Source organism: Artemia sp. Qi Xiang Cuo, chromosome 8, assembly GCF_049724085.1.
Source record: "Artemia sp. Qi Xiang Cuo chromosome 8, ASM4972408v1, whole genome shotgun sequence".
Classification (NCBI taxonomy): Eukaryota; Metazoa; Arthropoda; class Branchiopoda; order Anostraca; family Artemiidae; genus Artemia; species Artemia sp. Qi Xiang Cuo.
Window position 1 is genome coordinate 45,805,722 of NC_142801.1, and position 144,179 is coordinate 45,949,900.

The 144,179-nt window shown below is 36.5% G+C and overlaps 2 protein-coding genes across 3 annotated transcripts; both read right to left on the reverse strand.

Moving 5' to 3' along the window:
- Window positions 1-10,670: 10,670 nt before the first annotated feature.
- On the reverse strand, window positions 10,671-48,611 carry 7B2 (Secretogranin_V domain-containing protein 7B2). Of its 2 annotated transcripts, none has more exons than XM_089093492.1 (7): window positions 48,534-48,611; window positions 42,991-43,079; window positions 41,050-41,210; window positions 39,797-39,901; window positions 29,117-29,352; window positions 17,205-17,264; window positions 10,671-10,891 (listed from the first exon to the last, which is right to left on the reverse strand). In XM_089093492.1, the coding sequence occupies exons 1-7, from the start codon at window positions 48,594-48,596 to the stop codon at window positions 10,823-10,825; spliced, it is 783 nt and encodes a 260-aa protein (XP_088949618.1). In that variant the 5' UTR covers window positions 48,597-48,611; the 3' UTR covers window positions 10,671-10,822. The 2 variants fall into 2 exon arrangements, with proteins under 2 accessions (XP_088949618.1, XP_088949617.1); XM_089093491.1 differs by having other exon boundaries at window positions 29,117-29,358.
- A 1,114-nt stretch (window positions 48,612-49,725) lies between these two features.
- LOC148949464 (sodium/potassium-transporting ATPase subunit alpha-A) lies at window positions 49,726-93,268 on the reverse strand. Its single transcript, XM_089093493.1, has 15 exons — window positions 93,198-93,268; window positions 88,091-88,192; window positions 84,581-84,784; window positions 80,358-80,471; window positions 78,683-78,935; window positions 75,525-75,793; window positions 74,303-74,613; window positions 72,371-72,503; window positions 68,905-69,091; window positions 67,666-67,914; window positions 66,324-66,605; window positions 62,017-62,368; window positions 60,381-60,555; window positions 58,369-58,601; window positions 49,726-49,924 (listed from the first exon to the last, which is right to left on the reverse strand). Exons 1-15 carry the CDS (start codon window positions 93,207-93,209, stop codon window positions 49,804-49,806), a joined length of 2,997 nt encoding a protein of 998 aa, XP_088949619.1. The 5' UTR covers window positions 93,210-93,268; the 3' UTR covers window positions 49,726-49,803.
- Window positions 93,269-144,179: the final 50,911 nt, after the last annotated feature.

Below are 144,179 nucleotides of genomic sequence, written 5' to 3' on the forward strand. Positions count from 1 at the left end.
ATTTATAATAAATATCTCGTTTTTTTAAATGTCCACGTGAAGCTACGCTGCACATTCTTGTGCAATTCCATGTGAAGCTATGCTGCATATTCTTGTCCCGGTGTAGAAAACCCCCCTATGTCTCATCCCCGCACTCACAAAATTTCTCAAACTTATATTATCCACTTTACAACTATTTCCTATTTTAATTTTTAAACAATTTCTATGCATGACATCGCTCCCAAAAATTTCCCTTCTAAGTACCTTGAGTTCTTCACAATAACACATAAAATGTTTTAAATCTTCAGACTCCCCGCTGAACGTAATCTCCCCAAATAGCACAGGAAGGAACATAGTCGGTTAGAATCCATAAGTACATGCTCTGGAAAGGTGTCAAGGAACGTAATCTCCCCAAATAACACCATTATAAGTACTCTAAGATACTTCGCTCCCATCACCCCATCCCTCCAAAAATATTTTATTCAGAGATTTCTTGTTAAAAAATTATCCAATCACTAATTAGAATCAATCACACTCCTATTATTCAAACATTAATTAATATAGTTCATATAGTCCAATTTTCAAATTCCGTATCCCTTTTTGCAAATGTCAATCAAACAATTCCGATTGTGAAAGCGTGTTTAATCACGTTGCTTGGAAAGGTGTCCACAAGTACAGGCTCTGAAAAGGTGCCAAGGAACGTAATCTTCCCAAATAACACCATTATAAGTACTCTAAGACACCCCGCTCCCATCACCCCATCCCTCCAAAAATATTTTAGTCAGAGATTTCTTCCACAAGTAGATGCTCTGAAAAGGTGCCAAGGAACGTAATCTCCCCAAATAACACCATTATAAGTACTCTAAGACACCTCGCTCCCATCACCCCATCCCTCCAAAAATATTTTATTCAGAGATTTCTTGTTAAAAAATTATCCAATCACTAATTAGAATCAATCACACTCTTATTATTCAAACATAAATTAATATCGTTCACAGAGTCCAATTTGCGAATTCCTTATCCCTTTTTGCAAATGTCAATCAAACAATTCCGATTGTAAAAGTGTGTTTAATCACGTTGCTTGGAAAGGTATCCACAAGTAGATGCTCTGAAAAGATGCCATGGAACGTAATCTCCCCAAATAACACCATTATAAGTACTCTAAGACACTTCGCTCCCATCTCCCCATCCCTCCAAAAATATTTTATTCAGAGATTTCTTCCACAAGTACATGCTCTGAAAAGGTGCCAAGGAACGAAATCTCCCCAAATAACACCCTTATAAGTACTCTAAGACACCTCGCTCCCATCACCCCATCCCCCCAAAAATATTTTATTCAGAGATTTCTTGTTAAAAAATTATCCAATCGCTAATTAGAATCAATCACAGTCCTATTATTCAAACATTAATTAATGTCATTCATAGAGTCCAATTTGCGAATTCCTTATCCCTTTTTGCAAATGTCAATCAAACAATTCCGATTGTAAAAGCGTGTAATCACGTTGCTTGGAAAGGTATCCACGAGTACATGCTCTGGAAAGACGCCAAGGAACATAAGGCAAGCAAATCCATAAGTACATGCTCTGGAAATGTTTTTCCTATAGGGGCAAGCAAATAGCATGGTAATTCCTATTGGGGCAACCAAATTCCATCGATACACCCTACTAATGATCTGCGATAAACTTACTGGATAGTTCTATAAACTGTGGTAGATTATAACATTTTTAATCCGTATAAAAATGCTTTGAAAGAATTATCACGCAATTAACACCGGTCACTGAATTAATTACCGAGTTTCAGGTTAATAAAATCCAGAAAAGGTGTTGTCACTTTCAAGACTAAATCAAGACTAATGCGCATTATTACTGCTTAATATAAGGAATATGACAAAATTTCAGTATTTAGTCAAAAAAATCGATTAGCACTAGTTTTTTGAAACATTTTTGTACTGATAGTTTAGGATTTGATTTTAGAAAAATGTGGGGCGGATTATTATTCTTTCAAATTAAAATTTGTGCAGCTACTCGTCTTCTAAAGGCTGGAGATATCCTGACACAAATTAAATTCAAATCCTTGAACATGCGCATATCCTAATCTACTATAGTATGAAAAGAATCTTTTATGTTATATATTTTTTTTTTTTGTAACTGCTAATCAAGATCATTTAGTATAAAGTATTATGTTTTTCAGTCTTACAAGAAGAATGTGGGGAATCAATAAACACAGAATCTGCTTCCTTAATTGTTTCATCTTCATTGAGGTTTCCTCGGTCCTTAAATTTAAATTTGTGTGTTTTACCTGACCTAGTATTTTGAATCACATCAGCGTAAAAAAAGATAAAATTTTTCGCCCTAGGTTTTGATATTACTACATTTTTACTCCAAATTTATTATCTTGTTAAGGTCTCTTTAGCATACTGTACTTACCTTCTTAAGGTGTGAACTTTTGTTTCACACCGAGTGGAGAAAAAGAATATTTGGTCGATTACGGGGTCTCACGAATCGGTACAACTTATTTTTTTCTGTTTTTATACTTCATGTTCATTTGTCCTAGCGTGCATACCAAGTAAATTACCTACCAATCGAAGACACAATTCGTTCTTTGCACTGTCTAAATGGCTTGTAAGCCACAGCCAATCTGAGAAAGCAAAATGTGTTGCACCAGTTTCAGGTGTCGGTGTCACACACCAATAGAAGGGGCTTATTTTCAGTTGCCAGAAACTGATATAACCAAAGTTTGTCTAAATTTTGTTTTTAGTACTGGGCTGTACCTGGTCAAAAAACTTGTGAATGCCATTTTAAAGCCAACCGGATGTATGTAATTGAAGATCTGTTTGTTTTTCCGTCCCAAATCTCTTACTCTTTTGACTTGGGATGTTCAAATGTATTTATAGTCAACTGCCTGGACTGATAACATGTATTACGACTCCTGGATGATTGAAAAAAAGTTTTAGGTCTATTTTCGGGTGAAATACATTTTTCCCAAGTTATTTTTTCTGTACGTTTGGTCCCCTTGATTAAATAGCTTTTAAGAAAGAATTTTGACTCTTTTTCGGATGATCCAATATTTAGAAGACGGAATGGCTTCGGTGCTCTTTTTTGGGATGCAAATTTTGGATCCATTTTCGAGTAAAATAAATTTTTCTCTTGCTTTTTCTTTCTGTAGATAATAATTCCCTTTACTGAATAGCTCTTAAGAAAGAATTTTCAGTCCTTTTTCCAATGATCAAATATTCAGGAGGAGAAATTGATTTGGCACCCTTACCCCTCTTCCTAAACGTTCGATTTGAATTTCCTCTGCGGACTCTTTCACCAATTTTGCGGAAGTTAGAGAGGACATTTTTTGTCGGTGAGAGTCAGTTTCATCTACCAAGCCCTTCTTTATTTTTACCAAGAATGATCTTCAAGTGCCTATGAGTTACTGACTACAAGTTTGACCTCAATTTTCCAGTAAAGACTAATTAAACCTTAACATTCTATATGCATTTTTTTGTAAATGGTAAATAGGTTAAACCACGGTGAAAACCAATACTTAAACTTAATATAAATCTTAGTCATAGGCAGCGCGCCAGCGCTGCCTAAGTAAAAACGATGTGGGCACAATGTGTTTTTTTTTTTTTTTCCATACCCGGGCACTTCATATCGAAGGAGTCGTCGTAGAAACTTCAAAAAGGGCTCATACGATTGGAAATTGGAATGGCTAGTGCCCTTTTTAATAGTCGAAAGTGATTGGAGGGCAACTAGCCCCCCCCACGCCCATCATTTCCCCAAACACATCCAATCGAAATTTTGAGATAGCCATTTTGTTCAGCGTAAATGAATTCCAGATAGAAAATATGTTTTTGAGGAGGACACTTCCCCACAGCCCTCAGGGCAAGGGTTTTAAGTTATGCCCTGGGGGCATATATGGTTTTTACAGGATCTGTTTTCTTAGAAGCTTTAAAACTGGCTCATTTGATTAGAAATTCAAAGGGCTTGTGCACTTTTTCTTAGGCAAAAGGGATTGGAGGGCAAATAGCCCCCCCCCCCCACACCCATATTTCCCCCAAATACATCGAATCAAAATTTTTAGATAGCAATTTTGTTCAGCGTGGTTGATTTCCAGATAGAAAATATATTTTTGAGGAGGACATTCCCCCACAGCCCTCAGGGCACGGGTTTTAAGTTATGCCCTGGGGGCATATAAGGTGTTTATAGAATGCGTTGTCGTAGAAACTTCAAAAAATGCTCATTCGATTGGAAATTCAAGGGGCCAGTACCCTCTTTAATAGTCGAAAGTGATTGGAGGGCAACTAGCCCCCCCAGGCCTCTCATTCCTCCAAACACATTCAATCAAAATTTTGAGATAGCAATTTTGTTCAGCGTAGTTGATTTCAAGATAGAAAATATGTTTTTGAGGAAGAAACTCCCCCACATCCCTCAGGGCAAGGGTTTTAAGTTGTGCCCTGGGGGTATATAAGGTTTTTAAAGAAGGTTTGTCGTAAAAACTTCAAAAGCCTCGTAAAGTGTCGTAAAAGCTCATTCGACTGGAAATTCAAAGGGCTAGTGCCCTTTTTAATAGTCCAAAATGATTGGAGGACAACTAGCCCCCCCCAAACCCATCATTCCCCCAAACACATCCAATAAAAATTTTAAGATAGCCATTTTGTTCAGGGTAGTTGATTTCCAAATAGAAAACACATTTTTGAGGAGGACACTCCCCCACAACTCTCAGGGCAAGGATTATAAGTTATGCCCTGGGGGCATATATATTTTTATTGATATCTTTGTCCTAGAAACTTGAAAAAGGGCTTATTCGATTTGAAATTCAAAGGGCTAGTACCCTTTTTAATAGTCGAAAGTGATTTGAGGGCAACTAACCCCCCCCCCTCTCACGCCTACCTTTTCCCCAATCACATCCAATCAAAATTTTTAGATGGCAATTTTGTTCACCATAGTTTAAAGTTTTGGAAATTAGGTCTTTAAGGATGAAAACCACTCCCCCCATAGCCCTCAGGGCAAGGGATGTAAGTCATGCCCTGGGGGAATTTAAAGTTTTATTGAAAGCGTTATCGGAGAAACTCATAGTAAAGAACGATGTGGGCACAATGTGTTGTTTTTTGGTTGTTTTTTTTTTCTCCATACCCGGGCACTTCGTATCGAAGGAGTTGTCGTAGATAGTTCGAAAAGGGCTCATTCGATTGCAAATTGGAGTTGCTAGTGCCCTTTTTGATAGTCGAAAGTGATTGGAGGGCAACTAGCCCCCCCCCCACCTTCCACGCACATCATTCCCCCAAACACATCCAATCAAAATTTTGAGATAGCCATTTTGTTCAGTGTAGTTGATTTCCAGATAGAAAATATCTTTTTGAGGAGGACACTCCCCCACAACCCTCGTCGCAAGGGTTTTAAGTTATACCCTGGGGGCATATAAGGTTTTTATAGAAGGCGTTGTCGTAGAAACTTCAAAAAAGGCTCATTCGATCGGTCATTCGAAAGTTTTGGGAATTAGGTCTGTAAGGATTATAACTCCTCCCCCCACAGCCCTCACGGCAAAGGTTGTAAGTCATGCCCTGGGGGCATATAAAGTTTTATTGAAAGCGTTGTCGTAGAAACTTATACTAAAGAACGATGTAGGCACAATGTGTCGTTTTTTGGTTGTTTTTTTTCATACCCGGGCACTTCGTATCGAAGGAGTTGTCGTAGAAAGTTTGAAAAGGGCTCATTCGATTGCAAATTGGAGTGGCTAGTGCCCTTTTTAATAGTCGAAAGTGATTGGAGGGCAACTAGCCCCCCCCCCCTCCCCCCCACGCCCATCATTCCCCCAAACACATCCAATCAAACTTTGAGGTAGCCATTTTGTTCAGCGTAGTTGATTTCCAGATAGAAAATATGTTTATGAGGAGGACACTTCACAACCCTCGGGGCAAGAGTTTTTAAGTTATGCCCTGGGAGCATATAAGGTTTTTGTAGAAGGCGTTGTCATAGAAACTTCAAAAAAGGCTCATTCGATTGGAAATTCAAAGGGCTAGTGCCCTTTTTAATAGTCGAAAGTGATTGGAGGGGAAATAGCCCCTCCCCCGCGCCCATCATTCTCCTAAACACATCCAATTAAAATTTTGAGATAGCCATTTTGTTCAGCGTAGTTGATTTCCAGATAGAAAATACGTTTTTGAGGAGGACACTCCCCAACAATCCTCAGGGCAAGGGTTTTAAGTTATATCTTGGGGTATATAAGGTTTTTATAGAAGGCGTTGTCATAGAAACTTCAAAAGGGGCTCATTTGATTGTAAATTCAAAGGGCTAGTGCCCTTTTTAATAGGTGAAAGTGATTGGAGGGCAACTAGCCCCCCCCCCCCACGTCCATTATTCCCCCAAACACATCCAAACAAAATTTTGAGATAGCCATTTTGTTCAGTGTGGTTGATTTTCATATAGAAAATATGTGTTTGAGGAGGACACTCCCCCACAACCCTCAGGGCAAGGGTTTTAAGTTATGCCCAGGGGACATATAATGTTTTTATAGAAGGCGTTGTCGTAGAAACTTCAAAAAAGCTCATTCAATTGAAAATCCAAAGGGCTGGTGCCTTTTTTAATCGTTGAAAGTGATTGTAGGGCAACTAGCCCCCCCCCCACGCTCATCATTCCCCAAACACAGCCAATATAAATTTTGAGAGAGCCCGTTTGTTCAGCGTAGTTGATTTACAGATAGAAAATATGTTTTTGAGAAGGATACTCCGCCACAGCCCTCAGGGCAAGGGTTTTAAGTTATTCCCTGGGGGTATTTAAGGTTTTTATAGAAGACGTTGTCGTAGAAACTTCAGAAAAGGGCTCATTCGATTTGAAATTCAAAGGGCTATTGCCCTTTTTATTAGTCGAAAGTGATTAGTAATATTTTTTGTTGTTGTTGTTGTTTAGACCAGGGCACTTCGTATCGAAGGAGTTGTCGTGGGAACTTTGAAAGGGGCTCATTCGATTGAAAATAGAAAGGGATGATGCCCTTTTTAATAGTCGCAAGTGATTGGAGGGCAACTAATCCCCTTTACACTCACACCCTCCCATTTGCCCATTATGTTTAAAAACTAAATGTTGCCTTAAGATTAAATCAAAATAAACTGTGGTAATGCTAATCCCAATAAGGCATCTCAACAGTATCCCAAGAACGACAGAGGGTATTATGTTCAAACTTTCGAGGCTACTTCTGCTCTTAAAATTTAACCAAATCAAAATAGTGTAAGTGTATCAAAGCTATCAAAGAAAGTAAACAGATTTTTTTGCGAATGGTATCAAGTTTTCCATTTCAGGTCAACTAGAGGAGGTATGACACTAAGTTAAACAGTAATATTTGTGTCCAGATTTTTAGAATGGTGTATGTTGTTAAAAATTGCTGAAAATTTTTCTCCATCATACAAATAGCCAGCATACACAATGCCAGAACAAAATTTGCTCTTTACTGAAAAAATATAAATGTTTTTACTTTGATAACTTTAATAAATCTTTAACTTTAATAAAAAAACTTTAATAAATCAAATAATTTTAACATTTTGATTACTAAATATCAGTATATGTATATTAAACTGACAATGCACATTCATTTGTAATTTTTTCAGTAAAGTGCAAATTATGTTCTGGCCTTGGGAAAGCATGGAGGTTTTGCACCCAACTTATGTTAATTTCTGCTCGTTTTGAGTTTGACTCGGTTATTTGTTTTAATTTCTGTTCGTTTTGGGTTTCATTTATTTATCGATGCTGATTTGTGGTATATTCGAGCTTGGTAGATTATTTAATTTTATTTTTGCTCATTTTTTGTTTAATGGAGTCCTTTACTTTTCTTTGAAAAACTTATTTTTTGGAAAAAGTTTTTTTAATTAATCACACAATAAGAGCAAGAAGAGATACTAATGGACCTGACCGTCTCTGACTCATACCGTCTCTGACCGTCTTTGACTTTAAATAGTACTTCGAAATGAACAAAAATGGTGTGGAATTATTGCTTACAGAGAAACTTAGCTTTATTTCTTTTGAATTGTAAATTAATCACAGCAAACGATCAATTTTCTTGAAATTTATTACCTGTTCTATGAAGTCACTAGGCGCTACGCTATAAGTGGCGCTAGCTGTTTTTTAATTCTCATCTTTCCATTGCCAAAGATTCGGTTCTTATAGACTTTTCCAATACTCTTTGATTTGTAGCACGTTTTCACTTCCTTTTTGTTTCTCATTAGGATATCTGGCTAGTGAGTTCTAAAAATACATTCTGAACTTTTTTGGTTTCTTGCAAAGACATATTATTTTTATTCGTAACAAAAAGTATGGATAGTCATATGACATTTGTCCCAGCAAAGGTTCAATGAACACTGCACTAGTGGAGCCTCTTACTACCTGTTTCTTTATTAGAGTGGAGCCTCTAATAAAGGTTTGCGACAGCTCAAACGAGAGATTCAGCCTATTGACTTGATATACCAGCAAACAATTCAATTTTTTAGGCAAGTACTACAAATAATCTAAGTGGAACTTTTTGTCTTAATTCAAATGATTATATATATTTAGGTGAATGATACCCTCCCTTTATGTTCAACCATAAAATAAGTCATTTTCAGTTTCTAATTTTAATTCATATCTAAGTGACGAGTGGGTTATCCACTCAGAAAAATTTAAGCAAGAAATTACCTTACTTAATGATATATTCAAAATCAATTCAAAATCAACGGACCGAGTCCGTTGATTTTGAATTGAAGTTATCAAGTTTGGTTAGGTTAGGTTAGGTAAAAGGGAGGGTTGAAGTTTAAGAAACGATGCTCTACAGTCTACAGCCATGATTTCCAACATGGGGAACAGGCCCCATCGATGGGGCATGACAATATTTTGGTGGTTCATGGGCAGGACGTGGGCAGTTCATGGTATGAGTCAGAGACGGTCAGGTCCAATAGTCTCTCTCCTTGCTCTTATTGTGTGATTCATTAAAAAAAACTTTTTCAACAAAATGAGTTTTTCAAAAAAAAGTTAAGAACTCCATTAAGCCAAAAACTAGTAAAAATAAAATCAAATAATCTACCAATCTCGAAACTACCCGAAATAAGCATCAAAAAATAAGTTAAACCCCAAAACGAAGAGAAATTACAATAAATAGCCAAGTAAAACTCAAAACGAGCAGAAATTAACATGAGTTGGGCGCAAAATCCCTATGCCTTCCCAAGGCCAGAACATAATTTGCACTTTACTGAAAAAAAATACAAATGAATAGACATTGTCAGTTTAATCTACATATACTGATATTTAATAATCAAAAATGTTAATATTATTTGATTTATTAAAGTTTGTGTCGGTTATTTATTTTAATTAATGTTCGTTTTGGGTTTAATTTATTTATCGATGCTGATTTGTGGTAGTTTCTAGCTTGGTAGATTATTTAATTTTATTTTTGCTCATTTTTTGTTTAATGGAGTTCTTTACTTTCCTTTGAAAAACTTATTTTTTGGAAAAAGTTTTTTTAATTAATCACACAATAACAGCAAGGAGAGATACTAATGGACCTGATCGTCTCTGACTCATACCTACCCCTTAATTTAAGCATGTTGTACATCTTTTGGCCTACGAGTATTGAAGAAACGTTTTTTCAGCTGTGTGACTCTTTATTTTGTTTATCAAGATTCGTATCTGAAGCTTATGGATTGCTCATATACCTTTCTGTAGATAATTACAACCTGAAAATCTGAGCAAAAAAAGTCAATAAACCTAAAAATGTTCTGCTTGCTTTGCGGAGTATCATTCCTAAGAGTAGGCGTTATGAAGTTGAGGTTTCAATCTTTCTTGGCTTACGGAGACTTCTTTGGTTGGCTTTTGCTGTTCAAAAGGGAAAAGAAATTCAGTTTTTGTAAAATTTGACAACGAATTAAGCAGCGCATAGTTTTGTTGCAGCGCAATTAAAGCAGCGCATAGTTTTGTGAATACTGCGAAAATTACCAAGCATAAAAAATATGCCTTGTTTTCAGTTAAGCAATGCCAGTCTAGCCTTTTAGGGGATAGCAAGAGGTGATTAACTTTGGGTTTGACATCTTACATAAGCTACTTTCTACAGGTTTTAACTTTTAAAGTTGCGTTTTACTTTTCATTTATCTTTTTTATTATAATCTGATTAATGACAATCAAGAAGGAATCTGAAAACCGTTTTGAAAAAAATTAAAAATTATTAAAATGAGCAGTTAAAAATTTAAAATTCATAGTCAATATTCGGATAACTTAAGAATCTACAAATACAAAGGCATTTTCACTAAAAATTGTTTGTTACATGTCCATTGTTGGCTCCAAACTCGTTTAACAATTTAAGACGTAATCCCTAAATGCTAGGGACTCCATGACCTCAATGTATTTGACTGCTCTGCTTGACTTAAATTTTTTACATATCTCTCCCAGATGGAGCCTGCAATGCCAACGTTTTGCTTCGTTGCCTTTTCAATTATGTAGTTTAAATTCTATATTCCCTACGAAATATCCGTTTTTGTGACAAGCCTGAAATGGTAAATTGTACTTTTGCCATTGAACTTATTATCTTCTAACCTATTCATCTAGAGAGCAGGATTTTTGACTAATCAGACACTGTCTTAGAGAAATGTTTCAACTTTCTTATAAGATATCGACATTAAAGCTTTTTCACGGATCTGAAGCCAACGTTCAATATTTATTCAGTAAAAAAATGCAAAGCTAATTTCATAAGACCTTTAGAATGTTTATTTTAATGGCATGCTCTTTAGCTGGTTTACAGAACAAATAATGATATGACAAATAAGAAAATATTATCCACAACATTTTAGGTCATGTCCGCTATATATTCCATAAAAATAAAGTAAAAGTAATAATGAGCACCTTTAGAAACTGCCAAAACCTTTTTTTGCTGCAATTGGTAGCTTTTCCCCAACGAGATAAGGATTTTCAACCTGCAAGATATAAATATTGAAGTATTTGATTGAAAAAAAACATGCAACAATATAAAAATAAAATTGTGAATCCATAAAAGGAAAATAAAAAATGGAATAAAAAAGAAAAACTTAGGCTACATAATTTAATTCTACTTTTATCAGTAAATTGTATTGAAACTACAAGAAAAGAGGACTGGGAGGGAGAGAAATAGAGAGGGACGGAGAGTGAGAGGGACAGAGAGAAACAGAGAAAGAGAGAGGGATAGTAATACACAAATAGGGAAAGAATTAGTTAATGGTATATGAGTTAATCCACCATTTTGTCACATAAACGTAACAGAATATGTAGTTGCATCCCAGAGGTGCAATTGGTACTGTCTTTTTGTTTTTATGCTTGATGCCTACATCTCGGCTTATCTGTAATACGACCCTTCTAATAATTACTTGTGCCAGCCAGAAGATCCATTGTCTTTTACTGCTTTGTTGGCTTGTAGCTTAATTAGCCCAATTTAATTGGAGTTCACTTTAGCCTACATCATGGGTGATACCAGAAAAAAGAGCTATAGACTTCCTAGTACCAGAGAGATGAGATCAGAATGTCCTATCCAGTACAGTGGAGCTAAATCTATTAATGAGCAGATTGATATTCTAACTTCACATATTAAAACACTAAAGAACAAGCAGAAGCTAATTGCGGATTCACTTCATGACCAAACCCTTAAATCTTTTGAAAAGATATAGCCTAAGGTTAGTGCTATTTACCAAACTCTTAGAGAAAATATTTTCCCTATTGACCCCATCCATATTCGGTCAATTGATACAACAGGAAAGTTGCAACTTAGCGCAAATGGTGACCGAGGCACATTAGTAAAAAATATAGTAGTTGTACCATATATGCCTAAGTAATATTGATGAGATTAAAACACACTGCCCATAGAATTTAGAGTGTCGTTGAATTAAAAAGGCACTGCACATAGGATTTAGAATATCCGTCAAATATAGGATACAGATTATGCAAATTAAATAAAGCGACCGATTGTAATGTCGCCGTGCACCAACTTAAACTGGTAATAATTTGTGATTTTCCTTTCTCCAATAAAATAGATCAGTTCAGAATTTTCGAAAGGTTAAAATTTCCGTTTTTGGTACTCAATACCTCGTATCTTTTTAAAAATAGAGAACGGATACATTTTTTCCTCTTAAGATATAGCTGTTATCTGCCTTTGGGCTTTCAAGTCTTCCATTATTACTGACCTTTTTTGGCAACTTTAGATACTCTTTCGAGAATTTGCTTACAATTTTGAATAATTTTTCTAATATCTTTGTCACAATACAGTCATAACTGTCAATAACGGGCAAGAGTTATGACTGAGCCACCAACTTCCTTGATTGAACGCCACGCTTGAATTGTAGAGGCGAAAAAATGAAAATTCTGAAGCGTAGCTTGAAAAGCTTATATTTAGACCAGGTTGTACTCAAGTATTTTGTTTTAGTAACTTTTACGAGATTCAGCATAAAGGACTAAAACCAATAAGCTTCCGTGTCTTCTACTGTAAAGAATGACTGCCTGAAATCTTCACTTTGAATTGTCAATCATCAAAATTGCGAAAAAAGGTCGAAAATAGCCCAAATAGAAAAATAAAATTCAGTTGTTCGTATACATCTTCTGTTTACTAAGTTAATGCTCATATTTAACCTTAAAGTAAATACAGAATCGATTGATCTCTGCTTGGCAACACAGGAGCAGGGGTTTGATTTCAGATGCCGCAAGGCCAACAGGGGAAGAAACCATAGGTTAAAAATATGCAGATAAACTTATAAAGATTCTCTCTGAGAACCTATTCAGAGCTATATCTTCCCCTTTGGGGTCTTACCCATTTGGTTTATTAGAGTGTTGAGTCTTGCAAATAATTTAAGGTCGCCTTGGGTCTATTCTGATTAATTAAGATACATTCTGGTCACAGCAGAAGGCTGTGATCATCCTTGTAAATAGCTCAAGGCTCTTGTTAGATTTTACTTGTGCATCGCTGGATGGACATCCAGCGATTTTACATCGCTGGAGCAGCATAGTTGCCACGACTTAATTCTTGATGTCCATACAGAGAGGCTAGGGAAAGGGGGGTCTTATTAGGCAGGCAAAGAGTTTAAGATCTTTCCATTTTAGAGAAATTCAATCAAGGATTTTCCCTGTTGAAGTTAAGGTTTATCTGAGGCCTTAGGAACGCTGATTCTAGTTAACATAATTAATTAATAAATATCTTGTTTTGAGTTGAACTGATAAATTTGTTTCTAATCAATCAAGGTTATTCCACACTCTTAATTCACTTTAGACCTATTCAATTTACTCTTGTATTCTATTTGAATTATGTGGACTGATTAAATAAAAACTGTAAGAGTAGCACAATTAACTTTATTCTATTTGAATTAAGTGGATTGATTAAATTAAAACTGTGAAAGTAGTACAATTAACTTTATGTGATAACTTAGACTAAGAGTTATAATAGTACAGACCCGAGCTTTAATTAGTTATCCAGGCATACTCTACTAGAAATAGTTTGTAGCCCTAAGCTCACAATAAACCTTTTTTTCTCAGTGACGACGCTTGGACGATAGAAACGATCTCCTTGGAACTGTAGACATACACCATATTAGATTTATCAAATCTGAAGAAAGCCATTAGGGAACGTTATGTAAAACAACTCGGAATAGAACGTTTTCTCCTCCCTTTTTTTTTTACCGAATTTAATAACAAAATCAAATTGTTACCGGATTTTGAGTACCGATTTGAACTAATTTGCTGCTGTTATTCTTTTAGAACTTTTACAGATAAAGAAATTTCTAACTTAATACATATTCTTCAGAGTAATGATTGGTCTAATGTTCTTGAAGATAATAATGTTGAATGTGCAGTTAGTTTATTTTTTTGTCGAATGAGAACTCTAATGTTTCTAATGTAGGACAAGCATTTTCTTCTTAGAAAGAGGTCTAGGAATTTTACACCCATATGCCCATGGATGATTAATAGAGATCATGGATGATTTAGAAGTCTGATCAGTAGAATACATATGAAGGCATCTTTGTTCAAGGCTGCATGTAAAAGTAAGACAGAGGATGATCTTTTGAAGTATAAGCATTATTAAAATGTGCTCACTTCTTCAGTTCGTGCAGCAAAAAAGCTGTATTTTTCACGTCGACTCAATGAGTGTAAGGGGAATTTGCGCAAGGTTTTGACTGTAGCTAATGAAGTTCTTTTCCACAAGAAACTCAAATAGTCTTCCCCATGTCTTTAAAGGAAAGCTGATGCATCCATTGTGGACACAAAATCCTTAGCGAGTGTCTTCAATTCACATTTGACCACACTTCCTTCAGTTCTCATTCTATCCCGGAGTAGAGTAAGTAGTGTTCTCTTAGCAGAAGAGTCTCTTTTCCTTTCCCCATGCATTAGTACTGAGATTTCCAGTATTATTTATCAGATTCCAAGCAACCGTTCAGTTGATAGATTTAGTTTGAGTAAAAAAATCCTAAAAAAATTATTGGTCAGTTTGTTTCTAATCCCATCTCACTAATAACTAAGCTCTATCTGTCTTCTGGTGTTTTCCCCCATTTATTTAATATTGCTAATGTTGTACCTATGCATAAAAGAGGTGATTCATCTCTAATTCCAAACTATAGATCTATTTATCTTCTTCCTGTCATCTCTTAGGTTGTTGAAAAAGTAGTGTGTCGTAGACTCTTTTCATTTGTATTTACTACTAATACGACTTAAGAAATTATCTCATAACTAACCATCAGTATGGTTTTCGTCCCACTTTCTCTACCTTGTATGCAATTTGAAATGCAACAGATTTTGTAGTTGTTAATCTGGATAATGGCTTGTGTGTTTTGGGTCTATTTCTTGACTTTTCAAAGGCCGTTGATATGATTGACCATTCTGTTGAACGGTTAAGGTCTTATCTGTCAGGGAGATCTCAGTATGTTTCGGTTAATGTTACTTCTTCCTCTACTTTGCCTATATTGAGAAGTGTTCCACTGGGCTCTGTGCTTGGGCTACTTTCGTTTTTAATTTACATTACTGTTCCTGTTGATGGTCTTCATCCCCATGTTCACCCTGTTTGTTTTGCTACTGACTGTAACTTTTTGATTGCTTTAGTGGATATGCAATCTGTCACTTCCGTAGCTCAAGGTCTTCTTGATAAATTAAAGGATTGGTGCTGATAAAATGGTATGGTTCTCAACAGCCGGAAGAGTGCCATTGTCAATTTCAGGACCCTTTATCGTATTAGAGATTTAAAGGAGCCAATGACCCTGACTTATGGGAACGATATTATACCACAAGCTACTATGCTGAAATTTCTTGGTGTGTATCTTGACTGTTTTCTCTAATTTTAACCACATATAATTCACACCCATTCCGTAATCCTCCGCCAGTCTTTACCGAGTCTGCACCGAGTTAGCTCATTTCTTCCCCCAGATGCTGTGTTTCTCTTTATTATGCTTTTATTTTTCCTTACTTTTTTTCTTGCTGCTCTCTCTTGGGTAGAACTAATAAATCTCTTCTCTGCTCACTTCAAAGAGTCCAAAATAGGGCAATAAAGGGTACTTTTCTTCTCTCTTGACTTTACTCTTCCTCTGATCTTTATAATGAGACTGGAATTGCTCCGCTGGATCGTATTATGGGTAAAAGTAATCCTTTTTTAGCACATTTTGCTTTTCTAGGTACACTTCCACCACCTCTGCAGCAGTTTTTTCACGGACAGGCTCAGGTAGGTATTCTTCTTCTTTGCGCAGTTCTTCTCGCCGATTTATTTTACCCAAAGGATCATCTACAGTAGTCCAGAGGTCTCCTGTTCATCAATCAATTCTATTATGGAACTCCATCCCTCCGAATGTCCCTCTATTACTTTCTTCAAAGGCAGTTTTTGGTCTGATCTTTCCAGTTTAGTAATTTCTATTTCTCCTTTGTTTATTTTCCCTGTTTTCACTTTTTTTTTACTATATGCTAGTGTTTATTCCCTTTCATGGCCCTTGTGGTTCTTTAGTGCTCTATTATTGTGTTGTATGGGCCATAACAAGCCAAGCTTTTGGACCGAATAACTTTTTACGTTTGTAATAGTGTTTAAGTATCAATAAAACTATTGATTGATGATTGAGTTATTAGTTAGTTGTTGTTGCAACCAGAAGCACAGTTTGAAAAAAAACGCAGCAGATGCGAACGCGAAGTCTTTGCAATTTTTCCAACTTTTTTTTAATTTTAGAGTACCCAAAAAGATTTTCAAGGTGAGAGTGAGGAGAGCTAAACTGAAATATATGTCAGGGGTAGTAAAAGCAGAGGTTGGAAAAAAGTTTTTCTTTCCAACGTAGAGTAATACGTTTTATTCGACCGTTGCAAATCTATGCCTTTTTCACGTATCAGTCATCTAGGTGTGTGTGTGTGCAGGGGAGAGGGCTTCCAATGAGTCCCATTTTTCTCGACCTTTAAATTAATAAAGCTAAAGACTGTCTGAAATTAAAGGTCTTAAACTTTCGACTTTGATCGCAGTGCCATCTATTATGTTAATATTTAAAACAGAAAACAGTAGAAAAAGAAAAAAAAATTGTATCACAAAATTTCTCCTTTCAAAACTTTGCTTCAAAACGTTAGAATGATGTCGTCTCGATTAATTGGAGTGGTTTTTCAATTCGCGAATAGTGGATTTACTAACTCTCTTCTTACACCACGATAGCTTATTTGAAAAAGGTTACATCTTTCTACGCAGCTTTGAATTTATGATATGTTACTTCATTTCATCAAAATTTACAATAATTTATTTTTGTTGTAATTCATTATATTTTATCCAAAATACGAAAGGATGAAAATCCTTATAGGTTTTTACGCCATTTTGAGCATTTGTCTTCTTCTCTAAATTAGATCTTCTGACGCTGATTGCAAGAGAAGCAGAAGACGCAGAACTCACAGAATTCATAATATTGGACCACTGTCGGGCAGAGAAGGTTGAGGGAGAAGGAATGTGCGATTGCTGCTTCTCCTTAGCCCAGGGAAGTCTAGGTCTCCACAGTTTTTACTTACACCTATGCTAATTTGCTGACAATCTAGATTGCCACCACCCCCGCTCAGGGGCGATTCTCCAGCATTTTTATTGGAGGGGGCGGGGCCAAGAGAGGTCCATATCTTGATAATCAAAGGGCATGGGATTTACAATATTTTTTCTCCACATTATTAGGGGACAACTGCCCCCCTTGCCACCCCCAAACGACGCCCCTACCCCCGCTCCCTCTGAGCTTTGAATAAAGCGTCTTTGTCATTTTATTCTATTTTCACAGTCATACTTACCTTTGGAAAATCTTTTGAACCTTCTTCATAAGCCATTGCTTTAAGTGCAGAATCGCTTCCCTGAAAAATTAAAATGAATTGGAAAGATTTTCAATCAAGATTTAATCAAGATTGGAAAGATATAAAGGTTCAAGACTTTAAAGCGAAACGCTAAACAAAGAGCTTAAAAGTACTGATTACAAAACTGGTAATCAAGAAGGGGTAAAAATTGAGCACCTAACAAAGATATCATATAAAGGGAAAACCTCGTTTCAAAGCTTATGCTTATTTTCCTCTCAAGGAGATACTAGTCTTCAATTTTTTTTCGACAAGCCAATTGTGAGTTAAAGCTTAGGAAAAGATGATAAGATTAGATACTCAAATCGTCCACATCGATGAACGAAAAGTTAACATTGCTATCTAATGGCTCTCGGTAAAGTTTTAACAATGTTCTTACTTTTGAATTCATCAGTACATCGATGTGAAACTGAGCCTATGAATTTAATTTGTGTTTTTTTTTCCTGGTTTTAACTCAATTCGATGACATCCTCTGAGGCATTAAAAACTGTTAGCTTACAGAAGAGTCGGTCAGAATTCAAAGAAAAGTTGAGGAAGTGCCTCCTCCCCAACTCTAGTAATTCTAGTCAACAATGACTGAACTGGCAGATGGATGTTTTACTCTACCGAGTTCTACCCACACATAAATAGAAAAAGCTAATTAGATGGAATATTCAAATGTTTAAAAAATATCTAACATAGTTACACAATTTATACATATAACCGTTATAACGGCTTAAAAGTGATTATAAGCTTGTACGTGTTCCTTTGAACATGAATTATAAAGTTAAGCATGCAGATTACGATATTTTTGTGATAATTGGTCTGAATTGTCGCACCACTTGTTACCAAATGTCGCACCAATTGTTAGCTGTTTTTTATCTAAATTAAAGTTGATTTTTAAGCTACGTTGTTTATCAATATCGGTTTTCACTAAGTATTCAAGTCATTATCAGTTGACGATTGATGAATGAACATCGAACCCAATATGAAATTTATATCGTTCTCTGGAGTTTGAGCCACATGCTGAAGAAGCATTTTTTCGACAGGCGGGGGGGGGATCTTAACCTTTTAGTTATGGTCTTAAACCATAAAAAATCAATTTTTTTTAATCTGTAGATATTTTCACCCTCTTTAAAATACGTAAAAGCCAGACAATACAGAAAAAATTGCATAATACCCTAATCCAATCCCCTTTGACTTTTTAAAAAGTACACAAAAATTTCAATTGTCAATCGAATGAACCCTCTCCTAAATTTTTATTCGACCACTCCTTGTACACGAATTGGTTGGAAGATAAAAATCTGAACAGAGACCACATCGTTCCTTGCCAGGTGTCCCAACTAGGGGCGGTTGAGTTCGCAGTGATGAGCCAAGCCTACCAAAAGTAAAAGAAAAAAGTTTTTCGGCGTTTTAATTAGTTTTCTAGGCCTTCATAAAACTTATTGAGATATTTGCCTAGATTAACTTACCACTAAATTATAATCTAACTGGAGTCAATACACTGCACATATTTTATGTTAATATTTCATCTCCATTAAAAAAAACTTCAATACTCTTCAAATTCCACAGAGCTAAACAATTTAATTAATTACAAAATTTCTTTTCGAGAATACACTAAAAGCTTTCAAGAAGAGGTGAATCGTTCCAGGAGAATAGTGGCTAAACACTATTTTGAGAATTCTTTACTATTATCAATATTTTCTTTTTGTAAGGCTTACTTACCCTTAAAACCTTTTACTATACTCAGTGGATCTTTTGAAACATTTGCGTTGTTATCAAGAACTGATGTAATATGAATGAATGAATGAACTTTGTTTCCCGCTAAAAATACATAATGTAACTAGCCCTCGAACTTAAATCCCTTTAATATTCAGACATATAAAAAAATAGAATAGCGGAAGAAAAATAAAATTTAAATTTAACTATCCAGCTGTCAAATTGACCCTCTTTCTTTTTATTGTCCTATTCAACTAAATAAAATGAACAGGTTCAAAAAAAATTCTTCACAAGAGAATCTTATCAAATAACTTTTGATGAAAAAAAATGGAAGTAAGAAGTGACTTGGGCCAATATTCATCAAAACTAAAGACGGAATTCCCATTACAATTGCTACACTGGCAGTATTAGCTTTTTATGCTGATTCTAAATATATAAATTTCTTTCAGTTTATTGTTATCCACGCAAAACCAAATCTGAGAAAATTGGACAATCTTTTAAATGAACGAATGAATGAATGGTTTTCACTATACGAATTGTTTTTTATCATCAAAGGTAAACAAAGACAAGAAAGGTGACAAAGCTAAGGTATGAGGGATGGCAAAGGAATTGAAGATCCGTGCTAGAATGCGGCGGTTATATAGGCGTCTGCGTGACAAAATCATCCCATAGGCTTTTCGGACTTTCTGTTTGAGATCATTTATTAGACAGGACCGGGTAGCCTTAAGATTAGACCCAATTGGCAAACCAAGGTAAGTCACTGACGCTGCTGCAGTAACTCTATTACTACCTAGTGAAAACATGACAGGCGCCAACTCTTTCTTACGACAATAAAAGACGACCACCTCGCTTTTGCTGGAGTTGATTTCTAGGCCTATGTTAGCATATTCGTTAGAAAAAACTCTGAAATTACTCTCTATGCCACTGACGGATCTACTCGGACTTAAAAGGCCATCGGCATAATTAACAAGAGACAAATCAATTCCACGAAAAATAAAGCACGTTTTCACCGGCTTCTGAGCCTCGATGATACTGTTATTATAAAGAGGCAGTGATGTCATGACGAATGCCTTTCCTTACTGGTATAAGGAAATCGGACAGAGTCGGGATCTGGTTTTTACTACCCTTACTCTAACCTTCAACTTAAAATACATGTTCCTATAGGTAGCAATTATAGATCTGTCAAGACCTCTCTTAAACGCAGAGACAAGCAGTTGTGCATGGATACCCGAATCAGAAGCCCTGCGGACGCCATGGACTGCAAGTACCACGGTTTCCCCTTTAGTATCTGTGTCCAACAAAATATTAGACAATAGTCTATGCACATGCTCGCGGCTTTTTCTCTGGAAACCGAACTGCGAATCTGGCGTACTCCAAACATACTTTATCTCCTCAATAACTAATAACTCCATCAATTTACAAAAAACGGGAGCAACGGTTATCGGGTGGTAAGAACAACATTTAGATGGGTTTACCTTTCTTAATGACAGGGGTGACTAGACTGGTACAAAAAAATATCTGGCACTAGACCGCAACTAAAAATCCTTTGGAACATAAGTGCTAGATGTAGTGTTAACAGTTCACTACCGAGAATCAGATGCATACCACATATATTATGTACTCGTTTAGAGTACTTCTTTTTTAGTTTAAGGATAACCGAACGAACATACGACACACTCACTACGTGGCCAAGACCCGGTTCCAAAGATTCTAAACAGAGATCAAGATATCTCTCAAACTTACACTCCAATTCAGGATTAGGTGAAGCAAACTCGCTCGTGAAATAACTAGTCCATTCAGTTTCGCTAGGGGCGGATTCGTTACTAGGCGATTTTGCAGATCGATTCTTCTTGGTGAATTTCCAAATTTTATTTGGATCGACTCGTAGCGGTTCACTGTTTTCATCAATCACACGAGAGCGATGCAAGACGAGACATTTGGAGAACTGTCGCTTTGTATACAATCGCACACTGTTTACGACGCCTTGTTTAGGACGGCCCGAATCAATCCACAAACTATACCACATTTTAGCTTGTCGACACGCGTTAACCAAAGCTGGGTTTTCCGACCATCCTGGAACTTCTGACCCAATTCTCACTTTACGAATAGAAACCGCGGTTTTTTCTGCACTGAGCAAGGCGTGAGTTATTTCACTACAGTAGATATTTAGCAGTATTCATTCCTCATCACATGCAATCGGCGAGCTTTGGAGTAGTAGCTGGAAAGGGACTTTAATCTTTTCCAGGATTCCATCACACACAGACCTGAACATGGCTAAATTAGCTTTTTGCCATTCAGTCTCCTGGAACTACTTTTTCTCGTTTGGAGCGTTATTCAGGAGGTCATTAATAATGAAGGTATTAGCCACTGGAAGGTGATCAGAAACACAGAAGCCGATATCAACCTCACAGTCACCGTGAGTCATCAAGTCGGGAAAGCAGAGCAGAAAGTCGAGCGAGAACGTGGAACCAGAATTATGCACATACGTGAATGTTTCTCAGTACCCGCAGACTCGGGCAGGCTGCGAGCAAGATTTCACCTCTGGGATCATTAGCATCAGAGAGGTTAGAGTTCATATCTCCGGCAATAATACAGTAAAGTTTTACCGCCGCGCATAACATATTAACAGCGGCTACTTTTCCGCAAGTAATATTACACTTATTGTCAGATTGGACAGTCTTGTAGTTCGTTCGCATATAGACTGAGAGCACAATAGTATTTTCAATTTTCACTGCAACATAAAAGTCTGCTTCTTTAAACGTCAAGGCACGGACAATGATAGCAACACCACCAGAGGGACGACTTCTTCCCGACCTCCTAGAAGGAATGCGAAACACATTGACGTTTTCATTTTGTTGTAAGAGCTGGGGTCCCTCAGCCGATGGGAAATGTTCCTGCACGCACACAATGTCAAATTTGTTAGGAAGGTTTTCTAAAACTGGTAATTTAGATAGTACTCCACCATTTATGCTCCACGTCACTATTTCCAGAGTGCTGGAGCTAGTCATCACTTAGATAGGGCCTTTTTGGCTTCTGGACAACTGAAACTGTAACAGGGGTGCTTATCGGAGCCACAGAGGGCGCCCTTCATCTGGTTCTGGCACGAGGTGTCCTTAGAATTAGTGTGGCCTCCTCCGCAGATTGAGCCTCTTGCTTTATTAGAGCAGTCCTTTGCAATATGCCCATAGGCCTGACACTTATAGCAACACCTCGCGAGAAAATGAAAGTCCTCGACTAGAATTCGTTCGTAGCCTATAATAACCGGAGATTTTATCGCGGAGGCTAGATGCTGCATGGTCACAAATTTCGGTCTAAACGATGTCGTGTTCCCGATCTGAGAGGCCTCAGCACAATTATTCACAAGACCACATAGATCCTCCTCACTAACGCTGGTGGGTACGTGTCTGATTATGCCAAAGAACGCAGGACTGGACACTTTTGCTTCAATACTTGAGTCGGACTTACCAATAGCCTGTGCAACTAATTTGGTAGCCTCCTGATCGTTCAGAACAACTTTCCAGTAGGTTTTGCGAGTTTTCAGTTCCACAATATTTCCACAGTTGCTTCCACATACTTTATCGAGATAAAACTTTCGTGAAACGGGATCGTCCAGTCCTTTCGGGGGATTCTTTAGCACGACTGCATAAGTCTGCACTGTTGCAGTTTGCAGTGGAACAGAGGAGGCTGCAAGTTGGGACTGACTCGCGGATCTCACAAAACTGTCAAACTTAGCACTAAGCTCATTCACTTTCCGTGTCAGTGTCGCTGAGATTTCTCCGGCAATCACAGGAACCTCTTCAGGCTCATAGATAAGAAAACACGGCAAATTGACTTTGTTGTCATTGTAGTTTTTCAGTGCTTTTATGATATCGAATATGTGGTCAGTGAATTTGTCACGAATATTTGGCCTAGTTGAATGGCCTGCCTCAGACCACAGTAATTTCTTTTCATTCCCGATATCATTCAACTCGAAGAACTCTGCAGCTTTGCTCATTATATCCGCACTCTGATTTCCCGCTTTATACGCCCTTACTGCGAAATTCAACACGGCATTCCGTATCAGTCTCTCTTTCGCACCAGTATCATCCGGTGGCATATTTCGTACAGAACGTAACCACACAGAGTCCACGATCAGTCCGTGGGCGGAGAAAAAATTTAATAGCAGAAATTCACTTACGAGAGAAATAAGGGAAGCGTTGGAGGATGTCTACCTTGTCCGCGCAATTTCAGGGGCAAGCCCAGCGGGTACCACGGCTCTTCTGGACAAGTCTCTCACCCCTCTTCTGCTTACTTCTCTCCTGTCACCTTTATCGAAGCGTAATTGCCTATTCTGTTCCGGAAACTATTTTTGAATTTTGGCTTATTTTCATATCGTATGTCCAGTTTATATTCATACTACTTGCCTTGATTGCTATTCTCCAATATTATCCCTCTTGACCTTCATCTTGACCTATATCATATAGGTCACTGCTATGAAAAAATCAATAAGAAAATCCACAGCCCCAAGAGAATTCTCACTCAAAATGCAATGCTTATTCAAATTATAATCCTTTATTCACTGAATTAATGATTTTCAAAATATTGGCTGAAGGTCAAGAAGAGACTATAATCCTTTACCAACTATTAGCGATCGGTTAAATCCAAAAAGGGGTCTTAACACCATAAACTCTGAATCCAGACTGTACAATCAACGTACAATTGTTGATTTATACATTTTAAAAGCAATTAACCAGGGATTTAAGGGACCAGTACCTCAAATTATATTGTGGTTAGGCCTGGTAGTCCAGTAAATCTACATAAAAAATCGACGATCTGGGACAAAATTGCATTATAAGTGATTTTTACACTATTTTCCAGAGAAAAAAATTGTTTACAATATACCAAAAGTCCCCAAGAATCCCCTTGGTGGAACAGGGTGGAAAACAGGGGGGAAGGGGAAATCCAGGGGGAAATTCGAAAATTTACGACCGGTAGTTTTTAATGCTGAGAATTCCTGACGTTCTTGGGTCCAAAATGATCGAATATGCGTTTTTTTTTTTGTTGCTGTGTACTAAGTCGTTCCCCCGTTTCCCCACTTACAGGATTTAATGAGAGGGGAAATAAAGATCCTGTACAGCAGCCTGCAAGACTTGTTTTCTGGGATTTCCCAGTACGAGAAGAATGAATGTGTTACTTTGATTGCTCTGTCATTAGTTTTTCCCCGCGTTTTCCAGTTACATGCGAAAATAGGGAGAAATCAAGATATCCTCTAAAGGGAAAAGATAGTCAAACGGCTCTACAGAATTTGGAGAGGAGACAAAGGTCTATCAGCCGTTTTTAAAACCCTTTAACACCGTTTTGACGAGAGTTCAATATCCTATTCCCTGATGCTCCTCTTTTCCTGTTTGGTGGAGATTCACTAATGGTGCATTTACACATAGTGGAAATCCGAGCGGATTGTGAAAACCGGTCGGAAAAGTGACTCGATTTTCACAATCCGCTCGGATTTCCGCTATGTGTGAATGCGCCATAAGTCTAAGCGCATACACATGCTACCGCCTAGTGAAAGTTTTAAGATATGTATTAGACATATTTTATTGATCATAAAGGTAAGACAGTTTTGTTTTTATAATTATCAATGAGAAATTCCAGAAGAAAGTGAAGGTTCAAAAAAAGAAAAGGGAAGGTTTGTGGGAAGAGAGTTCCAAGCACGCAGACAAAGTCACTAAGGGGTTTTTACTTTGCCTAATTATGCAGCGATATCTAGGTGGAAAAAATACAATGCTTTAGGTAGATGGTACTAATATTCCTCGTCATCAAGACGATGATTTGCATTTTACCATGAGATGGCTAATAGACTAACGCCCGAGCCATATTATAGTCACATTTGTGACTAAACTCAATGCCTTTGATATGAATTCAACGTAAGACTAGTGACCTAGGTTGGAAATTCACGCTAGCCCATCCCTTCAAGGCTTTCTCTAAAGCAGCGCTCAAACGCAGCTCAGAAACTGCTTTAAGTCGACTTTACGACCGGTCGTAAGGTTTAAAGAAGATTCCCCCACTGATCTAAAGTGGTCGTTAAGGTCGTAAAGTGACTTAAAACCTTAGTGAAAATTTGGAGCTTTCCTTATAGCTCAGGCTGTGTTCATATGTTTTATGTTGTAAGGCAGAGCAGAAATAGAAGGAAGTATTTTGTGTTACTTTGAAAGTGCGATGCATTATATTTAAGACGCTGGCTATAAAGTTCCTAAATTCTATTTTTACGTGTGAACGAGCGGTAAACCTTACGTACAACTTAAGGTACTTTGCTTCCTCACTTTACGTCATATGTCTGAGCGCCACTTAATTGGTAAAAATTCTCAATTTCACGTCCTGGATTGAGGCTGATTAGAGGTGTCGAACTCACAAATCTTATGGACAGATTCGCTTTGTGGGTTGTTTTTTGTGTCCGAAACAGGGCTTAGATTTCGGTTTAGCCACAAGTGTAACTATAATGTGGCTCGTGCTAAAAGATTCTCTTTCTTGTCTAATAAATTTTTGTTTGCAGTTTTTTATGACATCCTATTCATGGAGGAAGAAGATGAACGCTGCATGCTCTGCAGCCACAGCATCCTTACTGGTGGTGAAAGTGTCAGAATCACAAACAAAGGAGCTCTTCAGATCAACGAGACCAGTGCGCAACGGAGTAAGCAAATAACAGTTGAAGACGTTGAAATAGAACACAGCCATTGCAGAAAAGACTACTGCCGTCCGACGTCCATAGCTTATCTCGTAATAAGAACGATTGACGATTCCGGTGATACTGAAGTTTCTCTAAACAGACCCATTAGATCTAGTCAAGACGCATGTGATGTGAAGTCAAAGTGTATGTTTTGCAATATACTGAAGTTTCTCTAAACAGATCCACTATATCTGGTCAAGACGCATATGATGTGAAGTAAAACTTTATGTTTTGCAATACGAAGCTAGTCCTTCCGTCTGAGACGAAAAAAAAAAATTGCGATTGCCAAAACGTGACCACAATTTAAGTGATAAAATCGATTCTCCAGTGCTCTGATTCTAGGAAGAATGGCTATTGGACTAACGCTGTCTGTGGCAGGCTGGATTCTATAAGCTAGGATTTGCATGCAGCTGATGCACTGTATAATAAGACATAATACTCTAACTTCAAAACTCTAATAGAGATTCCAAAGCGGTACTCTAGTGCAACTGATCTGGTGAACGCTGCTGGAAGGCCACAGGAGAGTACAAATTGAGATGCATTCATTAAAGCTGTTAATTATTTCGAAGAAATCTAAGATGAACAGTTTACAGTTAAACAAATAACAGAGAAGATGAGGCTTTTTCTTGGACCAGACCAGGCACTGTATGCTAGAAAGTTTATAAAACGACTCCTTAATGAAACCTACGGCGACCGCATTGTTATAACTGACATAGGCCGACAGATTGGTGTTGTGACTTTCCAGAACAGCACACGAGATCCTTCGTGATTTTTATATAACTCCAAAGCCGAGTGAAGAAGACCAGCTGTAGTTCATGATAGAGACAGTGGCCTAAGTAATTGAGAATGACGATAATTTGGCTGCTAGCCGAGCCTAAGCAGTATAGAAGAAAAGGAAAAAATTGTGAATTTCTTACCACAATATCTGAGGCTCCTTCTTTCTCTGCTAATAGCGGGATCAGACAAGGACCTACTGGTAGGTTAAATCGATCAAGCAATAATGAAGGCTTGCCGTTTTTGATCTGTGCTCGCTCATTTGCAAGTACACCTTCGAGTCCAGCTACACCACCAATCTGGTTCATGTTTTCTCATCGAAGAGCTGATTAGGCTAGGTTTTTCTACCTCTGACTGAAGTCCTTCGATTTGAGCGTTCTGCCGCAGTAACTCAAGGTACAGAATTTCCAGGGATGACTTCTGGAACTTTCATCCAGTTCATTGGTGACAATGTCGACCGCGACATTTGCACTGTCGACGGCAAAGGTACTTTCCATGGGATGGGCATGCTAGCTGCTGCCAAACCAAAGCTACCCAAATTTCCAATCATAATTCCAAGAGCAGTTGTAAACCTCGAAATACTCCAGAATGTTGGACATGTGCCTTTCTTCTTCTACAACAGAAGCCAACAGGAGAACAGTCTATCGTACAAGCCAATCCCGACCATCATCTTTGACGACAAGATCGATGGCATTGATCCACTATGGCATGCAAGCTGGATACATGACACGGAGCGGGTCGGATGGAATGAATTTATGCAAGCAATTCACCATGGGTCACACAAAGGCGCTTCGTCGATTCTTTTTCTGCCTAAGATCGACTATAATCCCTCCGATCTTTCTTGTGTATACACGACCTTGCATTTTATCTCCGATAAAGCACGCCGGCACGGAATGGTACCAGTTGTGACTTTCGACCAGCCTTCGCGCTGTCAACTAAATACTGGGACATCAACTTTATCAAAAGATCGCTGGGAAAATTTTGTCGCTATATTCTTGTGGGCCACGCTCTTCTCGGTTGCGACACGACGTCCCGTTTGTTTGGGATAGGAAAGAAGGCTGTCCTGCCATTCCTGAAAAGCCATGAAGAATTTAGGAATAATTGTGAAGCATTCCTTAATCTGGGGTTTACGAAGGAAGAAGTCCAGCAAGCCGGCGAAAATGTTTTGCTTTATTTCTACAATGCTTATAAAAGGGAGGGTCTCAGCAAAGCTAGGTACAGGGTTTTTCTTGAAAAACTGAACAGCTCAAAGACATCAACTTTTGTGAACCCAGAGACACTTCCACCAACTCCATCGGCTGCGAAATTTCATTCTTAGAGAGTTTTCTACCACGTAATGAAATGGCGTAATGCTGCGTCAGAATTCGACCCGAAAGACTGGGGTTGGCGATTACGTGACGGACACCTCACTTCGATCATGACAGACATCGGACCTGCTCCACCTCATCGGTTAAATGTGATTCATTGCAGATGCACGCGTTCCAACTGTGACAGTTCACGCTGTAGTTGCCGAAAAAATGGATTGCCTTGCACAGTTGCGTGCAAAGACTGCCAAGGGATTGCTTGTACCAATAAAGATGTTTTTGTTGATAACGATGAAGAAGACTATGTTTTATAAAAATCCTTGATCTTATTCTTTTTATTTAAATCAAAACCGTAATTATCTTTTGCAGTGATTACCGAAGTTACCTGATTTGTTTCATTTTTTACATTTATATTTGTCTTATGTTTCTATTATATAGTCGAAGTAAATCTGCCGACGTACTCCGAAGGCCTGATGTAATGTTTCCCGTACGGTGAAAATATTACAGAAAAGCAATATACGAATCCAATATCATGTGTTTTGAAATCATCGAGTCAAAAAACCTTGGGAAAAACATTTTGACCAGGCATATCGCACAACTCTCGAGAATACTGTTTTCCCCCTTCCCCTCCCCCGCTAAAGGGAGAAATCGAACCAAGTCCAGCTATAAAACAATTTAATTTTATTTTTTCGATTTCTCCATGCAGAGAAAGAGCAGACGTGAAGTCCGAGTGCACAATAAATCTGCCCCTGAATTTTTACAATTTTCCCCCTTGTCCCCTGTTTTTTACCCTGTTCCACCCACGAAATGTTTAGGGACTTTTGACATATTGTACATAATCTTTTTCTCTACAAGATGGTGTAAAAAATTCTTATATTGTAATTTTGTCCCAGAGTTTCGAAGATTTACTGGACTATGGATATGATTTGGAACACAATCAGAAATTAAATAAAAAAAAGGAGCTTTTCAACTGAAAGCAATGAAAAGACTTGAAACCTATTTAAACAGATTATTTTTTATATGAAGGGCACTGTCTCCTCCTTAGCTCTTTACTCTTTACTGTGAAGTTTGGCTTTTGCCTAATTTTTTTTTTCAGAAAATTCGTAATTGGAAAAAAAAAATTTTCAAAGCGCTAAAAAACTTTTGTTTAATGAGCAAGGTGTTGAGATGGGGGCAGTCCCCATTATATACAGAGTAATTTCAATTTGTTTTAAGCTTTAAACTTAATCCTTAAATATATGAACTCATTTATGAACTCACTTGAAAGAACTTAGATATGTTTCAGCCTAGAAAATTTGTTGCACATTTCAACTTGACACAAATCTAGCACATAATACTTTTTGAACCACAACGAGTAAGCATTGATAAATTCCTACCCTTTTCTCAAAGAACTTCTTTGCCACCAATGTTTTATGTTCATTTGGGATTTGTTTTATTTCTGCCATTATCCTCCTAAGAGCAGAATTAACTGGCTTTTCGAAACTTATCGGTTGACTGTCTGAACCACTTGTCGAACAATCAAACATGTGTTCGGTATCACACATGCAGTCTTGCGCTGCTTGGTATGCTCTGCTGAAAGCTGCTGAGTTCTCAAACTGTTCGATGCATCCATCTTTTTCTTCAACAAAAAAAAAGAAGAAAAAGACTATAGTCACTATCACGTGAAATGGCCTTAAGCCCTATTCTTTTTCTCCCCAGAGTGCTCGTCTTGAAAATTTTTATGCTAAAGATTACAAAAAAATTGGATTATGATAAATTCATTTGTCTATTTTGAATTTTCGGCTAGATAAATGTAGTAAAGTCACCAATCTGTTGCTTTAAACTGCATATTTAAGTAGTTATATCCGATTTAAACACTTTTTCTTTTGACAAACTCATGTGAAATGAGCAAGCCCTCTTTCTCAAGAAATAGTGAAATTCAAGGATTTTTTTTTTCTTTATGAAACTCACAATTTTTACTTAGTCATACGCGAAATAGGAAGTTAAGCTTCTTCCCAGAAGTCCAATTACCTCTTATCAAAATCCTCTAAATTTTCTCATCATTCTGAAAAAAAAAATCCAAGGCTAATTTATTACACTATTGTTTGAATTTGGCTGACGCTTCCTTTCAGGGGATCTAATGCTGAAAAAGGTCTCTTAAATATTCCTGAAATTGGGTGTTTTGGTACATGTTTTTGTTTATTTGAATTTTTGGAAAAATAAATATTGAAAAAAAATACAAATTTGCTGCTTAAGACTGTTTATTTGCGTAGCCTAGTTATTGTAACTTTAAAGACCTTTCCGCCTGAAAAGTTTGTGTAAAAACAAAAAGCCCTCAAGAAACTGCAATTTTTTTTATTTCTAAAATAATGTGAAAACTCAAAGGAATTTCCTAGGAGGCAGCAACAATAGACTCAGAAACAGTAAGAAACAGCAAATATCAAGATTATATTTATGGTATTAACAATTTTTATTTTTTTATAGGCAGAATAGAACGTCAGGGATCTTCCTAAAATGCACATCCCTTTCTCCCTGAAAAACTCTCTTTCCCCGACGAAAGTTTCTCACTTTCAAGCGCAATCGAATGTAAGTCATTTTTGTTTTTTCGTCAAATAAATACGCTTTTGTAACTCAGCTTACTTCAGCCAAATTATGCATGTTTTCTAATCTCTATTACCTACAAAAATCGGGATTTTACCTTCAATATATCGGGATTTTAACTTCTTACCTCAAATCAACATTCACTATCCACCAGACCCTTCATACAACATGAATTTAGGCACACATCAGAGAAGGCATGGTGTAGGTCCTCTAAAACTGTAGTAGTCCAGAAAATATAAATGTTTAAAATGTAAATTATCGAACAATTCGTCTATATATTCAGCGCCTGTTGTTACAGTTATCAAATCAAAAAAACGAATTTTCTTTTGCTGAAAGTAAGGAGCGACATTACAACTTAAAACTAACAGAAATTATTCTGTATATGAAAGGGACTGTCCCCTCCTCAACACCTCGCTCTTTATGCTAAGATTTTTTATTGTTTTAAAAATTAAAGTTTTGAGACAGGGTCAAGAGCTGGTGATGAGCTGAAGCTTCTACCCGTAGCAAGAAACAGCCATCAGGAACGTTTTTTCTATATATAGGTAAATACAGACTTTATCGTCAGAGTCAATGCGTAAATTACAGGATTTTAAATCACAGCCACTCTGAGGCTGTGTACATTTAATGGCATCTTTAGAAATATTCCCAACAAACCCCCTCCAGCATACTATCCACGAGCTCTGCCACTGAGCTAATGATGACACATTTTATGACTTATTTTAATCAGTCTGTAAATTTTTTCAAATTACTTTACTGTCAAAAATTATTTGTTTTCATATATTTTTGTTTTGTTTGTTGATTTGAGTAACGCATTATTTTTGCTGAGGGCATACTGAATATAGAGTGTGCTTTACTAAACAATTGGTAAAAGACCGGTAACTATACCAGTGCTAAATTATGCACTTAACCGGAAATCTGAGCTCCAAAAACAAGCGTTATAAATTCATAAAATCTTGACCATACAAAATGCAAATTAGAACGTAAACTTTACTATAGAAATGTTTGGTTGCTTACAATGTTAAGGAAAACAAATATGCTTAAGCTTGACATTTTGTTCATTCCATTTTGTATTTACGCTTGAAGCACTATGGTCGAATTTATTAAACAAACCTATAGCCTTGAAGGAATTTGGCTTAAAAATCAATAGAAGCCCTCAAATAGTCTAATTGAATTATGAGCTCATTGAGGTGAATATCCAAGTATTTCATAGGCTATTCAGTCGTAGTATGTCCTTGGTAATGGAGTTAAAGACGGAATAATTTCAGGTATTTGTTTTTAAATCATCAAATCTCTGGGTAACCATTATATCTCTTTGGGTAACAACAGTTTAAGGGACATTGAATAATCTCTTGAATTGCTTAGAAAATTCTGGAATTTAAAGTGCCTTAAATAACTTCAGGAATTTTCTTTTTAGTTTTGAAAGTAATTTTTCATTTACAATTGACAATGAGCATGGTAGAGAATAATTACTAATTTAGGCAATAAATCACATTTAGTAAGGAATATGAACACCCCTAGTCATCAGTCTGCTCATGCCATTGACAAACTCACACATTTAGTTTATGGTAAGGTATATTAGCCAGGACCTAAGGTTTGAGTGAGAAGGGTATGGAAAGTGATTTCTGGGGATTAAAACTGAAAGATCTTTTTTAATTCATCTAGCCGAAAGCACGCATTTGTAACTAGTTTTCTGGAATTTAGATGTTTGTGGAAATTTTTAGAGCTGTCCTGGCTGAATGGTTAGCATGCTAAACTTGAAATCCTTTGTGAGTGTGGACAGGGTCTCGAGTCCTGGTGTCGCCGGTAAATTGGTTTGTATCGAGGATCGGTGGTCTCTCTCTGTAAGATCAGCCAGAGTCAACCCAGCTCTAAATGGTTACCTGGATAAATTTGCGGAAGTTAAACAGGAAGTATGTGCGAAAGCATAAGATTACTTGCCTCCAAATCCCCGTGTGTGTCCCGGATGAAGGGTCGTCAGCACCGTTGGTAGAGATTATGCAGTCCAGTGCTGTATTCTTTTTTTATTCTTTTATTCTGTTTCCACTTATTATATTTTTCCTTGTTGGAATTTTTTTCAAAAGTACTTTTGCCTGGAACAATACCGTTTTATTCATGATTACGTTTGACTTTGAAGATATATATATGGACATTATCTGGAAAGAAAATTATTTTCAGGCAACATACTTACATTTTCACCAGCGATGGGAATTTGCGGCCTGAATTTCGACTCAGTTTGATGAACCTACCAATTGTAATAGAATAGAATGGAGTACATTTCTTCCTTATTTGAAAAAATCCTTTTTAATTTTACTGCTCATACTGCATCCCCAAAGTCTAATTGATGCATTTTTTTTGAAGAGATATCATATCTTGAGGTAATTTGGGCTAAATATTTGCCAAGGGAGACTAATACATAGAAATCATAGGCAGCGCGCTAGCGCTGCCTAAGTAAAGAACGATGTGGGCACATTGAGTTTTTTTTCTCCATAACCGGGCACTTCGTATTGAAGGAGTTGTCGTAAAAACTTCGTAAAGGGCTCATTCGATTGGAAATTGGAGTGGCTAGTGCCCTTTTTAATAGTCAAAAGTGATTGGAGGGCAATTAGCTCTCCCCCCTACGCACATAATTCCCCCAAAAAAATCCAAACAAAAGTTTAAGATAGCCAGTTTGTTCAGCGTATTTGATTTCCAATTAGAAAATATCTTTTTGAAGAGGACACTCCCCTAAAACCCTCGGGGCAAGGGTTGTCAGTTATACTCTGAGGGCATATAAGAACGATGTTGGCACAATGTATTATGTATTTTTTTCCCCTATAGAGCAGGGCATTTTATATGGAAGGGGTCATCGTAGAAACTTCAAAATGGCTCATTTGATTCGAAATCGAGAGTTCTAGTGCCCTTTTTAATAGTCGAAAGTGATTGGAGGGCAACTAGCCCCCATGCCCATCATTCCCCCAAACACATCCTATAAAAATTTTGAGATAGCCATTTTGTTCAGCGTAGTTGATTTCCAGATAGAAAATATGTTTTTGAGGATGACACTCCCCCGCAACCCTCAGGGCAAGGGTTTTAAGTTATGCCCTGGGGGCATATAAGGTTTTTATAGAAGGCGTTGTCGTAGAAACTTCAAAACAAGCTCATTCGATTAGACATTCAAAGGGCTAGTGCCCTTTTTAATATCCGAAAGTGATTGGAGGGCAGTAGCCCCCCCCCCACGCCCATCATTCCCCCAAACACATCCAATCAAAATTTTGAGATAGGAATTTTCTCCAGCAATATGGATTTCCAGATAGAAAATATATTTTTGAAGAGGACACTCCCCCACAGCCATCGGGGCAAGGGTTTTAAGTTATGCCCTGGGGGCACATAAGGTTTTTATAGAAGGCATTGTCGTAGAAACTTCAAAAGGGGCTCATTTGATTGTAAATTCAAATGACTAGTGCCCTCTTTAATAGTCGAAAGTGATTGGAGGGCAACTAGCCCCCCCGTGCCCATCATTCCCCCCAAACACATCCAATCAAAATTTTGAGACAGCCATTTTGTTCAGCGTCGGCTAGTTGATTTCCAGATAGAAAATAGGTTTTTGAGGAGGAAACTCCCCCCCCCCCCAACCGTCAGGGCAAGGGTTTTAAGTTATTCCCTGAGGGCATATAATTTTTTATACACGACGTTGTCATAGAAACTTCTAAACAGGCTCATTCAATTTGAAATTCAAAGGGCTACTGCCCTTTTTAATAATCGAAAGTGATAGGAGGGGAACAAGCACCCCCCCGCGCCCATCATTCCCCCAAACACATTAAATCAAAATTTTGAGATACCTATTTTGTTCAGCGTAGTTGATTTCCAGATAGAAAATATGTTCTTGAGGAGGACACTCCCCCACAACCCTCAGGGCAAGAGTTTTAAGTTACGCCCTGGGGGCATATAAGGTTTTTATAGAAGGCGTTGTCGTAAAAACTTCGAAAAAAGGCTCATTAGATTGGAAATTCAAAGGGCTAGTGCCCTTTTTAATGGTCGGAAGTGATTGGAGGGCAACTAGGCCCCCCCCCCTCACGTCCATCATTCCCCCAAACGCATCCAATCAAAATTTTGAGATAGGCATTTTCTCCAGCGATATGGATTTCCAGATAGAAAATATATTTTTGAAGAGGACACTCCCCCACAACCCTCGGGGCAAGGGTTTTAAGTTAAGCCCTGGGGGCATATAAGGTTTTTATTGAAGGCATTGTCGTAGAAACTTCAAAAGGGGCTCATTTGATTTTAAATTCAAATGACTAGTGCCCTCTTTAATAGTCAAAAGTGATTGGAGGGCAACTAGCCCCCCCGTGCCCATCATTCCCCCCAAACACATCCAATCAAAATTTTGAGATAGCCATTTTGTTCAGCGTCGGCTAGTTGATTTCCAGATAGAAAATAGGTTTTTGAGGAGGAAACTCCCCCCCCCCCAACCGTCAGGGCAAGGGTTTTAAGTTATTCCCTGAGGGCATATAAGTTTTTATACACGACGTTGTCATAGAAACTTCTAAACAGGCTCATTCAATTTGAAATTCAAAGGGCTACTGCCCTTTTTAATAATCGAAAGTGATAGGAGGGGAACTAGCCCCCCCCCCACCCATCATTCCCCCAAACACATTAAATCAAAATTTTGAGATAGCCATTTTGTTCAGCGTAGTTGATTTCCAGATAGAAAATATGTTTTTGAGGAGGATACTCCCCCACAACCCTCAGGGCAAGAGTTTTAAGTTACGCCCTGGGGGCATATAAGGTTTTTATAGAAGGCATTGTCGTAAAAACTTCAAAAAAAGGCTCATTCGATTGGAAATTCAAAGGGCTAGTGCCCTTTTTAATAGTCGGAAGTGATTGGAGGGCAACTAGGTCCCCCTCGCCGCCGCCTAACACTCCCCAAACCCCACTAAACAAACTTTTTTGATAGTCGTTTAGCTCAGCGGAGTTGATTTCCAGATAGACAATATTTTTGTTTGGAGGACAAGCAATCACAACCCTCAGGGCAAGGGTTTTAAGTTATGCCCTGGGAGCATATAAGGTTTTTATAGAAGGCGTTGTCATAGAAACTTCAAAACAGGCTCATTCGATTGGAAATTAAAGAGCTAGTGCCCTATTTAATAGTCGAAAGTGATTGAAAGGCAACTAGTCGCTCACCCCCGCACCCATAAATCCCCCAAAAACATCCAATAACAGTGTTAAGACAGCCATTTTGATCAGCGTACTTGATTTCCAGATAGAAAATATGTTTTTGAGGAGGATACTCCCCCACAATCTTCAGGGCAAGGGTTTTAAGTTATGCCCGGGGGGCATATAAGGTTTTTATAGAAGGCGTTGTCGTAGAAACTTCAAAAAAGGGCTCATTCGATTTGAAATTCAAAGGGCTAGTGCCCTTCTTAATAGTCGAAAGTGATTAGTGATATTTTTTGTTGTTGTTGTTGTTTAGACCAGGGCACTTCGTATCGAAGGATTTGTCGTGGGAACTTCGAAAGGGGCTCATTTGATTAAAAATAGAAAGGGCTGATGCCCTTTTATAAAATTTAAAAGTGATTGGACGGCAACTAATCCCCCTTCCACTCTCACCCTCCCACGCCCACCCTCCCATTTGCCCAATATTTTGAAAAACTAAATGTTGCCTTAAAGATTAAATCAAAATGCACTGTGATAATGCTAGTTCCAAATAAGGCATCTCAGCAGTATCCCAAGAACGACTGAGGGTATTAAGTTCAAACTTTCGCGGCTACTTTTGCTCTTAAAATTTAACCAAATAAAAATAGTGTAAGTGTATTCAAGCTATCAAAGAAAGTAAACAGATTTTTTTGCGAATGGTATCAAGTCAACTAGAGGAGGTATGAAACTAAATTAAACAGTACTATTTGTGTCCAGATTTTTAAAAGGGTGTATGTTGTTCTCCAGCATACAAATAGCAGGCCAAACTATAAAGTCTTAAAAAATGAAAAGATTTAAAGTGTTATTTTCTTTTTCCCTGAAAAGACTATGTCAATATAAAACAAATAGAAATTAATCAAAAAAATTTTTCCACAAAATAAGTTTTTCAAAGAAAAGTAAAGAACTCCATTAAACAAAAAATGAGCAAAAATAAAATCAAATAATCTACCAAGCATGAAACTACCACAAATCAGCATCGATAAATAAATGAAACCCAAAACCGAACAGAACCCCTATGCCTTCCCAAGGCCAGAACAAAATTTTGATTTTTCTGAAAAAATACAAATGAATATGCATTGTCAGTTTAATATACATATACTGATATTTAGTAATCAAAATGTTAATATTATTTATTTATTAAAGTTATAAAAGTAAAAACATTTTATATTTTTTTCAGTAAAGTGCAAATTTTGTTCTGGCCTTGGGAAGGCATAGAGGTTTTGCGCCCAACTTATATTAATTTCTGCTCGTTTTGAGTTTGACTCGGTTATTTATTGTAATTTCTGTTCGGTTTTGGGTTTCATTTATTTATCGATGCTGATTTGTGGCAGTTTCACGCTTGGTAGATTATTTGATTTTATGTTTGCTCATTTTTTGTTTAATGGAGTTCTTTACTTTTTTTTGAAAAACTTATTTTGTGGAAAAAGTTTTTTTTAATCAATGTTGAAATGAAGAGTTTTTCGTAGTATTGAAATTCAAAGACAAAATATGGTGCAAAACGTGAGCTGCTTGTATCTTAGGCCACTGAATTGTACAATTAATAGTTTACTGATATTTTAGACATACGACGAATTGCAAATTCAAACACCTTATTGTTAATTCAATATGGTAAGTTGATACAGAATTAACCTTCAAATAGCAGTATTAGCTACTAAGAGGAATGACTTCCGAGCATGACCGTGCTCCAAAGAAGCCGTATATCCAGCTCGAGCTTTCCCAGTATGTGAGAAAATATTGAAAGTTATTATTTATTTAAAATATTTGCTTATTTATTTTATTAGGGCTATAGAAAGCCATTTCTTGTAGTTTAAAAAAGCACTAGGTCAGTTTTACCCCTCTTGAAAAAGAATCGTGGTTATGCTATGTCTCTACATTTCCTTTCAATCTCCAGATGACCATCGCTTCGCTCTTAAAAAAAATAAGGACAGAATAAGAAGCTAATGATTTGTGAAGAATAGCAGCATGTTATCAATGAAGCTCTGGCACAAAAAGAAAAGAAAATAACTATAATATAATAAAGGCTGAAATTAATATAGCAGTTAGAAGAACGTTATACATTGTTACTCTTAAATTTTAGAGGCATGGGAGGTCGAGGACCAATAAACCAAAAAAAGAAACAAGGAGAGGGAAAAAAAGAAGAAAATCCACCAAACGAAAATCCCATCGAAGAGAAAAAGGAAGAAACCAAACAGGACGGCTCGATTTACAACTGGCTACACTCTCAAGAGGGCTTTGGCTGGCTACAGATATTTGTAATAACGAATTCAGTAATTATTCTTCTCACTCAGTCGGGTCCAAGTATCTTAACCGTAATTAGTGCTCTGAAAGAATCAATTTTTGGTGATTAAAATGGCGAACGGCTTTTTAATGGCACGTAATGTTGGATTGATTGGTATTGTCATCTATTACTCTATGCTTATAATGGAATTTGTTGACAAACACTTCTACCGTAAACTTCAAGACTATGTCAAAACAGAGCAAGTTAAGCTGCTACAGCTAAATAAAGGACTGGATCGTTGCAGAGATGATTTAGATGTTTGTCCAGCAGAAAATATTTACCAATAAATTTTTTCTAACGAAGTTACCTTTTTTTCTATAAGGATAACAGTTTATAACTTCCGATGTTCAATATGTGGCACTACAAATATAGTATTTTCTCTTGGTACCTTAGAACAATACAGTTCAAATCATTTTTTTCTCTTTTTTTATTTTAGAATTTTCCTTCAGATTTTTATAAAATATTTTTCTCATCAATATTTCATATTATATAATTTTGAGTATTGGCTTCTATATTCTTCGGACGAAATAATGTATTTCCAGATTGTTTGAAACTAACTCATGGACCTATATTATTTTGACCTTTGTAACTAGACCTGTAACTACGAAGAATGGGCTAAAATAATACAAAAGAGTGCAATTACGTCCTGATGATAAACGCCATCCCGGGATAGTTTTTCAAGAGATGGCATTGAAAGTGACTAAAAAAAACAACTAGAAATTTGGCGTGGAGATGAGTGCTGACGGTTGAAGTAGTCAAGAAGCCTAAGGTATTCTTACAACTGTAGTGCCGATGAAGCAAGTAAATAGTAATCAGAGTGCAAAAACTTGCAACTTGGGACAAACTGTCCTACAGCTCGGAAGCTCATTCCGAGAACAGGATCGTTAAAGATCTAAATTATTCTGATTCAGTCGCTTTGTTGTCCATTTAATAAAATTATATCAGCTTGATTTTTGCTTTTGTCAGTAATGATAAAAAGAAAGCAGAATAGGATAACTTCAATCATAGGAAACTTGACTCTCAGGGAAAGTCCATACATGATTGTTACGATAAAACTGAATTTTCTGTTGCCAAGTAATAAAGGGTCGTATGTGTTCTCAACATAGACTACTCGGAATAGTGTAACAAATCATAATAAATGGCAGGTAATTTTTTTTTCTAAAAGAATAAAACAAATTCGCTCCCAGGTCGTGAATTATTGAAACAACACACTAAGAGTAATTTCTAGGAATTACTGCTTTACGGCAGGGGCGGAACCAGGATTTTTTTTGGGGGGGGGGGAATAGGTTAATCTGAAAAATGTTTTTAGAGGGGGGGGGGCAAAATAGGTTAAACCGAAAAACTTGCGTTAGGAGCAAGTTTAATTAACCCAAACTTGAGTTAATTAAGTAAATTACACTACTTTGGACTGCGCGAGGGGGGCGCAAAATCTGAAACAATAGATTTTGTGTTTCTTTTATATTGGCTGAAAATAATACCGGTAATTGAAGAAAAAATCTTTGATATTAAAAATAAAAAATAAGAAAAACAAGGATAATCCATTTAAAAAATGTATAAAGTAAGGAGATGGAAAGCGAAAATTCCTAAAAATTACTCTTAATCTGTTGTTTCAATAATTCACGACCTAGGAGCGAATTAGTTTTATTCTTTAAGAAAAAAAATTACCTGTAATTTATTATGATTTGTTACACTACTCCGAGTAGTCTATGTTGAGAACACATACGACCCTTTGTTGCTTGGCAACAGAAAATTCAGTTTTATCCTAACCCTCATGCACGCACTTTGCCTGAGAGTGAAGTTTCTTATGATTGAAGTTATACTATTCCGCGATAAAGCGGGCTCAAGCTTCCGCAGGATGAAACAATTACAATTAATAAGCTTGAAATTTAGGTTCTTGGCGGTAAAAAGCACTGATTTTTTATTTATTTATTGATTTCTAGGAGCATCCTATTTTAAAAGTTAACGCCAACTCAACGAGGGTATCGGTTATATAAGGCATTGGTTTTCACTTCTAATTCAGACTTACCTGTGTATCCTAAAGGGCAAGGATTAGGAGGATTACAGTAGGCCGGCAGATTAGTATCGGATCTTGGTTTTGAGAAATCTTGGAACTGAAAACCTTCATCGTTACCTGTAAGAAAGTTTCAAGGCGGATTCAGTCCTAAACTTCAATTACAATTCGCAAAACCGTTAAAATTATGACAGTGATTTTCATGATATTGAATTTGTATTCTTAACATTATTATTACCACAATGAAGGTACAAATTCTACAATTAAGCAAAAATATATATAAAATCTGTATTAATCATCACGGTGACGAATCATTAAAAAAGAAAACGAAAAAAAAATCAGAATTCAAAGCACCTAAATTTAACTCAAAGAAGAAAAGGTACAAAATAAAAAAAATTTATTGCTCTCGGTAACTTAGCAATAAAACCTAATAATTTAGAACTAGTAAGATGATGAAAATCAAATCATTTTGAATAAATTACTTACGATTATATTTATATTAGGCATACGAGTCAATTTGCGTACCAAATCTATAGGGCAAACAACTGAGAGAGTTCAAAAAGAAAATCCTTTGCACCTATTGACTTCAATGAACGAAACATTTGTTTGAAAATATCCATCATTGCTTGGCGTTCCTTTATGTACTTGTATATTGGCTATTGTTTGAAACTGTTTGTTGGGGGGGGGGGGGGGTGGAGGGGGGATATATTTTGAATTTATGATTCTAAGAATAGATAAAGTACTTCGGGGGTGTAATACAAAAAAATTGAATGTAGATATGGCTTATTGCCTTCTGAAAGCCTTATATGCCTTATCTAACAATAATTTATTAATAGCTGGAACGGAATCGGGTAACAAAACCCATAAACGAATTTCAAGTAAAATATTGTTTAAAAATGCATAAATAAGCGAGTGTCTACTATACATTAGCAAACGTCACAGCCTAATGGGGTGTGATTTTGAACTTAGAAGCGCCAGCTGTTAACAGAAATAAGCAAAGGGCCTGAAATACAATGACTGCGGTCTGGATTTTAGGACTATATTGAAATATGTCGTATATATTTGATAATTTTGACCATTTCTACGTGGAATGTTTTTTTATGAAGGAATGAGATTGGTAAACTTCTTGCCATTCCTAACGTAGAAAACGTGATTTTTTCATACAACTTCTGCTCTTACAGTGGATATACTGTAGTTGCAGGAATTGACCACTATGAACATTTTGAATTAACTTGTGGCGCCATCGACTGTACTTAAAGAAAAATTACCTTCAGATGGCTCAAATCCTAAACTACTATGACGTAAATACTCCGAATCTCGTATTGATTGGTGTTTCAAGCCAGTCAGGTCTAAGTCAAATGGAACTTCTTCATCGTATTCGTCAGGGGATTCCCTCAATTCCTCTTCAAGGTAAATATCGTTGTTATTCCTAATTATAAGGACGATTAATATAAAAGTGGAAAGCGGAAAAAAACATAGCATGCAGGATCTTGGATTGAAAACAGTACTGGAGAGACCCTTACAACTAAAATCTTTAAAGTTCCAGATAAAATTATTAAAAAAAACGACAGTTAAAGGGCTTTGATCATACTGCCCACTTAAGAAAATCGTCAGTTGTTAAGCCCATGATTTTCGGAAGATTGATATCGAACAATATTCCAAATGAGGAATAGGGGCACATAATAGGAAGTTTTTTCTATAGATATATCACATTAATAAATAAGTGTCCCTTAATAAGTTGATTTGTTTTTAACTTTTAACTTTATATTTTAGAAATTCTTTTTTTAATTGGAATGATTTCGAACCAGAACTCAGAAGGTATGATTTCAAAAGGTAAAAGGTATGATCAAAAAAGGTGGGTCTCTGGCATACTTTGACATACCCCAAAATGTCGACTGATATTATACACAAAGCTGAATCCTTGATACAACACCAAGAGCATGTACAAGAAGGCGTGAAACATGCTGCGACCAGCAAAGATCTTACCGAGCGGACCTCTACAGGCGTGCTACAAGGATGCCTCTCCCCTTCTTGCTTAATCTTTAATTTAGTGGTAGTATTAATTTCTAGTTCAACGAGAAAGTGCGAGAAAAAAAGTGTAAACAATGTAGCCAGCCCATTTTAGATAAAAATATGTTATAGCAAAGTGAAAGCTGCTAAGGTATTGTATGACCTGTGAATCCAGGTCTTCCACTCAAAAAAATTATCAGACTGAATAACTTGAATGGGTAGACGCCTTTGTTTATTTGAAAAGCGGGCAAACATCTAAAAACATCTTCTTCCAAATTTTGAAGCAAAATTTAATAAAAAAAAATTAATTCAATTGGAAAGAAGCAAGAATGCACTGTAAAAGAAAAAAAACAACAGTAGAAGCCAATTAAGCCCAAAGGTGGGTAGTGGAGATCACTCCCTTCAGCCTTTAATGTTGGTGCTGTTGCTTTCGTGCTGTAATGACTGACATTTCGCAGATCTATCAGTGATTTTTTTTAACGAAGTTTCAACAATTAAACAAATTTGTAGATAAGGTAAAACTGCAATTTCTAATTTATAAGCTCTCTCCCTGGTGAATCTAAGAAAAAGAATGACTAAAGAAACTCAAGTAACTGTGTGTGGCTATCATGAAATTCTGTAATAAGAAAGACCAATACTTAAAAATAAATGTTTATTTAAAATAAAATGAATTATCATTCCTGCTTGAGAAGCTGGTTCGTCATCCTAAATGCCGAAATAAAAAAAAAAAACACATCCTTTCTTGCTTTTTTTTACTGTTCATTTGACTATGCTTACAAATTATATAAGTACGTGGCAATAATATTGAGATGCTAGTAATATTATTATACTGTAAACTAATACATTTTTTAATCCTGAGTGTTTAAGCTTTATATGCTTTACAGTAAAGATCGCATTTTCGAGAAGTGTTTGATAAAAGCTGAATTTCAAATAATGTCAATATAATGAGTAGCGCATGCAAATTGTTTTCCAGATTTACACGATCGACATGCTCACGTCTGTTGTCGAGACAGTGGACGAAACAGGAATAATTTAATAGTTTAAGTATAGTTTATATATATATGGCTTATAATAGGATATCTTTACAATGGCTTATCACAGAAATTCTTTACAAAGTACAATCAATAATGTGATATATAAAATCTTCACCTACATTTTGATAAAGTCTCTATAATCTCTAAATATGATAATCCACTTACCGTGTACTTTCGCCCCATCTTTTAGCCGTTTCACCCTCAAAGTCTTCTAGTAGGGATTTTAAATAATCCCTCTGAAGCAGCCGAGGGTCCTGAGAAAAAAAAACAGTTTGTCTAATTAAAAAACTTTACAGTTTCCCCAAAAAGATGAAAAGTATTTTAAAATAAATATTTTTTTTAACCTTAAATTACCTTAAATCGCATCTCCAGCAAGATAAGGTGGTGATGAGCCTCCTGTGGAACATTGTTATAAGGACCTTTCAGCTGTCCTTCCCCAATCCTAATCATTGCGCAAAAGTTTGATTTTGAATTAAGCAATGATCTCTCCAAAGGTCATGGTCAACGAGTCAATAGACACAGTTAAAACTTCTTTTTGTATCTACTAATTTTTTTTTAGATATGACTTAGAATCTACAGGGATAAAAACAAATTTCACCTTGTTTTCACAGCCCAACTCTAGTACGTACATTCAAGAATTTTTAAACTTAGCTAATAAATCCAGTGAAAAAGGAAGTAGTAAAGACGGAAATGAAAATCAGACTTCGGAAAAACCTGTATCTCCAAGATATAAAATTTGTATCTTCTGACATCTCTCCTTTTCAAAAAATAAAAAACCAAGAGCCACTATTTTGCAACTTTAGAAAATATTAAACTCATGTCTTAAGTTTTTGGCTGAGGATAGTTGGTTTCTTAATAATTGGATCGCACTACTGCCAAATAGGTTTGAACATCCTCGCATTGGAATCCCAAATACATCACTTCGTGCACCCTCAAAATTATTGCGATGCAAAAACAATTGTGAGAATATTGATAATACTTATAGTACATCAGATAGTTTTTGACTAAGACTCAGAAGCCTGGCAGCAATCAGCCATGACAACTTAAAAGGCACTATGCAACCCAATTTGTATTTTATAGAAGAAAGGAACTAAAAAATGTTTTTTTTGTTTTTTTTTTAGTTTTGTGACAGTTTACTAGTGACCATTTGTGTTTTTACGAGTTGTATGGTCTTCAAAATTTGTCTGAAATTTACATTCCTGTCACTCTCTCTTTTAGTACCGACAATGTTCAAGTTTGCCGCCCCTTGTGATTTATCACTATTTCTAGTGATTGTTTATTGCCTAAACTAAAAAATCACTAAATCAGCACACAAATCATTCGATTATTGAAGAAAATCACTAAAAAATCCCTAAAATCTTATGATTTATTTTCACCAGGTGGCAATCCTGTGGCATGTCACACTATCTGGAACACACTTTCCGCGTCAGCTAGAGCGTCATACTCTCTTATGCTACTTAAAAAATAATAACAGAATTCTCTGTGCTTTTAATACTTTTTCTTTCTTTCTTTCTTCCTTTATGGTGTAGAATTTTCAATTCGTTTTTCCTTTTTTCGTGTTTTTTTTTTACTGTTTATTATCTGTAAGTGTAAGTAGTTGCTCTTACATTTCCTGGTGCTTTTTACTAGTCAAAGAAGCCTTGCGGAGCGCCAAGGTCTAATTACTTTATTTTATATACTTATTGTGAAACATACCAGTTGATTGATTGGTCGGTTACTGATAGTTTTTATTTTTTCATCCCGCACAAAATTCCAAAATCTATACGTCTTTCAATATTTTCTTTGTCAGAGAAAGTTAAAAGGGCACCTCTGACACCCACCATTTCCCCAAACACATCCAATCAAAATTTTGAGATAGACATTTTTTTTCAACGTAGTTGAAAGTTCTGGAAATTAGGTCTTTGCCAGCATTGTCGTTTAAACTTCGAAAAGGACTCATTCAGTTGTGAATTGAGAGGGCTAGTGCCCTTATTAATAGTCAAAAGTGATCGGAGGGCGAATGCCCCCCCCCGCCCATTATTTTCCCAAACACTTCTGATCAACATTTTGATATAGCCATTTTGTTGAACGTAGTTGAAGGGTCCGGAAACTATGTTTTTGAGTATGACAACTCCCTCACAGCCCTCAGGTTGTAAGTTATCCCCTGGGGGCATATAATGTTCTTATAGAAAGTTTTGTCATAAAAGCTTCAAAAAGGGCTTTTCCGATTGGGAATTGAGAGGGTTACTGCCCTTTTTAATAGTCTAAAGCAATCGGAGGGAGAATCGCCTCCCCCACGCCCATCATTTCCCAAAACATTTCCGATCAGCATTTTCATATGGCAATTTTGTTCAACGTAGTTGAAAGGTCTGGGAATTATGTCTTTATGGATGATAACCCTCCCCCCCCCACCCCATAGCCATCAGAACAAGGGTCATAATTTATACCCTTGGGGCATATAAGGTTTTTATAGAAAGTTTTGTCGTAGCTGCTTCAAAAAAGGCTAATTCGAATGGAAATTGAGAGACTAGTTCCTTTTTTATTAGTCGAACGTGATCAGAGGGCAAATTTTGTTATGACCATTTTTTAGCCCGTCAGAACGGTATGGAAATTATGTCTTTGAAGATAACCAGTCCCCCCAGCCCTAAGGGCAAGGGTTGTAAGTTATGTCCTGGGGACATATAGGGTTTTTATAGAAAGTGTCGTCATATAAGCTTCGGAGGGGGATCATTGGATTGATAATCAGACGCTCTAGTGCTCATTTTAAGAGTCAAAGTTATTAGAGGCAGCTACCCCCTCCACCCTACACGCACGTCGTATTGTCCCGAAATGCGTCTAATAGAAATTCTGAGATAACCATTTTATTCAAAATAGTCAAAATATCATATAACAAGGCTTTTGGGGTTAAAAAAAATCCAGAGATTAGGCGCAAGAGTTGTAAGTTATGCCCAGGGGGTGTTTAAAGATTTTATGGAAGGGATGGTTGTTTAACTTTTGAAGAGGCTCAGTCTCTCTCCCTGGAGAAGACTATGTCAATATCAAACGAACAGAAATTAATCAAAAATTTTTTGCACAAAATAAGTTTTTTTTTAAAAGTAAAGAACTCCATTACACCAAAAATGAAAAAAATAGAATCAAATAATCTACCAAGCATACAACCAACACAAATCAGTATCAATAAATAAATGAAACTCAAAGCAAACAACAATTAAAATAAGTCAAAATCAAAACAAGCAGAAATTAATCTGAGTAGGGTTCTAAACCCTGTGCTTTCTAAAAGCTAGAATACATTTTGTGCTTTACTGAAAAAATTCTTTTAAACTTTATAATTTTTAAAACTTTAAGAAATAAAAATTAATTAAGATTTTAAGGAATAAATATCAGCCAATATATATTAAACTGACAACGCACAATCATTTAATATTTTTTTTGTAAAGTGCACTTTATTTTCTGGCTTTTAGAAAGCATAAGGGTTTTGAACCCTACTCATGCTAATTTCTGCTATTTTTTAGTTTTATTTCTTCATTGATGCTGATTTGTGGTAGTTGTATGCTCGGTAGATTATTTGGTTCTGTTTTTGTTCATTTTGGGTTTAATGGAGTTCTTTATTTTTTTTTGGTAAAATTATTTTATGGTCTAAGTTTTTTTACTTAATTAGTATAAAAAGACGGAATTGGCAAAAAAAAACAGCAACATTGCTGTAGCTGTTCTTCGTAGTGGTTTTTTTTTTTTTTTTTTTTTTTTTTTTTTTTTTTTTTTTTCCATGCCTGATATTTTAAATCCCATAGATGTGTTAACTTTTCAGCACGCCAGCACTTTTTGAGCCTAAAACTGATCAATCACAAGCACAAACACATCCTATTTAGCCTCGGTGCACGCACTTATTACCTGTTATACCACTTTGAAAAATAAAAATAACAGAAGAACATTGCTTTGTCACAAACACCCAAATACAATTTGTTGGTTACCACTCATTCAAGGATTTTTAATCTTCATTTTTTAATTCATCAATACTCGTCAAGCACCCTCATTTCCCTAGCTTTAAACTCTTCATTAAAGTTCGTCAGTTATGGAGTTATGTGCAAAAGCTTTTTATGCTGAAAACCAACTGTCTCTGTCTCACTCATTCCCCCTTTCTCTCTTTCTCTCATGCCCTTTCTTTGTCTGTCTTTCTTTCTCCTTCCTTCACTCCCTATGTTTTTTTTATCATGTTTTCCCATGCAAGTGGCATCAAAATTGGAATCAAGTTTTAAGATGATTTAAATATAGAAGAGACTATTCATAAGTATTTAATCAACTCAATTAGTTATTGAGCACTAGTTTTACTAGAACCAAGTACAATTTAAAAAAAAAGTGTTGAATCAATCGAATAGGGTTCTTGGCGTTTACCGCCCACGGAAAATACCCCCCTCCCTGAAAATACCCCCCGTAGAAAATACCTCCTCCCCCGTGGAAAATACCCCCCCCCCCCGTGGAAAATAAGGTTTTCCAAATTTGAGAATTTTATTTAAGTTTTTTTTTCCGTAGGGGGAAGGAATTGTGGTTCTTGTGTATTATACGCCACTCACTCAAGTTTACGATGTGTAAAATTTGAGAATAAACCGGTTTCTTCATTACTTTTAATACAAAATTTGGGCTGTATATTTGCACATTAGGGGGAGGGGGGTTGTGGTGGTAAAGTATAGCTGGCCTATATACAAAATGTGTTAGGTGCAATTTTTCTGCATATTATGAAGTAAAAAATTGTTTTCTGACTTCAAACTGTCAAAATACTTTACCCCCCCCCTTGTGTACAAATATGAATACCCCAAATTATATATTTCCATCTATTCTGTCACTTATTTTTGTTTTGTCTCATGCTACGTGGAAAGAAACGAACGAAGAAGCCAGTCTGTTCCCGAGTTTTACACAGCGTAAACTTGAGCGAGTAGCGTATAATGCACAAGTACCAAAATTCCTTCTGCCTATGGAAAAAAAAACTAAAATTAAATTCTCAAACTTGGAAAGCCTTATTTTCTACTGGGTGTATTTACCGGTGGGGTATTTTCAGCGGGGGCATTTTCCGGGAAGGGGGTAAACACCAAAGGTATTTTCCGGGGGGGGGGGTTGTAAACTCGGGGGGGGGCAAACAAGTGCTATCAATCGAATAGACAAAACTCTCTTAATTTGAAAGGATGACTGGAGAGAGAAAAAATGCAATTACTTTCCAACAATTCTGTGGTTAAACGTGTTCTTAAATTTTATTGATTTGCGTCTGTAACGTGTTTCCTCGAACCAATCACATTATTCTTCAAATATATGCCAGAATTGGAACCTTTTATCCCGCCTTTTTAAAACCTGATCAGTTTATTAGCCTTTTGCATGAAATATTTAAGGATTAAAACAGACGAAGCATTTTTTTAATCACAAGATTATTTACAAGTACTCCTTCTGTTTCTCTAGGGTGGCTGTTAAATGTAGGCTTTAAAAAAAGAGCTACAACTCATTTTTAACTGCTGCTCTCGAACTGTTACTGCCTTAGGATTGTTCGCAAGGATTAATTTGGAGGGGACAAGTCATTTAGAGTAGCAAAACACAGATTGGTTATTTAAGAAATATCTTCAAAATTGTAGAAATTTATGGGAGCTGCGCTAGGAGATTCCGTCTTGTTATGTAAATGCCTGGGTTCAGTCACTAATTCTTAGAGTTACTTCTAGTCAATAGAAACAAATATCTGTTTAACTTCTTACCTCATCTATAGAAAAGAAAGCTGCAGCAAAAGGTAGAAGTAAGCACAAAAATAAAGCATACATGTTGCTTCCTAAGGTTACAAAGACGTGGAAATGTAGAAAACTTTGCCTTGGCCCGCATGTGCAAGTATTTAGTTTGGGAGATAGACTGGAAAATCGATTTTATCGGGAAAGAGATAAATTACACTGTAGAAAAACTTGGCCTTTAAAGAGAAAAAGTATGTGGCAAATTTATACAAGCAGGTATCAATTAAAAGCTAAAACTACACATATAATTATGCATAAAATATAGTTTCTTTTAGCCTGGACAACCAAGTTTCTGCGTTTACAAAATCGTTTCATGGTTAGAATTTTTGAATAGGTGCTGTTTGAAACTGACTGGATTTAATTTGTCGATTTCGCAAGCATTCATGCTAAGATACTACATCACAGAGCCATGTAATAAAGGACTGATTTTGAATTTATTGAAGTGTGGAAGCTTTTTTCTTTAAAGTTAGTTTTGGGCTTGGTTTTAGCAAAACATAAAGAAGGCAAGATAAGTTTTCTTCTTCGAAATAAGATGAACACGAGTTAAAAAAGAGAGAAGGACCTGGCATGCCTTTTTTTTTATCTCATATAGTTGCAAAATTACCCCAAAACATTGTCCAAAGTGGAAGTTCTTAGGAAGTTTCGTTGAGTTCTTGCGCAAGTAATAGCCTCAATCTGATCGATCTAACCTGTATACTATGTTCTTTGTGCATCCCTGGAAGTTGTTGTAGCACACCTTTGCCATCTGCCTTAGGTACCCATCCTTCATTTGTCTGAACTGGGGTCAACTTTCTAGGCCATAATCTGTCATATTAAATGAAGCATCAACAGTTAGAAGATACTAATCTTCTTTTTTTCTAATAACGACTTGCCAGAGATATTTTCCAGCCAACCGACAAGACCAGTTTTTTTTTTGTATCCCTCCGCAGTGTAAATCAGTCTTGTGATCGTTTTTGTAAATCGTCTTAGTAGATTGTACTTACAGATTCTTACAACAATGAGTAAAGATCATGAAGATAACAATTAGAGAATTTAGCTTTCTTTTACAGTTCCCTCTACTACGTTCGTTGAATCAAAATTAACGCCTAAATTTTGATTCAATGCTTCTTCTTTTGTGCATAGATCATAAAACCACGTTGAAGGCTATACTTTACAACAAATACAATTCTGCTCTGAAAACTGCAATTTTTTTTTATTAACAACAAGAAAAAAAATCAGAAATTTTCCTAATATATTTTAAGAGCTAATAATAAGTTTCGCGTTCAAGGAAACCACCGGGATTTCTTCGCATGAGGAATTTACGGCACTCGTCATAGACGAGAATAAGCAGTGAGAACGGCATCGGGGGAAACCACCACCATATCCTGAAAAAAGAAAAGAAAAAATAAACATTAGAAGTGTTCCATAGCGAATAAAGAAAATATATTCAGACTACAAATGGATTGCGTTCGCTCATACACCAGCCGTCCGAAACCAAAAGAGACAGAATGTAATCATAGACACAATGGAGCAATTGTTGCTTTAAGTTGTTTTTCACCTGCTTTTTATGTAATTTTTTCTGCCTCCGATTATTTATATCCCCTCTACTTCCTATTTATGTCTTATCTACTTCATATCTTTTTGTAACCTATTAGTAATACAATAAGAATATTGGATATTTCCTTCACATTTGAGAAAATTGTTTAGGACAGGAAAGTATTTTGGATGCCATAACTAATCAAAATTAATACATATAATTCTACTTAATTGTTTAGTCTTCTGAATTTTGTTTTGCACTCCGGTTTTATGTTTGATTTCTATTGAACCCAATTTTAGGTCCTTTTTTTGCAATCTGGCTGTGGTAGAAATAAAGAAAAACGTAAATTATGTTCAAAAATCGCAGCAAACCCTAGAGAATTTTTCTAAAATGGTGAATTTGTTTGTGCCTATATGTTATTTACACTCGTGCAATAAATGATTGCTTATAACAATACACAGAAATTGACACTGGGGTTGTACTTTGTCTATTATTAGATAAAAGAAAAACCAGTTTTTGAAAATGAAAATTAAAAAGCAACATTTAAACTTAAAACGAAAAGCAAGTTATTTCATATATAAGGGGGGCTTCCCTCTCCTCGATCCCCTGCTTTATAAGCTTAAGCTTGACTTTTCATTGGAACTCAACGGTTCCTGTGTTTGAGCAGTCGTTAATATGGAATTTGAAGAAAAAAAAAAATCAAACTTGGCAAACAGAGGGAGGGGCTCTGGAGGGGCAGCCCCCCTTTATATACAGAAAATATTTCCGTTTAACGTTTTGATAATACTCCTTACTTTCCGTTTTAAAAACCTGTTTATTTTGTCTAATTTGTTTTTGTTTCTCAAGCCCAGGACTAACCAAGATATAATGCGAGCGACAGACCTTATTCAGTGTTGTTATCTTTTTAATTATTCCAATTTGTTTTCTATTTCCTTTTCATATCCATTTTGTTTGTTTTTTGTCTTCTTTTTTTCTGGTTAAAGTCGTTCGCATTTTCTATCAAAAAATGTAACATTCGCTGTATGTGTGATCGAAATATCCAGAATTTTAAAATTGTTTTTTACTGTCTAATAAAAGGATTTATCCCTATTTGAACTGTTATTTGTAAGCAGTTGTCTTCTTAAAATATCCGTTTTGTTGAGTCCAGTATTTTCGTTGGCCTTATAAAACACCATTCTGATTTTTCTTCTCTTTCGTTTTTTCATGATGGCAGGCCATTGTGGTTTACGAAATTAAATTGTATAAAGCAATACTTGTCAATTAATTAGCTGGCTCCCTTTGTTTCAGTTTTTCTTCCGGAGATTATAATGTGTAAGAATTTACGAACCATAGTTTTGTTGAATAAGTTCTTGATAATATGTTTACTACAGAGTTTTGGGCGGACACGGAAGTGTAATATTGCTCATAAAGATGGATATTCTTCTTGACTTTTAATATTGCAACGCCGCTGAAGCCATCATGACCTCTATAATAGGATCCTGCAATGTTTAAACACACTGTGCAAACATTTTTAAAAACATTAAAACATTGCATATAAACATGAATAGAGAAATGATACCATATAAAATCGCTAAAAAAAAAGATCCTGTTGATACTGCTCCCTCTCTCCCCAAGATATCTCCTGGCGAAGCTCATAAATCCCCACCTCGTCTTGTCCACCTCTGTGCCGGTAGGTATCCGAATTTAATATTTTATGCTACATAGAAAAAGATTATTGCAATGGGATGAACACTATCACCACCAGCCCCTCCACCTCAGCGCTAACAATAAAGGAGTACCTAAAAGATATTTCCTGGAATCAAGAGGGAATAGTTAGCAATTTTCAGCCCCCCCCCCCCTTCCACGAAACTCTTTGATCATTAATCTGAAAGCCCAATGAGAATTGGAGTATTTTGATATCAAAACAAACTCTTTATAGTATCTGCCCCCGTCCCACCTAAAAACTGACCAACCGCCTCTCCTTTGTAATAGTTTACACGCACTTACACATTTCTGTACATAATTTTAAGAAATATAAAGCAAATCAGTTTAGTTAAATGCAGTTTTCAAATAAATACCAGAAATATTTTCTGTAATATGAAGGGAGGCACAACCTCGCAGCATCATTATTCAGGCTTAGTCTAACTGAAGGGATATGAGAGATTAATTACTTACCTTCCAACCCCCCCCCCCTCCCCTACCCCTGTCTGTATTTATCTGCAGACTCACGGAGAGTTAGACAATTTGGGTATTGGAAAGTACTCTTTTAGGTACCTTTCAAATCCCTCCCCAGCCTGCCAAATGACCCAACGCCCCTCCTTCATAGTACCTGATGCAGAATTATACATTACTAAACGTAATTTAATGATAAATTAAATGAATCAACTTAGTTGAATGAAGCATAAAGAAATATTTATCTTATATTGACTATGTGACTTTTCAGGAATGACTGTGCCACGAGGCGACATTACTTACTTTGCAACTAGACCCCGGTGCCGCACCGATGAGGGAAGACCGGCGTTGGCGGGTCCAAAAATAGCGCGCCACGCTGCGCCACCGGTAAGATGTCGGCGGCGCGCCGCTGGCGCGATCAATGTTTTCATCAGTCTTTCTCAAATCACAGCTTCAATTTACAGCAGATTCGAGCCTATTCTTGAGTTCAAAAATTCACAAGTCGCTGGCTGGAAACTGGTCTTCTTCGTTATTCATCAAGAAAAGTAGAAATCTGGTAGAAACGAAATGGCTGTGGCGTTTCAGAACCCTTGCATAATACGAGTAGTTGAAGTATCTATTAGCTATGTATTCTTAACATAAATAATTATCAAAATCGGTAGTTTTTTTCATCGAGTATTACTGCATACAAAACTTCAAATATCGTATCACAAAATTCGTCAGTTATCTGGGTAAAAACTTTGAATATAACTTTGAACTTAGAAGCTTTATTTTTTCATAATGCCCTTTGCCTATATCTGTTTTGTCACCTTTAAAACAGTTGAAATGGGTGACTTTGATATTGATTGTTTTTTTTGCTCTTTTGGATTCCTAAAAAGCCTTCTTATATTAAAAACTGGTTTTTACTAACAATTTAAAAAAATGCATTTTAAAGTTTTTTTTGGCTTCTTTATAGAATATATGTCATGTAGGCTAAGGCTGAACTGAAATTCTGATTTTTTGGATATTATTCATTTTTTCTTTTGGGGATTCATTCCAAATTATAAACAGATAAATACCTATTATCAGTCAAATTATAAACTGCATTTAAAAGGAATCGATTTATCAAATTGAAAAATACATGATTCACATGAGAACACTTCAATTACAATGAAACAAAAAATACTTAATGGTTTATTCGGTATGAAGAAAAATGAAGTGTCAGCTATTATCTTAGGTAAAAAATGAAAAACTCATCCGTTTAAATGTAATTAAATGAAATAATACGCAGACTGAAGTAGTTCCAGGAAGATGTTGAGATTTTCATCCTAGTCCGTCACTTTTAATCCAAGCAAAATATTAGGACACTTAGTATCAGTTATTGAGTTTAAGCTTTGATTTCCAAATGCTCACAAAAATTACCAAATTTAAAGAAGTCGCAACAATAAGTCACATGTGGTCAAAATACTCAAAGACTCCTCTTTGATCCCCATCCAGGTCGAAAGCTTCTACTATGGTCATATCCATGGAAATCTCCAAAGAGTTTCTTCTTAAAATAGCTTTGAAGCGTAGTTAGGGGTATTTAGCCTTTTTGCTTTTCTTCAAAGCTTTGAAAAAAGTGTTATAATATTTCAAATGTTACATTTGTTATATTTGTGTATATTTTTGGTAATCATTTGTGGGGTGATCGATTTTTTTAAACCACTGTAGACACTTAAGAACGATGCAACATCTAGTGCCCTGAAGTCAAAAGACTGTCAAAGATTCCTCCTTGAACCTCCCAAATTGAAAGCTTTTATTATGACCTGGCCTTTTAATGTAACTTGGGCACTGGACAAAGGGCGCCATTGTCACTCGAGCGCAACGTTAGGTGGGGATGCAAATATCGCTTCCGTCACAACAAATTGTTTTAGTGTGAATCTGCCTGGTACTTATGAATGAATGTTTTCAAAGTAAAACCGTTTCATCAATCAGAAAAAAACGGGTTGGACGCATATTTACCTTTCCCTTTGGACGAAAAAACCATGCAAGTGCTGTATCAAGTATACCTCACGAAAACCTTGTTAATTTTTGTCAATTTTTCAACTTTTTGGCATCCCTTCTTTCAATAAAAAAAATCAAGGTACTATCACTTAAATATAATAACTCCCTATGCCCCCCCCCGCTGGATACCATCTTGATAGGATACCGCCTCTGCTTTAAATAAAAAAAAGTAATTAACTTATTGGCACCCCTGCTTTCAAAAAAAATCGATGTATTATCATTTAAATATGATAGCTCACTACCCCCTCCCCCCGGGATACCACCTTGATAGGACGCCGTCTCTGCTTTAAATTACAAAAGAATTAACTTTTTGGGATCCCTGCTTTCAATAAAAAAAATCAAGATATTATCATTTAAATGTAATACCTCCCTACTCCCCCCCTCTGGATACCACCTTGATAGGATACCGTCTTAGCTTTCATTAGAAAAATAATTTACTTAATCATTAACTAGGTCACTATATGGTTCAAACAAACACGCAAAATAACATTAAACAGCTTAGTGTTACTTGAAAAAAATTGAGGATATAATAATAATAATTTATTTTTGACCCACTATACAGAAAATGAAGTGGAGTAGCACAAGAAAAGAAAAAAAACACAAAAAAAAACCTCAGAAAGATACATTTAACAACGATACAATAAAAAACTATTACATTCAAAGCGCGGCGGCTACCTGTATAAGTGGTAGGTTAACACCTAAAGTAGCATAAATGTTCTCTTGAAGACGGCTCCTTTGTCTGACAAAACAATTTACAATATCTGGAGTCCCAAAAATCCGTATCATCTTTCTATTACTGTATCTGCGAGGCAGATACAATAAAAACTTGAAATATCTGAAATACATAATTCTAATATCGCTAATATCCCCTGGCCGAAACAGGATGTGAAGGCCAGCTGGGAACAAAACCGCATGGTCACAAAAGCTCGAGTACAATTTAGCCAATGCTTTTCTGTTATATCTTCACCTGTATGGGACAATTTTGGCGTACCCCAGTTTCAGCTTCTCTTTAATATCACTCAATGCCCGGAAACGAAATAAGGTAAGCGATTTGCATATATTAATCCCAAGCCATCGGAAAGATTCAACACTTTTTACAGAAAATACGCCGCAATCAAGTGGCGTTGCTGAAGATTTTGAATTGAACAATAAATATTCGCATTTATCAGTGTTGAGGCTTAATCCAATTTCCCCATACAGCCGCGATACTAGTAGCACAGACTCCATTGAAGTAAACTTTGACCTGCTAACAAGCAGAAGATCATCCGCATATGCAATATAGGAGAAGTTTGACAACCCTAAAGAGTAAGAAAACGGTATAATATTAAGATCATACAATAAACAGTCTTTATGAATATAAGGTTAAAGCGATCCACCCTGACGGACCCTAGATCTAACTGGTATTTTACCAAAGGCCGGAGAACCCTGTCTCAACTGAATAAATGAATTCTGGTCCCAAAACCGAAGCACACAAATAACTGAACTAATTCATACCCAAACGTGCCAGAGAAAACCATGCCTGAGAGTGACAAACAGTATCGAAAGCTTTAGATAGGTCTAACGCACAAAAGTGAACTTCTGTTTTTAAACCATGTGCTTCTTGTAACACCTTTGCAAGTATACAATGGGCATGCTGGCATCCTATACGCGACTTAAAACCGAACTGATTTGCATTATAATCCACCTTATCTTGAATAATTTGGAGCAATACATACTCAAATAAGTTTACTTAAATTACAAGCTACAGTGAAAGGGCGATAGGATCCACAATTAAGCGGATCCTTCCCTCGCTTCAGAACAGAGGTAACAGTACCACACAGGAAAGAGTCAGGCACTAGTTAGCTACTAACACACATCTGAAAAAGTAGTTGCAGATGGCTAATTAACTCTGGAGAATCGATTCTTAAATGTTCAACGCAAATTCCATCCAAATCAACAGACTTAGATTTTAGTTTTTTAATGCTTTTCACAACAGACTCAGCACTAATAGGGATAATATCTTTCTGGCGTAGTCTACGCGGAATAACTGAATCAAGCAATCAACAAAACCTGGAATGGACTGCATAATTTACTGTACTGAAAATTGTCGAGTAATGACTAACCCGTGAATCACCAGGAATTAAACTGAACGAAGCAGTCGGGTTTAGCTTACTAGAATTCACCACTTCACTCCATTGCTGAGGGCTTTTCGGAAATTCCTTACCCATATACCGGACGCTTCGCAAGTAAGATTTGAATTCAGACTTAGTTTTTCATTTAATATTAAATACATGACCCGCAGTGGGGTGGCCACACGCATTCCAAATCCGAAACCATATTTTTGCTCGATTTTTAACAATTTTTAACTGAGGGTCCTCTTTGCATAAAGAACTTTTAGTTTTCAAACGAATACGCAAAACAGGGACAGCAATGACATCGGCCTTATGAGTAAAGGGGTACAAAGACAACAACAAAAAGTCGAAATTATTCAGAAATACCTCAAATTACTGAAAAACTGAGTCATAGATTCGCCGTGGCATTCAATAAGATCCAAAAAATCTAATTAAAAGGGAGCACACGCAAAAGCCAAATTAGGCCAGTAGCCTATGAGAAATTTTGAAAATACCCTAGACAATGAACAAGTCCTAATGAAGGGGCCCTGGGTCTATCGAAATATTTCAATGATTTCCCAGGGAATTTAATATCATTTTCTTCTGTCTCCACTTCAAATGAAAAAAATAATTATCTTTTTGGCATCCCTGCTTTCAATAAAAAAAATGAGGTATTATCATTATAAAATTATAGCCCCCTAAATCCCCACCCCCCTATTGGCAGTAATTTACAATTTATTTATGAATCGTATTTTTGGGGTAACTTCCGTTTCTATCTTTAATTCCCCAACCTTGTACATAGCTTAGACTATAGCAAAATTTTGTCTCAATAGAATGTTTTTCTTTGGGGGGGGGGGGGGGTTAAAATATTTCAGAAAGAAGATTGTATTTTCTATCAGGGTTCAACAGTTGAGTGTTAAACATTAAGAAAATCTTATCTAAAGAGAGCAAAAAAAAAAATCTGCAAATTTACAATTCAGCTGTAGAAACAATCTGTCGCCTGTCAATTTCAAAATCCAACTGAAGGCTGAAGCTGTATAGTAGTGAATGCCTTCTATAATTATATTCAACTTGAAAATAAAATTCTTGACTACGAATGATGTAAGAAATAGCGATTAAGAAACTGCATTCGAAATGACTTAAACTCATTTCATAGGGACGATTCATTTTTTGTCAACATATGAAGAACTTGAAGCTCCGACTTTGCGGTTGACGCAATAAGGAATTGGCTAAAAATTAATTTGAAGTCGGCCGAGCGCCGCCGCCTCTGCCGGCGGCGGCGGTACGACACTTTGGCGGCGTTTGACCGGGCCTCTCGTCGGTGGCGTTTGGTCTATTTACAAGTAAGAAAGCTAAAGTAAAATTTTTTTGACACTGTTAGATCTATTGGCTATCTCAAGATTTTCAATCGATAGCAGCTTGATTCTCTTTGGTGGAAAATCATAGTTTGGTTCCGCAAAATGGCATAAAAATGCCACTTTCCTGTGGCGAAAACTTTTTGTTCATTTTAAAAGGGCACTAGAACTTTTAATCTCCATTCGACTGATCCTTCTCCTGACCTTCCAGGATGTCGGCTCAACTAGATTACCCCTGGAAGAAAAGAAACATTTTTAACCACTAATTAAATTTGTAAAAGTTTTTTACGTCATGGGTGGTGAGGAAGATCAGCCTTGATCAAGACAAAATATAATTTTCAGTATCTCTTGTTCAGATAGCCCATGACATAATTTTATACAACAAATGCCAAATTGAATTAGAATTATTTAAGCTGCATACTGCCACAAATTTTTCGTATTTATATCCTCAAAGAAAAAACTGGAAGTTTTACTTTTGTAGAAGTTCAAAAATTTTAAATATACTTTCTAATTTTGGAACTGATAATTTGTGTTTGGCTCTCATGACATTCTCCATTCCTAAATTAGTAATTATGTATATAATCCAAGGAAGGAAGGGTTTGTCTCATGGCAGGTATTTTCTAGAGCCAGAAATCTTGTTAATTTGAATAGCATGTAGTTGTTTGACAACTTACTTCAATGGATACATCCTGAGACCCTTGTCCATTCCAGGGGTGTAGCTAAGGAAAGCTGCAACACAGGTCTCAAAAACAAGAGCGAAGTTAAGAATTCCATTCTTCATTCCTTGCTGGAAGAGTGATAAACGACGTGTCTTACAGATAATTAAATCTGTCCATTGGACAATTACAATAGATATGAAAAAGGCAGTGTGACAGGTATATTCGAGCTGCTTTCTTGCGTCCCAAGTCTACAAAAAACAAAGAATAAATAAAAGAGTGGGTGAAGATGTAGAATAACGATTTTCCAGAGGGAAATATTATTATACTACTACTACTACTAAGAACTCATCGCAGCACCAAGCCGCATGAGGCCAACAGAGCTACGCACGATCCTCCTCCACCCTAATCTATTCAAAGCTTCCCTTTTTACACCCGCCCACGAAGTTCCCATTTCCTTTAAATCTTTCTTTATGACGTCCTCCCACATCAGACGGGGGCGACCTGCTTTTCATTTAGCCCTAGACGGCTGGTCGAAAATATCAATTTTTGGCAATCTGACATCCTTCATCCGCACAATATGCCCAACCCCTCTCAACCTTTCTTTCATTATAGCCCTAGAGAACAGTTTTGAGCAACATTTTTCGTATAGCCTATTGTTTGAAATACGGTCAGTCATCCGGGTACCCAGAACAATCCTTAAGCAATTTCTCTGGAAAACATCTAGCAAATCTTCATCCGCTTTTTGGAGCATCCATATTTCAGAGCCATATTTGACCACTGTAATCACTGTAGCTTCTAATATTCTAATCTTGGTTTGCAGACTTATATTTCTGTTTTTCCAGACTTTTTTTAACTTTGAAAGATCACCCTGAGCCTTGGCTATTCTATTTTTAACATCTTCACTGATCCCACCATCTTTACTAATAATACTACCAAGGTAAGTGAAGCTGCCAACCTGATCAATCTTTTCATTACCCAACGTCACCTTTTCATCTTCACTTATTCCTAGCCTGAGTAACTTAGTCTTCCTAACATTAATTTTCAAACCAATACTAGCACCCTGAACTCGCAAAACCTCTAAAACTTCATTCATTTTGCTCACACTTTCATCTAGGATGTTAAATCATCAGCATAATCCAAGTCCAGGAGACTTTTTCCTCCCCATTTGATTCCGTGGTCTCCCATTGCCTTCCCATTGCACTTCCAATATTATTATGGAAGTATTAACAGTATTAAGAGCAGTGCCTTTGAATTCCTTATTCTACGTTTCTTTCCAACATAATAGTCGTTATCCTGACAATGCATGTCACCCTACCCCACCCCTGATAAACCCATATATAGCCCAAATAATATCTTTCTTTGTTGCGGCTGTGATGGTGCTGAATCGTATGAAATGTAACTTTAGACATAAAAAAGAGCATAAGATTGGCAATCTGAAAATGCCGCTCTTTCTGTTTTAGCATGTCTCCATCTAGGAAGCTGATGTTCTACACTTTTAGCAAAGTGTGTAATAGGCTCAAAGCCATAAGAAATATTCTGAATAAATACTTTTGAATTTAGCTTTCTCACAAATACACATTGAATAAAAACCTGACAACTCTACTAAAACTAAAGAAAATCTTGACTCTGAGACAACTCTAGTTTTGCTTGCACATATAGTAGGCTTATAAGCGGATCTTTTAACTTTTCAAAGCATTCAGAGCTTCTTTTTTGGTTTATTTTGAGAAGATTAGGATCAAAACACATTTTATTAACATCAAATCTTACAAAAACATAACTTTGCTACTCGTGTTAGGTTCAAAGCAAAATTGGCTCCGTCTTTCTCCTTTTTTCTTTTGCACATTTTGTTATTGAGGGTTTGCCTTTATTTTACTCAGACAGAACCTAAGCTTTAGAAAACTTATCTGGTATTAATTATGCTACCTTGTACAATTTTTTATACATTGCTTTCATTATACCAATTTGACCTAAGGATCTTCATTTTTTTAAATTGAATTTTTTTAAAAGCTTATCGCAAAAACACCTACCCATTCTTGTCCATAGGAATCTGTTAAGTCGTTATAAGCCTTAGACTCCCACCATTTTCTAAGTCCAAATAGTCGATTCGGTAAAAAGCCATTCTCGCCCATGATGACGAAGTATGTGAAGAATCCTCCAAAAGCTTGCATAACACCAATTTGTCCGTAGGCCATTGAAATTAATCTATAAAAGAAAAGATGATTGGCAAATCTTGTAGAGGAAATGGGTATTTATGGCTTGTTCCTACTTAATTATCTACTATTACGGTTGCAGGAGGAGCTATAACCTAGTAAAGAGCGAACCAGAGCCCGTAAAGGCCAAAATCTAGAAACCAAGCTTTGAAATAAACTATTGTTTTTTTGGGGGGAGGGGCAACAATAGAAAAATATATCTTTGATAATTTGAATGAAAATGGCCCAGAAATGTGGAAAGGTCTGGAATTTCAGGGGGGAGGGTCCGGGTACCTGGGCTTCCCCTTGGGCACATCCCTGCCTCAAGTCATAATTTTGATTATAAAGATAAATAAAAGTCCAAATAGGGATAAAATCCTTTCAATAGACAGTGATAACAAAAATACTCGATATTTCGTATCACATATGCAGTGACCATCATCAGTAGTAATTATCTACATAATTTTGATTACAATTGATTTACGGTCACTTCATTCACACGTGGGTTCTTGCACTAGGTTGAAACTCTAGTTTGGTCATTCAAAAACTTTTGCCAATAGGATTAAATATATCCGCAAGGCCCTAGCAAAATTGCGCTCGTTCTACTGTGACGACTCATTTTTATTTTATCTGGTTTGTTTAATATTTTCCTCAAAAAAGATATTCGAGCTCTTTTTTTCAGTGAATTCTTCATACATGAGATATTCCCGTGCAGTATATAAATAAAAAACAATATATAATTTTAATTCTTCAGTTTTAACGGCAAGTTTGACCAAGTTACATGGTGGGCTGTCCACCCTGTTTGTTTTTGGTCCTCATGGAAAATACCATGTTCGCATAGTCTTTTTGATGCTCATGGTATCAACAATAACATAAATGTATAGTTACTTTTGGCAGTTATCGTAATTTATTAGATAATTACCAGTTGTATGGGTAGTTATCACATTAAAGAAAAAATATTTTTTTTCAAAAATGTCGTATATGTTTTGACATATTTTTTTACAAGAATCTTCATCCTCTAGAAATGGCATTTATTCTATTTGTTAAAGATTCTATTCAGAATTTTCGAGAAAGGAATAATATCGTCATTATTATATCTAAGTATCTTTACTAATATTACAAATAACTAATAATATATTAATATTATAAAAATCAAACATAATATAAAATTAATATTATGGAGGAAAAAAATATCCCCAGATTTAATGTTCCATAGTATAGTTCTATCGATTAATAGTTGAATTTGCAGGATTTACTGAAGACCCAAAGAGGCTTGGTAAAAGTATTTCCTGCCACGAAGCTGAAAGGAATATTTGAAAGATCTAAACAAAATTTACTTTTTAGTTCTGAATTTTCCAAGAGCTCTAGTCACGGCCTTTACCACCAACCTTCTGTATTTAGGCAATATGTATTAGAAATAATAATCTGCACATTTTCAAATTGTTAAAAACTAGTTTTGAAATTTGACAAGTACCTCTCATTGACAAGCTTTTCTTTAACTGGGTCTCTTGGTTTCCTCTTCATCAAATCAGCCTCTGGACCTTCATAAGCCATTGAAATTGCAGGTACAACGTCAGTTCCAAGATCAATACACAAAATAGTCACCGTGCCGATAGCAAGAGGTAAATCAAATAGGATATACATCAAGAAGGGAGAAAGCTCAGGGATTTTAGAGGTAAGAGTATAGGCGATGGATTTCTTAATGTTGTCGAAAATGAGACGACCTTCTTCAACACCAGTTACAATGGATGCAAAATTATCATCAAGAAGGATCATATCGGCAGCTTGTTTAGACACATCCGAGCCAGCAATACCCATAGCCACACCTATAAGGAATGACAAAAATAAAATTACAGTAATGGATTGTGTTTATGACATTCCTTGGCCTATAAGTTACGTGGTATATTCTTTCAGGTAGTTTAAAATGCGTGTTTTCTGTGAATTATGAGCCCTGTTCTTGATTAAAAAGTGTTCCTTCTTCTTCATAATTAGCACTTTTATATTTTTCATATTTCGTTTCAATAATATCAATAATTTATTAATCAACATTTAAATAACCATGCTTAATTATACTATTTATTGTATACTAACCAAGGACGGACGGCGGCAAAAGAAAGAAAGATCTAGCATATATTATCTAGTGAGTACCGGAGAATAATATTTCGCGCTCCCCTAAAACACAAAATTGCAGGTGACCTTATCCCCCCCATAAGAAAAAATCCAGAAAGTTTCACCTTGGTCCTCATTCTATAAGACAACACATGTTATATTGTCTTGTGAGGGTCGGAAAAAAACTGGACCCTAACTGTAAAGCACACATAAAATAGATTGCCCTCATCTACACTCACGTTCGATAGCCTCATGCGGTTAACTAAGTTTTGCAGACACTTACAAATTATCATGAGGAAGACACATTCCTTAAATTAGAATACAAATCAGGTTTAACAGGAGTAAGACAAGCACTGGCTGAAGTATTTCTACTAATTTCCGATAAAATAAAAAATTGCAATTTACAGAAAAGCTATGAAGCTATTGCATGTCATTTACTAATTAATTGGGAAAATTTTATTATAAATTTGATTAAAAATACCAATTACAATATTATAAAAAGGAAAGCTACCATGAGAAAATAATAGCTATATCCATATTTAATTTGATAACACTCCTTCATTTACAAAATTGTTGCAATTTAACATACTGGAATGGAAAAATTTAGATGATAGTGTTCAAGAATATAGAGTAGTTGAGCATATGACAGTATTCTGAAAAAACTAATGCAATTATAAATAATTTAGTATTCACAGTTCATATTATTGCAATGATCCCATGGTTTAGAAATATCAATTGATATTCACGGTGTTGATCAACTAATTACCATGCGCATTTCAGGCGCGTGACTCCTATTGCGTGAACCGAGGAGCAGCTAGTCCCAATTTTAAATTCTTGATCGGATACGGCTGTGACTATTTTTTATTCTTCTATTTTTGGATTTTACACAAGTTTCACATTTGATCATAATTCTATGGATGCATTAGAGTTTTAGTGGATATATAATTGCATTGGCTTATTAAGGTTTTCAAAAGATTGTATGCAGTTTAAATTTTCAGAATTTTGTTAAATACAAAAAGGATAAATATATAGAAGGAATTAGATGAGAAGAAATATAAAGAAAGAAGATGTGGGTAAAATTTAATGTACGACGATTAACGCGGAATCCATTTTTTCGATGATTTTTTATATGAATAAAAACAGGCAACAAGTTTGTTTTTAGTAAGGTTTACGTTTACTGTTTTTGTTCAATAGCCTTTTAATCTCACTCATAACTAAAATTTCTGAAAAGATAAGTTGGATTAGTAAAGGGAAGAAAGAAACATTAATAGCTAGGAGGACCACACTGCCTTTCCATAATAGAAACAAACAAAAAGTAAAACAACGAGGAATTACTCTTGGACAGGGAACATGTTTTAAATGAATATTTCGGCTGTATGTCTATGAGCCGTCAAACGCAAAATGAAAATAAATATAAAATAAGAATTCTAATAACATACATGACCATGAAAAACAGAATTAAAAATTCATCATTATTTTAGATGTAATCCCCCTCCCCAAGTTAAAAGAGTTGCAGTAACTTTCTCATGAATCATGTCCTAAACATTTGCTTGGAGTTTTACGTCACAGCGGAATTAAATGTTATAAGAGATTTAGTTTTTGAAAACAGTTATCCCATCCTGTACATTAGTAGTACAATTTGCCGTAGGGTAAAACAAATTTTCTTAAAATCAAATATCTTTTTATCACGTGAAGTGCTGGTAAACTTTCAGATGTAATCTATCTTCCATACAAGCCAAAAATTACTAAGAAAATAAAAGAAATACAAAATAACATCTATGTAGTTTTACAAGTAATTCAAAAATCATTAATTTCCTAAAATCTGGTAAATATAACTCCCAGATACTCGTCAAAGAGGGTTGTATAAACCAAGGCCATACACAGGGGGGTTATTGGACTTGAATACCCCCTCACTTAAAAAAATTTTGTTCGACTTATGAGAACGTTTGTTTTAGTCCCGAAAAAAATCCTGGGTACACCTTTGGTATCAAATACCATGGAAAAACTGCAATTATTTTGTTGGTAGAAGTAGAACCCATGAAAATTTGGAAAAACACAGTAGCATATGGCAGCGACAGTGCTATGGCCTGTTTAAGCATGCAAAGGTTGGCATCACTTACCACTGCTCCCCGTAGACAGAGACAAAGTGTGCGTAATATATACGTCAAAATGGAATAATTTTATTTCCATCACTGAACTTGAAATAAGTCCAGACTCATTTAACAACGCTGTAAATGTTTGTGTCCTTGCTAGCAGCCAAACAACATTATACCAATGATGCCCTGATAATGATGCCAATTCATCTGCCAACAATCTAATGTCTGCCTCATTTGGTGGCACTGTAATAACTTAGAGTTTTGATGAAGGTACCGGCTTGTTATCCATTATAAGGGTCAAGGTAGAATCTTTATTTATGTCGAATGGCTTTACATTTTGCTGCAAAGAGATTTAAGAAGCATGTTTCGCCTCATACCAATCGGGAGTCGTAAATTTCGCTTCTCAATTTCTTCAGCCAGGTCTATGTTAATAGTCAAGTGAAAATATTTCACATCTTCCTTGACATGAGACCTGGTTATGCTTACTTTTACTCACACTTGGAGCCCGTTGCAGGGCACCATAAGGCCAATTATACTTTCTGGCGTTCCTCAACGAGGTCCGTTGCGTGGTAATATTTTTTGGAAGATATATTTCCTGCTAATAGGGCCAGGTTCACTAGCACCATATATCACCCCCTTTACCCATTTATCCTTTTTTCTTGACATCATGTTCTGAACCTGATTCAGTTCTCTTCTAGTCTTATAGAGGAAAATATTGGACAAAAAAATAAACTGGCTCACGGGTTTGTTGCCCACTGTATGAAAACGTATTGTTTATCTTCTGTCAATCTTTTGCCGCGTCTGATTTTCACCTTGATTGGGAAGTTTTGCAGCCTCAGCAAAACTTATCTTTTTTTTCCCATCCAACTGACTAGGCTTTTTGTTATTCCCTGCTCCTTTTCTTTGCTTAGGATTACCTTTGCCAACAGTACTGGTAACAATATTAGAATTAATTCCCTCATCCTCAAACATTGTCATTTAAACAAATGTCCGGATGCGTTCTCGGACATTGTATTTCGAGAGAGGATTTTTTTATATTTTTTTGTTCCATTTCTAATGGAGCCTTTCACATTGGTGTCCGCTCGCTTAGATTATCCATTCATCTTATAATGTAAACTTACAATACTGTGATGGTATCAAAGAGCAACCAAAAATATTGCAACTCACTAAATCCAACGGGCAACGAGTGCGGTACCTTCCCTTGGACTGCAGTCGCCTCTGATTTGCCAACGGTTATCGACGTTTAGTTGCAATATCGACCGCGACAAAGTTTCCCAATGCCTTGCCCAAGCGGCAAAATGAGCCATTGGATCTCCTGGTTGCGTTACGTTACGTAGATAATAAACCCAGCACTAATTCAATTATTTTAAAAAAATTGTTGGCGGGGGGGGGGTGTTCCATTTTCTACTTTTGGCACTACCGCCCCTCCCAAATTAAACCCCTAGATCCGTGCTTGGAATAGCTGCAAAAGTCAAAAAAAGAAAACAAAAGCTTAAATTTTACAGATAGAAAATTTTGTAGGCTACTCATTAAAGCGATTTATGCCAATTGGGTTTTGTTTCAAAAATAACCTTACCAATATCTGCCTTCTTTAGAGCTGGTGAGTCATTTACGCCATCACCAGTGACAGCTACGAATTCTCCTTGTCTTTGAACACCTTCAACAATGATAAGTTTCTGCTGAGGAGATGTTCTGGCAAACACAATTTCTCTGTAATGCCTAAGAATGTCATCTAATTGGTCGCTATTCATATCTTTTAGATCGTTTCCATGAATTACGGCAGCTTGCGCAGATCGTGGGTTAACTTCTGATACAGGAATGTTCAAACGAGCGGCAATGTCATCAACAGTTTCGTTACCTAAATTGAAAACGATTAATGGCAAGTTCAAGCATAGTGCAGAAAAGATTTTTTACTCTGTAAAATGTTTTCCTTGGCCTTGAAAAACATCCCTGTTTTCAGATTTCTCTAAATTAGAAAACAGAGTCTTGCTGACTGTTCCCTCATCCTGTTTTTCCATTCCTGTAAATTTTTACCATTGGCTATATTGTTTATTTAGTTGGGATATACCATTCCGACTTCCCATCGTTATAGTGTAAAAGGTTATATCACTCAAAAAGCTGATGAGGAATTGCTTCGGAGGCCCTGTAGCTCAATATTTAATTAAAGTAAAACAATGATTGTCGAAATCTAACGAAGTAAATATTTGGATGCACAATAGAATAAAAATCTCCCATACAGATATCAAAACAAAAGTTATTCAATTGAAGGCATACCTTAGACGGTTGCCAAGCAGTTATTAAGAATACTCGACAGGCAACTAGAAACTTTAAAACGCCGGAGTGCAGGATGGGTCGTAATTAATAATTGTAAATATCGAATAACATTAAAGAAGGATAAACGTTCAAGTTAATAGAAATATAAATGAAATGAAACAATCGAAACCAAACTAATAATTAATAATTTCTTAATGTAACCCCGAAATTATGGTTTTATTCTTAAAAATCACGTTATTTTCTATAAGAATTAATTTTGATCTTCTCTACTGTACTCTGGCTTTTGGGATCTTTCCGTTGAAAACGCCGGGTATGCTGTATAAATTGCTTTTTTTGGGAAATGCAGAGATTTTAGGTATCCCAATGAATGTGTCTCTATTGCCTCAATAATGTCTCCTATGACTTTTTACCTTGATTTTTTTCGTTTGACTTCAAAAATTGACTTAATAATTGACAATTCCATTCAAAATTGACATTTCAGTTTTTCTTTCAAATATTATTTTCGGACAATGAACTATTTATGCATCGCCAGAAAATACGCATTGAAACGACCTTGCAGCGGAAACTTCAAGAAATCGAACGGATATGAAATAAGGATAAAACAAGGAAACAAATCGATCTGGAAGTAAAAAAAAGCTATAAACCTTCAGATATGATTCCAACTTGTCTAGCTATAGCTTTGGCAGTAATTGGATGATCACCGGTTACCATAATTACTTTAATACCAGCAGATCTACATTTCGAAACGGCATCGGGAACGGCAGCTCTTGGAGGATCAATCATGGACATTAGACCCACAAAACGCAGTCCGCTTATGGGAAAATTTGGCTCATCAGCATCAAAAACGTAGCCTCTTGGATATTGATCAGACGGCAATTCGAAATCACAAAAACCTAGAAAAGGAGATGAAGAGATTGAAAATTTATTTTATTATTTAAAGCACATCTAAGCCAAATTCAAGTTCTGGAGTGGCATCTATTTTGCTGGAGAAGCATCATACTTGTGCCAAATATTATAAAACTGCATACTATTTGTATGTTTCTGGTCTTCTAGGGAGTAGGAAGGAGAATAAAAATATCGAGCCTACTCTCTCCATTGCATGCACTCTAATTCGTAGAATTCTTCTCTTATCTAGATATAGAAATATATGCCATTCAACCTAATAAATTCCTTTTTTACAAGATTAGACAGTTGTCTCCTGCCAAGCTAGTTCTTTTCTAAGGAGATGACGTACAGATATGTCTTGTAAAAATAAAGGAAACAAGGGTTAGTTGAATGTTAGAGTTATTGCCAAAATATTTATGCACAAGTTGTGTATAAATACATGAAAATCTACACTACACTAAACCTTTTGTGTTATTAATAGAAGAGCTTTTGTTCTACTGCGTTATCTAAAGGTATGTGGCGACAACGTAGGACTTATGATATTCTTCTATTTAATTTCTTTCTTTTCTTTCATTTTTCTTTGAGCAAAATCAGGGGTACTAGCAATATTAATAATAGTATACTACTAGTCTTTTTCATCACCATTTGAAACGTAAATAACGTTTGAGACGGTTTTTTACTTTTATCAGCCCCCCAACTCCGAGACAATCCAAAATCAGAGAATGATTTTATCCAGATCATGCGATTTATTAAGGAAGTAGTAAGCATCTTTTTTTCAGCAGCAGAAGTAAGTATGTGTGAAAAAATTAATTTTCATATTGATGTTTTCGAGTTAGGGGCACGATATAGGGCTTCAATAGAAAATATAATATATGCGATTAAAAGCATAATATGTATACTATTTAACAAATCCAATCTTATTTAGCAAACCAAAAACTACAAAGTCTAAATTTGCACGATTTTTTTTATTATGAGCTACTAGATTATCCATCACATACCTAACACTCTTTCACCCATGCCTCCAAGCTCCATGTAAGCATTGTTGAAACACTCCTTCATGTGGTTTTCAAGTGGTATTTCTTTGCCGTCTATTAGAATGGTGCTACACCGTTCTAAAATTCGTTCAGGGGCACCTTTCATAACAAGAAAATATCCAGATTTGTCTTCTCTTTCGTGAACAGAAACCTAAAATATTTTTTTTTACTCAAAAATAGAAATTCAAAGTTTTATACTCATGCTTAACCATTGATTCTCATATTTCCATCTGGTTAGATTTAAAGCTATATTCTTAAAAGGTACACGAAATAGTCTTGTAGTTTTCGAAAAGGATTTTTTTCCAAATTAAAAGTGGTGTCTTATCTGAATAAATATTTATATTAAAAAAAAACTTTATACAATAGGATTACGATGAAATTACCAAAAGAAATATTTAAAAAGTTGTAAGAAGCAAATATAGCTACTAAAAGAAAGGTTTTTATTTTGCCATATTTGAAATGGATAAAGAAAAAAATATGTAAAAGAATATGCTCTGACGGCACATTTTCTTATTAATTATTAGCAAAGATAATACTTTTCAGTCATAGTTTTCTTTTTTATGTAAAGAAGATGAACAGGAATGAAAATTGTGCTGAACTAGGAAAGATACACGTAGGTAACAAAGAGAAATACCTACAAGAATTTACATATTCAGAGATTTTTCGGAGGGTATAAAATAAAACATAAGTAATACCAACATCTAACTTTATTTTTATAGATGGCGTGTCTTAAAATCGATATTGTCAATATAGGTTTTGCACAATGTATTTATTTGCATACTCAATCTTGTTTTAAGAGTAAAGGGCTAGGTACACGTAGCTGATTTTGGGAACCAATTTCAGCAAGGGTATATTCCAGATCGAGTGATTATAATTAATGATGCTAAGAGGCAGGGCTTAGTGACATTTTTCAGTGATTAACAATAATTAATTACGAAAAATTTACGATAATCTTTAAATACGATTAATTAAATGCTTACGGCTCTAAAGCCCTAGTACATTCCTTGTCTAGAACGTAATTAATGATGATTAATCACCGAAAAACCGTCACTAAGCCCCGTCTCTTAATATCATTAGTTAGAATCACTCGACGTGGAATACACCCTTGCTGAAATCGGTTCTCGAAATCAGCTACGTGTGCCTAGCCCTTAAGGGTCCTAAAAATTATCTTTAGGCATTTATTAGTAATGTTTGCATGTCTTGTAAGCTATGAGATAATTTCCTATAGTAAATATATTTATCTATGACAGTATACCTCGAGCAGATCGAAATATACTTCTGGCTAAGTAAATTAGGTACTGTTCTATTAACCGGGCTCTTTTATATACTGCTAGTTTGGTTAATGCTAATGAAATAAAATAGGATGAATATAGGCTATAATAGTTTAGAAACAAATTTGAGCTATATATTTTCACATTAGGGGGGGGGGACAAAGTATTTCATATATTAAATACGTAACCTAAACTAACCTAGGTACCTCCCCTCCCCTAAACTTCAATAAAGAAAATTTTAAGTACAATTCTTGCCTCTGTTTATCAAACAGTTCGTGGTAACGAACTGTAAGTAAGGAGCGACCCGGCTCAATGGTAACCGAAACTCTAAAAAACGGTATTTTGATACAAATAGATACATCAAAAGAATCAGATTTTAATGCTGATTTCAAATATATAAGTTTCATTAAGTTTAATCCTACCCATCAAAAGTTATGCACCTGAGAAAATTTGACTTATTTTTGAAAAAAGGGGGAAAGACCCCCTAAAAGTCATAGAACCTTAATGAAAATCACACCATCATATTCCGCGTATCAGAAACCCCTACTGTAGAGGTTTCAAGCTCCCATCTACAAAAATATGGAATTTTGCATTTTTTGCCAGAAGGAAGATCACGGGTGTTTATTTGTTTTTTTTTTTTTTTTTTTTTCCCAGGGGTGATCGTATCGAACCAGTTGTCCTAGAATATAGTGGAAGGGGTCATTGGAATGGAAATTTAAAGTTCTAGTGCCCTTTTTAAGTGACCAAAAAAAATGGAGGGTAACTAGGCCCCCTCCCACGCTAATTTTTCCCAAAGTCACCTGATCAGAATTTTGAGATAGCCCTTTTGTTCAGCATGTTCGAAAATATTATAAGTATGTCTTTTAGGATGACTTAATCCCCCGAAGTTCCCGGGAGGAGGGCTGAAAGTTATGAACTTTACCCAATGTTAACGTATAGTATTGGTTATTGGGAAGTATACAGACGTTTTCAGGGGAGATTTTTCCTGGTAGTGGAGGGGGGGGGGTGGGTTGGTCAGGGGTTATGTGGGAGGATCTTTCCACGAAGGAAGTTTTCATGGGGGAAGGGACATTGCTATGAAGAGGACGCCGGACTTCCCAGCATTATTTAAAAAAAGATCATAAATTTAATATAAAAAAACAAGTATTTCAACTGCAACAGCAGCAACATCGAAACTTTAAACGAACAGAAAATGTTGTATATATAATTGGGTTCACCCCGTAGTCAATGCCTTTCTCTTTAAGCCAAAGATTTTTTAGTACTTTCATAAGAACTATTTATTCTAATTAACGGCCTTTGTGATTAATCGGTCATTTCTAAAGAATTGGAACAAAATTTGAGCTTTCGCTTAAAGAGCAGGGTATTGACTAGGGGGCGAACCGCCTAATAAACGTATTAAAAAGTATATGAATATAGAAGTTCGTTACGTAAGTTAATTCGTAAGTTACGTATATTTACTACTAATAAAAACGTTCGTAAATAAAATTAAACAGTTTCGAGAAAGCCATTTAACCAATTAAAAGTAAATTAATATGGAAATTTTGTTTTAATTATTCATGTACGGTGAGCCAAGATCAAAACCTGCATTTATTCAAAAACGTTCAAAAATCAAATAAAAAAAAACAAGTTTTTAAAACTGAAAGTAAGGAGCGACATTAAAACTTAAAACGAACAGAAATTATTCTGTATATGAAAGAGACTGTCCCCTCCTCAACGCCTCGCTCTTTACGCTAAAGTTTGACTCTGTCTCACAACTTTATTTTTTAAAACAATAAAAAACTTTAGCGTAAAGAGCGAGGCGTTGAGGAGGGGACAGTCTCTTTCATATACAGAATAATTTCTGTTCGTTTTAAGTTTTAATGTCGCTCCTTACTTTCAGTTTAAAAAACTTGTTTTTTTATATTTATATCCCAGAAGGCATTGCAAACGAGTTTTCATCAAGCGTTTCGATCTATTTCGAGACTGATATGCATTGCCGTATTCAAAAGAGCCCGGTTAATAGAACAGTACCGTAAATCACACGGAAGGGCTGTGTTGCTAGTAAAGTGAATTTGACACCCCTTGAATAACAATAGCATGAAAATAATGTAAAAATAAAAAATTGATAAGTAAAATTTCAATGTTTATTGTTTTCTAAGACAAATAAAGTTTCAACTTACTTGATATTTATTGGCAGAATTAAAAGGAATTTCAGAAACCTTCTTCTGCTTGTTTCTTAAGTTCATGACAGAACCAGTTGATATCTCTGCAAATTTCAGGATAGCAGCTTCTGATGCATCACCGTTAACATCACTACAATAAAAGATTTCATTCAAAATAAAGCAGAAACACATGGTGTATGTAATTCCTGGATACTATAAGAGGCTTCTAGAAATTATGATAGTTTCAACATCTGTATTTTTCTACTTGTAATTTGGAGCCCTGCTAAAAAAAATTGTGCTTCTCAATATTTAAATTTACGTTCGTGCAGGTTTTATTGAAATTAAAAAAAAAGAAAAAAAAATGGCAATCTCATGTTAAGGTAAAACCAATTCTCGGTAGCTTTATTGAATAGATGCAAAGCTTGCTTCTTTGCAGGCATAACACTCAAAACAGTAAAAAGGAGAGTGAAATGAGCATTCTTTAACTTTTGTTGCATGGGTTAACTGAAAAAATTTTGCTAAGTGATCCAAGCCTGCATTGAAATTTCCAGGGGGAGGAGGGCGAGGAGTTAAATTCAGAAATAAGTAATTTTTCCCGAAAAAGTTTCGTACTTTAACAAATGTAGTGGAATTAGGCCATTTTTATATTTTGGTGTTTTAAAGGGGAATTGGGGCAATTCCCAGTCTACCATCCTTTGTTTGTGCACTCGTTTGTGCTTGACTTAACTATGATGATATATTTGAAACATGCAGGAATCGCCAAATCAAATCAAGTATAGCTTCTGCAAGTTTTGAGAATTATGAAGGTTACTTAGAGCTAGAGAGCTAGGTGACGTATTCTTAGACGCTACCATCATTTGCTATTTTGGTCTTTATAAACAAATTAAACTGCGACAAATTTGAAAATGTATTAATGAAATCTACTGATTATTTTGTTCAATACTTCCAAAACCCAAACTGACAATTCTACTTTGCAATGGAAAATCCCTCCACGAAAAATTCCTGCGTGGAAAGTTCCTCCCTTGTAAATCCCCCTTTGAGAAATTACCCCGGACAATTGCATCTCTGCTGCAAATTCCTCCAGAAAGTTTCTCGCGGAAGATTCTGCTTGAGGAATGCTTCTTAGCAAACTTACATTTGAAAAAAATATTGCTTTTTATTTAATTTCTAATCGTTTTTCAGGTGATGGAGGATATCCTCCTCATGCAAAGTTGTTTTTCCTGTAAATAACCCCCTACACCCCAAATGGAAGGTATCTCCCTCGGAAAATTTTCCATTCGAGAATTTCTCCTTGTGATAAGTCCCCCTCGGATAATTGCTCCCGTGGAAAGTCTCCCCCTCCAAACAAAAAAATATCCCAAAGAATTCCAACCCCTCTGGAAATTTCTCCTCGGCAATTTCCCCAGAACATCTTCACATGCAGAATGGAGTCACCAAAGAGAAAGTAAGACAAATAGAAGGAATTTCGTATATGAATTCCGGCAGATCCCCCTTGTAAGATTTCCCTTGGAAAGCTCACCCCCCGAAACTTCCCTCCCAAGGGATAATTATAACTGTAGAAAATCCCCCAAAAATTGTCTGTATACTTCCCAATAACAAATACTACATGTAAACAACAGGGTTCTCTATTGCGCTGAATCTGATGGTGCGATTTTCCATAAGATTCCTTGACTTTTGGGATTCCTCTTTTTCGAAATTAGGTAAACTTTCTCAAGCTCTTAGCTTTTTATGGGTAAAATTAAACTTTATGAATCTTATATATTCAGAATCAGCATAAAAAGCCATTTTTTTTAGTGTATCTATTGTTATCAAAACGGAACAGCATAAAAAGCGACATAACGACCACGAAACATGAAGATGACTTTTTTGTTTAAAACAGTATGTATTATATTGTCAGCCCGGGCAATGAGAGTAATAAAAAAAAATACCTCAAAAGCAAGAACTATTTACCGTTTCAGCACAGGCAAATGAGCATGTTCACTGTTGAATTCAGCACGACTGCAAAGTGATGCAACTCGGATAAGTTCAGGGAATCCTTTGCTACCTCGATACAGCTGGTTACCAGACTGGTTTTCAGTGGTGTCTGCTGTAACAATTTTCTGGTCAAACCACATATGTGACACTGTCATCCGGTTTTGTGTTAATGTGCCGGTCTTATCTGAGCATATTGTTGATGTAGAGCCTAAAGTTTCTACAGCTTCAAGGTTACGAACCAAACAATTTTTCTTTGCCATACGCTTAGCTGTCAATGTTAAACACACCTACGAAATAAATTTAAAAAAATAAAGTCCATTGAGCGGTTTAGTTATACACCAATCAATATACACCATACATCGTACGTTTTAGTAAATACATATCACTGAATACACATTAAACATATGTATATTTCATTGAATATGTAAATATCTTAAAAGATAAAGCCAATTATCCTTCTTTGCTTTAAATCAGATTTTGGCTTATTTAAATTTTTTAAATTACCATTTTATGTTATTAACGTAGAAATATATTTTACAAAGAACAATCGCTTTTATTTTGCCACATTCATTATCTTTTGAAATTAAAAGATAATGGAGTTCTTCTTGATAAACGTGCCAAACGACAACAAATTAATAAAACTACAAACATGAAAACAAATCATATGAATCAGTTTCAATCTCGAAAATAAGTTTAGGCTCCTCTTGGAACAATTTCCCTTGAAGAAATATCGCATGTGGGTGAAAATTCAGTATCTTGGAGTTAATGGCTTTTTTAAAATATAATAATAAATATAACAATGGTCAAAACTAAACAATCTTAAATTCTAGTCACAATTTTCTGACTAAGAAAAAAGTCTAACTAGAATCAAATGATTTTAAATATATGATGTGCACAACAATAGTGTGTGATAATGACGTTGAGCAGATCTTTGGTGCCTCAACATGCCTTTTTATCGGTGGTAACATATTCCAAAACTTCAGCTATTGTGGATTCTTTAAATTAAATAAGAGAGGTAGTAAAAAAGGGAGATTGGAGCAGCAGCTCTACAAATGGCTATAGTCATACAAAGCTCAATTAAAAAGAAGACAAGATTCTGCTAGATATCGCTTATATTTTTTTTCTCGGAGACTAGCTTCAGCTTTGTGGTTGATCTAATAGGAAACAAAGGAATTAAAACCAACAGAGTCGTGCTTACTGTTACAGTAGCTAGTAGGCCTTCAGGTACTTTTGCAACGATGATACCAATCATAAAAATAGCAGCTTCAAGCCACGTGTATCCGTACAAAAATGAAATCACAGCAAATACAGCAGCTAGGGACACAGCCATAGCGGTAATAATATGGATAAAATGTTCAATTTCTCTGGCAATTGGAGTTTTTCCAGAGTCTAAGCTAGAGGCTAAGCATGCAATTCTACCCATTACAGAGTCGTCACCAACGTTGATCACAATACCTCTTCCAGTACCTAAAAAAATAATATAGCTTAAAATGTGGACATACTTGCGCTTAAGTAACAATGCGCTATGCGCTTAAGTAACAATATCATTGGTTTACAAAAACACGTCACAGACGTGAACAATTAAAATTATAATACATTGATACCACAGAATGATGAGAAACCACCTCTCTTTTTCTCCATGATTTAACATTATCAGCCACTGTGTTTCATCATTGCAATAAGGTATTGTTGTTAGTGTAGTGCGGTTCAATCCCTCTAGTCATCATTATAGGTAAAGCATTGCTATTTGAGTTTGTTGAATAAAAATACAATGAATGAGAGATGAAAATTGTTTTTGGCTATCAATTCTCTCATTAATCAGAGAAAAATGTTGATTCTAGTATTTTTATGTGTTTTCTTTAAAATGGGGAAAAAATGATCTACTTTTAATTTCCATCATTTTTCCTCGTATGTGGCATAAAAATTCCTTTTGAGAATGAACTTCGGGCAACATCTAGTTTTTTTTGTGTATTATATTGTAATTCATAGTCATTTTTAAAAATTAGCTTAGAAAATCCCTTGGTTATGATTTCATTTTCCACTGTTTTCTATGCGATTGTGTTATTTTATTGGCCAATTGGGAGCAAGTATTTTTGTGAGCTTCAGTGACGAACTGAAGCTCATATTTTCAGTGAAGATTTGGGTTTTACTATCCCTTGCAGGCTTCCAAGCAGTGATGTTATTAGGATTTGTCGGTTCTCTTCTAAAAAGTGAGTGCAAATGAAATTGGGCATTCACCTAAGTAAATTTTAGAATGGGTTTGGTCAAAATTGACTCATAAGAAAATTATGTATTATCAATGGTTAAAAGTTTTATTTATTATTTGCTGTTAATGCTTTTCTTGGTGATTATGTGTGTGAATATTCAAAATTACAATTCAGTCAAGTACACATCTTAATGGAGAGAACGAACAAAACTAAATTCTAGAAAACTATAAAAAACTCCTCAAAACAATATAATTTTGAAATTATAATATCTAGAACAAAGGCTTGGTCTTTCCCTTTTTCTAGATGTGGGATCATTACTTGTTAAGTCTGTTATACACTGGTTTTTATGTACATGTATTGTAATGGGTGCATTCCAGACTGTTTTACAGGACTATCAGATGCAATGCTATAGGGTTGCATATAGTAAATGCCAAGAGGCTTCAATATTTTATTGTTTTTCTTCTCTCAAAGGCACTTCACATGGAAAAGGTGGTCATATCAAATTCGGAGGGGCTTATTCGATTTGAAATTGGAAGTTTTAGTGCCTTTTTTAAGAGTCAAAAGCAATCGGAGGGCAACTAGTTCCCCCATGCCATCTTTTACCCAAATGCATCTGATCGAAATTTTTAGATAGCCCCTTTGTTCAAAATAGTTCGGAGATCAGATAACAAAACTCTGGGGTCGAGACAACCCTTCAGAGCCCGGGGGCAAGTGTTTTAAGCTATACCCCAGGGGTATATAAGATTTTTATAGGAGGGGTGGTCATATAAACTTCAGAGGGGCTTATTTGATTGAAAATTGAAAGTTCTAGTTCTCTTTTTAAGATTTACCAGTGATAGGAGGGCAACTAGCCCTCTCCCCTTATGCCCTCTTTTCCCCGAGTGCGTCCGATTGAAATCTTGAGATATAGTCTTCAAAATAGTCCCAAGACCATATAATAATGCCTTTGGGGTTGATACACCCCCAGAGCCCGGGGACAAGGGCTGAAAGCTATGCCCCGAGGGCATGTATGGTTTTATGGAAGGGATGGTTGTATAAACTTTGGGGAAAGCTCAGTTGACTGTAAATTTAACTTCTAGTTCTAGAACTTATCGTTTCTAGAACTTCTAGAGCTCGAGGTATAGGGCTGTAAAATGTTTTTATGGAAGAGATGGGCGTATAAAATTTGGAGGAGATTCATTTGACTGGAAATTAAAATTTCTAGTTCCTCTTTTAAGAGTCAAAAGTAATCGGAGAGCAACAAGCTCCCCCTATGCCCTCTTTTTCTTAATGCATCCTATTGAAATTTTTGAGATTGTCATCTTGTTAATAATGGTCCAAATATTACATAGCAATGCCTCCATAGCTTACGAAACCCCACAGACCCCCCCCCCCGGGGGGGGGCGAAGGTTCTAAGTTTTGCCCTGGGGCCATATAAGGTACTAATGGAAGGAACGGTCGTATAAACTTCGGAGGAGGCCCATTTGATTGGAAAGGGAAAGTGTTAAGATATGATTGAAGGGCTACTAGCGCCTCCTTCCCCCACACACTCTTTTCCTCAGATGCATTTGATCAAAATTCTGATATAGCCATTTTGTGCGAAATAGTCCAAAGATCATATAAAAATACCTCCAGGGTTGACACAACCCCTTAGAGCCTGGGGGGTGAGGGTTATAAGTTATCAGGTCCCAAAAGAAAAGATTAGAAATTGCTATAGTTTCCAAAGATATGGAGACTTTTTGGAATTTATTGAATTTAGAAATTGCTATAGTTTCCAAAGATATGAAGCTTTATGAAAAATATGGAGCTTTATGGAATTTCAAAATACCTTCCATTTTACGTTATAGATTTGGTGGAGTACCATAAATACCAAGCTTTTATCCCGAATTTAAATGTCTCTGGGTCCCAAAATTAGTCATACTGTTGCCCAGAATTTAAGCCACAGATAACATCGACCCAAGTGCTGAATACCCAATTTTAGTGAGAATTGCTTTGATATTGGAATGATTAATATAGAACATAAGTAGAAAATTTGGAGGGTCTGGTGAGTCAGAGAAGGAGAAGATCAAAAACAATTATTGTGAGATAGTTCTGTTTATTTTGTTAAGTACTGGGCTAAAACCGAGAATACTGGGTTTAATTAAGTTATCAAAAATGGGTGAAAACTTACCTTCCAAAGTATTGGTAAAGAAAAACGCTAAATTTTTTGTTTCCAAAGGATTGTCATTAGTGCACTCTGTGCTTCTGGATTGAGGCTCAGATTCTCCTGTTAAAGAAGAGTTATCCACCTTCATGCTTTGGCATGCTGTAATTCTGATATCAGCTGGGATTCGATCACCAAATTTAACTTCAACTAGATCACCAACTGTCACCTCCTCAGCTTTCACTTGAATTTTTCGACCGTCTCGGATAACAAAAGCAAACTATAACAAAGAATGAAAAAAATACGCCTATAAATCTTTGAGAATAGTCAAGATTTTAATTAGGGTGGAAGATAGACACCATTTTTGCAGACACTGTCTTGAGTAACCTTTAGAAAAGATTCACTATCTTTTGTGGTACGTCCCACTCCCCTCCTTAGGCCCGCAATGAGGTTAATGGGTCTTTCAATTCTTTGTCTTCATCAATTTTCATGTAACCAAATTAAAAAAACAAACAAAAAAGCTAAATTTAAAGCTACTAGCTACACACTTCAATAGAAGATATAACAAAATTTAGTCACGACATTTATTTCATGAACAAAAATGTTGTACCTCTCTAATTATATTTATGCAACAGGTACCATATTTTTTACATATTTTTTTAAGTTCTATAATTCTGACTTGTGGGTAAAGGGATTTAAGTTAGTCCTAATAAGGAGCATCTAGTAGCTATGTTTTTCAAGTTTTATCTACAGATATCAGACGATATCACATTGTCCGTCATGAGTCAACCCAAAATCTCGATTATCTCTTAGTTCTATAACTATCTACCTTAGTTCTGAACTAGGATGGATGGATGATAGACTATCTATCTAAAAAGTGAAATGATATCATTTTTAAATAATCCTAAAAAAGGCTAATGCCAGGTTTGCCTCTCACTCGGACTATCTGAATTGGATGATTCTCCGATTGCCCATGGCAAATTGATTTTAATTCAAAAATCCACGGACTCGGTCGAGACCTTCGACTGATATCTTATATATATTGTGTACCCGGTTAATTGAAATTGGACTCTCAGTGGTCCCTTGAAAACAAAATTTTCTGTTTTTAGGCTCCAACAATCTGCTAATGGTTCTATTTGGATCGGTATCGCTGTAATCCGTTCTTCCGTTTCGCTAAGATATCTTGGTCTACCGTTTGGTGTACATTAAAGATATCTTGTACATTAAAAGCCCACTCATCATAAGTTGCCTACTCTGACAGAAAATTCTACAAAAAAAAATTATGAATTACTTGCTAAGGTCAAGGGTCAATTTAACAAAAGAACTTTGGGTCCATTTTACAATTCATTTTTTGCGTCCTATATGTTCTTCCTGACTCCAATTTGACGATTTTCCTCCGTGATGGAGCGCCAACAAATCTGTTCTCTTTTCTTTCAGTTTTACAAAACTTTCCACCACATTCCATTATGAACTAGATATACTCGTATGTCTCTAAGGGGTATACTGTTTTTGAAATTTTTGAAAAAAAATTGCCTTCGATCCGTTTTACCACCAATAAATGTTTCTGGAGTTAAATACATTAAAATTCACCATCCATATTTTATGTTTTCATTTTTTTCTCTTTAATTTATTACATTTAATTGCCTTGCTGGTATTATTATTTATTTTAATCTAAGTAGCTCTTATAGAAAAATAAAATTACCTGTGGCATGAGATTCTTGAAAGAGTCCATAATTTTAGAGGCGTTGTGATCTTGATAGTATGCAAAACATCCTGTCATCACCACAACAAAAAGAAGAGCAAGACCAAGGTAAAGCTGAAATATATAAATAACATTAGACAAAAACAATAAGGCACACAGGTGGGTTTGATTTTTTGAAGGGGGAAGCACCTGAGGCACAGAATTTCAAGAAGAGCGTATTAAGCCAGTGTATAGCTATCTAGAATCCTCTCTTTGCGGGGGTCATTAAATTAAAACTGTTGTTTCGTTATATTAAATGGCAGTGCAATTGAAAAGACTAGTACCGCAGAGTATTTGGCACAATATATTATTTTATTGTTTTTTCCTTTCCTAACCAAGACACTTCGAATAGAAGTAGTTATCGCAGTGACGTTGAAAGAAGCTCATTCGATTGGAAATTAAAGGTTCTAGCACCCTTTTTAAGAGTCAAAAGTGATCGGAGGGTTACCTGCGCCTCCAACGCCCATAAATTTCCTAAGCACATAAAATCAAAATTTTGAGATAGCCATTTTGTTCAGCATTGTTGAAAAGTCTAATAACTCTGTTTTGGCAGATATCAACCTCTCCCAATGCCCTTGGGGCAAGGGCCGCAATTTATGCAATTCACCAATTCTTTACAAATAGTATTTATTAATATGAAGGGTGGGTATATTTTACGTTTAGTGTCCAAAAAAGACGAAGGGCATTCAGGTGAACCTTTCAGAGAATGTTGAGGGGAGTGTTAAGCTTAATCAAACCAATAGGTAATACCTTGCACCTTGCATACAAACCAAGAGGTAATATTTGCATCCTGCTACTACTACTGCTGGTACTACTACTATTACCACTACTACTACTACTACTACAACTATTATTACGCTACTACTACTACTAATACTAAAGCTAGGCCTATTACCAATTCTACTGCCATTACTGCAACTATTGCTACTATTTAAGCTAAGGATATGAAGATGAAGGTTTCAAAGAGTGCTTTGGTGGATCTTGACCTAAATCAGAACGAACTGTGAGCATGTAAACAATCTAAAGGATGTAACATCAATACCCCTGGAACGGATTACATTACTAAGTTGTAACTTTTTGGGTGTGTTATGGCGAATTTTGAACTAATCAAAAGGCACTATATTGTTACTGCTAATACTGGTACTACTATTGCTGTAACTAATGAGGTCAAGGGTATTAAGGTGAAAGTCTTAGGGAAAGTTTATGGGGGGAGGGTCAATGAAAGAAAAAATTATATGCATGTAGGTTTTCAAAAGGGTATACAAGCACTATCATAGGCAGCGCAGAAATATCATAGAAAATTTTAAACGAGCTCATTCGATTGGAATTGAAATTTTCTAGTGTCTTTTTTGAAAGTAAAAAGAAATTGGAGGACAAACCACCCTATTCTAAGTACATTAAGTCTCCAAACGCAATAAATCAATATTTTGAGATAGCCATTTTGTTCAACATAGTTGAAAGGTTCAGTAACTATGTCTCTGGTGATGCTGGGGATGTCAAGCCTCCACAGCCGTTATAGAAAGGGCTGATAGTTATGTACTTCGCTCATTTTTTACATATAGCATTTGTTCTTGGGAAAGTGGGCATGTTTGACCTTTGGTGTTAAAAAACCCAAGTGAATTAAAGAGAAATTTTCAGAGAATGTTGAAAAGAGTTTCAAACTAAATCAAAACACTTTATGGGCATATAGGTTGTCAAAAAGGGGGGGGGGGTTGAATAATGAATTAGGATATTAAGTCAAAATCTTAAGGAAATGATGGGGGGGGGGATTATCAATATACCAAGGGCATTTTGAAGTGATGTTGAACTAATCAAAAGGCACTATGTGAATGTTGCAACTATTGTTAATGTGACGACTGATACAGATTCTTCTTCTGCTGATGTTAAGGATATTAAGGTGAAATTTCAGGGAGCACTCTGTGTATGCAACTACTACTACTGCTACTTCTTCTACCATTACCATTATTTGCCTTTTTGTTACCATTAAATCAAATACTTTTCTGGAGCCCTAAAAACTCTTACACTTAAGTGGCCCAAACACTGAGAGATTGAACACAAGTACACATACTAAGATTGACTTTGGCTATGTTTAAGGCTAGTTCATTTCTGATAGTTAATTTTAGGATCAATATAAAAAACCCTATTAAGATTATATTAACAGGTTGTGCCTGATAATTGGCAGCGTAGGCCTATTCCATTTTCATTATTGAAACATGAACCTATTCCATTTGTCGGATTGAAACAAAATTTAAGCTTGAATGTATCCTTAAGTTTTAAATGCTTACAATGTGACTGATAAATGCTGATAAACTTTAGGCTGTTTGAAAATTTATCCCCAAAATTCACAGTTGAAATATATTATTTTGGGTTACAAATTCAAAACCTTTGATATTTTTTCAAGAGCTTTTAATTAAAAATCGTTACTAAAATTTGAAAAATTAGCCAGACCTCGAAAGTATTGTCATTAATTGATTAATTACTTAATTTGTTAGATATTTGACATTTTTCAAATAAAAAAAAGACAAAACTATCTTGCATTGAATACATACCCTGATACATATTACAAAAGACAGCAAAATTTTAATAGAATCGTTACATTTAAACCACGGCAATCCTTCGGTTTACGGCGTTTATATTAATAATTAAATAAAATAAAACAAGTTTTTTTAACTGAAAGTAAGAAACGACGTTAAAACTTAAAACGAACCGAAATTATTCCGTTTATGAAGGGGGCTGTCCCCTACTCAACGCCTCGCTCTTTACGCTAAAGTTTATTTATTGTTTAAAAAAAAATGGAGTTGTGAGAAAGTCAAACTTTAGCGTAAAGATCGAGGCGTTGATGAAGGGACAGCCCCCTTCATAAGCGGTATAATTTCTGTTCGTTTTAAGTTTTAACGTCGTTCCTTACTTTCAGTTAAAAAACTTATTTTTTTGTTTAATTTTTGAACGTTTTTGAATTAATGCAGGTTTTGATTTTGGCTCACCGTACATAAATAATTAAAACAAAATTTGCATATTAATTTTACTTTTATTTGGTTAAATGGGTTTCTCGAGACTTGTTTAATTTTATTTACGAACGTTTTTATTAGTAATAAATATACGTAACTTACGAATTAACTTACGTAACGAACTTCTATATTCATAGATTTTTAATACGTATATTAGGGGGCTCGCCTACTATTCAACACCTCGCTCTTTAAGCTAAAGTTCAAATTTTTTCAAATTCTTTAAAAATTACCCCTTAATCACAATCAGTTGATCAGTTGATCAACTGATTTAGTTGAAAAACTTGTTGTTTTTTTACTTAATTTCTGATCTTTTTCTTTAATAATGCTGGGAAATCCGGTGCCCCCTTCATAGCAATGTCCCTTCCCCCATGAAAAATTCCTTAATGGAAAGATCCTCCCATATAACCCCCGACCCCCCACCTACCAGAAAAAAAATTCCCCTGAAAACGTCTGTATACTTCCCGATAACCGATACTATATGTTAACATTAGGTAAAGTTCATAACTTTCAGCCCTCCCCCCGGGGACTTCGGGGGATTAAGTCATCCTAAAAAACATTGTTATCATATTTTCTACCATGCTTAACAAAATGGGTATCTCAAAATTTTGATCAGATGACTTTGGGAAAAGAATGAGCGTGGGAGGGGGCCTAGTTGCCCTCCATTTTTTTGGTCACTTAAAAAGGGCACTAGAACTTTTAATTTCCGTTCCAATGAGCCCTCCCACGATATTTTAGGACCATTGGGTCAATACCATCACCCCTGGAAAAAGAAAATAAAATAAAAAATAAACACACATCCGTGATCTTTCTTATGGCAAAAAATGCAAAATTCCACTCTTTTGTTTATAGGTACTTGAAACGTCTACACTAGGGTTCTCTAATACGCTGAACATGATGGTGTGATTTTCATTGAGGTTATAAAATTTTTAGGGGGTCTTTCCCCCTTTTTTCTAATATCAGCCAAATTTTCTCATGCGTGTAACTTTTGATAGGTAAGATTAAACTTGATGAAACTTATATATTTGGAATCAAAATCAAAATCTGACTCTTTTGATGTATCTATTGGTATCAAAATTCCGTTTTTTAGACTTTGGGTTACCATTAAGCAGGGTCGCTCTTTACCTACAGTCCGTTGCCCCAAACTGTTTGATCAAATACAAATACTAAAGCACTTACATTATCTCCTAAAGCTTCTGGATTTTTATATTTTTCCATAGTATATGCAATGAAGCACAGAATTGATCCGATCCATAAAAGCATTTGAAATCCTCCAAAAAGTTGCTTGCAAAATTTGATCCATTCTGGAGTTGTTCTTGGAGGAGTAAGTGCATTTGGACCATATTTTTCTAAATGAGACTTTGCCTGGGACGAAGTTAAACCCTGGAATGAAATTTGTGCGATTAGTTTGCTTTAGCGTGGATTTTACTGGTATTTTTACTAATACTGACCCACTCAAGAGGCTGATATGTCGGTACAAAGGAAATTAAAAAAATATTAGCTTTAAGTAAATTGCTAAGAACCTGAAGGGAAAGCAGTTTTGGTGATTTCTTATGGAAAACTACTGAAGTAAAAAGATTCATCCATAAAAAAGTCCTTTTTATCAAAAATTACTTTTTGTTCTGAATGATAAAGGTAATTTATATTTTCTCTGTTTTACTAACTTTTTTTTACAAGATTACATAAAAAAGCAAGAGTTGGTATTAGTATATTGTATAAAGTAAAGACTGACGTTGGAGTCTGGAACTAACAGAAAATACCCTATTTATAAGCGAGGAGGCCCACCCTCAAACCCCATTTCTTTGTATAAAAGCTTGACTCATACTTTCCTGAAAGCATTATAGAATGCAAATTAAATAACCAATAGATAATTGCGGCTTTTTTATTTACTAGCCGTCTTTCAGAACATTTGAACTAAAAATTTATTGCTTAAAGCTTAAAACCAGATTTTTTTTTTTTTAATGATTGTGCTAAAAAATTGAACTTTTTACTGCATTTCTCTTGTGTTACACTGTAAAAAAAATTGATTTCCAACAAAATGTTTTGTTCAAATTCAAACAAGTGAAAAAAATCCAATTTTTCTGTTGGAATTGTGACTTCCTCATTGAATTCCAACCAACTATTGAAATTATTAAGATTTATGCACTTTTCAGTAGAAAAATATAATTTTAGACAAAAATCGGTTATATTATTCAAAATAGTTTGGACTTGAACAGTAGTTTGAAATTTTTTGAATATCATATTGGATTTGACTATGGTGCCATTTAAAGTGAATTTATGTACAATTTTTTTCAATGAACATGCATAAATTTATATACAAAAATGTTTAGCTTAAAATTAATACTTTGGAGCAATGGAAGAATATCATAGGAATTTTTAATCCCTAATAGCATATGAGATAGTTACAGTGTATTAATAAAAGAGAAACAATATTTTTCTGGCCTTTTCTAAAAAAACACAAGACCGGACTTATTAGATATTAATATCACACTTTACGGGATTATTTCCGAGCATGAGCACTTAGGTTTCGCTGGAAACCGATGATCCCACTAAACTTCATGTTGAGTGGTAATGTCTGCCTCTGAGCAGGAGAAGGACTTGTTTGGGCTTGTATCGGAAATTGGTTATTGTGGACCATTCCTGGCTGCTGTTAGGATATCCAACTAGTTTACTGTTCAACAAGTTGAAAATTCAATTCGGGTATGGGAATCCAACATTTTTGTCTCTCAACAAATTGGATATTCAATAATGATCAGGGAATTCTAAAATGGTATCTAATATTCAATTAAAGCTGTTGAAATTCCAATTTTTCTGTTGATAAATATTACAAACAATTTTGTTGAATCTCAAACAATGTTTTTTACAGTGTAGAGCATACATTCTTGAAAAATTAGGACAAGCATGTCGGACTCTAGTGTAAAGAGCAGGATTTTCACATTTTTCTTTGTTGGTTTTAAGTTTTATCACATTTACATTATAGGAAAACAGTTTTTAATTTACTTTTGTTTTAATTAATATACCTAATTATGATTTTGGGACTCTCCGTCTATCTCCGTTCACGGTTTACGTAAAATTTTGACTTTTATGCAATATTACTTAAAAAAAAGGGTAATGTAGGTGCAATACAGCAAATACAGGTATATATAATTATCAATGCCCTTTTTTATTTCTTATTTTCTTCCAGTAATATCAACTCTTCTTTCGTTAATATTTATCTCTGTATTTGTTTCTGCTTTTTTCTTCTATAAATTAAGAATAAAAAGCCGTTTAAATAACTCAAGCAAAAAATTAGAAAAAAGAAAAGACCGCAGAATTAAAGAAGAAAAATCATATAAACAAATGAAAAATTATCCGACTCTAACGCTTGAGCCCTTGATAACACAGTACTGTGATAATAGCAGAATTTTTATTTTATCTTATCATTTGCTCATTAAAGAAAGCCGTAGTTTTCCTGAAATTACAGAGATACACGACAAAGCTTGCCATCCAGTGTCAAGCATGTTACCTCTTTCATTAGGCGACCTACTACAAAAACATAAGAAGAAGAAGAAGAAGAATAAAAAATGTTTTTGGAAGTGGTAACCAATCATCAGAGATTTGATAGTCCCTGAAACACATAAAAATTGCTCCAAGTGCTTGTTTACATTTGCATCTCATTTTTGACATAATTTAACATTGTGAACACCTGGGTTTTCATCCCTTTGTATTTTTACATAAGAAGCATTAAGAAGCTCTTAGACATAAACCTAAAATGCAACAGTCTGATGAACTAAAATAGCATATAAGGTTTTTGTACACTCTTCCTGGATTTAAATTTTTTTTTTCGACCAATCCGGATGTTTACAATCAAGATTAGCGACAATTTCGAGATATTAGAGTAACTGTTTTCAAAAATTACTTTATTTTTCATTTCTTTTTATGGGTTTTAGGTGACTTCTAAGGACACCAATATTAGCTAAAAATAAAGCTTCTATAGGCAGAAGAAACAATAAAAAACAAGAAAAAATTCTTAAGGAAGAGTGATGAGTTTTAATTAAAAAATATGACTTTTTCAATTAAATTTCTTATAATACAAACACATTTTCCATCAAGTTCTCTAAAATACTTTTTATTAGGTAGTCTTTAGTTCCTCATATTATCTCTAATTTTATCTTCTTTTAATAAAAATTAATTCTGTAGAATAAGGCTGCGTTTTCAGGTCACGTGATTTATACACATCCAATTTTAAACACCTTTTTACCAAGAGGCTTAATTCCTCAATTCCGCCTCCATTTCTTTAACCCTAGATCCTCATCATCGTGCCTATAGTGCAATGGTATATCTATTGGGGGAGGGTTGGGGGCTTAAGTGGCATTCTAGTGTGCCCTAGTGCTATAAAAAGTTACCTAAATAAAAGGGAAAATTGTTTTTTTTTTCTTTTTCTAATCAAAACTTTCTTTTTGGCTTTGTGACCAAAGAATGACGATAAAACTGCAAAATCTGTAAAATTACAATGCAAGTTTTTGTGATAGCTGTGACTTCTAAGACATATTTTTGCTTAAAAAATTCCTTCGAACTATTTCAAATTACAGAAAAGCCTTATGACCTTTGACCGAACTTGTCGATACATCCCTATTATAGTGTGCCTAAAATTACCAACATATTACAACCCGTTGGCTAACAAACTAAGAAAGATCATAATCGACTTACATTTTCCGTATTTGTACCCAATCGTCTGCATAGTTCTTCAATTGGAATTCTATGCTGATCAAGCTCCAACTCCTTCTTCAGATCCGTCAAATTTTTTCCTTGCTGCAAATAAACAAGTCCTACTTAGTTTAGGTAGGAAAACAATCCGAGTTTTTTTTTTACATAATCATCGCCATTTATTAACACGACCAGATGAGCATAAATAAAAATAAATACATTTATATTCAATGGTGAAGTTATAGAAAAACGGCTCTCCAGAAGGAAACATCTTAATGAAATGAAAGTAGTCCTATTAGATTCCTTGTTTTATGGACCCATATATAGCCTTATTTTTATCTTTCTTTGTTTTTGCTTCCATTATTTGATCCATCGTGTAGCGGGTATCTGCCATGTCGGCTCAAAGACATTCGGTTAATCCAGTTTAGCTCAAGTGACTGTGTTGATATTGGATAAAAAAAAAATACTATTTTAAATATGTTAAAAATATTAATAAAAATGAGAGGAAAAGTAATAACCGGATTAATGTAAATACAATTCGTATATGGGACCATCAGGAAGGAAGAGTGTGTTTGTGAATTGTCACAAATGCAACTTTAACCATAAAAAAGAGTATACGATTAGCAATCTAAATATGCCTCTCTGTTTATTTTAGTATGTGTCCCTCTAGAGTCAATATCCTTTGTCCGTGATTCAATGTTTTAAAACTCGTAAATTTCAAAGTGTAGCCCAGATATAGAAGGCGTGGAGAGTGGGGAGGGACACGAACATAGACCAAGCTTATGGGTTCCAGAACAAGTGGTTTGATTTTTCAAGACCCATTGGCTGAAAATTAGCAAGCAAAAAACTATCACTCTAACCGATATTGATACCAAGCAAGTCTGGTTCTTGCAGAAAGTAAAGTATATTATCTTCAGTTTGGAATGGTTACACACAAAAATGCAATTTGACTAAGTCTAGAAACATTTACTTATATTAACCCCATGTATTTTTGTAATCTGGTCAAGTCTAAGTTGGGAGCCCAGGCAAAAAAAAAAAAATAAAAATAAAAATAAAAGTATGCACCCGTGATATTCGAAATTTAACTATAAGTTACAAGTAATCTGGATAATTTTTAATTAGAGAATATATGGCGATGTATTTTAAGAACCATTTAAACTCGTACTGTTATATATCAATATTATTTATTTTTTTCCAGTCAAACAAGGGGTTAGCGAGTTCCAGAAATGTGAAATCTCCCGGAGAGATTCAAGTTTCTATGACGAAAAGTCAAAGATTTGATTCCCAACGACTTGCAAAAATAAACAAAAAAGATGTACAGTCAATGCTAACTATTCTTAAGCATTTTCCCTCTAGTGCTAAACAAACACATAAAAACTTCCTTCTTCTAATTTTTAGATTCATTCGAAATTGTGATGCTCTTGTTTTCCAGAAATTACTGGTGAAATGAGAATAGTTTGCTGATACACAGAAACTGTAACTCAATTACCAAGTGGTATATTTATGCTGAAATTTCAAGGGAAAATACATTCATTTTTTATGCCTAATATATATATATATATATATATATATATATATATATATATATATATATATATATATATATATATATATATATATATATATATATATATATATATATATATATATATATATATATATATATATATATATATATATATATATATATATATATATATATATATATATTACAGAGAAAAAAGAGTTTATTTAGGCTGCACGACGGTTATAGGTCATTATATATATATATATATATATATATATATATATATATATATATATATATATATATATATATATATATATATATATATATATATATATATATATATATTATATATATATATATATATATATATATATATATAACAGGGCCGTATCCAGGATTTTTGTTCAGGAGGGGGTTTTACTAATTTTTGACTTTTTTTTGGGGGGGGGGTTTACTAATTTTTGACTCAGTTTTCGACTACTTTTACTAAGTTTTACCTAGGTTTTACTAATTTTCGACTTATTTTCGAGTCGGTCAAAAATTTCGGGGGGGGGGTTCAAACCGGGTAACCCCCCCCCCCCTGGATACGGCCTTGATAATATATATATATATATATATATATATATATATATATATATATAATGGCCTGTCACCGTCGTGCAGCCTAAATAAACTCTTTTTTTCCTTTAATATATATATATATATATATATATATATATATATATATATATATATATATATATATATATATATATATATATATATATATATATATATATATATATATATATATATATATATATATATATATATATATATATATATATATATATATATATATATATATATATATATATATATATATATATATATATTAAAGGAAAAAAAAAGTTTATTTAGGCTGCACATTGGTGATAGGCCAAGAACACAGAGAAATACATATAATACAACTTTTATATAATTCTTCCAAAACAATTCCTTTTCTTTAAATGAATTTGCTACTTTATAGATGCTTCTTTCATATGTTACTTTTAAAGTTCCATTTCAACCATTATATTAAACTTTTTTGTTTGTCTATGCAATCAAATTTAATTCTTTTTCTTGATTTTTCTTCTCTTTTTTTATTTATTTTCCAGTATAACCAAAATCAATAGAATTTCCCTAGGAGACAAACAAGTTTGCACAAGCTGTATACGAGAGTAAATCATAAACACAGAGAAAAACTTAATGTCTAAAATTATTCTTTTCTTCTTACCTTAATTTTACGCGTTTTTGACGCATCGTTTGTATTTTATTAAATGTCCCATTTCAATCACTGTTTTTTGCTTCGTTGTTCATATTTTCTGCAAACTCATCTTTTTTATCCCTTTTCCGTTTTTTGTATATATTTTTTCATAATCCTATATAACTAAAGCATACATAATCGAATCTTCAATTTTTTTTAATTCCTTATGAGGTTTTTACCGGATATTTCGACTTCATTAATTTTGCCTAATGCTTGCTTGTTTAGTTTTGAACTTTTCCATACATATCGTTCTTTTTAGCTTGCTAAAGCAAAAAGAAGTAGGAAGAGCCATCATTATCAACAAATTGTAATTTTGGTGTTTTACTATAGCATTTCAAGAGAATACTCAGGATACAGGCATCTATAAATGAATTTATTTTGGGGGTGGAGAAAGCTCGGAAAACTACTAAAAATGAGGGAAAAAATGTAGTAAAAAGTCTAAGAAATTACGGGAAGTTTTTACGAACACTGAAATTTTGGAGAAAGGCTTGAAAACCACCTTCAGATATTCCCTGTCAGGATATAAAGAGCGTTTTATATCTCCTATAAATAGGCCCAGGCTCTTATGAAAAAATTTATTTCAAGAAGGCTGCAAATTCTCTGATGGACAGAATATGCCCAGCCCAGTGCCCCCTCCCAATGCTTTCAGTCAATCGGTTAAACTATTTGAGTCGTCAAAATATTGACACGAAGCGCCGCTATTTTACTGGCTCATTTTTAATATTATTAGGTAAACGGGCGGATGGAAATATATAATATAAAATGAATGAACGAAGATCAATATCAGTTGGCAAAAAACGAAAAACCAAGTAAATTTAAAGATAATATCACCTAAATCAGTGAGTAAAAATGGCAAGGCAGTCCGTAAAATCCATTGACCCCCCCCCCCAAAAAAATAGAAAAATTTGGCTAGTGACGCCTATATATATATATATATATATATATATATATATATATATATATATATATATATATATATATATATATATATATATATATATATATATATATATATATATATATATATATATATATATATATATATATATATATATAATATATATATATATATATATATATATATATATATATATATATATATATATATATATATATATATATATATATATATAAATGGACAAATAGTTAAATTATATTAATATATTTGAATCCACTATCCTGTGCAGTTCATTGTAAATGAACTAAAACAGTCAGTTGTTGTCTTATTGAAGGAGAATTGTAGTTCTATCAAACGATAAAACCAGAGATAGCTAAAAAGCGTTCAACTATTGTAAGATACAGTTTTTCCTGCTATTACTTCAAAACATAGTAGGTTTGTCGGGGGCCCTTTTAGTATTTATAGTTTAAAAAAATAATCTAATATCCTCAGTTGTTAGGTGTTAGCTTATGCCGTGAAAAGTATCAGGAACTTTTCAATCAATGCACACAAATAAAAAGTATGCTTTACCTAAGCTATATCTTTGACAGAGTATTATAATCCTTTCAAGTGATGCAGATGAGTCTTCTGGGATAAATTAAAAGCTCTGGAAAGGCATGTAAATTACCCAAATACTATAGAAATCACCAAGATTAAATGAAATAAAGAAATAAAATTTCTTTTTAAATTAAAAGAAATAAAAAGAAATGAATATCCTTTTACATATAATGAAATTTCAACCAGATAGTTAAGTCAGAATCATAGTTATATTTCTGTAGTCTTTTAAATTATCTCCATTCGATATACAGTGTTTAATTTTTTGGAATATATAGTGTATAAAATGTTTATTTTGAATTAAAAAAAAAAACAGATTAAATAGTTGACCATCATTTGAATATTAATCTTCTGCCTATTAATCTCGGAATCTCTAAAATCAAAATCTGGGCTACTGATTGATTTAGGAGCTGTTCCGTGAGCTATAATACTTGATATTTTAACGTTACCTTGTATTTTTTTTTAATTTTCGGCTTAATACAGCTATGTTAAAAACCTTCATCCAAAATATATGCATGGATAACGATACACCTTGTACTGCCTATTTTCAAGGCTCATATTCGTAGATCTCAAAGATGAATTATTTTGGAAGATAATATACCAAGAAAATGAATAAAAGGTAATATTTTTTTTCTAAAATCCATATATTGTTTTTGAAACTACAAAAAAGTTTTTTGTCTCGCCTTTTAATGCAGTATATATTTTCTCGTATGGACTGCTGCGCTAAGACCCAAAAGCAACTTATCTAGCAGACTCGTGTCCTTAAATTACATAAATGGGGCTATTGGTCAAAGTAAAAAGGTATGAATTCAAGAAGGCTTACTTTTTTCCCCATCCCTGAAGAATTGGAACCACTGTTAGTACATCCAGTGAGACCTAATGAAAAACTAAGTAAGTTTGAGATGATCTCCAGGTCTATAAATGTAATGGAGCGAAAAATAAAATGGGTGATGAAAGATTCATTAAAAGTATTTAATTTAGAATTCTTAAAGGTGACTATGGAATATTTGTATTCTAGCTGTAACTGCACTTATTGACCTTCCGATAATTTTCGTGGTGTAAGTACTACCACGCGCTGGCTTGTGCTATGAAAATTATGCTTTTACCTAACTTATTGAAATTCTAAAGGTACTACTGGACATCCATTCAATAGAAAATCGATGTTTTTGCAACTTTATTTACATATTGGAAAGAGGAAATTTTACATTAAGAAATTATTGAAATAAAGAAGTAAAGTTTATGACGTGAGTTAATTTGACAGAATGTTTAGGGGCATAAATTAGAGGAGGGATGTAGTTACCCACCTAGAGTTTACAAATTCCATTTTTGTTATTATAATTAAAAAGATCGGAAAAATGGCTCATTCTCCCTTGGTTTTGAAAAATGTCCTTTTTTTATTTTCATAGAAAAAGGAATAAATCCCTGCATTTCTAAAATTACAGTCCATTTAAGACATTGGTATTTGAAAAATAACTTAATGAAAGAAAAAGGTCTTTGATTTTTATCACATAGCTTTTTTGTAGTTTCTTTTTTTTACTGGAATACATTTAATTTTTAATAGTCAAATCGTTTGTCCTTCGGGACGAGGATACAAGTATTGGTGTTGCGGGTCCTTTGGCTTGGGATGGGGTTCAGTATTATGATTTCGCAAGCTCAGCCATCGTGAGTCAGGGTAGTTTATTGTTAATTCTCAAGTAATATCTCAAATTTTAGACACCAGGTAAGGCGGAAAAACGTCCAGTCCCACTGCAAGAAACAAGGGAGAAGTAGGCTTAGTTCACAGCTAGAAAATTTAAATATAAGGATATGACTTTTTTTCGCTTTTCAATAGTTAAAGGCATATTTTTTTAATCCACTAAGAGCCTAATTAGGGTGATTAAACACGTGTTTTTTTTGCTTTTTTTACCAGTCGAGTATTAGCCAAAAATGGATGATTTGTTTTATGTTGGCTAAGCTATTAAATAGTATATGTACAGAAGTGAAAACTTAAGGCCGAGTAGCTATTATGGGCAACCGCAGAACGAAGGGACATACTGGCATTTGTGAAAGAGCGCAAATTCCCAACAAGTGAAGAATTTGCAACATTGGAAAAAAAATATGACTTTTCTCTTGGAGTAAAAAGGAAGCTCCGTCCTCCCGTACTTCCCATTGAAAAGTTTTATTGGCTTATATTCTTTGCCATTTGTATCCTTGTTTTCTTGTTAGAACAGCTGAAAATAAAACAGAAAATGTTCCGGGTTTTACTAGTAGCCTATATATATTTTCCTCTTTTTTCACTGTCTTCACCGTTATTTTAGTTTTACTTTCATTTTAATTATAAATAAAAAATGTGGCGTGGTCTAAGAAATTATCAAGCTTTAGGAAATTTGGTCACTGGTTGATTTTCAGTTAGTTAACTTTTGGGTTAGCATGGATAGAGGAGGTTGGACGGAAAGAGGGTTTTAGTATAGGTATTAGCTATTAGTATAGGTTTTAGGGTAAACATTAGATGGTGATGATAACACAAACAATAAGGACAGCGATATTTAAGGCGAAAAATGCGACGTATTACGGATTTGTGCTTTTATTTCTAAACGGATATAAGTTCCAGAACAAAACGACGAAGTAAATAATTACGACGATGATAATGATAATGGGCGTTGAGGGGGGGGGGGGCTAGTTGCCCTACAATCTCTTTTGACTCTTAAAAAGTGAACGAGAACTTCAGTTTCCAATCAAATGAACCCTCTCCGAAGTTTATACAAGCATACCTTCCATAAAAACGATATATGCCCCCAGAGCATATTTAATGAATTGGCTATTTTAAAAAATTTATCGGATAGGCTTGGGGAAAAAGGGTGTGTGGGAGGGGGGGGGGGCTAGTTGCCCGCAGATTTTTTTTTATTCTTAAAAAGTGAACTAGAACTTTCAATTTCCAATCAAATGAGCCCTCTCTGAAGTTTATATGAGCATCCCTTTCATAAGAACCATACATGTCCTTAGAGAGTAACTTAGAACGCCTTCTCCCGGGACCTGGGGGGTTGTATTGTCACCGGAGTTTTTCTTATCCGGCCTTGGAAGTATTTTTTTTTAACAAAATGTCTATCTCAAAATTTTCATCTGATGGGTTTGGAAAAAGAAGGCATGGGGCGGGGGTAGTTGTTCTCGTATTTCTTTTGACTATTAAAAAGTAAACTCGAAATTTCAATTTCCAATCAAATGAGCCATCTCTGAAGTTCATACGAGCATCCCCTTTCATAAGAACCTTTTATGCCCCAAGGCATAACTTACAACGCCAGCCCCCGGACCCTGGGGGGTTGTGTCGACACCTGAGTTTTGTTATCTGACTTTTGAACAATTTTTAACTTAATGGCTATCTCAAACTTTTTATCGGATGTATTCGAGAAAAAAGGGGTATGGGGGGGCTAGTTGCCCTCCAATCTCTGTTGACTCTCAAAACTGAACTAGAACTTTCAATTTCCAATCAAAATAGCCCTCATTGAAGTGTTAAAGAGCATCCCGTACACAAGAGCCCTACAGGTCCCAGAGGCATAACTTACACCACCTGCCCTTACGTCCTGGGGAGGGGGGCTGTGTCGACCCTGAGCTTTTCGTTATATGTTCTTTGAACTATTTAAAAAAAATGGTTATCTATAAGTTCTTATCCGATGGGTTTGAGACAAAACGGGCGTGGAGAGGGGTTGGGGGCTAGGTACCCTCCAATCTCTTTTGACTCTTAAAAAGCGAACTAGAACTTTCAATTTCCAATCAAATGAGCCCTCTTTGAAGTTTATGCGAACATCCCTTCCATAAGAACCATATATGCCCCCAGGGAATAACTTACAACGCCTGTCCCCAGGCCCTGGGGGGTTGTTGGCAACAAAGTTTTATTATATGATCTTTGAATTATTTTTAACAAAATAGCTATCTAAAAATTTTTATCGGATGCATTTGGGAGAAAAGGGCGTAGGGGGGAGGGGGGCTGGTTACCCTCCAATATCATTTGACGTTTAAAAGATGATCGAAAACTTTACATGTTTAATCAACGGAGCCCTCTATGTAGCTAGAGAAAATATTTCATCCATAAGAATCACACAAACCACAATGCCATAACTTATAAGCCTTCCCCTCAAAGCCTTGGGGAGGGGGGAGTATCATGCCCAAAGATATAATTTCTAAAATTTTCAACGACGTTGAAAAAAATGGCTATCTCAAAATTTTGATTGGATGGGTTTGGGGAAATGGTGGGCGTGGAAGGGGTGATAGTTGCCTTCCAATCACTTTCGACGATTAAAAAGGGCACTAGCCATTTAAATTTCCAATCGAATGAGCCCTTTTTGAAGTTTCTACGACAACGTTTTCTATAAAAACCTTATATGCCCCCAGGACATAACTTACAACCCTTGCCCTGAGGGCTGTGGGAGGTTTGTCATCCTCAAAGACCTAATTTCCAGAATTTTCAACCACGTTGAACAAAATGGCTGTCTCTAAATTTTGATTGGATGTGTTGGGGGAAAAGGTGGGCGTGAGAGGGGGGTCAGTTGCCCTCCAATCACTTTCGACTATTAAAAAGGGTACTAGCCCTTTGAATTTCCAATCGAATGAACCTTTTTTGAAGTTCCTACGGCAAAAATTTCTATAAAAAGCTTATATGCCTCAGGGCATAACTTACAATCCTTGCCGTGAGGGTTGTGGGGGAGTGTCCTCATCAAGAACATAATTTCTATCTGGAAATCAGCTACATAGAACAAAATGGTTGTCTCAAAATTTGATTGGACGTGTTTGGGGATATGGTGGGCGTGGAAGGGGTGTTCGTTGCCTTCCAATCACTTTTGACCCTTAAAAAGTACACTAGAGCTTTTGATTTCCAATCGATTGAGCCCCCTTTGAAGTTTTTACGACGACCCCTTCCATATTAAGTGCCTCTGGTAAAAAAATAATAATAATAAATAAATAAATAATAAAACATTGGAGCCGTATGGCCTTTACTATAGGCAACGCTATAGCGTTGAGTCTGATAACTCGTGTTCAATTATCTATCACTGTACATTACTCTATAGAGTCTTAAATAAATCAACTTATTTAAATTAGAGCTTTAAATAAATGTCTATATTAAACATAAATAATTTCTCAGACCACACTGCTTTTCCATTTAGGAAAAATTAAGCAAGAAAAGGGGTTTTAATTTGATTAAAGCAGTGAATAAATAACAACAAAATAAACACTTAATTAAAAAACACTCCAAATATTGATATCAATAGAAATGAAGGGGGATTTAGGATCAATTCAATTTATAAAAGTTTAATTAAAAAGCAGGTAAAATATTCAACCAGTACTGATTTTAATAATTGTTCTGAAAGAAATTATATTCTTGCGAACAAAGGTCAGAACGAGTTAAATGCTGGGAAAAATAAACGAACTGCAGCCATACTTGCAACCAAATAAATACATTTAATTTATAATTCATAAATTGGCTGATGAACTTGTGAGATTTAATTAGGGGTTACGGGCCGGGATTAGGTGACGTTTATTGTTTTGTTCAAGTATAAATATATTCTTAATTTTTTTATAGATTTCCATTTACAAATTGATTGTGAGGAGACGCATGGTATCATTGTGGACATTCGCTTTTGTTTATTGTGTTAAATACGGTAGTGCATGGAAGTTTTGTTTAATATGTGTTTGATTCCTACTTATTTATTTATATATTTTTTCCTTTCTTTCCTTTTATTTTTTCTCTCCTTTCAAGTGTTTCGTTTTTGTACTTCGATGTGTTTTTTTTTTAAAGAACATTTTTTTTCTCTTTTTTTCGTTGAGAAAGGCTCCCGGACGTGGGGCCGAAATATTCGGAGTGTCTTTTAATTAAGTGTTTATTTTATTGTTATTTATTCACTGCCTCATTAAAATTAAAACCCGTTTTTCTTGCTTAATTTTTCGTATATTAAATATTTTTTGTGCATGGGCTATTTGCATTTTTAAAAGCCAGTGCACCCTCGTGCGGTATTTCTTCCTCTATGAAACTATGAAGCTCAATAACTAATTCATCCATAATTTTAAACCAATTGGCTGTTTCAAAATTCTCAATCGAAGATATTTTCTCCCTCTCTGGGGCAAAACTGCTTTTTGTGCCACAAACTGCAGAAAACACCACTCTGCTAGTTAAAAAATCTTAAAAAGACACCAGTCTTTTTTGCTAATAAAAATGGATCTATAACTTTTAACCACATTCGGATATGCCCTCTCCCGATTTTATACAACATTCGGCTCTATACGACCACCCCTGGAAAAAAAGAAATACAAAATCAAATAAACACGGTTCTGTGATTAGTTTTCAAGGAAAAAACAAAAGGGCTTGAAACCTCTGCATTAGGATTCTTTGATAGGCTGAATTTCATGGTGTAGTTTCTATCAAGATCCCCTCTTATGGGTTCTTTATTTTTTTGAAAATCAGGCACATTTCCTGAGACCCGTATTTTTTGGTGGGTCACTATAAAAAGAATCACTATGAAAAGCTTTATATGATGTATATTTTGAGTAAAACAGTTTTTTAAAAGATGGGGTTGCTTTTAGTACGAGTTGCTCCTTATCTACAGGTCGTTACTACCAGCTGTTGGACTATATTTAACAAGGTTAACTAGATTACATTAATGATCAGTATTATCCCAATCTGCTATCTTGTTGTAATTCTAATCAGGAGAAAGCACGGCTCGACTATTAAATATGGCAGAAAAATATAGCATTACCAAAGTTACGTAAAGTATGTTGTAAGTTAATACGTAAATTGAAACCAAGAAGACAGAATCACTAAACATTTTGATTGCATTGGCTTTAGGACACACTCCTTAAGGGCTAAAGAGATAGGGATTAGATTTTAAAACAGGTAAATATCGAAACATTCGTCTATCTAAAATGAAAAAGGTTTTCAAACTGATATTCCAAATGAAAAGAAATTTATACTTTCTAAATTTTTTTAGTATGATGGTTTCAAAGGTGGCCATACAAACGGTGTTGATTCATTGGATTTGGTAATAATAATAATTCTAATGACGATAATTAGAATTTTACACGTAAGTTTCAACACCTTTTTCAAATATTTAGTAGAATCATCCTATCAAATTCAATTTTAGTGTCAGAAGTGTTACAATTGCCCTCGCGTAGCTTTCGACGGTGAAAAACAAAATGCAGTTATAAATTTTTCAGGATAAATAGTTTTTGCACAATAATATATTAAGCCATTTTTATGGTGTTTATGGTGTTATGGTGCATTGGAATTGTATAATTTGGTCTATATATTTGCAAATTAGGGAGGGGGGCTAGGTTAGACTAAATTAGGTTGGGTTAGGTTAGGGTCGGTTAGGTTTCCATAATTTAGTTTCTTAAGTATTATTTTATCATTATGTTGTGTTATATTTCATTAGGAGTAATCTAACTTCTTTTTTTGGGTGTGTTTCCAATAGCCGACAAGTACCACATACCTCTGTACTGGGCAAATTTGATTGTCCTCCTTGACAAAGTTCAATTCCTGGCAAAAAAAAAAAAAAAATCAATATACGATCATAGTTCTGCCAAAAAAATGATATTACTTGCTTTGCATATTAAAGGGCATAAAAGAGAAAGAAACGAAAGAAGAAATATCAGTGCTACCAATGCAAAGCTACGATTCTCCTTGTTGTTTGAGATGGGGGACTGTAACCCTCCTCCAGTTAGGATTCTTCTGCAATGGTGATTTTGATGGTTTATTTTTTGTTTCAATTTATGAGCAACAAATAAAAAGGTTTTCAGAATCTTGTTTTGAAGCTCTCAAAAATTTCTACTCTTAATTAAACTCCTTTTTTAGTTTTCGTGACTGTGGATCATGCTGCATTCTTTAATAGTTTGCAGCTACTAGGGCCGTTTTTTCACTCATCAATGTGCTAAGATCTTGTGTCTTTTGTCAGAAAACGCTTAAAAGTAAAATCTTTGAACAAAGATCTTACATCTTTTGTCGTTTTATGCAAGACGTCTTTTATCATTCTGCTCTGATCAACGGGCTGAGAACAATGATGAGTATATCATCAAAGTTCTCTCGTCATTGTTCTATATGGCAGAACAGTGGCGGTCCTCACACTTTTTGCTAACATCAGTGAGCTGTAAGATTTTAGAACAAAGATGAGTTAAAAAACGATAATCTTTGCAAAAAGATGTAAGATCTAAGTGCTAAAAAACGGGCCCACTGTTGCAACCACAACTGAGCTTGTAACGGGATTTATCAAACACTGCAAAGAAATCGTTTTCGTTTCAGACATCTGTGGTCCAAGTTGCCGAAACTATCTGAAGCTCAGATTACTTGCCCCAACGTAGTAATAGTTTTAACTGATTTCTTCTTTTAGGAAACAATAGGCAACAAAAAAGAAGCATGGGACTCTTTTAAGAATGTAGTGCTATTTTTTTTGGGGGGGGGGGGGATGGGGAATACTAATGACAGTCACAAGGAAACCGTTGCAGAGCACATGCTGGCAGCGACTAATGCTCAAGAATGCTAAATGTCTTACACTCTCATACTGACTATTTTCCTGAAAGCTTAAGATTCTACAGTGAAGAATGCGGTGAGGTTTTAACAGGACGCCTGTCATTTTGAGAGACTTCTCAAGAAAAATGAAATATCAGTGAAAAATGAAATGAAAAGGACTGGCAGGTCCAGGGGCCTTGGGGGACCCTGGGCCCCCCAAGATTTTTCTGTGCCCTTTTATCCTGTTTTTCTTTTTTTACTCTTTTTTTTAGAATAAATTTGTCAATTTGGTCAATTATTGGCACCTTTGTCACATTGCCTCTCCCCCCAAGATTTTGCTCTAGCTCCAGCCCCGATGAAAAGTGAAATGTTTGCTGACTATTGTTGGACACTCAATCAAGAAACCAAAGAAGAGAAATGGAAACGAGACTGGAGAAGCATCAAAGACAAAAATGAAAGGTATAAAAATATACTTAAATGAAAAAAGAGTTTACATTGTTTTCTTTCTTAAACCTATAGATAATGGGATGTCATGTTGTGTAAGCCACTTTTAGAATCTCTGAGAATTACAATGCGTAATTTAGTAAAACTATCCCGTTCAGTTGAAGCTTTTTCTCAGAAGTTTGCTATGACTGCATTATGAATCTATTATAAAAGGAAAACCAGAAACATGACAGAAGTCTAAGCAGAAAAAATATGTTTATTTAAAATATCTACTTCCAAACAGTTCGTAGTAACGAACTTGTAAGTAAGGAGCCACCCGGCTCAATAGTAACTGAAACTCTAAAAAATGGAATTTTGATACCAATAGATACATCAAAAGAATCAGATTTTAATGTTGGTTTTAAATATATAAGTTTCATCAAGTTTAGTCCTACCGATCAAAAGTTACGCACCTGAGAAAATTTGCCTGATTTCCGAAATAATGGGAAAAACCCCCTAAAAGTCATAGAACTCTAATAAAAATCACACCACTGGATTCAGCGTATCAGAGAAACCTACTGTAGAGTTTTCAAGCTCGTATCGGCAAAAATGTGGAATTTGTATTTTTTGCCAGAAGAAAGATCACGGATGCGTGTTTATTGTTTTTTTTTTTTTTTTCCCAGGGGTGATCGTATCGACCCAGTGGTCCTAGAATATCGTGGGAGGGCTCATTCGAACGAAACTTAAAAGTTATAGTGCCCTTTTTAAGTGACCAAAAAATTGAGGGCAACTAGGCCCCCTCCCACGGTCATTTTTTCCCAAAGTCACCCGATCAATATTTTGAGACAGTCATTTTGTTCAGCATGGTCAAAAATATAATAAATATGTCTTTTAGAATGATTTAATCCCTCAAAGTCTCCAGAGGGAGGGCTGAAAGTTATGAACTTTACCCGATGTTTACATATAGTATTGGTTAATGGGAAATATACAGACGTTTTCAGGGGGGATTTTTTTCTGGTAGCGGGGGGGGGGTCGGGGGTTATGTGAAAGGATCTCTCCATCGAATAAGTTTTCATGGGGGAAGGGACATTGCCGGATTGCCCCTTCGGATGAAGGGGATGCCGGATTTCCCAGCATTATTTAAAAAAACGATCAGAAATTAAATATAAAAAAACAAGTTTTTCAACTGAAAGTAAGGAGCAACATCAAAATTTAAAACGAACAGAAATGATTACGTATATGATTGGGTTCGCCCCGTAGTCAATACCTCGCTCTTTAAGCCAAATATTTTTTCGGACTTTCATAAGAGCTATTTATTCTAATTAACAGCCTTTGTGATTAAGGGGTCATTTTTAAACAATTGGAACAAAATTCGAATATATGAATATTAAAGTTCGTTACGTAAGTTAATTCGTAAGTTACGTATATTTATTACTAACAAAAATTAAACAACTTTCGAGAAAGCCATTTAACCAAATAAAAGTAAAATTAGTGTAAAAATTTTGTTTTAATTACTCATGTACGGTGAGCCAAAATCAAAACCTGCATGAATTCAAAAACGTTCAAAAATTAAGAAAAAAAACAAGTTTTTTTAACTGAAAGTAAGGAGCAAGATTAAAATTTAAAACGAAGAGAAATTATTCCGTTTATGAAAGGGACTGTCCCCTCCTCAACGCCTTGCTGTTTACGCTAAAGTTTGACTCTTTCTCACAACTCTATTTTTTAAAGCAATAAAAAATCCCAGTTCTATATGTATAAACACTATTTTTTTTTTTAAATACATACCAGAAAAAAAACCCAGATGATTCTAATTTGTCATAAATTATGAGTAGAGATGCATTATTGAGTCGTGACAGAACCACGTGGTTCTGTCAGCATTTTTAATACTGACAGGGCACCAAATATGGGCATGGAGTCAATAGGGAGAACACGTGGTTAATGGGGTCAATGACCTAAATTTCACAACAACAACATCGACCTTGACATTCGCTGAGAGCGTGCACTTACAACAACAACAACATCGACCTTGGAACACCTGTGATGTCGACCTCAATTCACCTATCGTGAATCAATAATTCCCCTTAGAAACAACAAATTAATTTCCCCTTTCTTGACAGATCAATCAATCAATGACATCATCTGTCAGACTTTAAAAATTTTCGCCTAGAAACATTTCTCCAGGAATAGATTCAAATCATTAATGTCTTTGCCTCGGAAACAACTCTTTTGGTCGAGCTCCAAAGGATATTAATAACCAAAGGCCAGGGAAACAATTAGGCAAGAAGCATCTTAGCGATGAATTGTTTTAGCGCGCAAAAAGGTTTCCTATTAATTTGAAATGCGATAGCGCAGAGATGCCAATAACAAAGGAACACGCTGAATTTACGTTTATGTATTATTTGTGAGAAACAGTTTTAGACAGGTTGTTGAACTATTTCGGCGAAACATATAGAGACATTTTAAAAGAAGATTTTTGAAGAGATTTTAGAAGAGAATTTGAGTGTGGTCGTTATAATACACAAGTTTCATTTGAACAGTGTTGTGAGGTCCTCTAACCCAACCCCAAAGGGTTCCAATCCTCCTACCCCAACCCCGAAGGAAGCCCCTGGTCCTCAAAAGCCCCCCAAGCTCCCAAAGGCCCTCCACCAGTCCCCAAATGTCCCCCAGGCCCCCAACTGCCCCCCCAGACCCTCAAAGGCCCCCCAAGCTCCCAAAGGACCACCGGCACCCCCAAAGGCCCACCCAGACCCCCAAAGGCCATCCCCGGGCCCCCCAAAGGCCCATCGAGCTCCCAAAGGCCCACCGGGGTCCCAAAGGCCCTCCACCGGTCCCCAAATGTCCCCCAGGCACCCAAAGGCCCTCCCTGTGCCCCCCCCAAAGGCCCATCGAGCTCCCAAAGGACCAACGGGGTCCCAAAGGCCCTCCACCGGTCCCCAAATGTCCCTCCGGACCCCCAAAGGCCCTCCCTGGTCCCCAAAGGCCCACCGGTCCCCAAATGTCCCTCCGGACCCCCAAAGCCCATCCCCCGGTCCCCAAAGGTCCCCCGGGCTCCCAAAGGGCCACCCGCGCCCCAAAGGCCCTCCACCCGTCCCCAAATGTCCCCCAGGCACCCAAAAGCCCACCCAGCCCCCCAAATGCCAGCCCCGGACCCCAAAGCCCATCCCCCGGTCCCCAAAGGGCCCCCCGAGCTCCCACAGGACCACCGGCCCTCAAGGGACCCACAGACCCTCAAAGGCTCTCCCCGAGCACCCGTCTTTCGTTGATGTGTGTTGTCTGAAACCTATGATTTGGGATGTGTAGTTTGCTACTTCAGGCTTTTCTGAGCTAAGGTTTCTTAGCCATTCGTAGGTGTGTGTTGACTGAAACCAATACTTTGGGGTGAGTAGTTTGCTATTTCAGGCTTTTATGAGCTAGGTTTCTTAGCCTTTCGTTGGTGTGTGTTGAGTGAAACTTATGATTTGGGATATGTAGTTTGCTATTTTTGACTTTTCTGAGTTGGATTTCTTAGTCTTTCATAGGTGTGTGGTGTCTGAAACCTATGATTTGGGATGTGTAGTTTGCTATTTTCGACTTTTCTGAGCTGGATTTCTTAGCCATTCATAGGTATGCGTTGTCAGAAAATTATGATTTGGGATGTATAGTTTGCTATTTCAGGCTTTTCTGAGCTAAGGTTTTCTAGTATTTCGTAGGTGAATGTTGTCTGAAACTTCTAGTTTGGGATGAATAGTTTCGCTATTTTTGACTTTTCTGAGCTAGGTTTCTTAGTCTTTCGTTGGTGTGTGTTGACTGAAACCGATGATTTGGGATATGTAGTTTGCTATTTTTGACTTTTCTGAGCTGGATTTCTTAGTCTTTCATAGGTGTGTGTTGTATGAAACCTATGTTTTGGGATGTGTTGATTGATTCTTTTTACTTTTCTGAGCTTTAGTTCTTATCCTATCATTTGTGTTTGGTGTATGAAAACTATTGTTTTGTATGACTTGTTTGCTTTTTTTGACTTTTCTGATATAGGTTTCTTAGACGTTCATAGGTGTGTGTTGTCTGAAACCTATGATTTGGGATATGTAATTTGCTATTTCCGACTTTTCATAACCGGATTTCTTAGTCTTTCGTAGGTGTGTGGTGTCTGAAACCTATGATTTGGGGTGTGTGGGTTGCTATTTTTTTTACTTTTCTGAGCTGGATTTCTTAGCCATTCATAGGTGTGTGTTGACTGAAACCTATGATTTGGGGTGGATGATTTGCTACTTTTGACTTTTCTGAGCTAGATTTCTTAGCCTATCATATGTGTGTCCTTTCAGAAAATTATGATTTGGGAGGTGTAGTTTGCTTTTTGGACTTTTCAGAGCTAGGATTCTTAGTCACTCATAGGTGTTTGTTGTCTGAAACTTCGAGTTTGGGATGAGTAGTTGGCTATTTCAGACTTTTTTGAGCTAAGGTTTCTTAGTATTTCACAGGTGAATACTGTCTGAAACTTATGATTTGGGATATGTAAATTACTATTTCGGGCTTTTCTGAGTTAGATTTCTTAGTCTTTCATAGGTGTGTAGTGTCTGAAACCTATGATTTTGGATGTGTAGTTTGATATTTTCGACTTTTCTGAGCTAGGTTTCTTAGCCTTTCATAGGTATGTGTTGTCAGAACATTATGATTTGGGATGTGTGGGTTGCTATTTCAGGCTTTTCTGAGCAGGGTTTCTTAGCCATTCGTAGGTGTGTGTTGACTGAAACCTATGATTTGGGATGGTTAATTTGCTATTTTTGACTTTTCTGAGCTAGATTTCTTAGCCTTTCATAGGTGTGTCCTTTCAGAAAATTATGATTTGGGAGGTATAGTTTGCTTTTTGGACTTTTCATAGCTAGGATTCTTAGTCACTCATAGGTGTTTGTTGTCTGAAACTTCGAGTTTGGGATGAGTAGTTGGCTATTTCAGACTTTTCTGAGCTATGGTTTCTTAGTATTTCGTAGGTGAATGCTGTCTGAAACTTATGATTTGGGATATGTAAATTACTATTTCGGGCTTTTCTGAGGTGGATTTCTTAGTCTTTCATAGGTGTGTGATGTCTGAAACCTATGATTTGGGATGTGTATTTTTCTATTTTAGACTTTTCTGAGCTATTTTTCTTATACTTTCATAGGTCTGTGTTGTCAGAAAATTATGATTTGTGATGTGTAGTTTGCTATTTAAGGCTTTTCTGAGCTAAGGTTTCTTAGCCTTTCATAGGTGTGTCCTTTCAGAAAATTATGATTTGGGAGGTATAGTTTGCTTTTTGGACTTTTCATAGCTAGGATTCTTAGTCACTCATAGGTGTTTGTTGTCTGAAACTTCGAGTTTGGGATGAGTAGTTGGCTATTTCAGACTTTTCTGAGCTAAGGTTTCTTAGTATTTCGTAGGTGAATGCTGTCTGAAACTTATGATTTGGGATATGTAAATTACTATTTCGGGCTTTTCTGAGTTGGGTTTCTTAGTCTTTCATAGGTGTGTGATGTCTGAAACCTATGATTTGGGATGTGTAGTTTGCTATTTTCGACTTTTCTGAGCTAGGTTTCTTAGACTTTCATAGGTTTGTGGTGTCAGAAAATTATGATTTGGGATGTGTAGTTTGCTATTTCAGGCTTTTCTGAGCTAAGGTTTTCTAGTATTTCGTAGGTGAATGTTGTCTGAAACCTATAGTTTGGGATGAGTAGTTTGCTATTTTCGACTTTTCTGAGCTAGGTTTCTTAGTCTTTCGTTGGTGTGTGTTGACTGAAACCTATGATTTGGGATACGTAGTTTGCTATTTTGACTTGTCTGAGCTGGATTTATTAGCCTTTCCTAGGTGTGTGTTGACTGAAACCTATGATTGGGATGTGTAGTTTTCTATTTTTGTATTTTCTGAGCTAGATTTCTTAGGCGTTCATAGGTGTGTGTTGTCCAAAACTTATGATTTGGGATGTGTAGTTTGCTATTTGAACTTTTCAGAGCTATGATTCTTAGTCCGTCATAGGCGTTTGTTGTCTGAAACTTCTAGTTTGGGATGAATAGTTTCGCTATTTCAGGCTTTTCTGAGCTAAGGTTTCTTAGTCTTTCATAGGTGAATGATGTCTGAAACCTATGATTTGGGATATGTAAATTACTATTTCGGGCTTTTCTGAGTGGGATTTCTTAGTCTTTCATAGGTGTGTGTTGTCTGAAACCTATGATTTGGGATGGGTGGATTGCTACTTTTGACTTTTCTGAGCTGAATTTCTTAGCCTTTCATAGGTGTTTGTTGTCTGAAACCTATAGTTTGGGATGACTAGTGTGCTATTTTTGACTTTTCTGAGCTAGGTTTCTTGGCCGTTCTTAGGTGAGTGTTGTCTGAAACCTAGGATTTGGGATATGTAAATTACTATTTCGGGATTTTCTAAGCTAGATTTCTTAGTCTTTCATAGGTATGTGTTGTCTGAAACCTATGATCTGGGATGTGTGGGTTGCTATTTTTTGACTTTTCCGAGCTGGATTTCTTAGCCGTTCATAGGTGAGTGCTGTCTGAAACTTGTGATTTGAGATGGTTAATTTGCTATTTCCGGCTTTTATTAGCTAGGTTTCATAGCCTCTCATAGGTGTGTGTTGTCAGAAAATTACGATTTGGGATGTGTAGTTTGCTATTTGAACTTTTCAGAGCTAGGATTCTTAGTCCATCATTGGTGTTTGTTGTCTGAAACCAATAGTTTGGGATGACTAGTTTGCTATTTCAGGCTTGTTCATTTTGAATTTCTGTCATGAAATGCAAGAGTTGGAAAATTAGGGTCTTAGTCCACCAGCTCAGTATTAGGGTCCCAGTCCACCAGCCTGAACGGTGGAAATTCACTAGCTCAGAATTGGGGTCTTAGTCCACCAGCCTGAATGGTGGAAATCCACTAGCTCAATATTGGGGTCTCAGTCCACCAGCCTAAATGGTGGAAATTCACTAACTCCGAATTAGGGTCTTAGTCCACCAGCCCGAATGGTGGAAATTCACTAGCTCAGAATTGGGGTCTTAGTCCACCAGCCTGAATGGTTGAAATTCAAATTAGACGACACAAAAACTTACACACACACAAAAACTTACACACACGCACAAAAACTTAAACACACACACAAAAACTTACAAACACACACACATCAAAACATAAAAAAACACACCAAAAATTACAAACACACGATGAAAATTACACACACACACACACAAAAACTTACACAAAAACACACACACAAAAAATTTCACATTAAAAAGAAAAATTCACTTCACACAAAAACTAAACATAAAAAAAGAAAATACACACACACACACACACAAAAATTACACACACACACAAACACGAACTATCACACACACACACCAACAAATACACACACACAAACAAATACACACACACACACACGACAACCCCCACAAAAAACTGAACACAAAAAAAAACAACACACAAAAAGCCACCCATATTACAACAAAACACACCCACACACAAAATTACACACACACACACGAAAACTTACACACACACACGACAAAACTTACACACACAAAAACTTACACACACACACACACACACAAAAACTTACACATGCACGCGAAAACTTACATGCACACAAAAACTTACATGCACACAAAAACTTACACACACACACAAAACTTACACACACAAACACACGAAAACTCACACACACACACGCCAAAACATACACACAAACACACACACACACACACACACACAAAAAAACTTACACAAGAACACAAAAAAAATCACACACACACACGCACACAATAAAAAAAACACACACACATAAAAAAAAATTACACAAACACACACCAACACTTACACACACACGCCAAAACTTACACACACACAAAAACTTACACATTCACACGAAAACTTACACACACACACACGAAAAATTACACACACACGTCAAAAATTACACACACACACACACACAAAATTACACACACACACACACACACAAACTTACACACACACACACACACACAAAAAACTTACACATGCACACGAAAACTTACATGCACACAAAAACTTACATGCACACAAAAACTTACACACACACACACACAACACACACACACACACACACAAACTCACACACACACGCAAAACTACACACACACAAAAACTTACACACACACACACACACACACAAAAACTTACACATGAACACAAAAACTCACACACACACGCACAAAAACTTACACACACACACACACACAAAACTTCCACACACACACACACTAAAACTTACACACACACGCCAAAACTTACACACACAAAAACTTACACACACACACACACACACACAAACAAACTTACACACACACACACACAAAAAAACTTACACACAAAAACTTACACACACACACAAACACACACACACACTACACACAAACACACACACAAAACCAAAATTAAAAAAAAAAACAAAAAACTTATATACACACGAAAAATCTTAGACACACAAAAACTTACACACACACACAAAAACTTACACCCACACGCAAAAACTAACATTCACACAAAAACTTACATGCACACAAAAACAAACACACACACACAAAAAATTACACACACACACAAAAACATACACACAAACAAAAACAAAAACTTACACACACACACACCAAAACTTACACACACACGCCAAAACTTACACACACACACAAACAAACCAACAAACACACACACAAACACAAAAACTTACACATGCACACGAAAACTTACATGCACACAAAAACTTATACACACACACACGAGAACTTACACACACACGTCAAAACTTACACACACAGAGCTTAGACACACAAAAACTTACACACACACACACACAAAACTTACACCCACACGCAAAAACTTACACACACACACACAAAAACTTACACACACAAAACACACACACACACACACACACAAAAACTTACACACACACGCAAAAACTTACACACACACACACAAACAAACACACACACACCCGAAAAAATACGCAAACACACACAAAAAACCACAAGAACACCCCCATACCCACACAAACAAAATTAAACACAAACACAAACACTTACACACACACACACACGAAAATTTATGTACGCACATAAAAACAAGCATAACACAGTTACAGTGTTTTATTTTTTCAAAATTCATTTTGAATTTCTATCGTGAAATGCCAGAGTTGGAATATTTCAGTAGTGACTTGCTGTGCTTTACCTTCTCACAGTTACATTCTCTTGATTTTTCGAAGTTCATTTTGAATTTCTGTCATTAAATGCAAGAGTTGGAAAATTAGGGTCTTAGTCCACCAGCTCAGTATTGGGGACCCAGTCCACCAGGCTGAACGGTGGAAATTCACTAGCTCAGAATTGGGGTCATAGTCCACCAGCCTGAATGGCGGAAATCCACTAGCTCACTATTGGGGTCTCAGTCCACCAGCCTGAATGGTGGAACTTCACTAGCTCAGAATTTGGGTCATAGTTCACCAGCCTGAATGATGGAAATTCACTAGCTCAGAATTGGGGTCTTAGTCCACCAACCTGAATGGGTGAAATTCACATTAGACGAGGTTAAGTGCGCACACACACACAGAGAGAGACGACTAACACACAGGGACAACACACACACAAAGAGACGACACCTAACCTTTTCCGGCGAGTATGGTTAGGTTAGGTTAGGCTAGATTAAGTTAGGTTAGGTTAAGTTAGGTTAGGTTAGCCCACGTACGCTTCACTTAGGTTAGCTTAGGTTAGGTGAGAGACAGGCAAAAAGTTAGGTGTATGATTAGGTTAGGTTAGGTTAGATTAAGTTAGGTTAGGTTAAGTTAGGTTAGGCTAGGTTAGCCTACGTACGCGCGCGTACGTAGGCTAACCTAGCCTAACCTAACTAACCTAACCTAACTTAATCTAACCTAACCTAATCATACACCTAACTTTTTGCCTGTCTCTCACCTAACCTAAGCTAACCTAAGTGAAGCGTACGTGGGCTAACCTAACCTAACCTAACCTAACTTAATCTAGCCTAACCTAACCTAACCATACTCGCCGGAAAAGGTTAGGTGTCGTCTCTTGTGTGTTGTTGTCCCTGTGTGTTAGTCGTCTCTCTCTGTGTGTGTGTGCGCACGTAACCTCGTCTAATGTGAATTTCACCCATTCAGGTTGGTGGACTAAGACCCAAATTCTGAGCTAGTGAATTTCCACCATTCAGGCTGGTGGACTATGACCCTAATTCTGAGCGAGTGAATTTCCACCATTCAGGCTGGTGGACTGAGACCCCACTAGTGAGCTAGTGGATTTCCACCATTCAGGCTGGTGGAGTATGATCCCAATTCTGAGCTAGTGAATTTCCACCGTTCAGGGTGGTGGACTGGGTCCCCAATACTGAGCTGGTGGACTAAGACCCCAATTTTCCAACTCTTGCATTTCATGACAGAAATTCAAAATGAACTTCGAAAAATCAAGAGAATGTAACTGTGAGAAGGTAAAGCACAGCAAGTGACTACTGAAATATTCCAACTCTTGCATTTCACGATAGAAATTCAAAATGAAATTTGAAAAATTAAGACAATGTAACTGTGTTATGGTAGTTTTCGTGTGTGTGCATAAGTTTTCGTGTGTGTGTGTGTGTAAGTTTTGTGCGTGTGTGTAAGTTTTAGTGTGTGTGTATGTTTTTGTGCGTGTGTGTTAGTTTCTTTGTGTGCGAATGTTTTCGTGTGTGTGTGTAAGTTTTTGTTTGTGTGTGTGTTAGTTTTTGAGTGTGTTTGTAAGTTTTTGTGTAGTGTGTGTGTGTGTGTGGGTGTTTTAGTTGTGTGTGTGTTTGGGTGTATGTGGGTTCGTGGGTGTGGCAGTTTTTGTGTGTGTGTGTGTGTAAGTTTTTGGTTAAAAATTCTCTTGTGTGTGTATTTTTATAAGAGTGCTATTATTTGTACGTGTGTGTGTGTATTATATTTTTTTTTAAATTAGATGTTCTTGCGCAGTGTTAAGTTTGTTTGTGTGTGTAGTGTGTGTGTGTGTGTTAAGTTTTGTGTGTGTGTCAGTGTTGGGTGTGTGTGTGGATTTGTTCGTGTGTGTTTTTTTAAGTTTTTGTGTGTGTGTGTAAGTGTTTGTGCGTGAGTGTAAGTTTTTGTGTGTGTGTGTGTAAGTTTTTGTGTGAATGTAAGTTTTTGTGTGAATTTCAGTGTTTGCGTGTGGGTCTAAGTTTATGTGTGTGTGTGTAAGTTTTTGTGTGTCTAAGCTTTGCGTGTGGATATAAGTTTTTTGTGTTTGTGTAAGTTTGTGTGTGTGTGTGTGTGTGTGTGTGTGTGTGTGTGTGTTTGTTTTTGTGTGTTCTTGTGTGAGTGTTTTTGTTTGTTTTTTTGTTTGTTTGTGTTTTTGTGTGTGTGTGTGTGTGTGTGTGCGTTAGTTTTTGGGTGTGTTTGTTTTTGTGTGTGTGTGTTAGTTTTGGTGTGTGTGTGTGTGGATGTGTTGTGTGTGTGTGTGTGTGTGTTAGTTTTTGTGAGTGTGTGTGTTAGTTTTTTTGTGTTAATGTGTAAGTTTTTGTGTGTGTGTGTGTGTGTGTGTGTGTAAGTTTTTGTGTGTGTGTAAGTTTTGGCGTGTGTGTGTGAGTTTTCGTGTGTGTGTGTGTGTGTGTGTAAGTTTGTGTGTGTGTGTGTGTGTGTAAGTTTTTGTGTGCATGTAAGTTTTTGTGTGCATGTAAGTTTTTGTGTGCATGTGTAAGTTTTTGTGTGTGTGTGTGTGTGCGTGTAAGTTTGTTTGTGTGTGTGAGTTTGTTTTTGTGTTTTTTTGTGTTTGTGTGTGTAATTTTTTACGTGTGTGTGTAAGTTTTCGTGTGGGTGCTTGTAATTGTTAGTTGTCATTCGTTAGTTTTTGTGTGTGTGTGTAATATTGTTCGTGTGTGTGTATTTGTTCGCCTTGTCGGGTTTATTTTATTTTTATTATTTGGTGTTTTTGTTATTGTGATGTCTGTTTATTTTTATAGTTTTTTTGTGTTATTTATATAGTTTGTGTGTGTGTGTGTGTGTGTGTGTGTGTATTTTTTTTTTTGTTTATTATTTGTGTCTTGTTTGTGTGTATTTGTTCGTGTGTTTGTGTGTGTATGTTTTGCGTGTGTGTGTGTGTAAGTTTTTGTGTGCATGTAAGTTTTTGTGTGCATGTATGTTTTCGCGTGCTTGTGTAAGTTTTTGTGTGTGTGTGTGTGTGTGTGAGTGTTAGTGTTTGTGTCTGTTTGTTTTTGCGTGTGTGTGTTAGTTTTATTGTGTGTGTGTGTGTAAGTTTGTGTGTTTGTGTGTGTGTGTGTGTTTGTTTTTGTGAATGTGTGTGTGAGTTTTTTTGTGTTCATGTGTAAGTTTTTGTGTGCGTGTGTGTGTGTGTGTTAGTTTGTGTGTGTATGTTTTTTGTGTGGTTTTTGTGTGTGTTTTCGTGTTTGTGTGTGTGTGTAAGTTGTGTGTGTGTGTGTGTGTGTGTGTAAGTTTTTGTGTGCATGTAAGTTTTTGTGTGCATGTTATTTTTCTTGTGCTTGTGTTAGTTTTTGTGTGTGTGTGTGTTTGTCAGTTTTTGTGTGTGTGTGTATGTGTATGTTTCATCGTGTTTGTGTAAGTTTTTGTGTGTGTGTGTAAGTTTTCATGTGTATATGTGTGTAAGTTTTTGTGTGTGTGTGTAAGTTTTTGTACGTGTGTGTAAGTTTTTGTGTGTGTGTAAGTTTTTGTGTCGTCTAATGTGAATTTCAACCATTCAGTCTGGTGGACTAAGACCCCAATTCTGAGCTAGTGAATTTCCACCATTCTGGCTGGTGGACTAAGACCCTAATTCTGAGTTAGTGAATTTCCACCATTCAGGGTGGTGGACTGAGACCCCAATATTGAGCTAGTGGATTTCCACCATTCAGGCTGGTGGACTAAGACCCCAATTCTGAGCTAGTGAATTTCCACCGTTTAGGCTGGTGGACTGGGACCCTAATAGTGAGCTGGTGGACTAAGACCCTAATTTTCCAACTCTTGCATTTCATGACAGAAATTCAAAATGAACAAGCCTGAAATAGCAAACTAGTCATCCCAAACTATTGGTTTCAGACAACAAACACCAATGATGGACTAAGAATCCTAGCTCTGAAAAGTTCAAATAGCAAACTACACATCCCAAATCGTAATTTTCTGACAACACACACCTATGAAAGGCTATGAAACCTAGCTAATAAAAGCCGGAAATAGCAAATTAACCATCTCAAATCACAAGTTTCAGACAGCACTCACCTATGAACGGCTAAGAAATCCAGCTCGGAAAAGTCAAAAAATAGCAACCCACACATCCCAAATCATAGGTTTCAGACAACACATACCTATGAAAGACTAAGAAATCTAGCTTAGAAAAGCCCGAAATAGTAATTTACATATCCCAAATCCTAGGTTTCAGACAACACTCACCTAAGAACGGCTAAGAAACCTAGCTCAGAAAAGTCAAAAATAGCAAACTAGTCATCCCAAACTATAGGTTTCAGACAACAAACACCTATGAAAGGCTAAGAAATTCAGCTCAGAAAAGTCAAAAGTAGCAATCCACCCATCCCAAATCATAGGTTTCAGACAACACACACCTATGAAAGACTAAGAAATCCCACTCAGAAAAGCCCGAAATAGTAATTTACATATCCCAAATCATAGGTTTCAGACATCATTCACCTATGACAGACTAAGAAACCTTAGCTCAGAAAAGCCTGAAATAGCGAAACTACTCATCCCAAACTAGAAGTTTCAGACAACAAACGCCTATGACGGCCTAAGAATCATAGCTCTGAAAAGTTCAAATAGCAAACTACACATCCCAAATCATAAGTTTCAGACAACACACACCTATGAACGGCTAAGAAATCTAGCTCAGAAAAGACAAAAATAGCATACCACACATCCCAATCATAGGTTTCAGTCAACACACACCTAGGAAAGGCTAATAAATCCAGCTAAGAAAAGTCAAAAATAGCAAAATACGTATCCAAAATAATAGGTTTAAGTCAACACAAAACAACGAAAGAATAAGAAACCTAGCTCAGAAAAGTAAAAAATAGAAAACTACTCATCCCAAACTATAGGTTTCAGACAACATTCACCTACGAAATACTAGAAAACCTTAGCTCAGAAAAGCCTGAAATAGCAAATTACACATCCCAAATCATAATTTTCTGACAACACATACCTATGAAAGGCTATGAAACCTAGCTCAGAAAAGTCGAAAATAGCAAACTACACATCCCAAATCATAGGTTTCAGACATCACACACCTATGAAAGACTAAGAAACCCAACTCAGAAAAGCCCGAAATAGTAATTTACATATCCCAAATCGTAAGTTTCAGACAGCATTCACCTACGAAATACTAAGAAACCTTAGCTCAGAAAAGTCTGAAATAGCCAACTACTCATCCTAAACTCGAAGTTTCAGACAACAAACACCTATGAGTGACTAAGAATCCTAGCTATGAAAAGTCTAAAAAGCAAACTATACCTCCCAAATCATAATTTTCTGAAAGGACACACCTATGAAAGACTACGAAACCTTAGCTCAGAATAGCCTAAATTAGCAAACTACACATCCCAAATCATAATTTTCTGACAACACATACCTATGAAAGGCTAAGAAATATAGCTCAGAAAAGTTAAAAATAGCAAACTACACCTCCCAAATCATAGGTTTCAGACATCACACACCTATGAAAGACTAAGAAATCCAACTCAGAAAAGCCCGAAATAGTAATTTACATATCCCAAATCATAAGTTTCAGACAGCATTCACCTACGAAATACTAAGAAACCTTAGCTCAGAAAAGTCTGAAATAGCCAACTACTCATCCCAAACTCGAAGTTTCAGACAACAAACACCTATGAGTGACTAAGAATCCTAGCTATGAAAAGTCCAGAAAGCAAACTATACCTCCCAAATCATAATTTTCTGAAAGGACACACTTATGAAAGGCTAAGAAATCCAGCTCAGAAAAGTCAAAAATAGCAAATTAACCATCCCAAATCATAGGTTTCAGTCAACACACACCTACGAATGGCTAAGAAATCCTGCTCAGAAAAGCCTGAAATAGCAACCCACACATCCCAAATCATAATGTTCTGACAATACATACCTATGAAAGGCTAAGAAACCTAGCTCAGAAAAGTCAAAAATATCAAACTACACATCCCAAATCATAGGTTTCAGACACTACACACCTATGAAAGACTAAGAAATCTAACTCAGAAAAGCCCGAAATAGTAATGTACAAATCCCAAATCATAAGTTTCAGACAGCATTCACCTATGAAATACTAAGAAACCTTAGCTCAGAAAAGTCTGAAATAGCCAACTACTCATCCCAAACTCGAAGTTGCAGACAACAAACACCTATGACTGACTAAGAATCCTAGCTCTGAAAAGTCAAAAAAGCAAACTACACCCCCCAAATCATAATTTTCTGAAAGGACACACATATGATAGGCTAAGAAATCTAGCTCAGAAAAGTCAAAAATAGCAAATTAACCATCCTAAATCATAGGTTTCAGTCAACACATACCTACGAATGGCTAAGAAATCCAGCTCAGAAAAGTCAAAAAAGAGCAACCCACACACCCCAAATCATAGGTTTCAGACACCACACACCTACGAAAGACTAAGAAATCCGGTTATGAAAAGTCGGAAATAGCAATTTACATATCCCAAATCATAGGTTTCAGACAACAAACACCTACGAAAGGCTAAGAAACCAAGCTCAGAAAAGTCAAAAAAAGCAAACTAGTCATCCCAAACTATAGGTTTCAGACAACAAACACCTATGAAAGGCTAAGAAATCCAGCTCAGAAAAGTCAAAAGTAGCAATCCACCCATCCCAAATCATAGGTTTCATACAACACACGCCTATGAAAGACTAAGAAATCCAGCTCAGAAAAGTCAAAAATAGCAAACTACATATCCCAAATCATCGGTTTCAGTCAACACACACCAACGAAAGACTAAGAAACCTAGCTCAGAAAAGTCAAAAATAGCGAAACTATTCATCCCAAACTAGAAGTTTCAGACAACATTCACCTACGAAATACTAGAAAACCTTAGCTCAGAAAAGCCTGAAATAGCAAACTATACATCCCAAATCATAATTTTCTGACAACGCATACCTATGAAAGGCTAAGAAATACAGATCAGAAAAGTTTAAAATAGAAATCAACACATTAAATATAAGATTTTTAATAAAACAAAACAATATTAAATAATAATAAAGTATACTAAGACTATTCAAAAAATAAATCAATATCTCACAAATCATATGTTTCACTCAACTCACACCAACGAAAGTCTAAGAAACATAGCTCATAAAAGCCTGAAATAGCAAACTACTCATCCCAAAGTATTGGTTTCAGTCAACACACACCTACGAATGGCTAAGAAACCTTAGCTCAGAAAAGCCTGAAGTAGCAAACTACACATCCCAAATCATAGGTTTCAGACAACACACATCAACGAAAGACGGGTGCTCGGGGAGAGCCTTTGAGGGTCTGTGGGTCCCTTGGGGGCCGGTGGTCCTTGGGGAGCTCGGGGGGACCTTTGGGGCCCGGGGGTTGGGCTTTGGGGTCGGGGGATGGCATTTGGGGGGCTGGGTGGGCTTTGGGGGGCGGGGGGGCCATTTGGGGACCGGGGGAGGGCCTTTGGGGCGCCGGTGGCCCTTGGGGCGCCGGGGGGACCTTTGGGGACCGGGGGATGGGCTTTGGGGGTCCGGAGGGACATTTGGGGACCGGTGGGCCTTTGGGGAACAGGGAGGGCCTTTGGGGGTCCGGAGGGACATTTGGGGACCGGTGGAGGGCCTTTGGGACCCCGTTGGTCCTTTGGGAGCTCGATGGGCGTTTGGGGGGGGCACAGGGAGGGCCTTTGGGTGCCTGGGGGACATTTGGGGACCGGTGGAGGGCCTTTGGGACCCCGTTGGTCCTTTGGGAGCTCGATGGGCCTTTGGGGGGCCCGGGGATGGCCTTTGGGGGTCTGGGTGGGCCTTTGGGGGTGCCGGTGGTCCTTTGGGAGCTTGGGGGGCCTTTGAGGGTCCGGGGGGGCAGTTGGGGGCCTGGGGGACATTTGGGGACTGGTGGAGGGCCTTTGGGAGCTTGGGGGGCTTTTGAGGACCGGGGGCTTCCTTCGGGGTTGGGGTAGGAGGATTGGAACCCTTTGGGGTTGGGTTAGAGGACCTCACAACACTGTTCAAATGAAACTTGTGTATTATAACGACCACACTCAAATTCTCTTCTAAAATCTCTTCAAAAATCTTCTTTTAAAATGTCTCTATCTGTTTCGCCGAAATAGTTCCATAACCTGTCTAAAACGGTTTCGCCCAAATAATCCCTAAACGTAAATTCAGCGTGTTCCTTTGTTATTGGCATCTCTGCGCTAACGCATTTCAAATTAATATGAAACCTTTTCGCGCGCTAAAACAATTCATCGCTAAGATATTTCTTGCCTAATTGTTTCCATGGCCTTTGGTTATTAATATCCTTTGGAGCTCGACCAAAAGAGTTGTTCCCGAGGCAAAGACATTAATGATTTGAATCTATTCCTGGAGAAATGTTTCTAGGCGAAAATTTTTAAAGTCTGACAGATGATGTCATGGATTGATTGATCTGTCAAGAAAGGGGGAATTAATTTGTTGTTTCTAAGGGGAATTATTGATTCACGATAGGTGAATTGAGGTCGACATCACAGGTGTTCCAAGGTCGATGTTGTTGTTGTTGTAAGTGCACGCTCTCAGCGAATGTCAAGGTCGATGTTGTTGTTGTGAAATTTAGGTCATTGACCCCATTAACCACGTGTTCTCCCTGTTGACTCCATGCCCATATTTGGTGCCCCGTCAGTATTAAAAATGCTGACAGAACCACGTGGTTCTGTCACGACTCAATAATGCATCTCTACTATTATGGCTGCATACGGTGTTTGGTCTACACAATGAAACTTTTGGTTGTGTTTTGAATTTGTCAACAAAACTATCTTTAGAAATGTACTAACAGCAACAAAATTTCACAAAAAAGTAACAAGCTTGCAATTCGTGCACACAAATTTGAACAGAATACAAAATATAGTCAGAATATTTTGGGGAATACGGAGAAATTATATGAAGAATCATAATAGTCGCAAAATTTCTGAGGGGGTGCACAGACCTCAAGATTCCTCTCCATACACGTGTAATATCTCCCTCTAACATCTATACCTCTCTCTCTTTCTCTCTCCATCTTCCCCTATCTCTCTCTATCTCTATATCCTCTCCTTTTTTAATGCAAAAGGATCTGGGTGGATGAAAAGTAGAAAAAGTTGGACGGAAGGATTTATCTTTGGAACAGGTTAAGCAAGAAACTTTTATAGGTAATTCGATCGCACTATGGGCTAAGTATCTAACACCTGTGCTTTATATACAGATCGACAGAATTTGAATGAAAAAAAAAGAAAGCAATTTTTTGAAAAATTTATCGCTTCCTGAGAATCGCTTCAAATTTTGTATTTTTTGCAAGCAAAAGTCGTTAGTTGAAATCTCAGTTATGGATAACAGGAGGTTGTTATTATGTGTTTCTCACAAAATGTTAATTTGCAATCCCCAATACTACAACTACAATTAATTTCGTAATTTGTAAGCTACCTATTTTTCGAGTTTACCTATTTATTTTTTCTAATTGACCGCCTAAAATCAAAACCCAACACATGGGTTCATCATAGTTTTGTAGCAAATGCACCGCATGCTTTGCATCTATAATGTATTACAGGTTATTACTTGGTAAAAAAAAAATTTCTTCCTAATTTAGTAACTGAGATAAATGAGCACTTGAACTCATCCATCCAATCACCTAGGATAAAACAGTACATCCAACCCGATAATCCTAAAATCAAGTCCAAAATAGAGCAAAATCAGCATTAATAAGTGTAAGTCATTGTCCCAAAACCTAGCCATAGCACCTTAAGTCTACAAAATTTAATATTCCCCAAGTAGTTTCCACATATCAGGGCTCCTCAGATGATAACTCATTGCCTATATAGGTTTCGGCGCTTAAATTTCATTACCCAGGCAAAATGAGCGCGCCATGCCATACAACCATATGGCATACCCCTATGTAGTGACACCTGTGGAATATTTATGAACAATTCAATACCCAAAAATATAAAAATATACCCCAAAAAAATTTCCACCATGTTGTATCAATGAAACCTTGGAAAAACCGCACTTGAGTAATGTTGAAACGTTGAAACAGTAGGCTATATATGATTCCTGGGTCTATTCGATGTCAAAAATTGAATGTATTTATTCCTGACCATAACTCTTTATTTATAGATATTTTCTCGTATGGGAAATTTCCTTTCTTAGACTTTAGCTTCTGTGTGCCTAGATTCTGCATCTTTGATACCTCCACACTAAGTTGAAAGTATTTAACGCTGCAAGAATTGAAATTCATTTTGTTTCGAACACTATATAGCTTGACCAAATTTCAGTCACCTGTATTCTCAAGCCTTGTGGTCGTGGAGGTGAAATGTTTAAAAAAAAATTATCTGAAAGATAGTAGAATTATTAAGTTGTGTTTCGTAAAAATTTAATTTCTTGCGTATATACAAGTGAATTATTATTTTACCAAATCCCTGATAGTCTAGCTCAGCAGTTCCAAGCTACTATTTTAATAATTTTTCCAATGTGCGTTATGTGAAATAAAGAGCGACGCGGCTCAATAGTAACCGAAACTACAAATAACGGAATTTTGATACCGATAGATAAATCAAAAGAATCGGCTTATTATGCTGATTCCAAATATATAAGTTTCATTAAGTTTAGCGTCACATATTAAAGGTTACAAGTCTGAGAAAATTTTCCTGATTTTCCAAAAAGGGGAAGAAACACCCCCTAAATTAAAAGAATCTTAAAAAAAATCACACCCTCAGTTTCAGCGTATCAGAGAACCTTCTTTCAGGGGTTTCAACATCCTATCTGCAAAAATGCGGAATTGCCGATTTTTTGCCAGAAGAAAAATCACGGATGCGTGTTTATTTGTATTTTTTTTCCAGGGGTGATCGTATTGACCCAAAAGTCCTATGATATCGAGAGAGGGCTCATTCGAACGGAAGTTAAAAGCTCTAGTCCTCTCTTAAGTGACCAAAAACATCGGAGACTAGGCCCCCTCTCCCGCCCCTTTTTTCCCAAAATCACCCAATCAAAATTTTGAGATAGCCATTTTGTTCATCATAGTGCTCAATAACTATAAAAGGCCAATAACTATACCTTTTAATATAACATGACCCCTCCCCCACAGCCCTATGGGAAAGGTTTTTAAGTTATAAGAAATTCGCCCACTGTTTACGCATAGTATTTGTTATTGGGAAGTATCCATACATTTTCGGGTGGGGTGGGGGACGAATTTTCTGCTAGGGGTTTTTCCACGGTGAAATTTTCCGTCGTGAGGGAGGTTTCCAGGGGATGACTAAACTTGTCAGGGGAAATTTTACACTGGGGTAATTTGCTTGAATTCCAATTAAAAATTCTTTTTATATGCCTTGCTTTCTCTTTTCCGTCTCAATTTTACGTGTGGAGCTGTTAAGGGTAATTATCCGGGATAAATGTTTACCGGGATTGAATTATATAAGGGATATTTCCGTGGGGAGGGGGATTTTTCCGTGGAGGTGGAGCCAGATTTTCTGGCATTATTTAAAAACCATTAGAAATTAAATAAAAACACTTTTTTTTGAATTGAAAGTAAGGAGCAACATTAAAGCTTAAAACGAACAGAAATGATTACGTATATGACCGGGGGTAGACCCCTCCTCAACACCTCGCTCTTTATGCTAAAGTTTGAGTTTTGTCCCAATTCTTTCAGAGCGACTCCTGAAACACAAGGGTCGTTTAAATAGAACAATGAGAAGCTTTTTAGAAGCACAAAAAACTTTAGCGTAAAGAGCGAGGTGTTGAGGAGGGGGAAACTTCCTTCATATACGTAATAATTTCTGTTCGTTTTAAGTTTTAATGTTGCTCCTTACTTTCAGCTGAAAAAACTTGTTTTTTTATTTAATTAGTTTAAAGACAAAGCAGATGGCCGCTCTTCCAATCGATACACTACGGAAAATGGAACTAGTCAACTTGCCTGTCTTCCATATGTAAGCTCTGCTTCTCCGTTTACAGCTCTGCATCCATATGTTAATGCGTTGTTGGTATGTTCATTAGAAGCAATCAAAAATTCCTTGCTTTTACCTAAAATTTCGTTAATCAGCGCCACTGCTTCCTCGAGAGATTAAATAAAAAAAGAAAATTTTTATTCCATATATGAAGACCTTATCCCTCCTCAATATTCCCCCTCGCTCTTTACGCTAAAGTTTGACTGTTTGCCCTAATTTTTTAAGAACAACTCCTGAAACACAAGGGCCATTTAATTAGAATAGGAAGCTTTTTTTAAAAGTAATAAAAACTTTAGCGTGAAGAGCAAGGTATTGAGGAGGGGGCAACCCCTTCATATAAGGAAAAGTTTCTGTTCGTTTTGAGTTTTAGTGTTGTTCCTTTCTTTCAGTTGAAAAAAATGTTTTTTAAAATTTATTTCTGATTTTTTTTCAAATGATCCCAGTAAATATGGCTCACCCTCCATGAAAAACTCCCTCCCCTCGCGGGAAACCTCTCCTTGGAAAGTTCCTCCCATGTAAAATACACCCCTCCGTAAAATCCCCTCCGGACTGTTACATCCTCGCTGAAAATTCCGCCTCCGGAAGTATAATTTCTTGCAGACAATTCATCCTGAAAAATTCTCCTTAGCATACTTTCATTTCAAAACGACTTTAATTTCTGATCGTTTTTCTGATCAATCCGGAAATTTTTCTTCCGTGGAAATTTATCCGGGAAATCCAAACCCGATCAAAATTTCCCCCGGACAACTCCCCCGAACATCTCCAAGCTGGCAAAGAGAAAGTAAGAAAAATGAAAAGAATTTCGTATAGGAATTCTGTCAGACCCCCCCAGTGTAAAATTTCCCCCGACAAGTTCACCCATTGAAATTTCCCTCCCCAAGGAAAATTCTCCCCATGGAAACCCATTCCAAGCACCCCCCCCAAAAAAAAATGTCTGTATACTTGCCAATAGCAAATACTAAACGCAAACAATGGAAAAATTTTATAACTTACAGGCCTGTCCCCTCGGGCTGTGGGGAGTCATGTTACCCCTAAAGGCATGGTTATTGGGTCTTTCAACTAGGCTGGACAAAATGGCTATCTCAAAATTTTGATCAGACAACTTTAGGGGGAAAAGGCATGGGAGGAGGGTTAGTTGCCCTCCAGTCTTTTTGGTCACTTAAAAAGGACACTAGAACTCTTAATTCCATTTCAAATGCACCTTCTTTTGATCTTCTAGGACCATTAGTTCGATAAGATCACCCTTGGAAAAAAAAAAAAAATCACACGCATCCGTGATATTTCTTCTGGCAAAAAATGCAAAATTCCACATTTTGTATATACGAGCTTGAATTACTACAGTAGGATCCTCTGAAACGGTGAATCTGATTTTGTGATTTGCATTAAGGTCCTTGACTTTTCCCTCCTTTTTCAGAAATCGGGCAAATTTTCTCAAGGCTCGTTGCTTTTAATGGGTAACACTAAACCTTAGGAGTCTGACATATTTGGAATCATAGGCAGCGCGACAGCGCTGCCTATGTAAAGAACGATGTTGGCAAAATGTTTTTTTTTTGTTTGTTTCTTTTTGACCAGGGCAATTCGTATCTAAGGAGTTATCTAAGAAACTTTGAAAAGGACTCAATCGATTTTAAATTGGGAGGGCTAGTGCCCTTTTTAATAGCAGAAAGTGACTGGAAGGCAACTAACACCCTTTCCACGTCCACCATTTTCCCAAACACATCCAATAAAAATTATGAGATAACTATTTTCTTGAATGTAGTTGAAAGATTTGGGAATTGTGTCTTTGAGGATGACACTCCCCCAAAAACCCTCAGAGCAAGGGTTGTAAACTATGCTCAGGGGGCATATAAGGTTTTTATAGAAAGCGTTGTTGTAGAAACTTTAAAAAAGTGCACATTCAATTGGAAATTGAAAGGGCTAGTGCCCTTTTTAATAGTCAAAAGTGATTGGAGGAAAAATAAAAACCCCTCTCACGCCCACAATTTCCACAAACACAAGCAATCAAAAGTTTGAAATACCCATTTCGTTCAACGTAATGTTGAACGTTTTTTTCAATCAAAAAGGGCTCATTCGATAGGAAATTGAAAGTGCCCTTTTTAATTGTCGAAAGTTATTGAAGGGCAACCAACCCCCCTCTCACGCCCACACTTTCCCCAAACACATCCAATCAAAATTTTGAGATAGGCATTTTGTTCAACGTATTTTAAAATTCTGAAAATTAGTTTTTTTGAGGATGACACCCCCCCCCCACATCCCTCAGAGAAAGGGTTGTAAATTATGCCCTGGGGGCATATAAATTTTCTTATATGCCCCCAAAGTGCTCATAAAACTACAAAAAGTACAAAAAGGGCTCATTCGATTGGAAATTGAAAGGGCTAGTGCCCTTTTTAATAGTCAAAAGTGATTGGAAGGCAACTAACCATCTCATGCTCACCCTTTCCTCGAACATATTCCAGCAAAATTTATAGATGCCAGTTTTTTCAACGTAATTGAAAGGTCCAAAAATTATGTTTTTAAGGATGGCAACCCCCCCACAGACCTCACGGCAATGGTTGTAAGTTATTCCCTGGGGGCATATAAGGTTTTTATAGAAAGTGTTGTCATAGAAACTTCAAAAAGGGCTCATTCAATTCGGAATTGAGAGGGCTAGTGCTCTTATTAGGAATGATGGCCTTTGGCCCATCATTTCCCCAAACATTTCCGATCAACATTTTGATATAGCCATTTTGTTGAACGTATTTTAAGGGTCTAGAAATTATGTCTTTGAGTTTGACCCCCCCCCCCTCACAGCCCTCAGGGAGAAGGTTGTAAATTATGCCCTGGGGTCATATTAGGTTTTTATGGAAATCGTTGTCGTAAAAACTTCAAAAAGGGCTCATTCGATTGGAAATGGAGAGAGCTATTGCCCTTTTTAATATTCAAAAGTAATTTGAGGGAGAATCACCGCCCCCCCCCACGGCCATCATTTTCCCAAACAATTGCAATCAACATTTTGGTATGGCCATTTGTTTCAATGTAGTTCAAAGATCTGGAAATTTTGTCTTTTAAGACGGCAACGCGCCCCCAGAGCCCTCAGGACAAGGGTAGTAAATTTTGCCCTTGGGGCATATAAGGTTTTTATAGAAAGTTTTCTCGTAGAAGCTTCAAAAAGGGCTCATTCGATTGCAAATTGAGAGGACCAGTACCTAATTTATAAGTCGAATGTGATCAGAGGGCAAATGCCCCTCCCCGTCCATCATTTCCTCAAACACTTAATTCAATTCAATTCAATTTAATTCAATTTATTCGAATAAAAATAAATCATAACACAATTTTGAGACAGCCATTTTTCAACGTATTTGAAAGGTTTGGAAATTATGTATTTGAGGATAACAAATCCCCCTATCCCTCAGGGCAAGGGTTGTAAGTTATGCCCCGGGGGCAAATAAGGTTTTTTTTTATATAAAGTATGGTCACATAAACTTCGAAGGGGGCTCATTGGATTGGTAATCAGACGCTCTAGTGCTCTTTTTAAGATTCAAAGTGATCGTAGGGCATCTACTCCCCCCCCCCCCACACACACAAACAGGTCGTATTGCCCCGAAATGTATCTAATTGAAATTTTGAGATAGCCATTCTATTCAAAATAGTCTAAATATGGTATAACAAGGCTTTTGAGGTTGCAGCAAAGCCCAGAGATTAGGGGCAAGGGTTTTAACTTATGCCCAGGGGTTATTTAAGGTTTTTTATGGAAGGGATGATTGTTAAACTATAGAAGAGGCTCGTTCTTTTTCCCTGCAAAAGATTATGTCAATATTAAACAAACATAAATTAATTAAAAAAACTTTTTCCACAAAGTAAGTTTTTCAAAAAAGTAAAGAACTCCATTAAACCAAAAATGAACAAAAATAGAATCAAATAATCTACCAAGCGTACAACTACCACAAATCAGTATCAATAAATAAATGAAACCTAAAACAAACAAATAACGAGTGAAACTTAAAACGAGCAGAAATTAATATGAGTAGGGTTCTACACCTCTATGCTTTCTAAAATCCAGAATATAATTTGTACTTTACTGAAGAAAAATTAAGTGAATTTACTGAAAAAGACGTTCATTGTCAGTTTAATATACATATGCATATATCCATTCCTTAAAATCTTAATTAATTTTTTATTTCTTAAAGTTATAATAATGAAAACATTTAAAAGATTTTTTTCGGTAAAGTACAAATTATATTCTGGCTTTTAGGCAGCACAGGGGTTTTGAACCCTACTCATATTAATTTCTGCTCGGTTTGAGTTTGACTCTGTTATTTATTTTAATCAAACAGTTCGTGGTAACGAACTGTAAGTAAGGAGCGACCCGGCTCAATGGTAACCGAAACTCTAGAAAACGGGTTTTTGATACCAATAGATATATCAAAAGAATAAAATTTCAATGCTGATTTCAAATATATAACTTTCATCAAGTTTAGTGCTACCCATCAAAAGTTACGCGCCTGAGAAAATTTGGCTGATTTTCAAAAAAAGGGGGAAAGACCCCCTAAAAGTTATAGAACCTTAATGAAAATCACACCATCATATTCAGCGTATCAGAGAACCCTACTCTACAGGTTTCAAGCTCCTAAATACAGAAACGTGGAATTTTACATTTTTTGCCAGAATAAAGATCACGGATGCGTGTTTTTTTTTGTTGTTGTTTTTTCAGGGGTGGTTTCATCGACCCAGTGGTCCTATAAAATCGCGGGAGAACTCAGTTGAACAGAAATTGAAAGTTCTAGTGCCCTTTTTAAGTGACCCAAAAAAATGGAGTGCAACTAGGCTCCCTCCCACGCTCATTTTTTTCCCAGTCACCCGATCAAAATTTTGAGACAGCCATTTTGTTCAGCATGGTCGAAAATACGATAAATATGTTCTTTAGGATGACTTAATCCCCCGAAGTTCCCAGAGGGAGGGCTAAAAGTTATGAACTTTGCCCAATGTTAACATATAGTTTTGGTTTTTGGGAATTATACAGAATTTTTCTGGAGTTTTTTTTTCGGTTATTGGGAGGGATGGCTGGGTCGGTGGTTATGTTGGAGGATCTGTTCATGAAGGAAGCTTTCATGGGGGAAGTGAAATTGCCATGAAGGGGGCGCCGGACTTGCCAGCATTATTTATTGGTTATTGGGAAGTATACAACCATTTTCAGGAAGGATTTTTTCTGGAGGGGGGGGGCTAGAGGAGGGGGTTACTCTGGTGAATATTTCCGTGGAGGATGTTTCTTTGGGGTAAGGTACATTTATATGAAGGGGGTGCCAGATTTCCAAGTATTATTTAAAAAACGATCAGAAAGTAAATAAAAAAAAACAAGTTTTTTCAACTAAAATGTAAGAAGGAATATTAGAAGTTAAAACGAAAAGAAATTATAACGTATGTGAGGGGGTTCTCCCCCAAGTCAATACCTCGCTCTTTACGCTACAGTTTTGTTTTTAGTGCTTTCAAAAGAGCAATCTATTCTAATTAAACGGCCTTTGTGATTCAGGGGTTTGTGAATACAAATTTTTTTAATTTTTAACGTAAAGAGCGTGGTATTGACTAAGGGGAGAACCCCTCATATAAGTAATAACATATACGTAATAAAAAAAAACAATGAAAAAACAAGCGATACGGCTCAATAGTAATCGAAACTTTTAAAAACGGAATTTTGATGTCAATAAATGTATCAAAAGAATGTGTTTATCATGCTGATTCTAAATATATAAATTTTAATAAGTTTAGTATTACTCATCAAAGGCTACGAGCCTGAGAAAATTTACTCGATTTTTTAAAGAGGGGGGAACATCCCCTACAAGTGAAAGAATTTTAATGAAAATCACACCGTCAGATTCAGCGTATCAGAAAACCCTATTACATAGGTTTCAAGCTCATATCTGCAAAAATCTGCAACTTTGTATTTTTTGCCAGAAGAAAAATATACGAATATAGAAGTTAGTTACGTAAGTTAATTTGTAAAGACATCCATTTACAAAAAGAAAATTAAATTTTTTATGAAAATAAAAGCTGAATTAAAAAAAAAACGATCATAATTTAAATAAAAAAAAAACAAGTTTTTTAAACTGAAAGTAAGGAGCGACATTAAAACTTAAAACGAACAGAAATTATTCCGTATATGAAAGGGCTGTCCCCTCCTCAACGCCTCGCTCTTTACGCTAAAGTTTGACTCTGTCTCACGACTTTATTTTTTAAAACAATAAAACACTTTAGCGTAAAGAGCGAGGCGTTGAGGAGGGGACAGCCCCTTTCATATACGGAATAATTACATTTCAACTGAAATGTAAGAAGGAATATTAGAACTTAAAACGAACAGAAATTATAACGTCTGTGAGGGGGTTCTCCCCCAAGTCAATACCTGGCTCTTTACGCTACAGTTTTTTTTAGTGCTTTCAAAAGAGCTATCTATTCTAATTAAACGGCCTTTGTGATTCAGGGGTTTGGGGTTGTCCCCTTCTCAACGCCTCGCTCTTTACGCTAAAGTTTGACTCCGTCTCACAACTTTATTTTTAAAAACAATAAAAAACTTAAGCGTAAAGAGCAAAGCGTTGAGGAGGGGACAGCCCCTTTCATATACGGAATAATTACATTTCAACTGAAATGTAAGAAGGAATATTAGAACTTAAAACGAACAGAAATTATAACGTATGTGAGGGGTTCTCCCCCATGTCAATACCTCGCTCTTTACGCTACAGTTTTTTTTTTAGTGCTTTCACACGAGATCTATATTCTAATGAACCGGCATTGTTGTCTCAGGTGTTTGTTAATCAATATGGTTTTATAAATCTTAAGTGAATAGCGTTGTTTTGACTTAGGGGAGAACCCATTCATATACGTAATAACATATACGTAATAAAAAAAAAACAATAAAAAAACAAGCGATACGGCTTTTAAAAACGGAAACTTTTAAAAACTTTTAAGTAATCGAAACTTTTAAAAACGGAATTTTGATGTCAATAAATGTATCAAAAGAATGTGTTTATAATGTTGATTCTAAATATATAAATTTTATTAAGTTTAGTATTACTCATCAAAGGCTACGAGCCTGAGAAAATTTACTCGATTTTTTAAAGAGGGGGAAACATCCCCTACAAGTGAAAGAATTTTAATGAAAATCACACCGTCAGATTCAGCGTATCAGAAAACCCTATTACATAGGTTTCAAGCTCATATCTGCAAAAATCTGCAACTTTGTATTTTTTGCCAGAAGAAAAATATACGAATATAGAAGTTAGTTACGTAAGTTAATTTGTAAAGACATCAATATAGCAAAAGAAAAGTAAAATTTTTATGCAAATAAAAGCTGCATTAACTAAAAAACCATCAGAAATTAAATAAAAAAAAACAACTTTTTTAAACTGAAAGTAAGGAGCGACATTAAAACTTAAAACGAACAGAAATTATTCCGTATATGAAAGGGGCTGTCCCCGCCTCAACGCCTCGCTCTTTACGCTAAAGTTTGACTCTGTCTCACAACTTTATTTTTAAAAAAATAAAAAAATTTAGCGTAAAGAGCGAGGCGTTGAGGAGGGGACAGCCCCTTTCATATACGGAATAATTTCTGTTCGTTTTAAGTTTTAATGTCGCTCCTTACTTTCAGTTTAAAAAACTTGTTTTTTTTATTTAATATATAACACACGGAGCCACCAAATCAGACTTCAAGAGGCTTCAAAAAGCTATTATCGACTGACTATTGAGCCCGAGACTAGTACTTCCATTCCTGCCAATCTTAGTGGCTACGACGCCAGTTGGGAGGCATCTGCTTTGGTAAAACCGGAGTTAAAACCTAGCGTCATGAGCATCGAAGGAGTTGTCGTAGAAACTTCGGAAAGGGTTCATTCGATTGGAAATTGGAGTGGCTAGTGCCCTTTTTAATAATTGAAAGTGATTGGAGGGCAACTAGCCTCCCTCCCCCACGCCCATCATTCCCCCAAATACATCCAATCAAAATTTTAAGATCGCCATTTTGTTCAGCGTAGTTGATTTCCAGATAGAAAATATGTTTTTGAGGAGAACACTCCCCCAAAACCCTCAGGGCAAGGGTTTTAAGTTATGCCCTGGGTGCATATAAGGTTTTTTAAAAGGCGTTGTCGTAGAAACTTCAAAACAGGCTCATTTGATTGGAAATTTCGGAAACTTCGAAAAGGGTTCATTCGATTGGAAATTGGAGTGGCTAGTGCCCTTTTTAATAATAGAAAGTGATTGGAGGGCAACTAGCCCCCCTCCCCCGCGCCCATCATTTCTCCAGAAACATCCAATCAAAATTTTAAGATAGCCATTTTGTTCAGCGTAGTTGATTTCCAGATAGAAAATATGTTTTTGAGGAGAACACTCCCCCACAACCCTTGGGGTAAGAGTTTTAAGTTATGCTCTGAGGGCATATAAGAACGATTTTGGCACAGTGTACTATTTATTATTTTATCCTTTAGAGCAGGGCACTTTTTATTGAAGAGGTCGTCATAGAAACTTCAAAAGGGGTTCATTCAATTGGAAATTCAGAGTTCTAGTGCCCTTTTTAATAGTCGAAAGTGATTGGAGGGCAACTAGCCCCCCCCCCCCCCAAGCCCATCATTCCCCAAAACACATCCAATCAAAATTTTGAGAAAGCCATTTTGTTCAGCGTAGTTTATTTCCACATACAAAATATGTTTTTGAGGAGGACACTCCCCCACAACCATCAGGGCAAGGGTTTTAAGTAGTGCCCTGGGGGCATATAAGGTTTTTATAAAAGGCGTTGTCGTAGAAACTTCAAAAGCGGCTCATTCGATTGGAGATTCAAAGGGCTAGTGCCCTTTTTAATAGTCGAAAGTGATTGGAAAGCAACTAGCCCCCCCACGCCCATCATTCCCCTAAACACATCCAATCGAAATTGTGAGATAGCCATTTTGTTCAGCGTAGTTGATTTCCACATGGAAAATATGATTTTGACGAGGACACTCCCCCAGAACCCTCAGGGAAAGGGTTTCAAGTTATGCCCTGGGGGCATAAGGTTTTTATAGAAGGCGTTGTCATAGAAACTTCAAAACCGGCTCATTCGAATGGAAATTCGAAGGGCTAGTGCCCTTTTTAATATTCGTAAGCGATTTGAGGGCAAGTAGCCCCCCCCGCGCCCATCATTCTCCCAAACACATCCAATCAAAATTTTGAGATAGCCATTTTGTTCAGCGTAGTTGATTTCCAGATAGAAAATATGTTTTTGAGGAGGACACTCCCCCACAACCCTCAGGGCAAGGGTTTTAAGGTATGCCCTGGGGGCATATAAGGTTTTTATAGAAGGCGCTGTCGTAGAAACTTCAAAAGAGGCTCATTCAATTGGAAATTCAAAGAGCTAGTGCGCTTTTTAATAGTCGAAAGCGATTGGAAGGTAACAATCCCCCCCCCCACACGCCCATGATTCCCCCAAACACATCCAATCAAAATTTTGAGATAGCCATTTTGTTCAGCGTAGTAGATTTCCAAATAGAAAATATGTTTTTGAGGAGAACACTCCCACACAACTCTCAGGGCAAGGATTTTAAGTTATGCCCTGGGGTTATATAGCGTTTTTATAGAAGGTGTTGTCGTAGAAACTTCAAAACAGGCCCATTCGATTGGAAATTCGAAGGGCTAGTACCCTTTTTAATTGTCGAAAGTGATTGGAGGGCAACTAGCCCCCTCATGCCCATCATTCCCCCAAACACATCCAAATAAGGTTTTGATAGAAGGCGTTGTCGTAGAAACTTCAAAACAGGCCCATTCGATTGGAAATTCAAAGGGCTAGTGTCCTTTTTAAGAGTTAAAAGTGACTGGAGGGCAACTATAAACCCCCCCCCCCCGGGCCAATCTTTCCCCCAAACACATCCAATCAAAATTTATAGATAGCCATTTTGTTCAGCGTAGTTCATTTCCGGATATAAAATATGTTTTTGAGGAGGAAACTCTCCCACAACCATCAGGGTAAGGGTTTTAAGTTATGCCCTGGGGACATATAAGGTTTTTATAGAAAGCGTTGTCGTAGAAACTTCAAAAGGGACTCATTCGATAGGATATTCAAAGGGCTAGTGCGCTTTTTAATAGTCGAAAGTGATTGGAGGTCAACAACCCCCCCCCCGTCACGCCCATCATTCTCCCAAACACATCCAATAAAAATTTTGAGATAGCCATTGTGTTCAGCGCAGTTGATTTCCAGATAGAAAATATGTTTTTGAGGAGGACACTCCCCCACAACCCTCAGGGCAAGGGTTTTAAGTTATGCCCTGTGGGCATATAAGGTTTTTTTTAGAAGGCGTGTTCGTAGAAATTTCAAAACAGGCTCATTTGATTGGAAATTTAAAGGGCTAGTGCCTTTTTAAATAGTCGAAAGTGATTGGAGGGCAACTAGCCCCCCCCCCCCGCCCCTCATTCCCCCAAAAACATCCAATCAAAATTATGAGATAGCTATTTTATTCAGCGTATATGATTTCCCGATAGAAAATATGTTATTGAGAAGGAAACTCCCCCACAGCCCTCAGGGAAAGGGTTGTAAGTTGAGTCCTGGGGGCAGATAAGGTTTTTATAGAAAGCGTTGTCGTAGAAACTTCAAAAGGGGCTCATTTGATTGGAAATTCAGAGTGCTAGTGCCATTTTCAACAGTCGAAAGTGATTGGAGGGCAACTAGCCCGCCCCCCACGCCCATCATTCCCCCAAACACATCCGATCAAAATTATGAGATAGCCATTTTGTTCAGCGTAAATGAATTCCAGATAGAAAATATGTTTTTGAGGAGGAAACTTCCCCACAGCCCTCAGGGCAAGGGTTTTAAGTTATGCCCTGGGGGCATATAAGGTTTTTATAGAATGCGTTGTCGTAGAAACTTCAAAACAGGCTCATTTGATTGGAAATTTAAAGGGCTAGTGCCCTTTTTAATAGTCGAAATTGATTGGAGGGCAATTATCTCCCCCGCGCCTATCATTCCCCCTAACACACCCAATCAAAATTTTGAGATAGCCATTTTGTTCAGCGTAGTTGATTTCAAGATAGGAAATATGTCTTTGAGGAGGACACTCCCCCACAACCCTCAGGGCAAGGGTTTTAAGTTATGCCCTGAGGGCATATAAGGTTTTTATAGAAGGTGTTGTCGTAGAAACTTCAAAAGGGGCTCATCGATTGGAAATTCAAAGAGCTAGTGCGCTTTTTAATAGTCAAAAGTGATTGGAGGGCAACTCACCCCCCCCCCCCACACACACCCATGATTCCCCCAAACACATCCAATCAAAATTTTGAGATAGCCAATTTGTTCAGCGTAGTAAATTTCCAAATAGAAAATATATTTTTGAGGAGAACACTCCCCCACAACTCGCAGGGCAAGAGTTTTAAGTTATGCCCTGGGGGCATATGACGTTTTTATAGAAGGTGTTGTCGTAGAAACTTCAAAACAGGCTCATTTGATTGGAAATTCGAATGGCTAGTACCCCTTTTAATAGTCAAAAGTGATTAGAGGGCAACTCGCCCCCCCCCCATGCCCACCATTCCCCTAAACACATCCAAATAAGGTTTTTATAGAAGGCGCTGTAGCAGAAACTTTAAAAAAAGCTCATTAGATTGGAAATTCAAAGAGATAGTGCTCTTTTTAATAGTTGAAAGTGATTGGAGGGAAACTATGCCCCTCCCCTGCGCCCATCACTCCCTCAAGGACATCCAATCAAAATTTTGAGATAGCCATTTTGTTCAGCGTAGTTGATTTCCGGATAGAAAATATGGTTCTGAGGAGGAAACTCCCCCACAAAAATCAGGGTAAGGGTTTTAAGTTATGCCCTAGGGGCATATAAGGTTTTTATAGAAAGAGTTGTCGTAGAAACTACAAAAGGGGCTCATTCGATAGGAAATTCAAAGGGCTAGTGCGCTTTTTAATAGTCGAAAGTAATTTGAGGGCAACAAGCCCCCTCCCCCACCCCCATCATTACCCCGAACACATCCAATCAAAATTTTGAGATAGCCATTTTGTTTAGTGTAGTAGATTTCCAGATAGAAAATAAGTTTTTGAGGAGGATATTCACCCACAACCCTCAGGGCAAGGGTTTTAAGTTATGCCCTGTGGGCATATAAGGTTTTTATAGAAGGCGTTGTCGTAGAAACTTCAAAACAGGCTCATTTGATTGGAAATTTAAAGGGCTAGTGCCCTTTTAAATAGTCGAAAGTGATTGGAGGGCAACTAGCCCCCCCCAAGCCCCTTATTCCCCCAAAAACATCCAATCGAAATTTTGAGATAGACAATTTGTTCAGCGTAGTTGATTTCGTAATAGAAAATATATTTTTGACAAGGACAGTCACCTACCACACTCAGGGAAAGGGTTTTAAGTTATGCCTTGGGGGCATATAAGGTTTTTATAGAAGGCGGTGTCGTATGAACTTCAAAAAGGGCTCCTTTAATTGGAATTTCAAAGGGGTAGTACCCTTTTTAATTGTCGAAAGTGATTGGAGGGGCATTTGCCCCCCCCCCCCCATACGCCCATCATTCCCCCAAACACATCCAATCAAAATTTTAAGATAGCCATTTTGTTCAGCGTAGTTGATTTCCAGATAGAAAATATATTTTTTAGGAGTACACTCCCCGACAACCCTCAGGGCAAGGGTTTTAAGTTATGCGCTGTGGTCATATAAGGTTTTTATAGAAGGCATTGTCATACAAACTTCAAAACAGACTCATTCGATTGGAAATTCAAAGGGCTAGTGCCCTTTTTAATAGTCGAAAGGGATTGGAGAGAAACTAGCACCCCCACGCCCATCATTCCCCCAAACACTTCCACTCAAAATTTTGAGATAGCCATTTTATTCAGCGTAGTTGATTTCCAGATAGAAAATATGTTTTTGAGGAGGACACTCCCCCACAACCCTCAGGGCCAGGGTTTTAAGTTATGCCCTGGGTGCATATAAGGTTTTTATAGAAGGCGTTGTCGTAGAAACTTCAAAAAAGGCTCATTCGATAGGAAATTCAAAGGGCTAGTGCCCTTTTTAATAGTCGAAAGTGTTTGGAGGTTAACTAGCCCCCTCCCCCTCACGCCCATCATTCCCCCAAACACATCCAATCAAAATTTTGAGATAGCCATTTTGTTCAGCGTAGTAGATTTCCAGATAGAAAATATATTTTTGAGGAGGACATTCACCCACAACCCTCAGGGCAAGGGTTTTAAGTTATGCCCTGTGGGCATATAAGGTTTTTATATAAGGCCTGGTCGTAGAAATTTCAAAACAGGCTCATTTGATTGGAAATTTAAAGGTCTAGTGCCTTTTTAAACAGTCGAAAGTGATTGGAGGGCAACTAGCCCCCCCCCCCCCCCCACGCCCATCATTCCCCCAAACACATCCAATCAAAATTGTGAGATAGCTATTTTGTTCAGCGTAAATGATTTCCAGGAAGAAAATATGTTTTTGAGGAGGAAACTCCCCCACAGCCTTCAGGGCAAGGGTTTTAAGTTATACCCTGGGGGCATATAAGGTTTTTATAAAAGGCGTTGTCGTAGAAACTTCAAAACAGGCTCATTTGATTGGGAATTTAAAGGGCTAGTGCCCATTTTAATAGTCGAAATTGATTGGAGGGCAATTATCTCCCCCGCGCCTATCATTCCCCCAAACACACCCAATCACAATTTTGAGATAGCCATTTTGTTCAGCGTAGTTGATTTCCAAATAGAAAATATGTCTTTGAGGAGGACACTCCCCCACAACCATCAGGGCAAGGGTTTTAAGTTATGCCCTGAGGGCATATAAGGTTTTTATAGAAGGTGTTGTCGTAGAAACTTCAAAAGGGGCTCATCGATTGGAAATTCAAAGAGCTAGTGCGCTTTTTAATAGTCGAAAGTGATTGGAGGGCAACAACCCCCCCCCCCACACACACACCCATGATTCCCCCAAAGACATCCAATCAAAATTTTGAGATAGCCAATTTGTTCAGCGTAGTAAATTTCCAAATAGAAAATATATTTTTGAGGAGAACACTCCCCCACAACTCGCAGGGCAAGGGTTTTAAGTTATGCCCTGGGGGCATATGACGTTTTTATAGAAGGTGTTGTCGTAGAAACTTCAGAACAGGCTCATTTGATTGGAAATTCGAAGGGCTAGTATCCTTTTTAATAGTCAAAAGTGATTGGAGGGGCATTAGCCCCCCCCCCCCCCATACGCCCATCATTCCCCCAAACACAACCAATCAAAATTTTAAGATAGCCATTTTGTTCAGCGTAGTTGATTTCCAGATAGAAAATATATTTTTTAGGAGGACACTCCCCGACAACCCTCAGGGCAAGGGTTTTAAGTTATGCGCTGTGGTCATATAAGGTTTTTATAGAAGGCATTGTCATACAAACTTCAAGACAGGCTCATTCGATTGGAAATTCAAAGGGCTAGTGCCCTTTTTAATAGTCGAAAGTGATTGGAGGGAAACAAGCCCCCCCACTCCCATCATTTCCCCAAACACATCCAATCAAAATTTTGAGATAGCCCTTTTGTTCAGCGTCGTTGATTTCCGGATAGAAAATATGTTTTTGAGGAGGACACTCCCCCACAACCCTCAGGGCCAGGGTTGTAAGTTATGCCCTGGGGGCATATAAGGTTCTTATAGAAGGCGTTGTCATAGAAACTTCAAAATAAGCTAATTCGATTGGACATTCACAGGGGTAGTCCTCTTTTTTAGAGTCCAAAGTGATTGGCGGTTAACTCGCCCCATCCCCCTTCACGCCCATCATTCCCCCAAACACCTCAAATCAAAATTATTAAGTAGTCATTTTGTTCAGCATAGCTTAAATACAAATATAATATAAGTTTTTGACGAGTACTTTGACCCGCATCCCACGGGGTAAAGGTTTTAAGTTATGAACTGTGGGCATATAAGGTTTTTATAGAAGGCGTTGTCGTAGAAATTTCAAAACAGGCTCATTTGATTGGAAATTTAAAGGTCTAGTGCCTTTTTAACCAGTCGAAAGTGATTGGAGGGCAACTATCCCCCCCCCCACGCCCATCATTCCCCCAAACACATCCAATCAAAATTGTGAGATAGCCATTTTGTTCAGCGTAAATGATTTCCAGGAAGAAAATATGTTTTTGAGGAGGAAACTCCCCCACAGCCCTCAGGGCAAGGGTTTTAAGTTATATCCTGGGGGCATATAAGGTTTTTATAAAAGGCGTTGTCGTAGAAACTTCAAAACAGGCTCATTTGATTGGGAATTTAAAGGGCTAGTGCCTATTTTAATAGTCGAAATTGATTGGAGGGCAATTATCTCCCCCGCGCCTATCATTCCCCCAAACACACCCAATCACAATTTTGAGATAGCCATTTTGTTCAGCGTAGTCGTTTTCTAAATATAAAATATGTCTTTGAGGAGGACACTCCCCCACAACCATCAGGGCAAGGGTTTTAAGTTATGCCCTGAGGGCATATAAGGTTTTTATAGAAGGCGTTGTCGTAGAAACTTCAAAAGGGGCTCATCGATTGGAAATTCAAAGAGCTAGTGCGCTTTTTAATAGTCGAAAGTGATTGGAGGGCAACAAACCCCCCCCCCCCCCACACACACACACCCATGATTCCCCCAAACACATCCAATCAAAATTTTGAGATAGGCAATTTGTTCAGCGTAGTAGATTTCCAAATAGAAAATATATTTTTGAGGAGAACACTCCCCCACAACTCGCAGGGCAAGGGTTTTAAGTTATGCCCTGGGGGCATATGACGTTTTTATAGAAGGTGTTGTCGTAAAAACTTCAAAACAGGCTCATTTGATTGGACATTCGAAGGGCTAGTACCCTTTTTAATAGTCAAAAGTGATGAGAGGGCAACTAGCCCCCCCCCCATGCCCACCATTCCCCTAAACACATCCAAATAAGGTTTTTATAGAAGGCGTTGTCGTAGAAACTTCAAAACAGGCTCATTCGATTGGAAATTCAAAGGGCTAGTGCCCTTTTTAATAGTCGAAAGTGACTGGAGGGCACCTATCCCCCCCCGCGCGCCCATCATTCCCCCAAACATATCCAATGAAAATTTGGAGATAGCCATTTTGTTCAGCGTAGTTGATTTCCAGATAGAAAATATCTTTTTGAGGAGGAAACTCCCCCACAAAAATCAGTGTAAGGGTTTTAAGTTATGCCCTGGGGGCATATAAGGTTTTTATAGAAAGAGTTGTCGTAGAAACTACAAAAGGGGCTCATTTGATAGGAAATTCAAAGGGCTAGTGCGCTCTTTAATAGTCGAAAGTAATTTGAGGGCAACAAGCCCCCTCCCCCACCCCCAACATTCCCCCGAACACGTCCAATCAAAATTTTGAGATAGCCATTTTGATTAGCGTAGTAGATTTCCTCATATAAAATAAGTTTTTGAGGAGGACATTCACCCACAACCCTCAGGGCAAGGGTTTTAAGTTATGCCCTGTGGGCATATAAGGTTTTTATAGAAGGCGTTGTCGTAGAAACTACAAAACAGGCTCATTTGATTGGAAATTTAAAGGGCTAGTGCCCTTTTAAATAGTCGAAAGTGATTGGAGGGCAACTAGCCCCCCCCCTGCCCCTTCTTCCCCCAAAAACCTCCCATCGCAATTTTGAGATAGACACTTTGTTCAGCGGAGTTGATTTCTTAATAGAAAATATATTTTTGAGGAGGACACTCCCCCACAACCCTCAGGGCAAGGGTTTTAAGTTATGCCCTGGGGGCATATCAGGTTTTTATATAAGGCGTTGTCGTAGAAACTTCAAAAGGGGCTCATTCGATTTGAAATTCAAAGGGCTAGTGCCCTTTTTAATAGTCTAAAGTGATTGGAGGGGCCCTAGCCTCCCTACACATACCCAACATTTTCCAAAACCTCTCAAAACAACATTTTGAGATAGCCATTCTGTTCCGCTGAGTTGATTTCAAACTAGAAAAAATATTTATTTGGAAGTAACTCCCCGACAGACACTAGAACAAGGGTTCTAAGTTATGCCCTGGGGTCATATAAGGTTTTTATAGAAGGCATTGTCATACAAACTTCAAGACAGGCTTATTCGATTGGAAATTCAAAGGGCTAGTGCCCTTTTTAATAGTCGAAAGTGATTGGAGGGAAACAAGCCCCCCCCACTTCCATCATTTCCCCAAACACATCCAATCAAAATTTTGAGATAGCCATTTTGTTCAGCGTAGTTGATTTCCGGATAGAAAATATGTTTTTGAGGAGGACACTCCCCCACAGCCCTCAGGGCCAGGGTTTTAAGTTAGGCCCTGGGGGCATATAAGGTTCTTATAGAAGACGTTGTCGTAGAAACTTCAAAAAAGGCTCATTCGATTGGAAATTCAAAGGGCTAGTGCCCTTTTTAATAGTCGAAAGTGATTGGAGGGCAACTAGCCCCACCCCCACGCCCATCATTCCCCCAAACATATCCAATCGAAATTTTGAGACAGCCATTTTGTTCAGCGGAGTTGATTTCCAGATAGAAAATATGTTTTTGAGGAGGACACTCCCCCAAAACCCTCAGGGCAAGGGTTATAAGTTATGCCCTAGTTTTTATTGAAATCTTTGTCGTAGAAACTTGAAAAAGGGCTTATTCGATTTGAAATTCAAAGGGCTAGTACCCTTTTTAATAGTCGAAAGTGATTAGTGATTTTTTTGTTGTTGTTGTTGTTTAGACCAGAGCACTTCGTATCGAAGGAGATTTCGTGGGAATTTCGAAAAGGGCTCATTTGATTGAAAATAGAAAGGGCTGATGCCCTTTTTAATAGTCGAAAGTGATTGGAGGGCAACTAATCCCCCTTTCACCCCCACCCTCCCACGCCCACCCTCCCATTTGCGCATTATGTTTAAGAACTAAATGTTACCTTAAAATTAAATCAGAATGCACTGTGATAATGCTAATTCCCAATAAGGCATTTCAGCAGTATCCCAAGAATGACTGAGGGTATTATGTTCAAACTTTCGTGCTGCTTCTGCTCTTAAAATTTAATCAAATTAAAATAGCATAAGTGTATCCAAGCTGTCAAAGAAAGAAAACAGATTTTTTCGCAAATGGTATCAAGTTTTCCATTTCAGGTCAACTGGAGGAGGTATGAAACTAAATTAAACAGTAATATTTGGGTCCAGATTTTTAAAAGGGTGTATGTTGTTAAAAAATGCTGAAAAATTTTCTCCAGCATACAAATAGCAGGCAATACTATAAAATCTTAAAAAAACTAAAAGATTTAAAGTATTATTTTCTTTTTCCTTGAAAAAAATATGTCAATATAAAACGAACAGAAATTAATTAAAAATACTTTTTCCACAAAATAAGTTTTTCAAAGAAAAGTAAAGAACTCCATTAAACAAAAAAAGTGCAAAAATAAAATTAAATAATCTGCCAAGCGTGGAACAACCACAAATCAGCATCGATAAATAAATGAAACCCAAAACGCACAGAAATTACTATAAATAACCGAGCCATAACTCAAAACGAGCAGAAATTAACATAAGTTAGGCGCAAAACCCCTATGCCTTCCCAAGGCTAGAACAAAATTTGCACTTTACTGAAAAAATACAAATGAATGTGCATTGTCAGTTAAATATACATATACTGATATTTAGTAATCAAAATATTAGTATTATATGATTTATTAAAGTTATAAAAGTAAAAACATTAGATTTTTTTCAGTAAAGTGCAAATTTTGGTCTGGCCTTGGGAAAGCAAAGGGGTTTTGTGCCCAACTTATGTTATTTTCTGCTCATTTTGAGTTTGACTCGGTTATTTATTGTAATTTCTGTTCGTTTTGGCTTTCATTTCTTTATCGATGCTGATTTGTGGTAGTTCCACGCTTGGCCGATTATATGATTTTATTTTTGCTCATTTTTTGTTTAATGGAGTTCTTTACTTTTCTTTGAAAAGCTTATTTTGTGGAAAAAGTTTTTTTTAATTAATACCACTAAAGACCAAGAGAGGAAGTTCAGAGGAAGAAGGAGAAAACGAGTAAACGCGATCCCAGGAAAACTCAGGCGATACTGTATTTGGCATAAATCAACCAATAGGCAATTGTAGCTCTGCTATAAAAGACGGTCAGACTGAGCATGGAAGCGATGAATAACCATTTTGCTACTTTTGCCACGCACTTTAGTCCCACCTTTCACACAGGCCAAGCTGCAATTCAGAATGCAACCGAAACAGCGGGGATGTCGCCTATTTCAATATAAAAGTTCAGCAATGAGGGGGACATAGATACATACCTCAACACCTTCAAGTTTGAACCTATCCAAAACCAGTGAGGGCAGTGAGGCTGCGTGGTTTGTTGACGGGAAACGCCGACGAAGCTACTCTAATGCTCCCACCAAACCAAATTAGCGACTATGATGAGGTCAAACGGGCAATTCTTCGTAGTTTGGGAGTCACATCGGAAGCCTACCAAGTTTGTTTCCGATCTGAACAGAAAGAGCCAGATCAGTCTTTCATCGACTATGGCAGGAGGCTGGAGCGACTATCTGTCAAATGGTTATAATGCCAGGACTACAAAACAGAAGCAGATCCTGATATCCATATACAGAAAATAGACGACATTCTGTTACTGATTGTGGTTGAACAATTTATAGGTTCTATAAAAAATGATCAACTACGAAAACTTCTCAAAGAACTCAACGAAGAGAAGAGAAGCTTCTCTTCATGAAGAGAAGCCTAAGACAGAGAAGAAAGATGAACAAAATACAGCCGCTGGCACCTCCCCATCACAGAAAAATTATCAAAGCTGTTATAACTGGGGGAAGAAAGGGCACAGGGCCAAGGACTATCGACAGCCAAGGAAACGAACTCTTCTAGCTCGAATTCCTAGTCCATTGGAAGATGCAAGCTAACGTTACTATTTCGAAGGCGAAATTGAAGGGCGACCAGCAACTTTCTTGGTCGGCAGTGGTGCCTCCCTATGTATCATGCATAAGAAGTACATGCCAGACGACAGCTTTCCTTCAAAGAAGACAGAAGTTTGCTGCGTCCATGAGGACTGCAAATCGTATCCTGTCAAACACGTTCACATCCAGGTAGGAATGAAAGAGGAAGGTTTCAGTGACTGCGTACCCGTTGCTCTCTCAAGCGAATTACCTGTGGACCTGATACTAAGGACATTCCCTCGTTTCAATGAACTTTGCAGTCAGCACTTTGGAAAGAAAAAGCCTAATATTAGAGTTCTTGTCAGCCCAAGAAAAGAGAATTACTCACCTGAAGAGCATAATCAGGAGGAATCCGTACCAAGAATGATTTACTCGTCTCCAATGCCGAGCATTCCTATTCAACCTTATCCGAAGAATTGGGCAGTGGATCTTCCAGAAAATGTTATTTGGACAGTAGAGGTGGATCCTGGAAACACTGGGAGGCCAGACAGACGGAAAAAGAGTCAAAAGGAGAAGCACATAGAGCGTGATTTACACAAGCCTCTATCGTTGGGTACAGATCAGGATATAAGTCCGGATCAGCTGACTGGGGATGAATTCAAACGACTACAGAAGAATGACAAAAGCTTGGTAAGTTGTTTCAAGCAAGCCCCGCTACGTGAAAACTGTGAGATTCTTGATGGTGTCTGTGTAGGAAGAGCACTTCGTCAGTGGGTGAGGAGGTATTGCAACTTGTTGTGCCACAGTCTTGCAGATTCTTCATCAATAAGTTGGCCCACGACTCGCCGTTAAGTGGACATACTGGTACCCAGCGGACTTTTGATCGGATTTTGCATGGTTTCTTCTGGCCAGCAGTAAGATGAGATGTCTGAAAATATATTAAAACGTGTAAACCGTGTCAGCTCACCGCAAGGTTGAAAGCGAAAGAGAAGGTACCACTGATTTCCTTACCCATAGGGGAAAAGCCCTTCTATCGCGTGGCTATGGACATTATCGAGCTGTTAACAATATCAAGAATTGGTCATCGGTTTCTGCTGGTAATTTTGGATTACGCCACAAGATATACGGAAACCTGCAAGAAAAATTGCAGAGGTCCTTGAAGAATTCTTTTGCCGAGTTGGAGTCCCTTTTAAGATTTTGACCGACCAAGGATCAAACTTTCTGTCCAAAAGTTTGAGGGAAGTTTACAAAATGCTTGGTATAAAGGCAATAAAGACTTCTCTGTATCATCCTCAGACCGATTGGCTGGTAGAAAGACTCAATGGAACCTTCATCCACTTGCTTAAGAAATATGTTATGGACAAGAATGGGACCGGTACATCCCCTACATTTTGTTCGCGTATCGCGAAACAGCTCAGTCTTCACTGGGGTCCAGCTCCTTTGAACTCCTGCATGGTAGGTGACAAAGAGGACTACTGGATATCCCCAAAGAACAGTGAGAGGCAGCACCAACGGCTCTAAAACAAAATCGACCAACTGCTAAATTGTTTGATAAAAGAAGCTAAACAAAACTGAACAAAAACAGCGAGCCAACAAAAGAAGCTATATGACCGTCGTACAAAGCCTTGTGAACTTCAGGTCTTAGATGAAGTTCTAGTGCTTCTGCCAGCAGGTGACCACAAGCTGGAAATGCGTTGGCTAGGCCCCGTTAAAGTCTTGTGGAAAATTGGCAGAGTCAATTACGAAATTGAGATGCCAGAAGTGAGGAAGAAATACGGAGTACTTCACATCAACCTTCTGAGGTGATTCGAGAAGAGACTGCCAGAAATTTTGATGACAGCCGTTGGAAGCAATCAGAACGTATGTGAACGTATAAACGGTAGTGATAGCGAAGTTTGTTCTGATCTATGTGAGTCAGTAAATCACCTGGCCAGAAAGACAAAGGAAGAGCTGCTAAGTCTACTCCAGGATTTTCGAGAAACTTTCTCAGGGACACCAGGAAGAACAAT

Coding starts and splice junctions, on each gene's coding strand:
- 7B2 (XM_089093491.1), bottom strand. CDS start 48,596: ATGTATGCTTTATTTTTGTGCTTACTTCTACCTTTTGCTGCAGCTTTC. Junction 43,080..48,533: donor CTTTCTTTTCTATAGATGAG/GTAAGAAGTTAA, acceptor TTTTTTTCTCAG/GACCCTCGGCTGCTTCAGAG. Junction 10,892..17,204: donor GTTCAAAAGATTTTCCAAAG/GTAAGTATGACT, acceptor TATATCTTGCAG/GTTGAAAATCCTTATCTCGT.
- LOC148949464 (XM_089093493.1), bottom strand. Junction 78,936..80,357: donor TCAAGAATCTCATGCCACAG/GTAATTTTATTT, acceptor TCTTTGTTATAG/TTTGCTTTTGTTATCCGAGA. Junction 62,369..66,323: donor TCTAAAGAAGGCAGATATTG/GTAAGGTTATTT, acceptor CATTCCTTATAG/GTGTGGCTATGGGTATTGCT.